This window comes from Meriones unguiculatus, chromosome 6, assembly GCF_030254825.1.
Source record: "Meriones unguiculatus strain TT.TT164.6M chromosome 6, Bangor_MerUng_6.1, whole genome shotgun sequence".
NCBI classification, from domain to species: Eukaryota; Metazoa; Chordata; class Mammalia; order Rodentia; family Muridae; genus Meriones; species Meriones unguiculatus.
This window is the reverse complement of record NC_083354.1, coordinates 13,301,963-13,443,067: the sequence shown is the minus strand read 5'-3', so window position 1 is coordinate 13,443,067 and position 141,105 is coordinate 13,301,963. Positions and strand designations below refer to the sequence as shown.

Sequence of the window (141,105 nt, the reverse complement as noted above, 5' to 3'; positions counted from 1 at the left end):
CCTGGAACTCCCTCTGTAGACCAGGCTGGCTTCAAACTCAGAGATCGTCTCACCTCTGCCTCCTAGGGCTGGGATTCTTTAATTGCTCCCATGCCCAGTTTTTTTGTTTGTTTGTTTGTTTTTAGGTTTTTAAACTACCAGTTTGGTTTCTTTAATAGGAAAAGGGCTGTTTTAATTATTTCTTCTTAAGTGAGTTTTGGTGGTTTGTAGTCAAGTACCCAGATCACTGGGTTTATTGGTTGACTTTGTGTTACCCCCTGTTAACCTGAATTACCTACATTTTGAGGTATGGTCCTTTTTCACTCAAAGCATTTGTTTTTTTGTGTTTTCTTGTTTTTTTTAGTAGGGCCACTGAGACGGCTCTGTGGCTGAGGATGACCTCAGCTTGATTCCCAGAAGCCACAGGGTAGAGGGAGAGAACTGACTCCTGCAATTTGTACCCTGACCTCCATAATATACACACGTAGACAGACATGCTAAAAGCAACACAGAACAAAATAAACAAACCCCAGCTTGGTGTATTTAAAATCTAGGATCTATCTCAGGGCTAGAGTTTGGTGTAACTTTATTGGCAACGCTGTTCTGTTAAGACTGTTTGCTGTTTCAGGATGCTGGTCTTCACGCGCCCAGACAATTAGTGTAAGTGTACAGTAGCGTGTCAGGCATGGGCGACAGCCTTGCTTTCCAGAGTTGGTGAGGGCGTGTGGAAGCACTGCCGGGAGGGCCGGAACTTCGAGATTATTGTTATCTGGACAGTGATTAATGTTATCGACAGGGTTTAAAGTCAGGTGGCCTCCTGCTCCTCCATTACGTCTTTACCAGAGAAGGTAACAGTCACGCTAAAGCTGGCGCTGTGGCTCATCCTCTGAGTGCACAGGACTCAAGCAGGCCATCAAGGACCCCGGAGAATAAGGAGAATGGGGAAAGATACAGGAAGGAGGAAGGAGGGGAGAAGGCGCTTCTTGGGTGACTGTTGGGTGTCTTTGCTGCGCGACAGTATCCCAGCGCGCAGCAGCGGAGAACAGAGTGGTGATCTCTCCCTCAGACTCTTGGGGTCAGGAACGTGGAAGTGGCTTAGCTTCGAGGTTCAGATGCTCTCACGGGGCTGCGCGCTCCGAAGGCCCGGCTGCAGCCGAAGGAGCTGTTTCCGAGCTAGCTCACGCAACTGCCTTTCACCACGTGGGTGGGAGGCCCCGGAGGCAGTGGCTGTGTCCTCACAGCAGGGCAGCTGCTCCCCTCACAGGGAGCCACCCAAGGCAGACGAGCGAGGCAGAAAACCCACAGCATTCTCCGATCCCCCCAAACGAGCTGTGACAGGATAGAGAGGCCACGAGAAGGCATCAGTCGGTGGAGTCAGGAGAACCGTGGCTTTTGTTTGCTTCTTGAGACAGGGTCTCGTGTAGTCTGGGCTAGCCCTCTCTGAAGATGTTCTAGTGAAGTTGCTCAAGGCCAGGCTTGGAGAGCCAGCTTGAGTGATTTGGTTTATGTCTTTTGAAAATGTGTATTTGAGGGACTACATAAAGCACTTTACTTAGAGGCCTGGAGGGAGCGCCTGCCCTCGCCGAGGACCCCAGTTCAGTTCCCGGCCCCCACGGTGGGCAGCTCACAGCCACTGTAACTCCGGCTCCAGGGCACCTGACTTCCAGCTGACTCCTCCTGCCTCTGTGGGCGCCCGCACCCCCGTACACGTGTCACCCTCCCCATGTAGGTGACGATTGAAAATTAAAAATTAGAATAACTTTAGTCGGACCGATTAACAATGTGTCTCTTCCCTCAACGCTGAAGATTGCAGCATCACCATGGATCTGTTTGGAGATATCAACGACATTTCCTCAGGCAGCGACGAGGACCAGCGAGGACCCAGTCCCAGACAGCCCGCCTTGAGTACAACCCCCGCCGTGAGTACAACCTCCAGCCACCGCTGACCCCAGGATGGAAGGCTAAGAAAGAGGAAAGATCCCGAGACCGAGGACGCTGCCTCTCCTGTCCAGAGGGGCTGTGTTCAGGGGGCGAATGTTGTGACATTCTTAGCTGAATTGAGCATCTGGGGAAACATTTAGAAGGCCCAGGAGGAACCAACAGAACAGGACCAAAGGCAAACTTCAGGGACAGGACTGTTAACGTGAACACTTTTATTTAAAAGGCTTTTCTCGTCCGCACTGGTGCTGTGCTGTGCTGTGCGGGGAATTTTGGTGTTCTTTTCCGATTTTAGCAGTGACTTAGTAATGACGGGTTGAACTATTTCTACTTCTTGAATGCCTTACGCAAAATGGAAAGTTAGATATGCCAACAAAATCATTTTTTTTTTCCTACCAGTGCAGGTTAATATATCTTATCCCCCTTGGGATTGTTGCTGGGATTTGTGGGTGTGGTTGGGGTGAGGTTTTAGGGAGAGACTGGGGACGGAGTGACTGACTGTCCCTAGAGCAGTATGACTTCCTTTCAAACCTGCCTCTGCCACATACGGAGGCAGAGCCCAGCTGGACCGCTTTTCCTGTCTCCTCACGTTCTCCCACTTCTGATCCCTCCCTTAGGGCAGACGTGGGGAGCCTCCAAACCAGCGCGTGGGACGGCGGGTTTCCGAAACCAGGATAAAAATAGAAATTCCCAGCATCAACTCCGATTTGGGAAATGAACTGTTTTTTGTTAAGCTACCCAAATTTCTCAGGATAGAACCCAAGTAAGAGAACCGAACTTGTAAAATGTGAATTCTCTGTCATGAGCTGGTCAGTCCTAAGGTGAGAGGTTTCTCATGCGGCTGAACACAAGGGTAGGGCAAGTCACCAGAGAGACTTAGAAGCTAGCGGTGGTGCTCTGCCGTAAAGGAACAGGTGTGGCACTGTCACTCGTGTAAAGCTGAAAATACAGAGAGAGAGAGAGAGAGAGAGAGAAAGCACAGGTGCTCAGTGTAAGTGACGCTGAATCATAGTGTTGGCTCCTCCTGCTCACCAAGGTACAGAGAGGCACACACTCCACGAGATAAATTTCAACCCCTGAGCTAAACTGAGGCCTCAAGGTTTTAAGTTGCTGTTAATTTTTATTTATTTATTCTTTAAAAATATAAGGCCCAGATACTGCCAAATTAAGGTAAGGGACTTTTTTTTTTTTTTTTTTTTTGAGACAGTGTCTCACTATGTTGCCCTAGCTGGCCTGGAACTCCATACATAGACTAAGCTGTCCTTGAGCTCACAGAGATCTTCCTGCCTCTGCTGGGATTAAAGGCATGTAGCTAGCTGCCATGCCAGGCCCAAGGAACACTTTTGAAGCCTTTCATTGGGTTCACAGCCCTTCAGGCAGCACCGCAGTAGTCTTGGTTTTTTAGAATATGGCTAGAGCAGATTTTTACCTATGTTTTATAAGATGTATCTGTATTTATAAATGTGCTTCTTCAAAGAGTTAGAATTCCTAGCTATGCTTGGATTTTATTTTATTTATGTCTTGGATTTTATTTCAGGAAGTTTGTTTTAAAAAAGAAATTTCAAGAAAGTAGTCTTTGGCATATTTCCTGAGGGTTGTTGTGAAGTCATTTGTCAGCAGCGATACAATGCTGTAGAGACAACTGGTTTACAGAGTCAATCAGTCAATCACTAATTATGATTAATATGGTAACATTTTTTAGACCCTTTGATCCTCAGCTGTATGAAGATGAATGTGGAAATGAGAAAGTGCTTTATGAGGAAGACAAAACTAGGTTAAAAATAAAGGTATTATGCTCTTTCCTATTCCTTTTTTTCTGGTTCCTCCCATCTCCCTCACCTCAGCCTTCTGAGGAGCCATGGCCACAGGCATGCACTACCGTGCGGGGCTGAGTCCTTGCTTGCTTTAGATGTATTTGTGTGTGAGTGCATTGACTTCATGTGTGTATGTGCAAACCATGTTTGTGACTAGTCCCTGCAGAGGTTGGAAGAGGGCTGCGGATCCTCGGCAACTGCTGGGAACCAAACCTGGATCCTCCAGAAGAGCAACAAGTGCTTTTAACCATGAGGTGTTGCAGGATATTTGATCCTATTGTGAACCCTAAAATTTTGAACTGTAAAAACCCTGTTTCTTGTTTGGTGTGGTTGAGCCCTTATCACACACCTTTAATCCAAGAACTTTTTATTGTAAACAGGTTCACCCAGCCCTAGCATACATCTTTAATCTAAGACCTTTCTGTACACAGGATTTAATAAAGTTAACCCTAGGCTAAGAGGCAGAGCAAGAAGCCAGTTGAGAGGGATTAAAGGGAGGGACTTTGAGTTGAGGGCTATTTAAGACAGCACGGAGAAGTAGAAAGAAACCTTAGCTTAAGCTCTGGCTTTAGCTTCTGCTTCAGCTCCTCAGCTCCCTGGCTTTTTCTGGGCTTTGAGTTAGCAAGCCTTTGGCCTTGGGTTTTTTGGCCTTTTCCTCCTGGGCTGTCAGTTGAGCTAGTGAGCCTTTTGGGTTTTTTCCCTCTGGACCTGAGGTCAGCTGGGTGCTTTATCTGCCTCTCTGAGCTAGCAGGTTTTCACCCCAGCACCTGGTTCCGGAGTCTTCATTGGTAAAATAGAATGGTTGGGATTTTCATTTTTGTTTGAAACGAGTCATGTTGTTCTAAAGTTAAAGGGTATGGCCTAATAAATGTTTATTATTAGGCTATAATTTTAACGGCAGTATTATTTAACCCACTATCACAATAAGAGACAGACACCTGTTAAATTTTATAATTGCCTTATTTGCCGTGGACTGGGCAGATAATCTACCTACACTACCTCAATAACCTCACCATCCACCTATGCATTCCTTTGTGGTCTACCTTCCATCCACGATCTTATAAATACTTGCTTATATTTTTCATCAGGGCCTTTCCATGGCATTCTTGGAGTCCTTCCTCCCAGCCCACATGGTTCCTTCTCCATGCTAACCCATCATGGCATCCTTCTCCCTCTTCCCATCTGTCTCTTTGCTGTGATTCTCTTGAACCTTAGCCACAACTAGCCCACTCTCCCCTGCCCGGGTTTTAGGCCTTGAATCAACCGATCAGGTATAGTGTCTTAGGCAGGTTTACACAAGGATAGGTGTGTCCAGGCAGTCACCAGATCTTGAGGGTCAGTAACTAGCATCAAAATGCAAGCATCTGACCAACCCCCAACAGAGGCATTTCTCCAGCCTTTCAGGTTTCTCCTTTAGATGGTAAACACAAGGATGATGTTAGACCTGAGCGTAAGAATCTTTTTTGTTTGTTTGTTTGTTTATATCCCAGACAGGGTTTCTCTGTGTAGCCTTGGATGTCCTGGACTCACTTTGTAGACCAGGCTGGCCTCAAGCTCCCAGAGATCCACCTGCCTCTGCCTTCTGAGTTCTGGGATTAAAGCTGGGATTTTAAAGCCGCTAGCCCCGTCTCAGTTTTCAGTTTTAACTGATGAACGCAGGAACTGTTGACGCCATCAGCTTCCCTCGGGGTAAACAGTGCTGTGAGCCGTATAGGCCTGCCTTGGCACTTCCTCCCAGGCATATCCTGGCAACCTCCCAGCCTTCATGAGCCTTCAGAGCCTTCATGGAGACTTGCACAGCAGCAGACCTTGCCAATTGGGGGTTTCTCCTGAGAACACCCAGAATGACAAAACGCCTCCATTGTTCATGTTGCCTTCCCAGTCGGGTAGTAATTCTAAACACGGGCCATTTTTAGTGGTCTCTGTGACGTGGAGTTCTCTACCTCATGAGATAAATTTGGACTCATACAGAGCTAAGTATAGGTCTCAGATTTATTCTTAAAGACTATTATTGTTATTATTTATTATTATTATTATTATTACTAGTATGTCTGTGTTTCTGTACCGTGTGTGGGTACCTGCAGCGTCCAGAAGAGGGTGTCATTTTTCCTGAACTAGAGTTATAGATGGTTGTGAAACTGCCCAGGATGGGTGCTGGGGAACTGAACTTGGGTCCTCTGGAAAAGGAACAAGTGCTCTTTAAAAAAAAAATTTTTTTTAAATTTATTTATTTATATAGTGTTCTACCTGCATGTATGCCTGAACACCAGAAGAGGGCACCAGACCTCATTATAGATGGATATGAGCCACCGTGTGGTTGCTGGGAATTGAACTCAGGACCTCTGGTAAAGCAGCCAGTGCTCTTAACCTCTGAGCCTTCTTGGCAGACCACATCAAGTGCTCTCAACTGCTAAGCCATCGCTCTAGCTTCTAGTTATCTAGTCTTTAAAAAACCAAACTGTCACGTCTGGATCTTACCTCACTAGACTAAGAAACAGGTTTTTTTTTTCCTTGTAAAAAATTACATTTCTATGTGTGTGCAAGAGCGTGCCTGTGTATATGCACGTGGATCAAAAAACAATGTGTAGAAGCTTTCCTCCCTCAGTGTAGGTCCTGGGGATCGAACTCAGGGAGTCAGTCTTGGCAGCAAGTGCCTTTATCGGTGAGCCATGTCACTGCATACCCCCCACACCCCACCCCTGCTTTTGGGAAAGGGGGAAGGTCATTCTCCCCCGCCCACACATTACATCCTGACCACAGTTTCTCCTCCCTCTGCTCTTCCTACTTCCCTCCCTCCCCAGCCAAACCCACCCCTCCTTTGTTTCCCTTCAAATTAAAAAGAGCAGGCCTCTCAGGGAAGTCAGTAGAACACAACATAACAAGTTACAGGAAGACTGGGTACTAACCCTCGTATCAAGGCTGGACGAGGCAACCCAGTAGGAGGAAGAGGGTCCCAAATGCAAAAGAATCAGAGACACCCCCACGCCCACCATTAGGAGTCCCACAAGAACACCAAGCTACACAACCAGAACATATATGCAGAGGACCTAGGCCGGACCCACACGGGGTCTGTGGTTGCCGCTTTAGTCTCTGTGAGTCCCTGTGAGCTCTGTGGCCCGTGTTTCCTAGGCGACACTTTTAAAGTCTCCCCCTTCCCATTGGGCCCACAGTCCTTCAAGTGAGCCTGCAAGAAACTGTGTGTGCGTGTGTGTGTGTAACAGTGCTGGGAATAGAACTGGGGTCACATGCTAGGCAGGTGGTCTAGCACTGTGCTAGACCATCAGCGGAGGTGTCGATTTCAGCTCCTTACCTTGGTGGACTAAGCTTCTCTGCTTTCCTGTGGAGCGCTTAGCTGGGCTACAGGCTGCGTCCTGCCTAGCCTCCTCCCTCTGCTCAGACCTGGGCCTAGGGAAGAGTAGACAGAAGGCCTGGTTAGCCTAACCAGCGCGCCCAGACACCTGTAGTAAGTAAATGGGTGGTGGTGCTGCCGAGTCGGCCACTTTCTTACCACCCATCAGTTCCCGGCATTATTTGAGGAACAAAAACATTATTTGAATCATTTGAGGAACAAAAACATACAGCTACTTATGGTTGTCTGATACCTTTTCTCTTTCAAACCAGGTGGAAAATACTATCCGCTGGAGGGTATGCCAGGATGAAGAAGGTTATAAAATGAAAGAAAGCAACACTCGGGTAGTCAAGTGGTCAGATGGAAGGTGAGTGTTGGGACACTTGGGGAGGCCTGGATGAGTTCACATGTGCTGTGTAGGACTTAACTAAGGAAATCTGGGCTCCTGTCGTTACCTAGGAAACCTGAGAGAAGCAGGTAAGCCTGGGCTTACAGCCGGGCTCTGGGCGAGCTTAGATCTGGCTCCATTCATCAGATCCCCTTTTTTCTGTTTTGTTAGCTAAAAGGCTGACCTTTGAAGTGTCAGGATAATTTGAAATATCCCTTCTTGCCAGTGCTGGGGTTGAAAGCCAGTGTTGGCTGTTCAAAAGTCAAGTGTTTAGTGCCCTAGCCCCTAAACTGAAATATTTGAGAACTCATTTGCAAATTTAAAGATACAGATTGGAAGGTATTACAAGACAGTTCTACTGCAAGCTGAAAAGGAGATTTTACCACTTTTTACTCAGAAGCACATATTAGTTACTTTTCTTTTGCTCTAATATTGTGCCAAAGGCAACTTATAGGAGAAGTTATTTGGACTTACAGCTCCAAAGGGCTAGGATTCCATCACAGAAACTGTGAATGGGCAGCAGGCCTGGTGGTAGGAGCATCTGAGAGCTCACGTCTCCCAAGTCAAGCAGGAAGCAGAGCTAACTGGGATTGGAGCCCAGAACCCACTCCCGATGACATACTGTCTTTAGCAAGGCCGTACCTCCTAAACCTACTCAAACAGCAACAGCTGGGGTCAAATGCTCAAACATCTGAACAGGATCTCACCTGTTGTGGTATAGAGCATATCTTTGATCCTAGCTCTGGGGAGGCAAGGCAGGCTGATCTCTGTAAGTCAGTGGCCAATCTGGCTTCCACATTGAGCTCCAGGCCAATCAACGCTACAAAAAACAAACAAACACAAACAAACAAGCAACAGGGTTTCATAGCCCACGCAGGCCCAGAACTCACCTTGTAGCAGACCCTGAGCCTGTGACCATGAGCTTTATCTCCCAAGTGCTAGGACCACAGGCAAACATTTCCATGTCCGGCTTGGAAGCAGGCTATTGATAGCGTCCTTTTGGGTTTTTCCCTGAATTCTATATGAGGACAAGATCCTATGCTACTCACTGTGCATCCCATTACCCAGATTGTTACTCCTCTCCAGCATGTCCCTGCACATAGGCAATGAAGTGTTCGATGTCCACAAGGTCCCACTGCAGGACAATCACAACCAGCTGTTTGTACGGGAAGACACTGGTCTCCGAGGACAGGCCATCTTTAATTCCAGACTCACCTTTAGGTAACTTTGCTGTTGTCTTTTTTGTCTGTCTGTTTGTTTGTTTATTGAGACATGGTTTCCCTAGGCAGTCCTGGATGTCCTGGAACTCCCTCTGTCGACCAGGCTGGCCTTGAACTCACAGAGGTCCGCCCGCCTCTGCCTCCTGGGTGCTGGGATTAAAGAAGTGGGTCACCACTGCCTGGCCCTTTAGGTAGCTTTCCGTATGCACATGTCGAAGACCAAAGCAGAGCTGTGATGCAGAAAGCCTGGTCCTTCTGAGCAACAACCATTGTGCAGTGCAGCTCACCAACAGCCACGTCAGGTTCCAGACAGGTTTTTAGAGTGAACTACAAGCCTCTCAGGGCACCAGCTCGTGCTATGAAAAGTTAGGCAGCACTGGCTGGTGCCTGGCTTCTCGCTGCTCTGCACCTGGAAAGGCCTGCCACTGCGGCCTGCTGTTTGGTGGGTTCTTACCCTTACCAGCTGTGATGCTGATGTGTGCTTACAAATGGGTGTGACCAAACTGGCTGTAGCCTGGGCCCGCTCGGTGGCTGCAGTGGGTGGTGCCTCGGCCCCTTCTGAACACGGTCCCTTTAAGGACACACCTGTGACTAGGATCCAGCTTGCCTCACAGCACTTTCCATGCCGGTGGACACACACTTCCTTTGAAGACGCTGATGTGTGTATATATATTTTAAAGATTTATTATTTACGCAGCATTCTGCCTGCATGTTTGCCTGCGCACCAGAAGAGGGCACCAGATCTCACTACAGATGGCCACGAGCCGCCATGTGGTTGCTGGGAATTGAACTCAGGACCTCTGGAAGAACAGCCAGTGCTCTCAACCTCTGAGCCATCTCTCTAGCCTGCTGGCATACTTTAAAATCAGATTGTGGTCGTGGTTGTACAACTTTATAAATGAAAAAGAACCAATTACATACATAAGAGAAGGGACCGTTGGATGGATACTATCAGTAAACTTTTTTTAAAAGCCTGCAACCAGTGGAAGGTTATATAGCCTTAGAGGGGCTCAGTCTCACTGATTTGCAGTTTCCTTAGCTATAAAATGTATGGGTCGTGGGGCTGTTGTGTTAAATAGGTTCGTAAACCCAGCACAGTGAGGGAAGCGCAACCTGCCCTCTCACGGATGTCTTCTAGAAGTCTCCTGAAACGAGCGGTTCTGTCTTTGCTTTTGACTTGCTCCGAGCTGCACTGGGGTGGTATCTGACTGCTCGGCAGTTTCTTTCCTTAGGTCCTCTCTTCAGTCTTTGGGACCCGGTGAAGAGCTGTCTTCCTACACTCAGGAAGCACTGTCGGAGACAGTCCTGCCCTGTGACCCAGGCTGGCTTTGAACTCACTGTTCGTCTTCACCTCAAGCTTGCGGTAGTCCTGCCTTTGCCGGAGTGGTGGGTTACAGGCTGTTTTCCTGCGGAAACTCCGGTCCGGTTCTGAGCTGTTGAAGCCCCTCCTGCCGCTGTGGCTCGCTTTGGTTTTGAGACAGGATCACACACTTGGCCACTTACTTTTTTAAAGCGTCCTTCTGCTTTTAGCGAGTGGAGGGACCAACTTTTACTTCTCAAAATGTTCCTGCTTGTGCATGCTCCACCCTTGTGGAACTGAGATTTCTGCCCCCGTCTGTGATCATATTTGGGGGTATTCTTTGTAAAAGCCCTCGATCTGGCTGCCTGCCCGCCCTTCCCCCTGCACGCTGGGTCAGTCCACTCCACTTTTCCTGAGCACTGAGCAGACGGAGCGGGAACTGCGGTCCTGCCTGTTTCCTCGGCCTACTGGGAGGCCATTATTACCCATGAGTGCATTTGGTGTTCTCGACAAATGTTTCTGCTCATTTCCCGGCAGACCTCACTGTACAGACAGTGCCGCATATAAAAAGATGACCCTTTCGTTTGGGAACAGAAGTCCAAAGACACAGATTAGAATCTTGCCAATGGCTGGTCGTGACCCTGAGTGTTCACGTGCTGACTTGATCAAGGTACATTGCGTACGCTTTATGTTGGGGACTTTCGTACGTTTAGAGCTGTTTTCCCGCACTTAAAAGTTGTTACCCTCTGTGTGTGTGTGTGTGTGTGTGTGTGTGTGTGTGTTTAACGTGTGGAAGTGTGCATTCCATGACGTGTAGAGGTCAGAGGACAATTTTCAGGAGTTTGTTATTCCCTTCATCATGGGTCCCAGGGGTTGAATTCAGGTTGGTAGATTATAGCACAGCAAGCTTTGACCCGCTGAGACTTCTTGTTGCTCCAGTTCATTATCAGTGTCACTCTTTTATTTGCTGTATTTACTGGGGACCCAGCCCACTCTTCTGTCTCTAGTCTGCTATGAAATGACAGGTCATTCACTCTTGTCCGTGGGCTCCACAGAAAAACCTTCACACATAAAACTGTGTTAGAAAAGCGCACAGCCTCTGTCTTAGGGACAGAGCTCTGTTGCAGAATGCTTGGCCTCACTTGTCCAAGACCTTGGGTTTGATTCCTGACATCACGCAAATGAAGAGAAAAATCTAGAACCACGTGACTCGTTTGACGCTGGCTCGGCTCTTTTAACTCCTCAGTGTGGCATGCTGGGCAGTTCTAAGAAGTTGGCAGTCCCGGCAGCCTCCTGTGGAAGCTGGGGTATGTTATTTGCACTGAAGGCCACACTAGGAATGTCTGGGAAGCTTGGCAGCTTGACGGCCCCTCAGCAGGTCAGGGGTCTGTGACTTAGGGATGAGAACAGGCCGCCCCCACTGCCCCAAAGGGTCATTTCGGAAGGGCTTTCTCAGGCCGGCCACTTCCGAGCCATGGCTGATGTCAGCAGAGGATGTACACAGCTCCCGGGGGGCAGGCCTGTGCTAGTTCTGGTGCCAGCCGGCCCTCCTGGCATCCAGCCACCTGCATCCAGCCACCTGCATCCAGCCACCTGCTGTATGCAGTTACGGTAATGCGGGTAGGAGGCACAGGGCAGCAAACTGCTTTAAAAGTGGCTGAACGGGTACAAAGAAGCCAGTTCCCTTTTCCCTTTCCTGCCTTTCCCCTTTTCTGTTGGAGAGACTTTTACCGTGTTGCATGGACTAGTCTTAGTCTTGAACTCCTGGTTTAAGATATCCTCCTGCCTCAGACCTCACTACAGAGGCATGCTACTCCATCCTGCCAAACGTAGTCCTTTGTTGTAAGCTGAACGTTTTCCCTTCTCTCCCTCTCTCCCTAAATACAGAAAAGAGAATGCCTGCGAGCGTCTATTCGCCGGAGCGTCCGTCTGCCGAGGAAGAAGTGGGGTCCAGCTCCATGTTTCACCATCCGGGAGCCCGATGATGATGACAAAGAAGAAAAGTGGGGAGAGGAAGAAGAGAAGGCAGAAGATAAGGAAGGCCAAGCTTCCGGCCTGGTTACCACTAAAAACCATTGCCGGGGAGCAGCCCACAGTAAGCCAGTGCCAGCGTGGCACCTTCCTCTGGTGGGCAGAGTCTAGTTCCGCTTTAGTGAGATCCTCCTCTTGCTCATAGTAGTTACTCAAGACAGTGGAACACACACCTCCTTCCGTTCTGCTTGGGTCAGGGCCACTCACCCGCAGAGAAGGTTAACAAGACCTCTCCAGAAACCGTGAACTCTGTTCTACGAGTCCCACGTACTGTGGTGGTACAAGCTCGCCATCAGTACTATGGAGGCCGAGAGAGGAGGGTTTTGAGTTTGAGGCCAGCCTGGGCTACTAACTTACCAAGTTCCAGGCAAGCCAAGGGAGACCCTGTCTCAAAAACCAAACCAAACCAAACAAAAACCAAACTAAAATAAACAGACCCTCCACAACAATGGGATTACCAGGCTTCTGGGTACTTAATATCCCAGTCTGAGAATGTGTCAAGCCTTCATTCAGCTCATGTGAAAGTGATTTTTAGTTTTCTACTGAAACTTAAAAAAAAAAAAAAAGAAAGATACCCCCCCACCACCCTTAAACAGAAAGCCAATACCTTATTTATTTCTCAAGGAAAAGCACAGTGGGAATGAAAAAGTAAAATTCAGGAACAAGTCTTCATCCAATTTGAAGGCTGCTCTAGGAAAATCCAGCATGAGGAGCCTGGCGGAACGTGCCCCTCATTGGGGCAGGCCAGTGAGGACTGCAGGGGCCAGTGTACTGGGGACAGACCAGCCAAAGGTGGCAGCAAGACTGTTGTGTCCCTGCAACCTGGGTGAGAGGACAGGAATGTCTGTGGCAGTCAAGGAAGAGCTGGCTTTCACTCGGGGCAGGAAGTACCTGACTGACTGCAGGGGACAAATACTGAAGGTGTTACCGCATTCCTGACCGGTGGCGCCAGGTCTGGACAGAAAGCTCCACAGCCATTCTAATGGTCGTGGTCGTCTGTAGCGGGCTGGAAAATGGTAGGGAAGGCAGGCAAGGCTTACTCGGGGCAGTCATGGTAATAACAACTCAAGATGGCTGCAGCCAGGTGGGTCCCTCTGAAGGTCAGCCCCATTCTTAAAATCCTTTTGCTTTCAGAGAAACGAGCTGTGTCTTTCTCATACTGCAATCACGAGGGATCTGAAGACGATAAAGCCAGAGGATTACTCAAAGCAAAGAAACCCGTGATGGACAGAGGTAAGCTCCATTTATTCAGTGACCTTGTAGCCAAGAGCCAGCTCCCAGCTCAGGATGACAGCTACACAATTCACTGACACTCAGTGAAGTAAGGTAGTCGTGAGAGCCAGAGATCCTGATGCCTGGAAGGGGTGGGTCTTGGGAGGCTGCACAGACTGCTGAAAATCGAAGCTTTGCAAAATCACGGGCTGGGGTGAGGCATTTCAGCTGCAGAGAGTGTAAGGCGGGGACACAGGGCCCTGAGCCGTCAGAGCTCATCTAGAGAATGGCAGATGCTCAGCGTGGGTGAACAGAGGTGCCTGCTGTTTGGATTAGGGCAGTAACTGAGGGCTACGTCAGCCTGTGCTTTTTCCTACTGACTTTCCTTTAAGATCACACACAAGGACATTTTCTCTGATAATGTGAGGCTTGCTATGCTAGTGCTCCAGTGTCTTCCGAGCCCTTAACCTGCTCTAGGTTCCAGGGTTAGGGATAAGCATCGCAGCTGCATTAATGTTTAAATAGTGCTGACTTAATTAATATATATATATATATATATATATACATTTGTAAAAGTTTTAAATGATACATAAGCATACTTATAATCCAGTCTTTAAGATTTTTTTATGAACGTTTTCCTGGCATGTATGCATATACACCACCTGTGCCTGTAGAGGCCACAAGATGATGGAACCCCTCCCCCCACAACCTTCCAACTAGAGTTACAGATGGTTATGAACTGCCATGTGGGTGCTGGGAACTGAACCTGAGTTTTCTGCAAGAACCTTCTCTCCAGCTCTAACATCAGACTTTAAAACACCGAATTTTATGCAATTACTGGAACAAAATAATGTACTTCAAGTAACGTGACGGAGATTCCACACTGAATGAAGTGTCCCTCCTACCCTGACAGCCACCCAGCTACCCAGAGGTGCTGCTGGGTGAACTCAGGTCTCTGGGGCAAATTTCTCCTGTCAGTTTAGAACTACTTTGGACAAAGCTTCCAGAAATGCCTTATATTGAACCCATAACCCTTCCTTTGTATTTCTTCAGGATATAAGCCCTCCAGAAAGAGGCCAAGGGATGAAGAGGAAGACTGAAGCATTAAATGTGCACTGTTATCTGCATGTTCAACTCGTTAGCTTTCTGTTTGTGCTGGGATTAGGTCTGAGGCTTTGTGTGTGCTTGATTTGGGCTTTCTACTGCTCAGGCAGAGCCCCAGTCCCTTGGATGTATTAAAGACAGATTGTTTTGACCCACATGAGCCAATGAGATGGGCCATGTGGAAACTCCTAAATTCCAGATTCCAGTCTCCATTCATATATGTGTGTGTGTGTTTGTGTATGTATGCTATTTTTGTCTTGTTTTTGAGATGAGCTTTCACCATGTAGTCCCGGCTGGTTGGGAACTTGCTGTGTAGACCAGGCTGACCTGGAATGCAGTCTGTCTCTGCTTCCTGCAGGCTGGGATTAAATGTGTGCGGCCTCACACCTGACCCCTTCATACTTTTATAGCACTATTTTGTGGCTGTCTAGTAAGAACATTTCAGTTAGCATTAGCTCCAGACAGCATTCGGACTCATTCACACCCTGAGGTCCTTGGTTTCAGTTTCAGGCTCAGTCCCGGTGCTGACTGGGAGCTGCTGATACAGCCCTGAACCTCTGGGCCAACTAGCTGTACAAACTGTGCGAGAGAGCTTAACATCTGAAGGGTGAAACTGTTTGGCAATTTTGCATTACAGGTGGCGAGCCGCACAGAATTCACCCCCCCCCCCCCGCCCCGGCATTTTTAACTGGGAAGTTTCAGGGAGCACACGGAGGTGCTGTTCGGGCACAGCCTAGAGCGCTGTAGTCCCCTCCCAGGCATGAGAGCTGCCAACTTGAGCAGCTGAACCCCCACGACTCACTGTCCTCAGGAGGCTAAACACTTCCACCATGCTAAATTACAGCTCATGCCTAATTATAGCACTTGAAAGACTGAGGCAGGAGGACTGCCGTGAGTCCGAGGCCAGCCTAGGCTACAGTGGGACCCTGTCTCAAACAAGCTAAGAGATCATTTCATATGGTTTAATGACACCCATTCTTGTCTGCCCGTAAAACTAAACTGACATACACAGAAGACAAGTTTGCAGGAAGGCAAAGAGCATTGGGTATCAGTCACTGCCCCTCCCCCGCCTCCTCGCCAGAGTTAGTGAAACGTGTATGGACAGAGGACACAACTAAGCCCTGATGCAGAGTGGCTGACTAACCATTTTTTGTGGTTCAGCATGGCAGTGCAGGCTACAGACTGAGCGGCTCCAACACGCTAAACTCCTCACAGTCCTAGCATCAAGGCCCAGTCCTCGGGAGGGCTTGTGGACAGCTGGTCCTGAACAGCCTTAGGTTCTGTGGTGAGAATCCCCGTTTGGGGAGCCTATATACCCCTAACTGCCTTCCAAAGTTCCCTCTCCAGATCCCATCAGTACTGCGTATTGGGGCCTCAGCACAGGAATTTGGGGAGGATGAAGATACTGAGTTTGTAGCAGCAGGAGAAGGACTAAGTTTTTTCTCTTTTAAAAGGGTTTGCTTCTAAATCAGATTAGCATTACAAGGTAGGGTGTCACAGTAGCCTAGTCATACCCACGCGTTTGTTATACGTTGTTCTCATTCATGCCCTTCCCCCCAATAAGCTTGTTCCTGAAGGAGCGAATGTTAAAATTGTAAAACAGAAGAGATTTTTTTTCAAAGATGTCTGAATCTAGGATATTTGATGAACTTTAATAAAATTATTTGTTTCAGGATACAATGTTTTAAATGCCTATAGTCTAGTCTTCAAAAGAAACTTTATTTTTTTATAAACTGGGTGGATAATACTTATTTAAATGTCAGAAAATTCATTGTTTTTCTACTGACACAGCATTTACTGTTTTGATGGGTTAGTAAACTGGGAAAACTTTAACTTCAAAGGACAGAGAAATATACACTACCATAAAGGTTTATTCGGGCTTCAAAGAAAAATAAACCAAACGTAATTCACCCACAAGCCTGAAACAGAAATAAATCGAGTATGTGGATTCACAAGGGCTTTATGTGTATGCACGCCCTTTCTCCCTCTGCCTTCCAGGGGCCATGTTCAGATCCCACCGCTCCTGCCTGCTGGGGCCTCAGCCTGAGGCTCTGGGAGGACAGGCAGACTGCGTGTCTAGCAGGAAGGACAGAGCAGCTAAAAGTTTGTTCTTTAAAAGAAGGGATGGCTTTAGGTTAGCCCACAAGGCACTGGGTGACCTTGCCCTGGGACCCTCCCGCCTAAGCACACAAATCCAAAAACTCAAAACCACTAAATTAAAAAATGTACTCTCCTCAGCTGGGCAAAATGACGCTTGTTCGTAGCTCCTCAGGAGGTGGAGGCAGAGCTCACCGAGCCCCTGAGTTGGAGACCAGCCTGTGCAACAAAGTGAGAACCTGTCCTAAAAATTAAACAAAAACGAAGAGAAATCTCATTTTTTTTTAAAGTGGAGATGGAATAAACTTTTTTTTTTTTAAATAATTGTTTGGGTTTTTTTTAAGATTTCATTTATTTATTACATATACAATATTCTGTCTGCATGTACACCTGCACACCAGAAGAGGACACCAGATCTCACTATAGCTGGTTGTGAGCCACCAGGTGGTTGCTGGGAATTGAACTCAGGACCTTTGGAAGAATAGCCAGTGCTCTTAACCTCTGAGCCATCTCTCCAGCCCCTTTGGAATAAACTCTTAAAAGTTGCCACACGTACCAGCTGAGAACACCTTGAGGGAGCCCGCCACTCTGCTTCTTGTTCAGTGAGGACATTTGCGAACCCAATCCGCTGGCACCCAGGCCTTTAGAAACTTCAAATTACACCGAGAATTTACTAGCCACCAGAGAAGGAAGATGATGGCTCCGGAGGCGGGAGGGTCTAGACTCAGGTGCTGTTTCAGGCTGCCTCCGGGGCGGTGCCTGAGATGATGAATACACCTCCCCCAGTACAAGGCTGCATGTCCTCGTGTGATGAGAGGTGAAGGGCTAGATGTGAACCTCACCGTCAGGCCCTTTAAAAAGGCTGGAGACCTGGGGAGGAGGTGGGAGTGTCACCAGCAATACACGCAAGGGTTCTGTGGTGCCTGGCAGACACCAGACACACAACATGGACACAAGATGCACAGTTAACACACGGATGGTCCTGTTCTCTGCCACCTCAGATGACTGGAGATCTGTTTTTGCAGGCTACTGAGTAGGCTTTCCCCAACAAATTCAATCTGGAGAAACTAGGCTCCTGGCAGGTGGAGCAGCTCCGCCTCACACCAGGATCACCTGGACCTGCTGCAGAGGCCTGTGATTTTACTGGAAAGCTGTTGAATGATGCAAAGAGGAGTCAGGAGGAGGTGAAAGTGTGGTGAGGAAGGAGGATAAGACCCGGGGCTATAACGGGCCTAAGTTTACTTTGGTTCAGAGGAGTTGGGTTCTTTGAGGCGGAGACAGGGTTTGGATGATGTGTTGGTTTGAATAGGAATTGCCCCCACAATCTCACAGATTTCAGTACTTCTTGGCCACTGGGGAGTAGCACTATTAGTGGGTATAGCCTTGGTGGGGGAAGTGTGTCACTGGGGGTGGACTCTAAGGTTTCAGAGGCTCAAGCCAGGCCAAGCGTCACTCTCTTCCTGCTGCCTGCTGATCTGGATGTAAAACCCTCAGCTCTTTCTCCAGTACCATGTCTGCTTGCAGGCTGCCTTGCTTCCTGCCATGATAATGGGATAATGGAGAAAACCTCTGAACCTGTATGCAAGCTTCAGTTAAATGTTTTCCTTATAAGAGCTGCCTTGGTCATGGTGTCTTTTCACAGCAATAGAAACCCTGAGACAGGTGAATACTGCTGGAAGTAAATCCAAGTCCGAGTCTCATCATTTGGAAAGCACCAAAAATGACACTGAGTCTGCCGAGCAGATCCAGAAGGTGAACAAAACGCACGCCATCCGCTGCGTCACCCAGAGGGCAGGGGCCATCAGTGCTACAGATGGAGAGGCTCCAGAGTGCAGGCTGGACACCTTCACAGGAAGCCAGACTGTGGCATTGGCACTCGGGGATGGAGACCTTAAGGACACCCGAGCATTCTGTGAAGTGTGTGGAGTGGCTCAGCCTGCTCAACCAGCCCGTGTGCACGTACCTGTATTTTCTTAATAACCAAAGCTAAGACACCGGAAATGTTAGGAATTGTCTTTATTCAGTTGAGTGTATAGTCTAGCTGCTGGAATGAAAACAGGGAGAAAGAAAGCTCTTAGAAATCTTGTTCTTGGTGCCCTTATGAAAATTGGAATTGGGTTCCATGGGTTATGGGTTGTAAAAACAAAAATCCGGGTTTAAAAAGAGCAAGGCCAGTGAGCTGCTATGGAGAGTAAAGGTCTTGTTTTGATCTCCCGGAGTTGTGTAGGTGTACAAGGAGTAAATCAACTTCACAAAGCTGTCCCCTAACCTCCACATACGTGCCATGGCACATGCTCACCTAAGCACATATGTACACACACACACTAAGTTTTACTGAGAATTTGTTTTTAAATTTATCAGAGTATCTGGAAGATTTTTGTGGAATTATTTGCCCTGATTAAAACACTGACAATGTAGAAAAAGGAGTAGCATCTTTAAGGGGCAGGGGTTACCCTAAAGGGTAACTTGTAGCAGTTGACAAGACACGGCTAGGTATCTGATAGTGCCCCAGCCTGTTCTCACCTGGCCATGAAAGCGTGTGTGCCCGGCCCAGCCCTTTACGTTTAATGAAGGCTTTCGGAAATACTCGACAAGAGCAAAAGCAAAAATAACATGTAGCAGTGATTAAAGTGATTTGCTTAGATGTCTGTTCTTCCTAGCTAACCCCTAAGGTTGGCCCTTCTAAATGACAGACTGCGAGGTGAAGTTGAGAATTAATGAAATGTTATGTTTACTATAAAATCTGCATATCGCTCAGCTTTGGTTATTTGTCCGTGTATGTGCGTGTGCCTGCTTGTCTGTTTGTGCACCATGTGTGTGCAGGGGCCTACGGAGGAGGAAGAGGGCATCATATCTGGAACTGGAGTTAAAAGAGGCAGCAAGCTGCCTGGTGTGGGTGCTGAGAACTGAACTTGGGCCCTCTGCAAGAGCAACCAGTGTTCTTAATGAGGAGCCATCTCTCCTGCCCCTGTGCTTAATTTTTATAGGGAGGGACACATGGAACCAAATTATAGCTCAGGAAAGTCAACATGATAAAAAATCTTTCCCTGTGCATGACACTTTCTCAGTTTAATGGCAGCTGGTTTGTTTATACATGTTAAGAGTGAGAACCATCTGGAAACCACAGTGATCTGTGAGAGCTGATGGGGAGACAGGCTTTGGGGTGGTAGTGCTGTGCTCCAGCTAAATCAAGACTCATCTGCTGGGAGGTAACAGTGGTTCCTGACCATAAATACACCGTGAGACAGCTCTGGGAGCCATAAGGTTTTATGAAGCTTAATAAGTCTCACTTTAGCGGAAATATGGGTTAAACATGATGTACCATACAACTAATATTTCATTAAGACTTTTTCTTTTATAATTTTATTATATCACCTTCAAAGGAAAACATGTAAAGGAATTATCAGCTGGAAAACATTTTTTTTTTTCCTAAGATAAGATAATATTTCTCTGTTTTTCTGGCTATCCTAGACTCACTTTGCAGACCAGGCTGGCCTTGAAGTCATAGAGATCTGCCTGCCTCTGCCTCCCTGAGTGCTGGGATTAAAGGTGTCTGCCACTGTGCCTGATGGAAAGCAATTAAAAAAAGATTTATTTATTTATTATGTAGAGTGTCCTGCCTGCATGTGTGCCTGCAGGGCAAAAGAGGGCACCAGATCTCATTATAGATGGTTGTGAGTCACCATGTGGTTGCTAGGAATTGAACTCAGGCCCTCTGACCCATCTCTCCAGCCCATCAGAAAATGACTTTTGAAGTTCTATTTACATGTAAATTTTCAGGGGTGCACCCTTTGAATAAAGCACTAACTTCATTAGTGATGCCGTGCAACTTAATGATCATGGGCACTTTGAAATCACCAACAGTCTGCCAATATGTTTAGCACAAAATGTTTATTTGGTCTTTGAAATGACAGGCACCCTTAGAATTGTATTTTATTTACTCTTCAAACTTTTAGTAGGCTTTTAGCTATAATAAGTATATAGCACCAAAATCTATTTTCAAGGTCTTAATACCACCCACTAACAGTGAGGCTGATGTACACAACTGCACGCAGACATACTGGAAACTACAACTGGAGACAAATGGGGATACAGTTCTATAAAACGGGCAATTCAAGACTTTCTCAAAGAGCAATTTAAAAATGTAAAGAGTGTTCTCTTAGACAACCATTTACTGTGACATAAAACTCGAGGGTTTAGAAAATCTCTGGCTTAAAATTAAAACTGTTGTGAAATCCTAATTTATTACCATGTCATAAAAATCTCAGAGGAATTAAAAAATACTGAAAGTTATTAAAAGTTCAAGAGGTGCCAGACTTTTAAAGATCAAGGTAAACACTGTTCCCCATTACAATTCTTAGCACACAGCTGCTCAACTGGCCGAGTTCACACTTAGGGCGCTTCTAAAGAAGCGCATTCTTCAGGTACACAGTACACTACAGGCCAGACCTGGAATGGCATAAGCGAACGTCAGCTTGCTGACGTGTCACTGGAGCACCCTCCTCTGTGGCTGTGCATGTCTGCTGCTCCTGGAGGGGCTGCCCTGGGGCAGCGCGCCAGCGTGCAGCCTCACCGAACCCCACCGCCCTGTACACGGCTGAAGTCCCCCTCGACTGCCTGGGTGATAAAGATAACCTAGGGTAGAGGAATTGTTTTTACCATGTGGAGTTTAAAAGTACAAGATCTACTGAGATTGGATTTCTCAGGAACAGCAGTTTTTGTGATTGGCTGGAAAGCTGCAGCGGGATTAACTCTGCTCATGTGATGCTGCACTGCACCCACGGAATCATGGAGGCAGCTTCTTACCACATGGCACACGTTTGTTCTTCTCTCGACACAGGTTCTTGCATCTGCAGAACCAGTCCAGGCTAACCTGGAACTTCCTATGTAGTTCAGGCTGGCTTTGAACATCTGGCAGTATCCTTTCTCAGCTTCCCAAGTCCTAGGGCTATAGGATGAGCCACCATTGCTAGCTCATGCTTTAGTTTCTGACTGACAGTGCTCATCAGTTTGCTGGCCATTTTGTGAGCTTCTCAGGCTTGAACTCTGCCCTGTATCTAACAGCACCTTTCTGTTTTCTTCCTTTTATTCTTTTAACTGTGCAGTGGCCAAGAGCCTTTTATGGGGAGAAAATAATCTCTCCACTCTGGTGCTTTCAGCCATTAGCTTTTACAAACATTGAATGCCCACAGCACGGAGAAATGCTGTACTAACCTTACATATAGTCATACTTTAACAAGGTGTGCAGTGGGGCAGAGCTAAGGACTATTAAAAGCCAACCAACCAACCAACCAACCAATCCCAGGGCAGCTGAGGCTCATGACACAAGTGCAGACCCCTGCAATGCAGAGGCCCAGTCTGCCTCCTGGAGGTCGGCTTTGGCTTATGTAGATATATCGCATTCTGAGCCATCTTTAAAATTCTCACCTTTTATTTCCCTAACAAGGAAAAAAGCAAACTCTTGCCAAATTCATGGATTTTTAAAAAGGAAACTGCCATGCGCCTTACCCTTTCTGTACAAGAGGCAGCATTAGCACTGAGTCAGCAACATCCCTTTTGATTTAAAAAAGATTGGTCCTCAAGAGGTTCAGGTTATTCTTAACATGACTTCTGAAACTTCCTACAACTGTGTTTTTATCTAAAAATCATTATCAATCATTCAATTAAACTAAATTATACTGATTTCAGTAGAAATGCTACAAATACAAAATATTATCTTTTACTGATTTTACAAATCAAACATAGTATCTTAAGCTAGGAAAGTAATGCATATAGTTAAAAAAAGATTTCCAGTCTTTTCCCTTCTACCCAGGAAGTTTTTACGTCTGCGGCCACCAACACGAGCCTTTGGCGATTGGCAGTCTCCTGTGGGCCACACTCGGCGTGCTCACTGGTGGTCTCCTTCAATCCGCCTCTTGCGCACTGTGGGGAAGAAAGCCTGTTACTAATCCATATTTGTGTATAAAATGTTAACTTGCTTGTAACAAGTTTCTGAATGATACCAGTTAACACCTCATCAAAATGAGTTGAGTCCTTCTCATTAATAGGACCATTAATAGAAGGCTGGGTCATCCCCCCCGTTACTTAATAAAAATCAAGAGGCTTCTAAACAACTCTGTAGCTTATGATACTGGTGCTTACACACAGCTGGCTAGAAGCCACAGAGTATTCGGCGCTCAATTTTCAAGTCATTTGCTTATAGAAAAAAAAGTATGCCTAAGTTTAGAGAAACGATCAGTTAGTACAGTAACCTCTGCAATGGTACTGGTGAGCTATGGTTAAGAAGTTATATTAGGGGCTAGAGAGATGACTCAATTGTCTTCCAGAGGACCGAGGTTCGATTCCCAGCACCCATGTGGCAGTTTACAACTGTTTATCAACTCCAGTTCCAGAGGATTTGATGCCCACTTCTGGTCTCCAAAGGTAGTGAGCACACACATGGTACAAAGCAAGTCCTCAGTACAGAGAGCTCATCTTCAGCCACCTCTGAGGATGACAGGCTGGCTCTGAGGCACTAGTCAGCCATCTTCCTAGTGAGGAAAGCCAACATGGCTACCCCAGAGGATCTGCCCACAGTGATACTTTGTACTCAGATTCTCTGGCTCAATAGGACTGGCTATTAATTCCCCACTTCCCTTCTGGACCAAAGTCACAAGGCACTATACCTTTCTTTTGCCTAACTTGGCTGTCAGAGGAACTAGTCAAGAGGAAACCTGGCTCCTAATGCAGCCACAGTAATGGCTGCTCTCATGCTACTCTGACTACTGGTTGCTGGGACAAGACATTCACTGGTGTATAAGAACTGTCCAGTAACTGGCTTGGTGGAGTCAGCAAAGTAAGAGCAAAGGATCAAGTCTCCAGGAACTATACCTACCTACTTAGCTTCCCTGACCCTAATCTATAGTATAAGGAACAGGTTTCAAGTGTCTACTGAAAAATTAAGGGAGGAAAAAAAGCCAAGGAGACATGAAACAAATATAAATGCAAATATACACCAGAAAGGGAAACATCCAGGCAATTCCTAGGGCAGGGTTTGGCTGTTTTTGGCAAACCATTACAATGTTAAAACACACGCTACCAAAAGAATGTTAAAACATGTTACTGACAGGATCTACAGAACAGAGCACAGCAAACAAAAATCGGCAGAAAGCTGATTGTGCACTTAGCTAGCATACATAGCATAAATAGCTTGAGGCTCAAAGTTGGAAGTGCTTATTGTATGTGTCCCATACAACCTCTTTTCTGTTATAGCTGTGACACTTCTGAGCTGGAGAGATGGCGAGTAGGCAGAAGCATTTCAATGGATAGCTGAGAGTAAGAAAACAATGAGAAGGTATTATAAGAATGAGAACAAAGATCTGATATAGTCCCCATTTGTAAGCTGAAGAAAAGTTACTTGCCCAGGAGCCTGTCAGTTTCAAGTCTTGTCAGGCTGTTAGAAAGCACTGTCCCCAGACTCTTTGCCTTGATCTATAGGCAGAAACCACAGTGCACTGAAAAGGAATAAAGCTAGGAGCAGACCTGAAGCAGCTGTTATGTGCACAAGACAGAGGGCAAAAGGGCAGAGCGCCATTTTTGGTTATTCTTTGTCACCTGATGTCCTTGTTATCTACCTAGTCTATTTTAGCATGCTAGCTAAATCCAAACAGTCTGCAGTTGGAGACAGGAGGATCACCAGGAATTTGAGGCAAGCCTGAGCTATAATGGCAAGACCCGGCTCAAAAACAAAATTTATCTAGAGACAGACACTATAAATGAACTACAACTGACTTAAGAAATGAAGGCAATTTTAAAAGTATGACAAATGTTGTGATAAGTATAAAATATATATGGCACATGCGTTTAAGATACGTATTAATGTCAGATTCAGAAACTCAAATACCTTCTGCTGCTCGGAGAAATAAGCTAGGATTTCAATGTGTAGTTCACACATTCTGTAGTGCCCACAACAGAATTAGAACTCTTGCTAAGGGTCACCATGCCCAAGTTCCAGCGTGTTCTAAAGCTGACTGTCTGAAGGAGGGGAAGGCCAATAATCTGTGTTTCCAAATTTCTTTAGCTGTTTACAAAGTTTAGCTCAGACTTGAGAAACACTGCTCTGCACAGCAAAGTCAGAACACTTGAAGGGAAATAAAGGAAGTGAGCCAGCACTAAGACAATGTGGATGACTGAAAACCTCATCTAGAATCCAGAGTACAGCTAAGGACCATTTTCTCTTTTGAAAAGAGAGTGGCTACGATTTCCTATGGGCAGCTGTCACAGAGAGGGCCTTAAACACTACTGATCATGTAACCTGGATTAAACGAATGAAACTACAGCAATATAAATGCAAATATGGCTGAACCTAGAACAACTACACTGCTTGGAAAGGCCACCCTGCTGAGAGGACTTACTTTTACTTCTTGCCTATAATGAATCTTGTAAAGCATTTTAGTGGCAACTAGCATAACTTAAAAGGAGAGTCACTTTCTGGAAATACAGAGGAACAAAAATATGAGTTCCATATTTAACTCATCCAGGCTAGAGAGTTCATTTTGGAGAGCACAAGACTCGGTGGTAAAAGGACCACTAGAGAATGGGATCCCTGAGGAGGTGGGTGCGGCAGGAAGGCGTGCACCACAGGGAGGCAGGAACTTAAATTACACTTCATAATGCAAAACTGAATTTCTGCCTGGGGCTGCTTGAAAAAGAGGCCAAATGCTTTCTGGTGGTGCTGAGCTCTTCATTTCAGAGCACGAGGAATAACTGACAACCAAGAATAGAATATCTGTCATGGCAAGCTTCACTTAAAGCTATGGCATGCCTGTCACACAGGTTGGTTTGACACAGGGTGATCCCTACAACCTGGCTCAGCTCTGACTCACTGTGTAAAGGGCCAGCAGCATTAGAGACTAAGGATAGGTACTTTTCCTATGCAAAAATTTACTTTTAAAAACAGCTTAGTGTTGTAGCTCAGAAACCTCAACTCAGTACTGCATAGGTCTTACCTAAATCATTGTTTTTCGTTATAGCATTGGCTGCCCTGGTTCGGGGTCCCTGCTGTGTGAACTGATACCCAAATTTAAGGATATTCGTATTTTCCTCAAGCATCTTGGCCATTTCTAGTTCTACTGCGGTGCCCAACTGCTGTCTCTGGAAGAATCAGAAACAAAGAACAGTGTTAATAAACCAGATCAAAACATTTTTTAGGTAATTAAGATTTAAGCCTTTTAGTCTCATGTCGATTCTCCCAGTCTCTTTATGTTTTCCCAATTTCTACAAAATACATAAGAAACACATTTTTAGAAGCTCACTAGATACCAAAAGCTCATATAGAAATAAAAGTGTGGATATCCTGAGTGCCACTGCATACCCACAAGGATGGGCATGGTGAAGAAGACTGAAAGGCCTGAGGAAACAGCTCAGCTGGCAGTGCTGCCCAGCATCCACAGAGCTCTGTGGTCAACCCCACATACAGCGGGTGTGGTGCTGCACACCCGTGACCCCAGTACCGGGAGCTGAAAGTAGAAGTTTAAGGTCATCTTCTCATACCGAGGAGTTTGCGGTTAGCCTGGCTAACAATGTCTCAACCTTGGCCCCAATAAACCAACACACTAACCAAAGGGGAAGATGGCTAAGCAGCAGGCATGGTGGCCTGCAGCCGTAGTCCCAGGCACTGGGCAGGCTGAGGTGGGAACAAGCAAGAACAGTCTGGGCGGTACAATGTGAACTCGTTTTGTTTAAGTGGCTGCCAAGGATGTAGGAAAGCGGGCCCCTGGTAAGTGCTTGAAATCTTCAAATACAGAATTAGTATACTATCTAGCAATTCTACTTGTAGGTATAAGGCCCAAGAAATAAACATGTATGTTCATAAGAAATTTATATGTTAATATTCATGGGAGCATTATTCTTCTTAAAGTTGTTTTTTTTTTATATTTTTAAAAACTTCATGCATATGAATGTATAAGTGTTTTGTCTGTCTGTCTATGCACCATGTGTGTGTCTGGTGCCCATGAAGGTCAGAAGATGCATCAGATTCTCTGGGCCTGGAGTTAGAGATGATTGTGAGCCACCATGTGGGTGCTAGGAATTGAACCCAGGTCCTCTTCAAGAGCCACAAGGACACTTAACTGCTGAGTCATCTCTCCAGCTCCGCAGCATTATTTTAATGGCTCCATGTACAGATTGGTGTTTTGACATGTGCTGCAACATAGATAGACTGCCAGGACTTTATGCTGGGCTGAAGAAGTCAGTCACAAACATACTGAGTTCCATCTCAATTAAATATTTGAGATTATGGATTAGGAAGCATCTTGACTCAAATTTTAGATATAACCAAATCTTCTTTTCATAGTTTATACATTTATTTACTCTGAAGGATTTAGAGAATCACTTGCCAAATATGTTTTCAAATAACTGATTTTGTATGTGTGTGTGTGTGTGTGTGTGTGTGTGTGTGGCACCCAGAGACTGACACTGAATATTCTCCTCTATCATTCTCTACCTTAGTTTTTGAGGAAGAGTGTCTCACTGAACTGGAAGGTCACGGTTTTGGCTAGGCTGGCAGGCCAGTGAGCCTGTGAGATGTGCCTGTCTCTGCTTCTGCGGAATGGGGTCAAGATGTGTGTTGCTGCACCTGCTTCTCTGTGGGCACTAACAGTGGGATGCTACTCAGGTCCTGCTTCTCTGTGGGCACTAACAGTGGGGTGCTACTCAGGTCCTGCTTCTCTGTGGGCACTAACAGTGGGGTGCTACTCAGGTCCTGCTTCTCTGTGGGCACTAACAGTGGGTGCTACTCAGGTCCTGCTTCTCTGTGGGCACTAACAGTGGGTGCTACTCAGGTCCTGCTTCTCTGTGGGCACTAACAGTGGGTGCTACTCAGGTCCTGCTTCTCTGTGGGCACTAACAGTGGGTGCTACTCAGGTCCTGCTTCTCTGTGGGCACTAACAGTGGGTGCTACTCAGGTCCTGCTTCTCTGTGGGCACTAACAGTGGGTGCTACTCAGGTCCTGCTTCTCTGTGGGCACTAACAGTGGGGTGCTACTCAGGTCCTGCTTCTCTGTGGGCACTAACAGTGGGTGCTACTCAGGTCCTGCTTCTCTGTGGGCACTAACAGTGGGTGCTACTCAGGTCCTGCTTCTCTGTGGGCACTAACAGTGGGTGCTACTCAGGTCCTGCTTCTCTGTGGGCACTAACAGTGGGTGCTACTCAGGTCCTGCTTCTCTGTGGGCACTAACAGTGGGTGCTACTCAGGTCCTGCTTCTCTGTGGGCACTAACAGTGGGTGCTACTCAGGTCCTGCTTCTCTGTGGGCACTAACAGTGGGTGCTACTCAGGTCCTGCTTCTCTGTGGGCACTAACAGTGGGTGCTACTCAGGTCCTGCTTCTCTGTGGGCACTAACAGTGGGTGCTACTCAGGTCCTGCTTCTCTGTGGGCACTAACAGTGGGTGCTACTCAGGTCCTGCTTCTCTGTGGGCACTAACAGTGGGTGCTACTCAGGTCCTGCTTCTCTGTGGGCACTAACAGTGGGGTGCTACTCAGGTCCTGCTTCTCTGTGGGCACTAACAGTGGGTGCTACTCAGGTCCTGCTTCTCTGTGGGCACTAACAGTGGGTGCTACTCAGGTCCTGCTTCTCTGTGGGCACTAACAGTGGGTGCTACTCAGGTCCTGCTTCTCTGTGGGCACTAACAGTGGGTGCTACTCAGGTCCTGCTTCTCTGTGGGCACTAACAGTGGGTGCTACTCAGGTCCTGCTTCTCTGTGGGCACTAACAGTGGGTGCTACTCAGGTCCTGCTTCTCTGTGGGCACTAACAGTGGGTGCTACTCAGGTCCTGCTTCTCTGTGGGCACTAACAGTGGGTGCTACTCAGGTCCTGCTTCTCTGTGGGCACTAACAGTGGGTGCTACTCAGGTCCTGCTTCTCTGTGGGCACTAACAGTGGGTGCTACTCAGGTCCTGCTTCTCTGTGGGCACTAACAGTGGGTGCTACTCAGGTCCTGCTTCTCTGTGGGCACTAACAGTGGGTGCTACTCAGGTCCTGCTTCTCTGTGGGCACTAACAGTGGGTGCTACTCAGGTCCTGCTTCTCTGTGGGCACTAACAGTGGGTGCTACTCAGGTCCTGCTTCTCTGTGGGCACTAACAGTGGGGGCTACTCAGGTCCTGCTTCTCTGTGGGCACTAACAGTGGGTGCTACTCAGGTCCTGCTTCTCTGTGGGCACTGACAGTGGGGTGCTACTCAGGTCCTGCTTCTCTGTGGGCACTAACAGTGGGTGCTACTCAGGTCCTGCTTCTCTGTGGGCACTGACAGTGGGGTGCTACTCAGGTCCTGCTTCTCTGTGGGCACTGACAGTGGGTGCTACTCAGGTCCTGCTTCTCTGTGGGCACTGACAGTGGGTGCTACTCAGGTCCTGCTTCTCTGTGGGCACTGACAGTGGGTGCTACTCAGGTCCTGCTTCTCTGTGGGCACTAACAGTGGGTGCTACTCAGGTCCTGCTTCTCTGTGGGCACTAACAGTGGGTGCTACTCAGGTCCTGCTTCTCTGTGGGCACTAACAGTGGGGGCTCCTCAGGTCCTGCTTCTCTGTGGGCACTGACAGTGGGGGCTACTCAGGTCCTGCTTCTCTGTGGGCACTAACAGTGGGGGCTCCTCAGGTCCTGCTTCTCTGTGGGCACTGACAGTGGGGGCTACTCAGGTCCTGCTTCTCTGTGGGCACTAACAGTGGGGGCTCCTCAGGTCCTGCTTCTCTGTGGGCACTGACAGTGGGGGCTACTCAGGTCCTGCTTCTCTGTGGGCACTAACAGTGGGGTGCTACTCAGGTCCTGCTTCTCTGTGGGCACTAACAGTGGGTGCTACTCAGGTCCTGCTTCTCTGTGGGCACTAACAGTGGGTGCTACTCAGGTCCTGCTTCTCTGTGGGCACTAACAGTGGGTGCTACTCAGGTCCTGCTTCTCTGTGGGCACTAACAGTGGGGGCTCCTCAGGTCCTGCTTCTCTGTGGGCACTGACAGTGGGGGCTACTCAGGTCCTGCTTCTCTGTGGGCACTAACAGTGGGGGCTCCTCAGGTCCTGCTTCTCTGTGGGCACTGACAGTGGGGGCTACTCAGGTCCTGCTTCTCTGTGGGCACTAACAGTGGGGTGCTACTCAGGTCCTGCTTCTCTGTGGGCACTGACAGTGGGGTGCTACTCAGGTCCTGCTTCTCTGTGGGCACTGACAGTGGGGTGCTACTCAGGTCCTGCTTCTCTGTGGGCACTAACAGTGGGTGCTACTCAGGTCCTGCTTCTCTGTGGGCACTGACAGTGGGGTGCTACTCAGGTCCTGCTTCTCTGTGGGCACTGACAGTGGGTGCTACTCAGGTCCTGCTTCTCTGTGGGCACTAACAGTGGGTGCTACTCAGGTCCTGCTTCTCTGTGGGCACTAACAGTGGGGGCTACTCAGGTCCTGCTTCTCTGTGGGCACTAACAGTGGGTGCTACTCAGGTCCTGCTTCTCTGTGGGCACTGACAGTGGGGTGCTACTCAGGTCCTGCTTCTCTGTGGGCACTAACAGTGGGTGCTACTCAGGTCCTGCTTCTCTGTGGGCACTGACAGTGGGGTGCTACTCAGGTCCTGCTTCTCTGTGGGCACTGACAGTGGGTGCTACTCAGGTCCTGCTTCTCTGTGGGCACTGACAGTGGGTGCTACTCAGGTCCTGCTTCTCTGTGGGCACTAACAGTGGGTGCTACTCAGGTCCTGCTTCTCTGTGGGCACTAACAGTGGGTGCTACTCAGGTCCTGCTTCTCTGTGGGCACTAACAGTGGGTGCTACTCAGGTCCTGCTTCTCTGTGGGCACTAACAGTGGGGGCTCCTCAGGTCCTGCTTCTCTGTGGGCACTGACAGTGGGGGCTACTCAGGTCCTGCTTCTCTGTGGGCACTAACAGTGGGGGCTCCTCAGGTCCTGCTTCTCTGTGGGCACTGACAGTGGGGGCTACTCAGGTCCTGCTTCTCTGTGGGCACTAACAGTGGGGTGCTACTCAGGTCCTGCTTCTCTGTGGGCACTGACAGTGGGGTGCTACTCAGGTCCTGCTTCTCTGTGGGCACTGACAGTGGGGTGCTACTCAGGTCCTGCTTCTCTGTGGGCACTAACAGTGGGTGCTACTCAGGTCCTGCTTCTCTGTGGGCACTGACAGTGGGGTGCTACTCAGGTCCTGCTTCTCTGTGGGCACTGACAGTGGGTGCTACTCAGGTCCTGCTTCTCTGTGGGCACTGACAGTGGGTGCTACTCAGGTCCTGCTTCTCTGTGGGCACTAACAGTGGGGGCTACTCAGGTCCTGCTTCTCTGTGGGCACTAACAGTGGGTGCTACTCAGGTCCTGCTTCTCTGTGGGCACTGACAGTGGGGTGCTACTCAGGTCCTGCTTCTCTGTGGGCACTAACAGTGGGTGCTACTCAGGTCCTGCTTCTCTGTGGGCACTAACAGTGGGGGCTACTCAGGTCCTGCTTCTCTGTGGGCACTGACAGTGGGGTGCTACTCAGGTCCTGCTTCTCTGTGGGCACTAACAGTGGGTGCTACTCAGGTCCTGCTTCTCTGTGGGCACTAACAGTGGGGGCTACTCAGGTCCTGCTTCTCTGTGGGCACTAACAGTGGGTGCTACTCAGGTCCTGCTTCTCTGTGGGCACTAACAGTGGGTGCTACTCAGGTCCTGCTTCTCTGTGGGCACTAACAGTGGGGGCTACTCAGGTCCTGCTTCTCTGTGGGCACTGACAGTGGGGGCTACTCAGGTCCTGCTTCTCTGTGGGCACTAACAGTGGGGGCTACTCAGGTCCTGCTTCTCTGTGGGCACTGACAGTGGGGGCTACTCAGGTCCTGCTTCTCTGTGGGCACTGACAGTGGGGGCTACTCAGGTCCTGCTTCTCTGTGGGCACTGACAGTGGGGTGCTACTCAGGTCCTGCTTCTCTGTGGGCACTAACAGTGGGGGCTACTCAGGTCCTGCTTCTCTGTGGGCACTAACAGTGGGTGCTACTCAGGTCCTGCTTCTCTGTGGGCACTGACAGTGGGGTGCTACTCAGGTCCTGCTTCTCTGTGGGCACTAACAGTGGGGGCTACTCAGGTCCTGCTTCTCTGTGGGCACTAACAGTGGGTGCTACTCAGGTCCTGCTTCTCTGTGGGCACTAACAGTGGGGGCTACTCAGGTCCTGCTTCTCTGTGGGCACTAACAGTGGGTGCTACTCAGGTCCTGCTTCTCTGTGGGCACTGACAGTGGGGGCTACTCAGGTCCTGCTTCTCTGTGGGCACTGACAGTGGGGTGCTACTCAGGTCCTGCTTCTCTGTGGGCACTAACAGTGGGGGCTACTCAGGTCCTGCTTCTCTGTGGGCACTAACAGTGGGTGCTACTCAGGTCCTGCTTCTCTGTGGGCACTAACAGTGGGTGCTACTCAGGTCCTGCTTCTCTGTGGGCACTAACAGTGGGGGCTACTCAGGTCCTGCTTCTCTGTGGGCACTAACAGTGGGGGCTACTCAGGTCCTGCTTCTCTGTGGGCACTAACAGTGGGGGCTACTCAGGTCCTGCTTCTCTGTGGGCACTGACAGTGGGTGCTACTCAGGTCCTGCTTCTCTGTGGGCACTGACAGTGGGGGCTACTCAGGTCCTGCTTCTCTGTGGGCACTGACAGTGGGGGCTACTCAGGTCCTGCTTCTCTGTGGGCACTAACAGTGGGGGCTACTCAGGTCCTGCTTCTCTGTGGGCACTAACAGTGGGGGCTACTCAGGTCCTGCTTCTCTGTGGGCACTGACAGTGGGTGCTACTCAGGTCCTGCTTCTCTGTGGGCACTGACAGTGGGGGCTACTCAGGTCCTGCTTCTCTGTGGGCACTGACAGTGGGGGCTACTCAGGTCCTGCTTCTCTGTGGGCACTAACAGTGGGGGCTACTCAGGTCCTGCTTCTCTGTGGGCACTGACAGTGGGGGCTACTCAGGTCCTGCTTCTCTGTGGGCACTGACAGTGGGGTGCTACTCAGGTCCTGCTTCTCTGTGGGCACTGACAGTGGGGTGCTACTCAGGTCCTGCTTCTCTGTGGGCACTAACAGTGGGGTGCTACTCAGGTCCTGCTTCTCTGTGGGCACTAACAGTGGGGGCTACTCAGGTCCTGCTTCTCTGTGGGCACTAACAGTGGGGGCTACTCAGGTCCTGCTTCTCTGTGGGCACTAACAGTGGGGGCTACTCAGGTCCTGCTTCTCTGTGGGCACTGACAGTGGGGTGCTACTCAGGTCCTGCTTCTCTGTGGGCACTGACAGTGGGGTGCTACTCAGGTCCTGCTTCTCTGTGGGCACTGACAGTGGGGTGCTACTCAGGTCCTGCTTCTCTGTGGGCACTGACAGTGGGTGCTACTCAGGTCCTGCTTCTCTGTGGGCACTGACAGTGGGGTGCTACTCAGGTCCTGCTTCTCTGTGGGCACTAACAGTGGGGTGCTACTCAGGTCCTGCTTCTCTGTGGGCACTGACAGTGGGGTGCTACTCAGGTCCTGCTTCTCTGTGGGCACTGACAGTGGGGGGCTACTCAGGTCCTGCTTCTCTGTGGGCACTGACAGTGGGGGCTCCTCAGGTCCTGCTTCTCTGTGGGCACTAACAGTGGGTGCTACTCAGGTCCTGCTTCTCTGTGGGCACTAACAGTGGGTGCTACTCAGGTCCTGCTTCTCTGTGGGCACTGACAGTGGGGGGCTACTCAGGTCCTGCTTCTCTGTGGGCACTGACAGTGGGGTGCTACTCAGGTCCTGCTTCTCTGTGGGCACTAACAGTGGGGGCTACTCAGGTCCTGCTTCTCTGTGGGCACTAACAGTGGGTGCTACTCAGGTCCTGCTTCTCTGTGGGCACTGACAGTGGGGTGCTACTCAGGTCCTGCTTCTCTGTGGGCACTAACAGTGGGGGCTACTCAGGTCCTGCTTCTCTGTGGGCACTAACAGTGGGTGCTACTCAGGTCCTGCTTCTCTGTGGGCACTGACAGTGGGGGGCTACTCAGGTCCTGCTTCTCTGTGGGCACTGACAGTGGGGGCTCCTCAGGCCCATGGATGGTGCTGCAAGCTCTTCAGCAGTGCGCCATCTCCCCAGCCCGCAAAGCTATTTCTCAAATAAAAAATTAACAGTTGCTCCATATGGAAATATTTCCAGTATGTGTATTTTCCCCTTTTAAAAAAGTTTGTCCGTGGGACTGAAGAAATGGATCAGCAGCTAAGAACACTTGCTGTTTTTCTGGAAGACCCGGGTTTAGATTCTGGCACCCACCTCAGGTGGCTCCCAAACATATTTACTCCGGCTCCAGGGAATCCAACGCCTCTAGCCTCCTTATGCACACTCATGAATGCATATGTCCATAAAATACAAAAATGTAAAAAAAAAAAAAAAAGTGTGTCTAGGAATAGGTGGTTCCACATTAGTCAAAGTATTGGCACTACCCTTGTCAGCTGAGGCTGGGGTCCTCAAAGCAACCAGGGCGTTTTTCTCATTGTACTTGAAGCTTGCTGTCTTGGCTACTGAGCTCCTGGGATCTGCTTTTCCCTGACCCCATCCGTGTTCCATGCCTAAGTCGCTGTGTCCAGCATCTCTCACACAGGCATGGCACACTGAACTCAGGTCCTCTTGCAATCACAGCACGAACTCTGGCCCATCCAGGCATCTCCTCGGCCCTATTTCTCTTCTTTCATGCAATCAACTCTATCTTCTGTGTATTTGAGACTGTAGCACACTATAGATACAAAAGGTTTACCTACTGTGTGGCTCTCTCAAAGAACTGGAGAAAAAAGTGGATTAAGTCACATGTAAAAGTCTTTCCGGTTCAAATCATCCACCTATCTAAGTTCTTTAATTGACTTAGAGAGACTGGCTGCATAGTCAACCAATACACATTAATATTCTGGATCCCCTAAATGGCTCACCACCCCTTTTCCACTCCTATCTTTCCAGGACTGCAGCCCTCCCAGCAGTGGGGGCTGCAGTTTCCTCCAAACTACTTTTGTATAACACAGACCTGATTGTCAATCTTGAGCTCTGTCAGGGTCTCATTATCTCTCAAAGCATCAATTAGTGCTAAAACTCCATTGCCTGTGATGAAGTTGGACTCCATATTTAAACTCTTCAAAGTTTTGTTTACTCTCAGCATATCTGCAAAAGCCTAGAAATTAAGAGAGAATATTTGGAGATTAAAATCTGATAGTACCTACTGTTTGTTTCACATCCCATCAGCAAATGAATTTAACTTTTTTAAGTTTCTCTTTATATTGTTTCAGCTTGATACATTACTGCTTAGGTCGCTCATGTATTTTCTTATGCCATGTGCATTACATATAATCCTTAGATGATTTGGTCACATGTAATTTCCTGGTGCTGACATTTCTAACTCCTGTACATATTTCATGTTCATTCATTCTCCACTTTGATTTTTTCTCTTGTCTCTCACACTTTCTCTCTGTTCCTGTAAGGAAGTAATTTTATTAGTATCTCTTTTGGCTTTAGGGTGGGTAAGACAGAGGTGGCTCATTGAGGAGGCAACTGCAATAATCCAGGAAAGAGACGTCTGCTTGGGTCAGGGCTGGAGTAATAAAAATGTGAGAAATGGTTGGATGTGGAAAATATTTTTCTCCCTTTTCACCTTCAAGACACAGTTTCTCTGGGTAGCTGTGGCTGTCCTGAAACTAGGAGGTTTGCCTGCCTCTGCCTCCCAAGTGCTGGGATTAAAGGCATGCACTGCCATGCGACTTTTTTTTTTCAGATAGGGTCTCATGCATTCCATGCTCGTCTTATGTGTCCCAGGCTGGCCTCAAACTCTTTATGGATCCGAGGATGGCCTTGAACTTCTGACTTCTGGCTGTGCTTCCTGAATTTATTATAGATATGTGCTGGGATTACAGGGATGTGCTACCATTCGTTTTGTGTGGTGCTGGAGCTAGACCCAGGACTCTGTGAATAAGAAGTAAGCACTCTACTAACCGCGGGCCATCTCCAGGGCTCCCATCCCCTTCTGAGACAGGTTTTGCAATGTAGACCTAGCTGGCCTGGAACTGACATAGATCAGGCTGCTTCTACCTCCAGACTGCTGGAATTAAAGATGCACATCACTTCATCAGGCAATTAAAAATATGACTGTGTCTATGTGTGCCTATGGTGTGTGTGGGTACATATGCACTCTGTGTGCATGTGGAGGCCTGGGTGCTCTGTGGAGTCCGCTCTCTCTTCCTGCCTTTACTTGAGTTCTGAGGACTGAACTGACATAGTCAGGCCTGTTTAGCAAATGCTTTTACTTGCTACATCTTACCAGCACTATGTTTCTGTCTCTGTCTCTCTCTCTCTTTTTATGTAAGAGCTTTACCATGTGGCCCAGAATGGCCTAAAGCTTGCCATATAAACCAGGCCGATTTCAAACTTACGCACTCCTCCTGTCTCTGCCTCTTGAAATGCTAGTATTTCCTGTGTGAGCCAGCAAGACTATCCTAGATTCTAAAAATATTTTGAAGGCAGGACTGAGTATATGCCTTAAAGCTGTAAGGAAGGGAAGTTAAGAGTTATTATTTTATCCCTGTCTACCAAGGAAAGTAGACTGACGCTGCTGCCATTTAGTGATAAAGTGTGAGGAAAGGAGGCATGGGGCAGGTCAGTTCAGTCTGAGTCTCTGATGTGAGAAGTCTTCTTAGTAGGTAGCTGGGTGTGACTGCAGAGTTAAGGACAGAGGTAGGAAGGGGACGAAGCATTGCAGTCACCACACGCGTAAACACCCTACAGCACTAAAATGAGCTTGCCCAGGCAGAGTGAGGGTGAAAAGAAGGCCGCTCTGAACCACTCCAACGTGCAGAGTTTGGGCAGATGAGGGAGACGCTGTGTGGGAACCTGGGAACTAGTGACGATGGAGGAGTGATTGCTGCAAAGCCAAATGAAGGGAAAGGCTCTTAGGACAATCGATGTGATTTCCCCGCGGAGTGCAAGGCTGGTCCAATGCACACAGGGCAGTGTCGGCTTTAAAAGGACGAACGCCCCATACTCATCTCCAGAGAAAGCATTTGATAAAAATCCCAAACCACAGACCCATAAGTGGAATTCTGTGCACATGTTAAGGATGTAGCAGACCTTTGTATGCTGACACAAAAAGATCTCTAATATATGCAGTGTGGTGAAAAATCACAATCAATTTAATTCCTTCCTTCTTTCTTTTACATTTTTTTTTTTCGTGGTCCTGGAGGTTGAAGACAGGTCCTCACAGGCAAAAGGCCAGCACTTTACCATTCAATCATACTTCTAGGCCCCATTTATGTTTAAAAACTGAGGAGGCCAAGGCCAAGGCAGTAAGATCATGAATTTGATGCTAGCCTAGGCTACACAGTGAGTTGCTATCTTAGGATCCTACTTCTTTCCTACCTTGAAAGAGAAAAGAAAAACTAATAAGCAATAAATATAAATAAATTTTTAAAAAAGGGTACATAATATATGTCCAAATAGTGAGCTAAAATGCTACATGAAAAAGATAATAAAGCATATATACATACATACAGCTATACACATAAATCATATATATATATATATATATATATATATATATATATATATATATATATTACGGTTTAGGGCCAATGGGATGGCTCTAGCAAAGGCACTGGCTGTGAAGACTGACAACCCAAATTCCATCCTTGGGACCTACATGGTAGAAGGAGGGAACTGACCCCTGCAAGTTGTTCTCTGACCTCCACACACGTCCACACACAGACACACCAAATAAAGAAATGAATAAATAAATAGATAAACATAAACAAGTCACAGTTTGGGGGGGGGGCAGTCGTATAGGCCTATAATCTCAGCACTTGGGAAGCAGAGGCAGGAGAACTGAAGAGTTCAAGACCATCTTCCACTACACGGTGAATTCAAGGCCATCCTGGCTATAAGAGATCCGGTCTCACAAAACAAACTGGCTTAACCTCATTATAACATGCGGGTCTGTAGACAGTTAGGAATTACTGACAGTATCAATCACAGCATACTTACAACAGCAACGGGGTCATTGCTCCTGGTGGCTGCAAGACTGAAATGTTTCACGTGTGTGTTAGTTTCCAAAGTCTTCGCAAAATCTTTTAGAGTTGGAATTGGGATATTCTTGAGAGACAAAAATGTGAAACACCATCAACATTTCAGTTTTCAGGAAGTTCAATCCAGCAATCAAATACATTTCTACTTACTGTTTGCTTTAAAATGTACTCAGGAAATGCACAAACAGACTAGTCTACACAGTGTTCTAAAATAGCTGGGTCTATATAGAGACTCTGCCTCAAAACAAACAACAAACCATCAGTAATAATAATTTGAAAAAACAAACAAACAAAAAACCAAAAACCAGTGAGATCCCAGAAGGCAATTTCCATGCACTTGGTCAAGAGAAACAAAAGCCTATGTTCTTCAGAGAGCTCACATGTACACGTGTTCAGCCATTTTACACATAGCCGTTCTAAACTGGAAGGAGCCCAGGTCAACTGACTCACGGATGAACAAACCGCAGCAAAACCTACAAGGGAATAACTCCTCCGTCAAAGAGCTACCAAACAAAACCTACACAATGTGGGCGAGTCTCAAGTGCATTATGCCAAAGGCTAGACTCAAAAAGCTGCAACCTTGATTCCATTTACAGCGCTGGAGAAGGCAAAATGAGTAGTGGTCAGGGGTGAGAGTGGACAGAATAACAAAGGGGCCCAAAGAGCTTCTACCATCACAGGTGGGCCTTACATCAGTCAGTTTGCTTTTTATTTTACAACTTGACAGTGGTATTTTACAGCTTGTACAGCTCAGGATCGTACACTATAAGAATCTTATTTAACTGTATTAATAATACCTTCAGAAACCTGATTAAAACAAAACCCTAAAGGCTAAAGTTCTTAGAAGTGGGCGGTATTTTGCTCTGTGGTGGTGCTCGCCTTTAATCTCAGCACTTGAGAGCCAGAAGACAGATCTCAGAGTCCAGGCCAGCCTGGTCTACAGAATGAGTTCCGGGACAGCTGGGACAGAGAAACCCTGTCTTAAAAAAACCAACAAACAAAAAGTAGGCAGTATTTTAAAAATCTGCATAATTTACTGACAATGTGTAGGACTTACATTTTTTCTGTACAGCTAGATTTCTAAACTTTGAGGGAATCTATGTTCACATACCACCTTAAAGCAGAAGGGGTAAAGACTGCCTAGCAGAACTGCCACGTTACTGCCCTGGGTTCCACTGACTCAAAGCAAACATGTGTCCATGTTGATCCTTGTGCATGTTGCATGCTTGACATACTTACTTTTATATTATTCAAATTAACTTCAACAAGACGGGCATCATTTTCCTTAATTCTCTTTAAAGTCTCTTCAACGTTGGTTGGATTCGGTGGCTCATCAAACACTGGGAGAATCTTTTCACCTTTTACCACATCTGTGGGAACAAATGGGAAGAGCCAGGGTTGACTTGAGATGGTGAAACTGAGAGAAGACACACATTAACTTGGTCCTCCACCCCCACTCTTCAGGCCACACATCTGAAAATCCTTTCTCCATAATTGAGAGAATATCTTTTTACGGTAGTTACTTATGTTACTGAACCCTGAAAACAAGGGAAGAGTAGGCTTGCTCCCATTTAAATTTAATAAGGCAGTTTTCTTCCAGCTAGTGGACCATGGGAGATGGGGTAGCACTTCACTGAATGGAAACCTGAGTGAGCTCTCAGTTTTATAAAACCACAGAATAGTGTATTGAAAGGTCCAGTATCTAAGCCAGGTGGCGGTGGTGGTGGTGCACACCTTTAATCCCAGCACTCAGGGGGCAGAGGCAGATCTCTGAGTTCGAGGCCAGCCTGATTTACAGAGTTAAGCAGGCCAGGGCACTGCAGAGAAGCCCTGTCTCAAAAAACCAAAACCAAAACCAAAAAAAGTTCTTAATTTGTGAGACTTCTATATATGTATATGGGCAAACATATGAAAAAAGGTTTGACTGGAAGCTATAAGTGGATGGACCAGGCCAATGCCTGAAGCAGCTTATCTTTTCTTTTTCTCCCTTACTCTCTCTCATTTTGAAGCAATCTTGCTACATAGCCAAGGCTGTCTGGAAATTGCAATCCTCTTGCTTTAAGACCCTCTAGCGCTGAGATTAGAGATGTGTACCACCACAGCACACACAGTTCCTCAACAATTAGTTAACATTCTCCAAAAATGAGGGACTACACTTGATAAGCTATGTGATTGAAGCATTTGCCAACTCCCCATAATATTCACCAACACCCCTCATTTGAATCTGTCCTAGCCATTAGATCTAATAGTTCATAGAGACACTGGAGACAGAAGAACATAAAATAGCATCGTGGGGTTTCAATAAACCAAATCCAGCAGGTAGATAACCTACTGGGTATCTAACCTACTGGGTAAATAACCTACTGGTGAAATAAATGACATGGCTGAAGTAAGAAACCGTTAAGAATAAGGATGTGGCTGGTGAGATGTCTCAGCAGGTAAAGGTGTTTTCTGCCAAGCCTATCCCTGCGTTCAATCCCCGGGAGAAAACTGACTCCCACAAGCTGTCCTTAGATCTACACATGTGCAACATAGCAAAAGTATTTTTTAAATAAAGAAAAAAGAGATTAAAAACAAACAAACAAATCCAAGTGTAACCCTTACTTGGATTCTGATTTGAAGCAAGGATGAGATACTTTTGAAAGTAAAAGAAGTTTGGACACAGATGAAATTTCAGATGATATGAAGCAAATGTTAATTTTCATATTTAATAATGGCACTGGGTTATATTTTTAAAGTCCTAAATTTGTGAGAGACATATATACATTATGTGAGTATATATATATGTATGTGTCTATGCTTAGCATAAAGTAACTGTTTGCATACAGGCAGCTTACTTCTGGGTTGCCTAGTATCCTATGATGCCATCATGTGTCGAAGGTCTGTGGCAGACACACCTCGCAGTCGTGGTGCAGCTGCACATGGATGCCGCCTCTTACTTTTCTCTCTTGCTTTCTCCCCTCTCTCATTTCTGTCTCTGTCTCTCCCTCTGTATGTGTGTGTCTCTCTGCCTTCATGATCCACTTAGGCCTTAACTCTCTTCTGTTTCCCTTTCCCTGAATAAACTATCTCATGTAAGATCTGTTGTTCCTCCTGTTAGGGGAGCAGCCTTGCCAGGCCACAGAGGAAGACAGTGCAGCCAGTCCTGACGAGACCCGATAGGCTAGGGTCAGATGGAAGGGCAGGAGGACCTCCCCTATCAGAGGACTTGGATAGGGGGATGGCAGAAGATGAGGGAGGAAGGGCGGGATTGGGCGGGAGTGAGGGAGGGTTTACAGCTCTGATGCAAAGTGAATGAACTGTAATTAATATAAAAAAAGAAAAATTTAATAAAAAAATCTGTTGTGTGCATGTAGCATTTTTACATAAATACTAACAGTAACAAAACCAAGATGGTTTGACTTTTAAAAATTTCTGGGGGCAGGGAAGGGCAGGGAGAAAGGCTGATGAGATGCCCAGCAGGTGAAGGTGTTTGCTGCCAGTCTGATGATCCTCGATCCCTGAGACCCATATGAGAGAACAGACTCAGAAAGGTTGTCCACTGACCTCCAAATGGAAGGAAAGAAGGAAGTTAGTTTAGAAAACACGTAAAAGCGCTGGGAGGGAAGCGGAAGAAAGGTCAGAAATGTTAATAGCTGAAGGCAGTAATGGCTACATGATGTCTCCTTTCTCACAAATGAACATTTCTGAAAATAAAAAGCTGAAAACACGGGAAACAGCCAAACTACAGCACATTATAAAAGCGACAGCTACACACATTTGAATGAAGTCAGTCAGCATGTAGTGGTTAAAACCCTCACTACCTACTTATGTGACAGCAAGGCTCGTCACCACTCTAAAACCCCAGTTCCCTCGGAGGAACACTGAAGAGAGTAATACCTCTTTCATAGGGTTGTTATAGTAAGGGAGAATAATCCACCTTTGAGAGCTTGCACAGAGGAGGTCCATAGTAAGAATTTAAAAAGAAAAAAACAACCCTAGGAATTGAAAAAGCTAACTTGTAGGCTGGAGTGATAGCTCTGCAGGTAAGAGCACTGGCTGCTCTCCCAGAGGACTTGGGTTCAATTCCCGGTATCCAAATGGTGGCTCACAACCATCTCCAATCCTAGGGAATCTAACACCCTCTTCTGGTTACCATGGATGCACTGACATACATATAGACAAAATAGCGATAAAAAACAAAAAACCATAAAGATGTAAAGGATATTAAAAATCTTAAAAAATTAAGTTGCAATAAATGCATAAAATTTACTAAAAATACAATTTATGCATAAGCTATATACATTTGTGTATCAACTTTAAACAGGGCAGAATTGTAAAACAGGATATTACCAACTTGTTAACAGCTGAGGGGGGTGGAAGGCTACATAATACTGTGACATTTACTTCCTTTTTAAAAAAATTATGTGTACATAATTTTTTTATGTACCTACTTGAATAAATGTATATCGCATGCATGCAGGAGCCCTTTGGGGGCCAGAAAAAAAAACACCAGATCCCGTAACACTGGAGCTACAGGTGGTTGTAAACTCTTAACTGCAGCTCTGAGACATTTACTTTGTAGTATATATATTTATGACATATTTAAATATGCTATAATAGCATATATTTACCTTGAGAACTTAAAACATCCTATATTTTAAAAAAGAGGAACTTTGTCAGAATTCCCAGATTTTTTAAAAACTAACAACACAAAAAATATAATATCAATAAATATTGAGTATGGCTGGGCTGGGGCTGTTCAGGGGCAGAGGGTTCATGCTGAAGGTCTGTCATTGGATCCTCACTCTGCAAAAGCAACTCAAAAAAAAAAAAAAAAAAAAAAAACAAAGATAAATTAAAAACCCCAAGCTTGTTTGGTTTTTATACTGTTGCCAGTATTCATGTGGCAAAAGCAGTTCCCATTATATTTGATAATACATAAGACTAAAATACTGCCAGGTGTGATGGCACAAGCCAGCACCCAGGAGGCAGAGACAGGCAGGTTTGAATTCGAGACCAAGTAAGGATACACAGTGAGACCCTGTTTAAAAAAAAAAGTATTCTATTTTTTAAAAATTCCCTGGAGCTGGAGTTACACATGATTAAAAGCTGCACAAGGTAGAAACTGAACTTCCGACCTCCAGGAAGTTTTGTTCGTCCGTTCATTCCTTCCCTCTCTCTCCTTCCTTCCTTTTTTGATTTTTTAATTTTCTCTCTCTTCTTCCTTTCTTTCTTCCTTCCTTTTCTGATGTTTTGAGGCAGGGTCTCTCTGTATAGCCTTGGCTGTCCTGGACTCCCTTTTTTAGACTAGGCTGGCCTTGAACTCACAGTGACCCACCTACCTCTGGCTCCCTGAGTGCTGGGATTAAAGGCATGTGCCACCGTGCCCAGCCTCAGGAAGCTTTCTTAGTGATGGTATTATAGGTATGAATCACAGCACCTGACTAAATTTTATACTTTTAATGGCTTGCTGTGACAGTAATATCAAAATTGAATTTTAACACATGGATATATAATATTTGGTGTAAGAAGTGACAAAGTTAATACACGGAGGAAGCAAAAAATATTCGATCAAAGATTAGAATTCCCGGGCTTTTAGTTACTCACTTGAGAAATGCTCTTGGTCCACACCATTACTACTTCCCATCACACTGCAGAGCTGGGTGTTTGTTATCAGGTTGTGCATCCCGAGAATAGCTGCAGAGACAGAACAAAGTCAGCTCTCTACTTTTACCTGCTCTACAGCTTTTCATTTGACTGTTTTTAGATGGAGCCCTGCTGTGTTTCAGGCAGGCCTTTAGCTCCCGGGCTCAAGCAGTCCTCGCACGTTAAGCCTTCCACGTAGCTGTGGCTACAGGTTCGTGCCCAGGATCCAGATTACAAACAAAAAGTTATTAATAATTTTAACATCCTCCAGACATTTTCCTACTAAACAGAAAATGGACTTTATACCCCCAAACGGGAGGCTCGGGTGGAGGTAGGGATTAGGCATTACTGGCGATCTCTCATTTATTTTCATCAATCCCCTTGTTATTTCCCGGCGTCTTTTAAGTTAGAAAACAGTGTGAGCCAGGCTGACCCCATCTGGCAGCTCCATCTGGTGGCTACGAAAGGAAACTGTTTAGGTCTGCAGGAACCTAACACTCTACAAAGACAGAGCCCAAGGCTGGCCCTGAGTGTGAAGTTCTTCCATTTAAAAGAAACAGCATCCTCAGAAACATTCTAATCTTTTGATGTCTTCTCTGATGAAGGCTCCATCTAAAAACCCACCAGCACTCTGTCCCTCAAGGAATACACAGCCTTCTGTGGGTGTGACACCACACCTCACTCTGCCCCTTCCCAAGGTCCTTCCCAAAATAAAAGTCTTAGGTGATACCTGCAAGATCACACAGTTCTGTGTCAGATGCACTCGTCAAAGCTTCTTCTAATTCTGGATCAAGGGATATAGTTTCTTCTGTAAAAGTCTGCACTGGCTTCTGTTTGGGGATAAAAATTTTCCCTGAAAAACAAAAACATTTGTTATTTATTATTACGGCTACTAATTCACTACCATCTTTGGCCTTCTGACAAACATTAGGTAAGGCAAGTACAACTGAAAGGCACAAGTAGGTCAAAATCAACACACATACACACCCACCCACCCCAAAACTCTAGAAAATCTATCAACTTCAAAATTAAACTCTAAAAATTAAAACTTCAAAATTAGAGCTCTCTAGAAAAATCTACAAAACTTCAAAATTAAAATGAGCCAGGCGCGGTGGTGGATCTTGAGGGCTATGACCTAATCCCTGGTGGATCCATAACAAGATGGCCTGGGACCGTGGGAAGGGCGTGAGGAGACTAGCTACAAGCAAGTTACTGGAGAGGTCTGGGGAGATACACCTTGCTTCTAGCCCCTTCCCGGCTGCATGTGGCAAGCATCTTTGCCCTACAACAAGCTCTCATCACGGCGTTCTGCTTCCCGTTAGGCCCCCAAATAAAGGAGCTGGTTGACCTTGTACTGACACTTCCAGAGCTGTGGGCAAATATAAACATTTTAAGGACTGGGTCTCACTGGATAGCCCTGGCTGATCCTGAACTCACAGAGCTCCTCTTATGTCTGCCTCTGTTTCCCAAGCGCAGGAACTAAAGGTGTGCATTACCACAGCCAGCCCTAAAATTTTCCTTCAAAACAAACAAAGTTGTTTTGCTCATATCTTTTGTTTTGATTTGGTCACTGGGTGAACCCAGATGTATTTGCAGTGTTAACTACATCCATGTAACGGAGCACCGGGTTGAAATACAGTGCTTTCAGTCTTAGCTCCAGCAGTGAGGATGTGTTACTGACAAACACCACAGAGCATCTAGTTGAGACACAGAGCTTGAAGTGTTAGCTATAGTAATTAGACAAGAAAAAGGAAGACATTAACAGGGATAAAAAAACAACTCCAAGTATCCTTATTACCAACTATACAATTCTGTCTATACTTAAAAAGATCTTATGCACTCTACACTGTCTTTTTCTCTCTCACACACACACACTCTCTCTCTTAGGTTTTCAAGACAGGATTTCTCTGTTGTAGCCCTGGTTGTCCTAGAACTTGCTCTATAGACCTCTGCCTGCCTCTGCTTTCTGAGTGCTGGAGTGCTGGGATTAAAAGTATGCGAAATCACCACCCCAGGTTTCAAAAGCCTGTGCCATTCCCAGTGAGCTCTCTGCCTTATGTCTGTGGATCAAGATGTGAGCTCTCAGTTACTGCTCCACGCCATGCCTGCTGCCATGCTCCCTGCCATGATGACCACAGACTCACCCTCTGAAAGCTTTTTTTTTTTTTCTCAAATATATGCTTTCTTCTATAAATTGCCTTGATCATCACAGCAATTGAAAAGTAACTGAGACACGAGTCAGCCTCCCAGGTAATGCTGACACTGCTGACTTAGGCCAGTCTTGAAGTAGACAGAATGCAAACAATAAGAACTCTTAAGTATCTTTAGTTAGTTTCAAAGATCTAGGACAAAGATCCACATAGTTCTATTTCCTGTTTTGGTCATTCTCATCACTGAGTCTTTTGTCCGTGGGCTTCATTTTGTCTTTTGTAGCACCAAAAGCACCATGGCTCCACAAAATAAGGTGAGATGAGCTAAGGTAAGACAGGAAAGAAAGCTGTTTTCTCAAGTAGCCACCTTTATAAGGGAACTATCCCAGGCTTTTATAGTCTTGCTGACCAGCACCGGGTCCCATGTTAATGCTTCAGCCGTGAAGGTGTCTTACCCAGTAAGCATCTCTGGGTAGGCCTGAACAGCAACAGTGTCCCTGTACTGTTGAGCTGATGCAGTATATGACCATGCTCCACCAGCTCTCCACAGTCTCTGAACAAGGTCCCAATACCACGTGTGCCTCCCTCCTTCAGATGTTCAAGGACAGATCTACGTTCTGGTCATCTCTGTATTTTCCAAGAACACAGCAGGAATCCAACTTGCAGAATAACTACTCAGTGAGCAACTTTTCAGTCCAAATGGCCTCACTTCGTAAAGCAAAATTTGAACATGCTAGTTCAAAGGAGGATAACTAAGAATAAAAGTTCTCAAAACTTCCAAGTCTTTTTGTATTTAGTTTTATTTTATGCATGTGGGTGTTTTGCCTGTACATATGCACCACATGCATGCCTGGTACCTACAAGGCCAGAAGAGTGTATCAGATCCTCCAGAACTAGAGATATATAGATGGTCATGAGCTGCCAAGAGAGGCTGGTGCTCTTAACCACTGAACCATCTATCCAGCCCTAGAATAAAAGTTTCCAAACTCTTAGGCCAGCGTTTTATTTCTAGTAGGGGACTTTCCCCCGACAACAAACAAATGCCACGTTATATATGGCAATATGTATAACTGAATCAAATTTTTTTTGGGTTCTGGTAATTAGATAACATTTTTTTACGATTTTTATGTGTATGAGTGTTTTATTACATTTTTCTATGTACATGTTTGGTGCCCATAGATGCCAGAAGAGGGTGTTGGATCCCCCGGAACTGGAATAAAGGGGTGAGCCACTGTGTGTGTACTGGGACCTAAACCTGTGTCTTCAGTAAGATTAGCAAGTGCTCTTAACTCCTGAGCCATCTCTAGCCCTTTAGAATGGTTCATAACAATCCATTCTAAAGATAATCCTTTAGAATGGTTCATAATTAAAGGCAAATCCCAATGACTGTGTCCTAAAATCCTCACAGTGGTACAATGAAAATGGTATACGGGGGGTGTGGGGGGTGTGGTAGAGATGTCCTCAATGAGCACAGGCTCCGGACTTGACCTCCAACACCAAAAAGTGAGTATGACTTCTCTGGCCACTCTATTTTCCAGGGCTCAAGCCTGCTGCATTCCCTGCTGCTGATAGCTGCTTCTAAGTAGTGAATGCACACTAACTAGACTTGGCAGCAAGTTTTGAGCAACTCTAATATCCAAGTTCTATCCCAGAGACTCTAGTTTATTAGTTGGTCTGATGTGCTGCTGAGGGCATCTTAATTCCAACAGACAGCAGGCAAGGCTCAGAGCCACTGGATATGGCATTTACTGACTAAGTAAAACCATATGAGCTACTTGCCACAAGAAAATTAAAAAGAATATGAGGCAATACTTTGCCATTCTATGGTGTGTCCACATATTAAACGTTTTTTTGCATATTATAAATACACACACACATATATTTTCTATTTTTGTCAATTAAAAAAGAAAAAAAGGAAAGCTGGTGTGGCTATATGGGGGAGGTACAGGTCACCCACAAGTTTAACATGTACTAAGTCTAAGGCCAGCCTAGGCTTAAAAAATGTTTAAGACCTTGTCTTTAAAAATAAAACCAGAAAAGAAAAGAAAGAAAACTGCCCAAACTATCAAATAGCTATCTATGTCTTAGAGGAAGTGAAGGAATCTAAAGCACTGTAAAAATCTAAGATGTTTATTTTTGTAATCCTCACCCACATTTCTTGAGGTATTATTCATATCTCATTTCCCCCACCCACAAACTTTTGCCAATGCTTAAAAGGACAAAATAAATCTTAATAGAACAAAAAACAAAAACAAGGCAAAACAATATTTCCAAACACCCATGGAAGTTCTAACACAGATTTTTTTTGTATTTATTTTTTTGGAATCAAGTTCATCAATTCTTTGAAAAATAGGGATGTGGTATTTTTAACCACATTTTTAAAGGCATTGAAGATAACAACAATCTCCAGATGGATAAAGACTTTTATAAACTCACATTTTCTTCCAAGTTTTAAGCATAATTTAATGTCTAATTTCCAAATAAGTTCAGCTTTAAAAATGAGCTGTTGTAATCTTACTAGGATATTAAAAGGTGGTAGCACAAAGATTAAATGTTATTTTTAAATAGCTCCTAACATGGAGTTGGTACCTGTCTCAGCATTCTCTTTATGATAATCTCTCCATATGTAGAAATGTGTTAATTAAAAGTAATTACTTCATCCTATTCTTTTCTAATGAAAGCCAAAAAAGGAGTGGAGCCAGATGGGAGGGGAAGCGGGAAGGAACTGGGAGGAGTAGAGGAAGGGGAGACTGTAATCAGGACATACTGTATGAGGAAAGAATCTATTTTCAATAAAAGGGCATGGAGCCAGGGATTTAGCTCAATAGGCACTAGCTTGAAGTTGGGTTGGACTGTGGGTATCAGAAGGAAAAAAGGCAAAAATAAAAAAGATAATTCCTACTCAACAATAAAATAAAAAGTACTTATTTTATATTTTCTGAGTATTTTAACATGAGTAAATAATTGAGAGATTAATTTTATAAGAAAGTGTAAATTAGGTAGGATCTAAATTAACTTTATGAACACAGAATCCATTGTCTCTTTCCAACTTTATTTATAATTTATTTATTCTTATTTTATGTGCACCGGAATTTTGCTTGCATGTATGTCTCTATGAGGGTGTCCAAGCCCCAGGAACTGGAGTTACAGACAGTTTTAAGCTGCCATGTGGGTACTAAGAATTGAACTGAGATACTCTGGAAGAGCAACCAGTGCTCTTACTTCTAAGTCATCTCTCCAGCCCTCAAATTTACCTTGAAAAGGACCAATACCAGAGAACTCACACTTGCCATTTTAAGATTTAATACAAACCTACTATAATTAAGCCAGTGTTGTCTTATAGAAGAAAAGATATTTAGTTCAATGGAATAAAATCTATAAGTAAACTCTTATACTCTAAGGAACTGCTTTATCTACAAGGACATAAGACAATTCATTTGAGAAAGGTCAGTAGACAACTAGACAGTCATACAAAACCTCATGAAGTAAGATCCTCTCTCCCCCATCACAAGTATTAAACAAATCAGAAAGCTGGGTGTAATGGATCATAGCTGTAATTCCAGCACTTGGAAGACTAAGGCTGAAGGATCTCTAAGAGTCTGAGCTACAGCATATAACTGTCTTAAAAAGCAACAACAACCATTTGTAAACAATATTCATTGCAGCGTATTTATAACTAAAAATCAGAAACCCAAATGTCAAATAATAAAATACAAGAGACTGTAATTCTACTATGAAAAGGAATGAAGAGTTGGGAATGTAGGTCTGTTGTAGAGTGCACCTGCTAAGTAAAAGCAGGCAGCCATCAGCTCGTATCATATAATTCCACTGATACCAAGTGAGCCGAACAAACAAATCTATAGAGCCAGAAAGTAGTTGTTGCTTAATGAAATTGTAGGGGTTGTTGTATCATTCTATGACTATGTTCAACATTACTGAATCATATACCTGCTTCCTAGGTGAGGTTCAGGACCTGCTCTCCTCTGAGTTTTGCAGCTGATGAGGGACATGGCCACTTCTCCTGCTCTCATGACCCTCGGGCCACTTCTCCCACTTGTCACAGGTGGTAAGGGATGAGAGGTGAGGAGGGCATCTTTTGCTAGATGAATGGCAAAGCCAGCTCTCCCATGCTTCCATCCTGAGGCTGGCTCACCCGAAACTCCAGGAGTTTGCAGGCCTGCTCTCCTGAGTACTGCAGATGGCTAGGAGGGTTGGGATCAGCTCTCCTGCTATTATGCCTCCAGGGCCAGATCGCTCTTGATGCTCAGGTGAGGGGTAGGCCAGTTGTGCACAGCCCTCAGACATCAACATGCCCCCAGTGTGGCAGCCCAGACCAGGGATGTCCACCTGACCTTTGGTGGTAACAGACCCCTCTTGCTGCAGGGCCACAAACCCAGGCATGGTTTCCGGTAACAGCATAGCCCAAGACCCCACCACGGTCCCAGGTGGCATCACCAGCTGCTCACATCAAAGTTGTGAGGGTGAACGCCCGTCTGTTGGTCATTTCGGGCTCGCTCCACACTTGGCTTACCCAGTGGCCCTTTGCAAGGGTCATCTGTCTGGGGCTCACTCCCGCCCAGGGCCCACCATCTAGTCTCTGGCGTGCTCACCATCTTGGGAGCCTGGTGCTGGACTGGTAGTCTTCTCAGGCTCGCCTTCTTCAGGGAGTGTTAGGCTACTAATCATTCAGATGTTCATAGGTCAGAACACTGTATGGACATGGCCTCTCTCTCCTCTCTGCCACCCACTGACACAGCAGCCACACCCGCAACGCCTCTAGAGGCAATGAAATGAAAAGTGTTTTTTTAATTACACACTCTAGAGGTATGTGAGCTTGCCCATGTGTGTGTGAACTTGTGGCAATGTGTATTTGAATGCAAGTGCCCTCAGAGACCAGGAGAGGGCATCATATACCCTGGAGCTGGAGGAATGGGCAGCTATGAGCTGTGTGCGCTGGATCGTCTACAAAAGTGGCAAACAACTGCTGAGCCACCTCTCCAGGCGCAAATAAAGCTTTTCCCCCCTAAACTAAGGGGTTGGGTGGGCAGTGAGATGTCTTAGTGGATGAAAGTTCTTCTAGACGAGCCTGTAGACATGGTTTGATCCTTGGGACCCACAGAGGAGAAGCCCATCTCCCTTGGGTTGTCCTCTTAACTGTGTCACACACTACTCATGCATACATATAAGTGGCTAAATGCCAGCAAACAAATTAAAACAAAACCCTAAGATGTGTATTTTTCTTGACAAATTTATATGTGGCTTTCTAAAACACAAATGTGGCCAAAAGGGGGGGGGGGGATAACTTTATTGAGTCAAGCTCAGTGGTCAAGCCTGGCCTGTGGTGGGTTCAATTGTCAGTACAGGAGGGTATCTACTGTGTGTGTTCAGTTTTTGAGACAAACTGAGACAGAAATGGTGTGTTTGCGCTTCTTGGTCAAAATCAGATGTTTTTGGAGAAATACGTAATAGGAAACAGCTGAAGCCATTTCTTAAAACAAAAAAAGTCCTTCTAAATATGCGTATTAATTTACGTCTTAATAATACTTTAAATCTCAATAACTATGAGACACTGACTGATTTAATACCTTTCCTTTATACTAGCTACTTCTGGTTTATGCCGTAAATGTCTCACAGAGTGAAGAAATGCTAGGCTTTAGCAGACAGATACTAGAGAGGGTGGATATACTATTTTTTATACAAAGCTGTTCATTACCAAGTATATCAGTGTTCTTATGGTATTATGATCATTTTAATTCTTGCACAATTTTTGCAAGTCATGATTACTGTTCTCATATATATAGTTCTGCCTCTCTCATATATGTATATTCCATATACATATATGTGTGTGTATATATATAATTTGTTTTATTTTTTGAGAAAGGGTTTCTCTCTGTCACCTTGACTATCCTGGAACTCACTTTGCAGACGAGGTTGGTCTTGAAGTCAGAGATCCATCTGCCTCTGCCTCCTGCCTGCTGGGATTAAAGGCATGTACAACCACACTAGGCTATAAACTTTATATTATGGAGGAATTGATTTGTAGTAAACAGAACATCATTTTAATCAATTACTTCATTTTTGAGACATGGTCTCACCATGTTGCCCTAGCTGGCCTAGAACTCCCAACATTTGCCTCCGCCTCCTAAGTGTGGGGACTGAGGGCATGGGCAAAGCGCACTACACTAATTTTCAATGTCCCCAAATCTGGTATCCTAGGACACCTGCGCTCATGTGTACACTGACACTCAGATACACATAATTTAAGAAAACTGAATTTTAAAAATTTTAAATTAAAAAAATTTAAATCCTGGACATAAAACATGAATGTTTTGCCTGCATGTATGTGTCATGTGTGTGCAGCACCTGTGGAAGGCATAGGGGGCATCAGATCCCCTGGGACTAGAGTTATACATGGTTGTGAACCCAAGAACAGCCAACGCTCTTAACCACTGAGCCCATCTCTGTAGCTCTTGAGATAACTTTCAATAGATGTATTTTTTGAAAAACACAATGTCTAAGAAAACATCTACTGCCTGTATTCTTTAGTAGCCAACATTTTATTTGACTGACTTTAATTTCTTTATTTGACAAAATCCAAGACTGAAATTTTAAAGTTGAAACTTTATTACACTGTAGCTAAATTTAAAAAAAAATTACTACACTAGGAAAAATGATCTCTGGGACAAATATGAGATGATACAGTCCTACCCCCAAATGCAACAAAAGAAGTAATATAAGGAATTTAAGCCCTTGCTATGGAACTTCAGACACCACCAAAACCCTAGATCCTGCTGATGTAAAGGCATCTAACCATGATCTTCTGATTTACTCAAGAATCAACTGTTCAGTAAAGAAGTCATATACTCAACAAGCCTTTTTTAGAATAATGGAGAACACAATGAGTTTTCCGGAAAGCTGAGGCAACTACAGTGAGTTGAAAAGTATTTAAGAAGCCATTCTCTAGCTGGGCACAGTGGTATACACCTGTAATCCCAGCACTCAAGAGGCAGAGGCAGGTGGATCTCTGGCCAGCTGGTCTATAAAATGAGTCCAGTTTAGCCAAGGCTACACAGAGAAACCTTGTCTTGAAAAAAACAAATCACTCACACACACACACACACACACACACACACACACACACACACACCAAACCAAACCACAAAACAAAGAAGTCATTCATTTAAGACAACCCAGTTAGTTCACCTTTAGGAAGCAAGGTGGAATATATGGGATTCTTGGGAAGGAAGTCAAGAATATTACATTCTCAGAGCTGGAAAGAAAAAAACTGGAATAATAAAGTACAGAGGGCTCTGCCCCAAGGACTAGTAGGAAAAACAGGAGTGTCTCCCAAGGGATGGGAGGGGCCCATCTCTGGTGAGTAAGCAGCTCAAACAGAAGCCAGTGAAACACACCTATCTGCAACAAATAGACTGCAGTCATGGCATTGAAATAATGGACATTAAAGAAAACAAACATTCCAGATAACAATGAAGCATGGCATGACCAAAACGGTGACGGATTCACAGCAAAGCAACATGAAAGACAGTAAGAAGTACTAAAGGCTGAGCACACAATTTCTCCACATGACAAATTCATACACAGGTACAGCTCTGTGCCTTATTTAACTAAGACAAACCACTGATGATATGCAGAAGTGTGACAGGAAATGATTGGCCATAGTCAGCACTGTGCATGCCCATGATTTTTAGAGAGGGTTAGCTAAATACTCTTCTTCATCCTTGTCTTTGACTATGCCCAGCCGCCTATGGCAATTTACTTATCTATTTGTGTGGTGTGTGTGTGTGTGTGTGTGTGTGTGAGAGAGAGAGAGAGAGAGAGAGAGAAGAGAGAGAAAAAGAGAGAAGAGAGAGAGAATTCCATGTAGCCCAGGCTAGCCTCTTGCTTCCTCTGCTCAGTGCCAGGATTATAAACTGCACCACCACACCCAGTTTACACGGTGTTGGAGAGTGAACCCAGAGTTTCTTAAAACTGAGCTATATATATGTCCACTACTATTTGCAAAAGTTTAAAGAGGCAAAAAGCCCATGTCTTTTTCATTTTAATGTAATATCTACAAGTGAAAAAAACATATACTTATAATTTTTAAACTTTTAGAATTATAAAGAAGCCATCTGGAGTAATTTCTGCCAAAATTACTTCATGTCATGACAGTTTTCCTAAAGGTTAGATGAACTGATGAATGCTGTGGGTCTGCCTGTGAAAAACACACTTGTAGCTCCGTGGTAGAAATGTTTTGTTTATCATGCACAAGGTTTTGGGCTTAACTCCAGCATTGCAAGAAAAAGAATGCACTTATACAAAATCCTTAGTGAGGCATGTTGGCTCATTCCTGCAATCCCAGCACTCCGGGCTGCTGAAGTAGGAGGATCACAAGGGTGTTAGATCAACTTCAACTGGTTCTAGGCCAGTCTGGACTAGCACAACCACAGGCTCTTCTTGCAGTCCAGAGCAGACGGTATGCCGAGGACTAGGTCTGGGAGTGACCATGGCCGAGTGCTCCTTGCTCAAGTAGGTCCTGTTCTTTGTCCTAACCTCAAGTGTGGATGATAACTGAGATGCATTGCCCTACAGGAGAATGGAATGGAAGGAGAGGCAGACTTAAGATTGGCCCTGGAGGTGTCTAAATGTCATCCACAGCACAGAGGCGTTGAGGTAACTAAAGCCTTAAGGGCGGGGTGGGTAATTAGGTGAGGCCTCCCGAGGGAGGTTACTAGGGATCACACTGACTAGCAAATATGCCAGAGGTTGGGTCTCCAGTACTGGGGCAGGTAAAGCCAACTAGTACACACCTATAAATTCATTAAGCAAAATAGTGTTTGAATAACTGAGGATACCCACCTAGTGAAAAAACAATCAACAAAACAAAACACAAACTAAAAAGCAACAAAAAACCCCACTGCTATTCCCTATTAGGTGACTTCAAAGTTGTCTTAGAAGGATGGTGAGTAATTTTAAAAATAGCTTTCATGGGCTGCAGAGAGCCTTTCCACCAAGTCTAACCACCTGAGCTTAATTCCTGGGATCCACAAGCGGAAAGAGAACCCACTCCTCAAGATGCTCTCTGACCACCACATGTACATGCACTCGCGCACCCATATCCACACAGAGACAGAAAACACATGAGTGAATGCGGAATAAGAAAAAAGCAAATTCAAGACATGGTTGCAGTGGTTAGGAACACTTTCTGCTCTTCCAAAGGAAACAAGTCTCAGCACCTGTACTGAGCAGCCCACACAACTGCAGCTGCCCGACCCCCTCCTCTGGCCTCACTGGAACCCTTACACATGGGTACATAAAACATACACAGATACAAGCACACGCACCTTTTTAAAAGGGAACCCTCAAATTAATATACATAACTGTACCCTATATGTTCATACATGTGGCTCTTTTATGTACTCTGATTTTACCTCTAGAGGATTTTTTTTTTAATTATGAGTATGGGGGGGGGGTATGCACAGTCAAGTGTAGATGCCCTCGGAGACCAGAAGAGGGTACTGCAGCCTTTGGAGCTGGAGCCTCAGGCAGTGGTGAGCTGTGTAACACAGGTGCTGGGAACTGAACACAGGTCGTCTGGAACAGCAGCAAGTGCTTTTAACCACAGAACCGTCTCTCCAGCCTTCACTGTAACTTCTATAATATAGCCTGCACACAAGCTGAGCCATCTTGGAGGATTTTCTAGCTAGATGTGCTTTAAAGGAAAAACTTATCTGTCTGCAGTTCTCCGTTTCCCTGTTTCTTGAAGTAGCTCATTTCCTACTTCTAAGTTACTGCTGTTAGCCGCTACTTCTTGAGCTGTAACTTGAGCTAGTCAACCTTCTCACTCTAGAAAGTAAAGTTCAATCTAAGGCACGTCTTCACTTCATGTGTTGCTTGTTCTTATTTACTGATTAAGGAAGATAAAACAGTGCTCAAATGTAAGTGAATGAATGAATTAGATACTACAATATTAAAGAGTTAAGATTAGAAAAATTTCCTCCAATTCATGATAGAAAACACTAGCAAACAAAACTATCTGTATTAATGAAGACAACTAAGGAAGGGTGCCTTCAAAGAGTATCAATTATTTTATGGACTGTCATTTTGAAGAGCTCGGAGAGAACACTGCTTTGCTGTCACTTGCACTCTATAATAAACTGGTGGACTTTAAATTTGCTTCAACAATCTGCAGTGTGAAGTACTGTACAAAGTCTCTGTGTAATAGAACTTCACTAATGAATGATTTAGAAAAAAACCTCACTGGATAAGTTGATAAACATATAGCTGAAGTGTCTAAACTACCTAGCAAACTTTTAGGTCACCAGCATTGCACCTTTAAAGGCCGCTGACTATGTACTCTAAAAACAGTTTTCTCGTGGGTATCCATTATAAAAACAACCCGAAGCCGCTGAATGACAACATGCACTTCTGGCCTTACCTTTTTTCTCTCCAGTGTAGGGCACGTAGTCTTCCCGGTCTTTGTGCTCCAATGCTTCCTTCTCTAGGTAAGAAAGGAGACGCTCTCTATCAAAGGGTCCCGTGGCAGACTTGGATGTCTGGTTCTTCTGGCGGAAGCCTGCAGGCAGAAGGGCATTCTGCCAAAGAGAATGAGTCAGCCATTTTATGACGACCAAACCACCAAGAATGGCAACACTACATGCTTCTATAAATTTTCCATGTAAGAAAGATACAGAAACTAGCGTGATACAGGCAGTGAACATTGAACATCTCCTTGCTGGATATTAAGGATAGTCATGAGATGTATTACAAAAAGTTGCTTTTTTTTTTTTTTTTCCTAATTTAAACACGGATTTTCTGATTTTGGGTGTGGGGGGAATGCCTGTGCCATGGCATGAATGTAGAGATCAGAAGACAACTATTGGGAGTTGGTTCCCTCCTTCCATTAGGATCTTACATAGGTCGATATGTTAAGGTACAGAGTTACTTACTGGTAACTGCTGTTACTGCTGAGCCATCTTATGGACCCACAAGTCTTTCTTGTTCTTGAGCCAGGGTTTCTCTGTGTAGCTCTGGCTGTCCTGGAACTCACTATATAGACCAGGCTGGCCTCGACCTCAGAGATTCACCTGCCTCTGTCTCCTGAGTGTTGGGATTAAAAGATGTGTCACCACTGCCTAGCAGCTAGTTTATTTTTTTAAGTAGGTAGAACTCACATTATTATTAAAAATAGGTACCTACACATTTTCTTCAGATAGTATCCCACTAGCAGGAGACATCCATTAGCATTTTGAGATTTTTTTTTTTAAACAGGCTCTTGATATATCACCATGTCTGGCTTGGAACTTACAATGTGGACCATGCTGGCCACCAACTTGGCATGATCCTTCTTGCAGAACCCTTCCAAGTACTGGGATTATAGGAATGAGTCATTTGGTTTAGCGACACCCTTTAATTTTTAAGTATCCACAAATTATTATTTTTCCAGGGATGGTTTTTAAATTTATGCTGATATCTACACTTGAGTTGATGTTTTCATTTTTCTCCAAGGACTGTTAAGAACTCAGGAAGCTAAAGCAGAAGGATACTAAGTTTAATGTCCAAATAACATCAGCAACTTTCTTAATGCTTAATGACTGACCAGTAAATGTGTACATAAACAATTTCTATCACAAAAGAATTGCAAACTACTCTATGTTATCCTTTCATAATGACTTCCATCTGATCACAGTCTTTACCAAAATAAAACATGAACAGTACAATCTCAAGACTATTTGATTTAAATCTAGTACAAAACTGTTCCCTGTGTATGTATGCATGTTTACCCATGAGCATCAGTGCATGCTGGTAACAAGGACTGCATTTGTTATGCATGCTCCACAGCACCCTGAGATATAGAAGAGCCAGGTCCTCTGGTGTACACACAGCACAGCCGTGAGCGCATGGACTGACTAGAAAGGGAAGAATGGTTGAAGTTGTCCCTGAAGTCAGGATTCTGAATTTGTAACTAAGGCTAGGAATAACAGGGTGACAAGACGAAGTGAGCACCATCCTGCTTGCTGAGTCAGTCTCAACTGACATGGGAGTGCACGCCGGAAATCTCAGCATGTGGTGGTAGAGCAGGAGGATCAGAAGTTCACAGCCAGGACAACCTGGGTTAAAGAGATCTTGTCTTTAAAAACAAAACCAAAACCAAAAACGTCTCCATTCTAGATACACTGGATTACTTCCTTCCTTGTTCTTGCCATACACTTCCGTCAACCACAAGACCTTCAAATATGTGAAACACGGAGATCACTTCCCTGGACGGTCCTGTCCATCCTTTCCAGTTACTCATTCTTAAGACTCCAGCCCTGTGCTCCAGGGAACTGATAAATGCTGCTCGTTCATCAGTGTTACAGTCTGCAGCACTCATCATTTTTTGGGTACACTTTTATTATCTGATTCAGCCTAGTGTTCCCCATTCCTACCAGCCTGTATCATGCGGTTAAAAATGACATTTGTTTTGTTCACTCTTGCATTTCCTAAGTGTAGCATACTGACTAGGAACTGCAGGTTGTCCCCTACACATTTACCGAATAAAGATTCTAGAGCTGGGGAATGGAGCTCAGTGTAGGGCAGAAGCCTGAGTGCAGGGAGTACAGGAGTTCTAAGTGAGTGCGGTTTTGAGTGAATGTGTGTTGCTGACACAGGCATGGCCATGTGGATGTTGACAATGTGTACACAATGTCCACTGCGGTTTTCTCTCCTTGGATTTTCACAGCCTGAAGTCTACAGAGGCAAGGTACTGTTAAACAGTCTGTGATGCCCATGATAGCCCCTCACAAAAGTCATTGCCCAGGTCGAAAACCCCAGGCTAGACAGTCTCTTACATTCTTTCTAGTTCTTAAACCATTTGATTTAAATTGTAAATTGGTCTCATTGACTGACCGCCAAAAATATTGTTGACAGCTCTGTTATCTTGAGTAATCCGTCACACTTAGGTATGATAAGTTTTCCTTGTAATAGTAATTATGGTCAAAGGACTTGACCTATGGCATAGACATATCACCTAGTAACAAGAATAATTTTATAAAGCACATTTTTAGCATGCTTGAGACCCTGAATTTACTTCTCATACCTTTCCTCTCCCTAAAATCTCACAACACCTCAATTCTTAAAGGTATATAAAACAAAAAGTGGGTTTTTAAGAAACATGGTAAAGCTTTGTAAACAACCACTATTTTGAGAGTCTTCCCTGCTATCTGCTCCTCAAGTCATATTGCAAAGGTTAAAGGGTTCTGCATTCGCCTTGTATAGCCTATGAGACAAGTAACAACCACTCGGCAAATTAAGACAAGTATACATCTACACTGTCCTTGACTTAACAATGGTTCAATAAGATGCTGTAAAAGCACACCCACACAATCATTTTTGTTCTCATTTTTCAGTATAGCACACAACTTACAGGAGGTAGTCAATACTTCATTACAAACTAGGCTCTACACTAGATGACTTTGTTCAAAAGTAGGCTTATTTAAGTGTTCTGAGCACATTTAAGGTAGGCCAGGCAAAGCTATGTAGGCTAGGTGTATTAAATGCATTTCAGTGTCTAATATTTGCAACTTAGGATGGGTTTATCAGCAACATAGACAGGCCACTGTTAAGAAATATCTGTGTTCAGATCTGCCTCTTAGATCTGTTCTACCGATGCTAATAATTTATACCATTTGGCCAGCCTCCCTCAAGTACTGTTATAATTAAGTTTGGACTATTAATAACATTCTAGAGGCACAGTATATTGGTGCCAGCCTGGTATAGAAATTCTGAAGAGAAATAGATTAACATAAATTAAAGAGTTAATTAGCTATTACTGCTTTCAATTGCACAAAGGGAAGTTTGTAGTGGAGGAAAAAAAATTGTGTAGATGTTTAATGATAGTTTAGAATGTCTGTGTCATAAGATGTGGAGGTAGATGTAGGGACCTAGAGAAGAAGCAAAATGCCAGTTCATTTGGATGGAAAGAAGATGAAGGGTACAGGGAAAAGCCATGAGAAGGCAAGCAGGCAAAAGGCAGCTACTGAGTTCAATAGTCTGAGAGGCTACCACTGTTCTCTTCTTGGGTCAGCACCAACCTCAGGGTCCAGATCATCCAGGACAGTTTCGAGCTGTTTCAGCTCTGTTTCTGACAGGTTGCCGAGGAGCTCATCCTCATCCAGGTCCTTATACTCCCCTAAGTCCTTCCGGAACGGCAGGGCCATGGCTTGCAGTGTAGGAAGCCACGCGATTTCCACCACTTTTTATCCCTATGGAGAGAAAGAGAACCATTTTAAAAAAATGAGTCTTACCTGTTTGCATCTGTTACCAGGAAAAGGGAAATGTTGTGTCCATTTATCAAAGGTTTTCGAGTAGACCGTATGCTGTTCTTACCTACAGATCATTCATGCCTTCACCGTTTTGTCTTTGTAGAAAAATAATCAAGTGGGAAAAAGAAAGTGAAGATGAAAATTGTTAAAACAGTTACTTGACAGAATGTAGCATTTTTGATGACTGGATTTTATTGGCAAGATAAAAATAAACTTTTTTGCCAAAATAAATTTCTATTAGTGATGTCAAATTATTGTAATGGAGAACATTTGTTTTACTACAAACTATTTAGGAGAGCAGTATGATACAATAGCAACATAAGAACATAGCAATATGCGTCTCACAGGAAGGAGTAGTCCCTTGCCTCTGGGAAAATTTTTAAAAATATTTTTTCAAAAAGATTATTTTAGGAGCTGGAGAGATGGCTCAGCAGTTAAGAATACTTCCTGCAAAGGGTTTGTGGTCAGTTCCCAGCATCCACATGGAGTGTTCAAAATTGCCTTTCACTCAGTCCAGAGGATCTGACACTCTTTTGGCCTCCAAGAGTACTGGCACATATGAGCTAGAGAACATACACACATGCAGGAACTTATAGGTACACGTAAAATAAGAACAAGGGAATCTCTGAAGGACATATTTTAAAAGGAAAATGTTATTTTGCTATTATTAGGTTGTTTGTTTACTTAAGTTTTGTTTTCTTTCTTTATTTTTTCAAAGACAAGGTCTCACAATATTGCCCAGGCTAATCAGAAACTAACTCCACAGACCAAGCTAGCCTTGCATTCAAGATGAGCCTTCTGCTTGGCCTCCTGAGTGCTAGAAATAGACGTGTAAGCTACTACATCCAGCTGAAAATATTTTTTAAACAACAATAACAAAAACAAGAAGGCATTCTGGATCTATATCATTAAAATTCTTAAAGGACACTGGGACGTGTCACCTAGCAGTTGGTAGGATGGTGGCCAAGAAGGCCTGCCTACAGGGAAGGCTCCTCATTTTCAGTGTGGCTTACACTAACAATAAGGTTAGGTGCAGCAGCTATTCCTCACATACAACAGGACTACTCTACAGGAGAGAACACTGAAAACTTGACATGACAAAAATGAGGTGCAGGCCATCAAGTACATAAAACATTCATACGGGGATAAGAGATGGCGCTAGGATTAGTGATTAGCCTAAGGTTTTCTTAGCTGTGAAACAAACAGTTTGTCAAGGTCTAATCTGTATTCTTTGCTATGTTTTCTTCCAAGAGTCCCCAGCTTAATATTTTAACTGGTATATCTTCCCCTGCAAACTCATTAAAGACCTTTTCGTCTCACGTTTAGAAAGTAAGGTTCGCCCCAAGAGCCTGACAGCCACTAATTTTACTAGCAACCAGCTTGGTCTGATAAAGCAGATGGCAGAATTTATTTCTGCAGATGTTCCTCTGCAGGTGTTCTGTGTGCCTGCCGAGACAGGCTTGGCGTTCACTTGTTTAATGGCAACTCTCTGGGCTAGCACTTATTCTTGGCTAGCACTTATTCTTAACCTTTTTTTTTTTTTCTTTTCCTTTTCATGGAGCACAAGTGGGACACCCTCCTGCTTTAGCCCCCCATATGCTGAGATATAGGTGTGTGCCATGGATTGTTTGTTTGTTTGTTTTAAGCAGATTAGCATTAAGCAACACCCACTTTGTACTTCCAACTTTAAGGCCACTGTTTTGTTTCATTTATTTTTTAACAGTCTGCCCAGGGCCTATGAATGCTACACAAACACCCTAACCTTGAGTTACAGAGATCCCTCCTCAAGTTCTCTAGCTTGAGTGTATGAGAAAGCAGCCACCCTTGTCAAGATCAGATTCCAGAAGCCCAGCCCTGGTTTCCTGACTGACCAGTCAAGTAGAAGCATGGGGCTGGTGAGCGCCCATAATTTACATTTCTGTTAGTTCCCAGAACTTTCACATTCCCTTCACAAAAATACCAGTAATAGGACTATCTGAGACAGCTAAGGGTGACAGATTGATAAGGGTTTATAAGTATGTATCAAGAATAATTTTGTTAGCTGGGACTGTTGGTACAAGCCTGTAACTTCCGCCATTGAGGAGGCTCACACAGTGGTAAGAGTTGAAGGCCTACTTGGTGGACTAATAGGATGTGTTCAAAGCAAGCCAGACAACTTAATGAAATTATCTCACAGGTTTAAACACACACACACACACACACACACACACACACACACACACACACAAGGAGGACTAGGGATGTGCCTCGGTGATAGTGTGATAGTATACTTGCTGTGTGCGAGACCTAGGTTCAATTTCCAGTATTATAGGCACATACACACACAAACACAGCTAATAATTCAGCTTTTGCTATTTTTCAATGTTTGGATACCCAATAAACATTTCTAAGTGTGCATTAATATCACCTATTAAAAATATATAGTAAAGACAATTTCTTAGCCCATCATTGTTCCTATAAAAATTTACACATATAAAGATTATAATTATTTTAACCGTTCTCTCTCTTAATTCCCTAAAGTATCCCAAAATGATCCAGAAATTCAAAATCACCCTATTAAAACATTCTTATGCACAAGAAGAAGAAATGAGGTCTTGGTGCAGAGTGTCATGTTACCCACCACCTAGTCTACAGATGTGGAGAACGTCACATACAAACAGTTTACTCTAGTACACTGCTTTACTTGTCCCAGAGGAAAAGCTAAGGTTCACGCTCTTCAAGAATAAAATGAAGGCCCACAAGCACACTAAGCACCTCAGTCACCTCAGCTCCATCTCTCCCCAGAAGGAGCGGTCTACTGAACTGTCAATGACTCTCTTGCTCTCTAGAGTTTGTTTTACACTTTTATTACACCTTATATAAATAAGTCCTCCTGAAACTGACTTCCTGGTCTGGTTTAGCATTGCTCTGAATTATTATACTTATTCCAATTTCATGTCAACATACTGGTCCATCTTACGAACACTTAAGCTCCTAGCAGTCTTTCCTCTCTATATCTTTGCTATGACAAATAACCAACTTATTTCCTGGTACAGATGTACAACTCCTCTTTGGCTCAAACTTAGGAATGGAATTGCTTATGCTCAACTTTATTAGGTAACGACAAACTATGTTCAAAGTAACTGTGCCAATTTACATTTCTAAAAGATTCCATACGTGGCAATTCATGTTACTGCTCCCTATTTTTGGTATTATCAGTTTTAATTTTTGACATTCTGGCATATGTGAAATGGTACTCACCATGAGTTTCATGTGCACTGTGTTAAATTATGGCAAGGTTATGCACTGTTTAACATGCTCATTTACCAATGGCATTCCTTTTTCTTTGGCTGACCTAGGGCTTGTTTTAACCAAACACATCACCTTTTGTGTGTATGGCAACGTGTGCTTGTTGGTGTGGATGCAGCCCTGTGTGCAGGCATGCATGAACATGCAGGTCAAGGCCAAAGGTCGATGTGCGGTGTGTTTCCTTGATCTCTCCATCTTCTGATTTTCTAGGATAGTCTCAAAAAGCTCCTGAACGCTACTGAAGTTCAATGATTCAGCTACACTAGCTGGCCAATGAGCTTCTCCAGGGATTCCACCCCCAAGCAGTGTGGGGTGGGAGGATATTTGCAGGCTCGCACCACCATGCCCAGCTTTTTACTTATGTGTGTTCTAGGACTCTGAACCCAGATCTTTGCACTGAGACTGGCAGGCACTCTACCTTCTCAGCCACTTCACTTTAAATTTTTCTAGACATTAATCTTTGCTATCATGTTAAATTTAACAACTCCTTCATTTTCTATATTCTGATCAGTTTCCCTCCCCATCTTCTCCCAGATCCTCTCCACCCACCCAACTCCACATCTTTATCTCTCTAGCAAACAAATGAGCACATAAAAAAGCAAACAAACTAGAATAATAAAAAGATAAAAAGCACAAGAAACACATACAAAACCATATAAATATAAAATTAGAAATCATAACATAACATACAAGCCAAAGACCAGTAAGATTAAAAATAAAAAAGCCCAAACAAAGCAGCATGAGACAAACAACCCAAAACCAAACCAACCAAACAAAAAAACTACAAAACAAACAAACAAACAAAAACCCAAAAATTACCGGGAAAAAAAAATCACTGAGTTAATTTTGTGTTGGCAATCTTCTCCTTGGCATGGGGCCTGCCCTCAAGTGTGGTTTGTGAGACTCCATTGTAGAAAACTGTTTTGTTTTTGTTTTTTTTTTTTTTTCATTGCAAGTGGTTGTTAATTGGAGATAGCTTCTTATTAGTTAGGAATGGGAGATCATACCACTTCTCCCTCTAAGCTCTGGTATCTTCTGTCTGGAACCTGGCAGGCCCTGTGCCTGCTGCCACAGTCTCTGTGAGTTCATCTGTGAGTCAGTTTTGTTGTGTCTGGAAGACACTGTTTCCTTGGTGCCATCCACCCCCTCTGGCTCTTACAACCTTTCAGCCTCCTCTTTTGCAGAGCTCCCCGAGCCCTGGTGGGAGGGATGAAATGAAGACACGTAGGACTGAGTGTTCTAGAGTCTCTCCCCCTTTGCACACTGTCCAGTTACAGATCTCTGTATTAGTTCCCATCTACTGTAGGAGGTAGCTTCTCTGATGATGGCTGAGCAAGCACTGACCCAGGGTACGCTGGCTAGTTTCATGTCACCTTGACAAAGGCTAGAGTCATCTGAAAGAGGGGAATCTCAATTGAGAAAATACCTTCATTAGATCCAGCTGTCGGGCATTTTCTTAATGAGTGATTGATGGGGGAGGACCCAGCCCACTCCAGGTTCCTGCCCTGCTTGAGTTCCTGTGCTGACTTCATGCAGTGATGAAAAGTGATTTGGAAATGTATGCCAAATAAATCCTACCCTCTCCAAACTGCTCTTGGTCACAGTGTTTCATCACAGCAGTAGTCACCCTAAGATATAGGAGTATAGCATAATGTCATTAGGAGTCATTTTATTGCTGTGTTCCTTTAGCAAAACAATAGTACTTGGTTTTCCCTAGGCCCACGGCCTGGTTCTTAGCTACACAAGCCGTGTCAAGCTTGTCATCCATCTCATGGAGTGGCCTTACATCCAACCAGATAGTGGATGGTTATTCTCACAACGTTTGTACCATGACTGCATCAGTGAATCATGCAGGAATGATACTGTTGTAGATGACAGGGTTTGTAGCTGTGTTCTATTAACTCTTACTACTTTTTATGTGTCATAGGGGAACATGTTTCTATGGCTTCAGTTTGTGTTTCCTTTCCAAAACAATGGAGAAGCCATTTCCTTGAGATCCAGATTTCTGGAATTTTTGCCAAGATGAAAGAATTTTCAGTTAATCCAGTCAACTTTTCTGGAAACTTCAATTCTGCTTCAACAAAGTGTCAACAACTAGTGTTCATGCTACGTAACTTTGCTCAAAACTCCCATCTGCACTCTTTCTTTCACCCTGTGTTCCCACTCCTAGATTCCTGTCTTGACTGAACATTTCTCCTCAGCTCTCCTTTCTGAGGACTATTTGTATGCTGACAGTGTGCGGGGCAACAATTCCGAAGCTGCTCTGAAAGCAGCTTTCCTTTGCTCCTGTTCTGAGGATGACAATGCTGTCTCCTGCCTGTCCTCCGAGGACACTTTATTGGAAAAGAGAACAAATTCCGAATGGTGATGAGGTAAAACCAATATGGTGGACATGTGCAGCAGCCTGGACTAAAGACATTTATATTTAGTTCAATAAGCCAAGAAGATAAAGTCAAATACTGTATGTTCTCAAAGAAGTTCATTTCACATCTGGGCATGGTGGCGCACGCCTGTGATTCTAGCACTCTGGGAGGTAGAGGCAGGTGGATTTCTGTGTGTTCAAGGCCAGCCTGGTCTACAAAGTGAGCCCAGAACAGTCAAAGCTACACAGAGAAACCCTTAAAAAAAAAAAAAAAAAGAGAAAGAGAGAGAGAGAAAAGTTAATTTCATAGACGCTGAGAAATTTCTACAGGAGAAACGAGTGCATGAGAGGATGGGTAATGGGTACCGAAGCATAGGTAAGAGTATGTTTTTGTGTTCTACAGCAGTGACTTGAATTTGGCCTTCTGCCTGTTTTTATAAATGTAAATTGGAACAGAGTTACATTATTCATGGATGTACTGTCTATCTCTGCTCATGTGCTATAGTGGAGATCTGAGTAAATACAAATGCCCCGCAGAGCCTAAAGCATTTACTATTAACCTTTCACAGAATAAAAGCTGCCAACTCTTTGAGAAAAGTACAAAATATAGTTTACACACTGGGTTGGCCAGCTTTCAGCATTATCTCCAGCTGTTCCCTATCACAATAGCTATGGCTCTAAACCGGACCCGAACACTAGACCTCCTGCCCCCCTACTTACCATGCTCTTTCTCTAGACGAAATACATTCTTCAACCACATCTGTTTCCTCAAGTGAAGCCCTGTACATTCTCCAGGGCCTCACTGAACATAACATTCCTAGAATTGTCCAAGGCTCCATTCTCATACAAGCACAATCTAATTTACTTGTACCTGTATTCACATAGTCTACTCTTGCTTTCATGGATAAACTGTTCACACCCTTATCTATAGTTAATTGTGCTCCTCGTGACAAGGTCCCATAATAAACATAATAAACAGTTCTGCTGTTGTTGTTAGTGGTGGAACTGTTTTCTTTGGTTTAAAAATAGGGTATTGGCCACAACTCTGCCTGCATTCTGGAGACCTGCTGGCACCAGGGACAACCAGAGAGGAGCCTAGCATAACTGTCATCAGAGACCCAGCCACTGATGGAAACTGATGGAGAGACCCACAAGCAAAGAGTAAGTGGAGCTTGGGAAATCCTGTGGAAGACGGGGAGAAAGGATTGAAGGAGCCAGAGGGGTCAAGGACACCACAAAAACAAACAAACAAACAACAACAAAAAAAACCTTACAGAATCAACTAGCCTGGGCCCATTGGAACTCATAGAGAGTGAACCACCAACCAGAGAGCATACATGGGATGGACCTAGGCCCTCTACACACATGTAACAGTGATGCAGCCCTGTCTTCATGTGCTCCTACTCCTAAAGTAGGAGCAGGGGCTGTCTCTAACTACACTGCCTGCCTTTGAATCCCTTTCCTCTAACTAGGCAGCCTTGTTCAGCCACATAGGAGAAGATGAATCTAGTATCATGCAACTTGATATGCTAGGGCAGGGCTGATATCCATGGAAGGGACTCTTTTCTGAGGAGAAGGGGAAATTGGGGTGAGGTGAGAGGAAGAGACTGGAAAGAGAGGAGGGAGGAGTAGCTGTGATCAGGATATAAAGTAAATAAATAAATAATAAAAAATTAAAAGAGTTCAAGCTGGCCTTGAACTCAAAAAAATCCTATCTCAGCCTCTAATGCTGGCCCATCAATAGCAATGCAGTTTTATAAAAATCATCGATGAGCACTAGCATATATTTTTTTCCTTTTAAAGAGGGTTAATAAATCACCTAAGTTTGGTCTGATACGATGACTCAGTGAGTAAAGACAATTGACATTAAGCCTGAGGACCTGAGTTTGATCCCCAGGACCCACAGGTGGGAGGAAATAATTGACACTAGAAAGTTGTTCTTTGACCTCTGCCATGGCACATGTATCCCCTCCACAAACAAACAAAAAATTTACCTATGTAAGTGTGAAAACCATTACTGCACCTAGCCCATATCAACTTATATTCTTCCAGCTTCTATGTTTATAGAGGAAGGTTTTAACACATCTAATGCTATAAAAGCAACCGTGGAGTTACATGATCCAGAGATACAGTCTCTCAACATTGGAGCTGTTAACTCCATTTCATCAGCATCTCTTTAAGGCAGGCTTGGAGTTTCCAGACTCTTCTATGTGTTCTCTTCGCACACACGTGACCATGCTGTTCTCCGGTTAAACCTCTATGCAGATTCCTATTTCTACCTACAACAGGGTTGGGCAAACTATAGACAGTCACCGTTCTTCTTCCCTATGACCGCCTATCTCCTGATGACTTTCATACACTGACCACTCTTGAATTTTAGCTTCAATCTGGACCTCTCTTCTTAACTCCGTACCTGAAACATAACTACCCACGTTAAATCTTTACCTGGGTGGCTCATAGTAATCCTAAGCATAAATACACAAGAACCCACTAGGCGGTGCTGGCACACAACTCTAATCCCAGCATGTGGGTGGAAGAGGCAGGGAGAGTTCGAGGCCAGCCTAGTCTACAGAGTGAGTTCTGTGTACAGAGAGACCCTGGCTTGAAACAAAACATAAATAAATATACAGAACCCATATATCTAGTTTTCTCCCTCCCCCTTGCCATCTTGCTTATAACAATAAATGGCAACTTCATTCTTAGTTGCTCTGGCCACAAAATCTTGAAGTTAACTTTGCCTTCTCTCACATTGCATATCCAAACCACAAATCTAACATTATGTACAAAATAGTCTCAGTTACTAGGTCAGGCCTGGACTACTGCAATAGCTTCCTGTGGAGCCAGGTCCTGCAATAATGCAATACTTTACATTCTATAAAATACCAGTCATTGTCTTTTTAATGGAAGGGTTTCCTCTTAATCTTTGTGTGAATGTGTGTGTGTGTGTGTACAGATGTACATGTGTGGAGCTTAGAGGACAATCTCAGATGTTAGTCCTTGTTCGAGTAACTTTATTGATACCATGGACGAGGCTAGCTGCCTCAAAAGCTTCTGGGGGCTTTCTTGTCTCCGTCTCCCATCTCAGGGAAGCAGTGCTGAGGTCACAGTTTTGCTGCCATGCCTGATTTTACATGAGTTGAGGATTCTAACTCAGTGCTTTACCCACTGAGACATCTTCTCAGTCTAATTCTAATTGTAAAGTGACTATTATAATTGTGTACACTGGCAGTACATAATGTGATATTTAAGCCCTTTGTTGAGATATAGAATCACACAGAGAAAAAAGAAATACCATAGAGGGATTTCTTTCACACCGAGTCCGGTTTCCCTCGGTAACATTTTGCAAAACCACAGCATCACATTGACCTTGACACATACCATTTATCTTACTCCATTTCCCTAGTTTTACATGCAGTACTATATATGTGTTTGTGTCACAGTCTAGTTTTTCACCAGCACAAATTCATCTACCACCAATGTAGAGATGAAGTCACAACACACAGGATTCCTCATGTGGCCGCAGCCACACCCGCCTGCCTTTCTCACACCCAGCAACTGTGGATCTGACCTGTTCCTTTGCAAGATGTTATATTCAGCTGGTTGTGGTGCCTTTTGCCTGGAATCCCAGCATTCCAGAGCAGCCAGGGTTACACAGACTGTTTCAAAACAGCAACAAGAAGTTGAATCATGACTACTTTTGAGATTAGCTTGTGCCATCAAATAGAAATCTCTAGGAATTTATCAAGTTACTTCATTAGTAGTTTATTCTCTGCTATAGTTCATAGTAATGTTATATATGTGCCACTAATATTCAGATGTTATAGTCATCTAGAACAACTGTATTTGTTTATTTCTGGTGTTTTTTAATGTGTGGTGGGGGGAATTCTGGAAATCAAACACAGGGCCTCGTGCATGCTATAAAAGTACCCTACCACTAAGCCATACCTCCAGCACCTAATTCCACCTTTTGACTATTATAAATAAAGTGGCTATGAAGATTCATGTTGTTTTTGTGTGAACATAACTAACTACATTAATTTGCACTGCTTATGATATCGAATTGTATCAATGGTCTTACAGGAGTCATGATTACTTCTTACAGAACTGCAACCCACACAAGTCCCCCACAGTTATGTTGTAGGGTCTTTGTAAGTAGTTCAATTCTTACTGACTTGGTAGAGTAAGAACATTATTGCAAAAGGAAGAGTGAGTCATAGCTATAGTTTTGCTTTAGGAGAAAAAGCAAAAAAAAAAGAAGCAAACTAAAACAGCATCTGTTTCTGGTCTCTCCAGCATGCCACACCTTCTCTTTCTGGGCTTTCATATTTATATCCCTCAGAGTCCTAACCCATGCCCCTCTCCATGCTGCACAAGGCAGGCAGTTACCAGCTGGCAAAGACATACTATTAATTGTATTAGTTGTAAAATAATGGATAAATTTGGCAAGAATGTTAATCCACACAGACACACACCTAAAATTTTTTTTTATTATTTAAAAATTTTTATATGGGAGCTAGAGAGATGGCACAGCAGCTAAGAGTACTTGTTGCTGTTTCAGGTGATTCTGTTGGCTTCGCAGCACCCACATGGTAGCTCACAACCCTCTGTAACTGAGGTTCCAGGGGATCCTACCGCGTCTTCTGGCCTCCTTGCACACAAGACAGATACAAGGTTAACCAGTATGCTTGTGCACGGCATGTGTGCCAGGTGACTGCAGAGACCCAGTGAGCGCATCTGACCTCTTGAGACCAGAGTTAGACAGTTGGGAGCTACCCTGTGGGTGCTGGAAATCTAACCTGGGTCCTTTGGAAGAGCAGCCAGTATTCCTAGCCCTTTAAGCCATCTCTCCAGCCCCCAAATAAAATCCTTAAGGGTTTTTCCTACTTAATTCTTTCAGTTTTCATTCTTCTGGAACAGATTTTAAAATTTTCTTTCTAATAAAATTTTATCCTTCCCCCTTGGTGGGGGTGGGGGGTTGGAAGAGTGGGTCTTACTAGGTCATAATTGGAAAAAAGTACATTTATAAAACAAAATGGAAAAACCTTCAATTTAAAAATTATTTTAAAGAAGTTTTCACATTACGCTAAGCACATTCCTCAAAGCTCCTTTTTTTTTGCCAGCATAAGAACCTCTCTATTTTCTGACTGCTTGATGAGTCCTTACAGCAAGCACTTACCTTAGATAGGTAACAAACTACGGGAATTTAAGCACCTGGTAGAATTTAATTATCCCCAAAGGAGGAAAAACAAAATCTCCAGAGAAATCCAGAATCCTTTGAAAGAAAAAGGCCTGGTGGACTGGTTTCATTCTTAGCACCCGTCAGGCCACTCACAATCCCTTTGCTACTCCAGCTCCAGAGGAATCCCACACCTCTGGCTTCTGTGGGCACCTACACAGGCAGGCAGACAGGCAGGCAGACAGGCAGGCAGACAGACAGACAGACAGACAGATAGTCTCTTTCTTTCTCAAATAACCCTCTAAAGAGAAAGTAAAAGAAGAAGAATGAATTCTTAAGAGAGGCCACCAGCTCCTACCCCTGAACTAGTGTCAGCAGATCTGTGGACTTGGCTGGCTCTGTGGCTCTCCGTTCCCTGCCCCAGAGGAAGAACAGTCACAGGTTACACTAGTCTGACATCTACATCCCTCCATGTCCATGGCAAACACTGCAAACCAAACACCTTCTTCCGCTGAGCCCAGATTCTGCCTCAGCCCTCAGCACAGCCGCTGTGTGAGAGCACACCAAGGGTTACAATCTGCTCACTTCCTGGCATTTCAGGGGCTCACGTCTTTCTAGATGTGTTAGGCATGATCTGTTTTAAAATTTAAATTTATATATTTATTCATTACAATATATTCACTTTGTATCCCCGCTGCAGCCCCCTCCCTCGTCTCCTCCCAGTCCCATTCATCCTCCCTTCTCCCTCTATGCCCTTTCCCTAATCCCCTGATAGGGGAGGACCTCCTCCTCTTCTATCTGACCCTAGTTTATCAGGTCTCATGGAGGCTGGCTGCATCATCTTCCTCTGTGGCCTGGCATGGCTGCACACCCCAGGGGGAGGTGATCAAAGAGCCAGCCACTGAGTTCATGTCAGAGACAGCCCCTGTTCCCCTTACTAGGGCACCCATTTGGAAACTGAGCAGCTAATGGGCTTCCTTTGAACAGGGGGATCTAGGTCCTCTTCATGCATGGTCCTTGGTTGGAGTATCAGTCTCTGCAGGTGACCTTTGGCCCAGGTATTTTGGCTCTGTTGTTCTCCTTGTGGAACTCCTGTCCCCTCCGGGTCTTTCTATCTCCTCTTCTTCTGTAAGAATTCTGGCAACTCTGCCCAAAGTTTGGCTATGTATCTCAGAATCTCCTTCGATACCCTGGTGGGTAGAGTCTTTCAGAGGTCCTCTGTTGAGGGCTCCTGTCCTGTTACTTATTTTCTCCTACTTCTGATGTCTATCCTGTTTGCCCTTCTGAATGAGGATTAAGCATCTTCCCTAGGGTCCTCCTTGTTGTTTAGCTTCTTTAGGACTATAGATTTTAGAATGTTTATCCTATATTACATGGCTAATATCTGCTTATAAGTGAGTATATATCATGTGTGTCTTTCTGCTTCTGGAATAGCTCACTCAGGATGATATTTTCTAGTTCCCACCATTTGCCTGCAAATTTCATGATTTCCTTGTTTTTAATTGCTGGGTAATTGTGTAAATGTACCATACTTTCTGTTATCCATTCTTCTGTTGAGGGGCATCTAGATTGTTTCCAGATTCTGCCTATTACAAATAAAGCTGCTATGAACATGGCTGACCAAATGTCCTTATTGAATGGTGGGGCATCTTTTGGGTATATAACAGGCATGATCTTAAAGAAACACCAAACTCAACCTTAAAAAAAAAAATAGAAAACCATAATACTGACTTGTCATGATCACAGCCAAGATGAATAACATACAAGCAGAAATGAAAACCATGAAGGCTGAATCATTCTAGGTAGATACAAAAAATAATTTGAAAAGCTAGATCAACTCAAAGAAAGAAAAAAGAAAGAAAGATAATGAAGTCAAACATGGGCCAATGCTGCTCAGTACTAGAGGAAGAAAAGTTAACGTGGCATGATCACACTGGTGAAAGTTTCCACCACACCAGGCCGACTTTGACAGCTCATTTCTTATCTTCTCAATGACTCCATCATAAAATTAAAATGTCTCTATGAAAACATAAATGCTCAGCACACTCTTAAGTCACAGGGATGAAGGCAAAAAAGTTTCAATCCTAAGTTTACAACTGTGGCTAATGCTCGAGTAAAACACCCACATGAACACACTGACTTGTTGCTCGCGGTGTATATTCACAGCAGTCCCCTCTAGTGTAGCCTCCTGAGCACTGGCCTTACAGCTGTGAGGAGTGGGCCGCCACCCTCAGCCATGGGCTCTTACTAAGAAAAATTCTCGTTGCAGGCAGTACTTTTGTTACTGCCCAGCCTGCTACGCCTTGCAGTGTACTCGATAAACCTGTTTGTGACATACTCAATAAACCGGTTTCTTCCTACTTTGGTGTAAAGAGGAATTCATTTGCCATCCACTGTGGCCAATCTACCACAATTTCTCTTACGGGGGAAAAAAAAGCTGGGAGTGGTGGTGCAAATACCTGCAGTCTCAGAACTGGGGAGGCAGAGGTAGGAGAATGGTTGCAAGCTTGAAGGATAGCCAAGTCTATATGTCAGGTTTCAAGGAGTCAGACTTCTACAGTTGAGACCCTGTCTCAAGAAAGGAGGGGGGGTGAGGCAGTGGAAAGTTGTAATTTAAGGAAGAGGCCTCTGGGAAACAGAGCTCATCAATACTTAAATTTAATTTCAGGTCATACTTTAGGGAAGATTGGCCACCCTCAATATTTATTAACATCTGTCTATTTTCTTTGGTACAAGGTACTTTTTTCCTCCTAGCCTTTTATGACAAGTTCTCATGTACCTCAGGCTGGCCAGAACTTCCTATACAGCCAAGGATGGCCTTGAACTCCTGGTCCTCCTGCACTTATCTCACAAGTTCTGGGATTAAAGACATGAGCCTGCACATCCAGAGAGAAAGAAACTCTAATGGTTTACAAGAGGCCATTATGGTACTTCCAATTCTAAAAACTGACTTTTAAAAATAAATGAATTTAGAATAACTCTGGAAAGTTCTAAGAGAACAACAGAGAAACAAGAAAACTGAAACAACAGGGAGAGATTACAATGTTCACCACGTACCTCGTGGTACCTTTTTCAGTTTTATGTTGTTTGTTCCTTCTTTCATTCACTGTTAAAGGATAGATCAACTATCTTTTGCATTTTGATTCTGCACATGAAGAAATAAATGTTGTGTCTTGTTTCCAAACTGTGCACACCACACTCAGGGAATAGTAAAAAATGCTTTGATGGAAAGAACAAGACAAGAACCATGAATTACTGAACAAGCCTGTTAAGAGACTCTCATGTTTAGTATGAGTGAGGCAGTAGTTTCACTTCCCAGAAGCACAAAAAGAAAAAAAATAAGATTAAGAAAAAAAAAATTTCTAGGTCAGAAAATACTTCAGTCTATAAAATCAATAACAAAAACTTACTCAAATGTACATGATCGCATAATTTCCCAAGTTTCCCAGCTTTTGTCTAAAGGCTGTGAGAGTCTGAAACTTGGAGTAAGGCCAGTTTGGGGATATTTTTTCCCTCAAGATCTTTTCCCAAAGGAAATATCAAGAGAAACAAACTCCAAAGCTCCACATCTCTAAAAATTAACTGAAAAACAAGCAACCGCAAAACACACAACATCCTTATCTCCAGCCCTCTGCTCCTTCCTCGGCAAGGTTCCAGGACCTAGCGCAATCTTGATCTCAAGAGGAAGGAGGCAGGCGCGCAGGCATCTTTCCCAGGCTGCAGTCTCCCTGCTCCTGTGCAGCTCAGTCACTGAAGTGGTCCTTTTACCAGCAGCTCCTGCACTTAGGCATGCTCTTGCTCACTGGGTGATTTTGATGGAAAGTCCTGCTCTTTGAACTATTGCTAGGCGGCCTGTGTGCTGATCATGCTGCTTTCCTCAAGGGTCTCCCAGACAGCCCAAGTTCACTGTTGCCTTGCTGCCTCACTTGTTTCCCAGGTGGTGGTGTATGCATCTCTGCAACAAGCCCCCACCCATCCCCAGATTTCTCCATCCTATCCAAACCCCTCCCAATTTCAGTCCAGCTCAAACCTGTTCTTGCTGAAGCCTCTTCTGTTTGCTCCAGCCACCCGGTCTCTTCCCTCCTCAAAGGTCATTTAACCCATCACATGTCATTGCCACATATCTTGGACCTCAGCTGGTGTGCATACCTGCCTGTAAAGGTATTTACGACACAGCTCAAACACACAACATACTTATGATTTTTTTAGGGGACACCAATGGTTTTACTCTAATTAACTTCAAAAGTATGGCTGCACAGGAAGGTTTGCTATCATAAATTAATTTTCAGATTGGAAAAGGAAAGTTCTTTCTTTTCTTATGTGTGTGTACATGTGTGTACACAGCACACTTGTGGAGACCAGAGGACAGCTTTCAGCCATCAGCTCTCTCCTACCATGCTAGTGTCAGGGATTGAACTCAGATGGCCAGCACTGGTGGCAAGTGTCTTTACCCTCTGGGCCATCTTGCCAGGCACAGATGCACTCACTGTAAGTGTTACAAAGGCACAAGACTAGAATCTGTATAATATACCTTGATGCCTTATAGTTTTAAAAAAGGAATTTAGTGACTAATTAATGACTAAGCTGTAGCAAGTATGGTCTAGTAAGATGTATTCACAGGTCTGTACTGGAAGTTTCAAGGTTAAAAAAAAATGATAAAACCTCTAGCACAAAGTAGAAATTTCTTGTGATAGTAAAATAGAAAAGCTCATTTTAAGTGAATAAAAAAACTTAGTATAAACTGGGCCTGATGGCAGATGCCTTTAATCCCAGCACTTGGAGGGCAGACGCAGTTGGATCTCAGAGTGAGATCTCAGTTGGATCTCAGCCTGGTCTACTGAACAAGCCTCAGGACAGCCAGGGTTGGTGAGGGCTAAGTAAGGGCCCAAGATAGAAGTTCAAGATAGATCTATAAGTGACTATCACAACTGTAATTATTCTTTTTAAGTGGTAGAGTGAAACTAGCTGTATTTTAATTATATCATAGGGAAACACTTCAAAATTTGTAGCATATGCATGATGTGTATCTTTGAATATAGGTACCTCTGTGGCACAACACACACACAGACATCAGAAGACAACATTGGGAGGTGATTAGCAGGTTTACACATAAGCACTTTTACCTGCCAGGCCATCTCATCAGCCCAAAGATTCATTTCTTTATGTGAGCCTCTCAGACTGATAAGGGAACATGTGCCATACTCCAAAGCAATGAAGAAAAAACAGAATACATTTCATTTGCATATACTTCATATGCAAGCATCTTTAACAATGACATGAGTATGATAGTATATAAGATATAATACATAGTAACACATTATTTAGTAAGCCTACCCATGTTATTGGTTCAGAGAGAAGAAAGAGCCTGCCCAAGAGCACACACCTCTCCATTTTCCCATAAGCTCACTCTACTTCTACAAAACATTCAATTTCTATCCTAGTCACTAATAGTCCCTAATTTCAAAAATTTCTATCAATGTCATTAACAAAAGCTAATTAAGTCAAAGTCGCTGAGAACAAGCCATAGCTGGGTATAAAAGAGAAGGAAAAACAAAGTAAAACAGAAAGTACAAAACAATTTAATATATTTACAAAAACCTTTAAATCCCAGAAAGTAATTGCATTCTACAGTAAAAATATTACATAAAAGAACATTAAAATACTATACCAAAGGGCTAGAGAGATGGTCAGTGGTGAAGAGATGATTCAGGTCACTTGCTACTTTCGTAGATGACCTGGGCTTGATCCTCAGCACCCATGTTGGACAGCTCCCAACCCCCTACCAGCTTCAGGGAATCCACCACCTCTGGCCCCCAAGGGCACTGAACTCACATGCACAAACACACACAACAACATAAAAACAAGCGAACGCTGTTCCTCTATTCTTCCAACCCAAGCAGGACAGATCGAATCCAATTTGGATAGCTGAAAGACAAAATCTACTTTGAAAGATCATAAAACAAGCAAGAGCCACATTTAAACTGAGTCAAGGGACTGGAGAGATGCTTCATTCAGTAGCTAAGAGTGTTTGCTGCTCTTGCAGAGAACTTGGGTTTGGTTCCTAGAACCCACAAAGCACCTTACAACCATCTGCAATTTCATCTTCAGGGAATCCACTGCCCTGTTCTGGCCTCTACACGCACCAGGCAGGCAGGCGCGCGCACGCACGCACACGCACACACACACACACACACACACACACACACACGCACACACGCACACACGCGCACACGCACACACGGTGCACATGCGCTCGTGTATGCAAACACTTGTACAAGTAAGAGCCACATTTAAGCTGAACCAAAGAACTGGAGAGATTCAGAAAAAGCCATGAAAAAGCAGAAAATCCTGGTCTGTAGGGAAGAGAATGGAGAAGGGATGTGCAAGGAAGTGAGGCCAGACATTAGTTTAGATTCAAGATTCAAGACAATTCAAAAAACCTTAATAGTCAAGGTAATTTACGCTATAGTTTCCACTATTTTTCTTTAATAAGTAATACCCTAGAGTGGAAAGGAGTCAAAAAAAGAGAAAAGAGAGCCAAAGAGAACCCACCAGGCCACTGACTCAGGAGACTGTTGTGGGGGTGAGTATCTTTCTAAGAGGCCTCTCTGAGTCCCAGCTGCAGTTCATTTCTGGGAGCTCAGTGGCTTTATAATAACAATCCACTACAATTCCAAGCCCAACACCACAGCAAGCAAGCCTAAGTGGGTTTGTGTTCTCTGAGACCCAGGAGATGAATACCATCTATTTGGGAAAATGAAACAACATAAAGCTACTTTTAAAAAATCAAGGCAATACATAATTAGCAGCCCAGAACCATGGGCCTGACAATTAGTGCTGTAGAGGTTCCAGGATAACTGTGGGTGGTCAGAAAGATGCCAATTCAGCTAGAGGAGGGGAGAAAAGCATAGAGTAAGCAGAAGATCAAAGCCTAGGCTAACAGGCAGCAGGGACTGGAGCCAGGGGAAGGAAAGGAAGAAAATAAGAAGAAGAAAAAAGACTGATTAAAAAAAAAAAATCAGAACATGGGACATGCAAGGTGGTTCAGGGGGTAAAGACATTGGCCGTCTGAAGACATGAGTTGATTCCTGGAAGGAGGAAACAGACTCACACAAACAAATACATGTAAAAGAGAATTTTAAGGCCATTCAGGCCCACATACTGGGACACTGTTTCAAAATAGGACAAAAAGGAGCTGGAGAGATGGGTCCTTAGTTAGGAGTGCATACTGCTCTTGCAGAGGACACGAGTTCAGTTCCCAGGCCTCATGGTCAGCCACCCACAGTTACCTGTAACTATAGTGCCAAGTGACCTGACATCTCTTAGGGACTCTGAGAGGGCCCTGCAATTAGCTGCGCGCACAACTGGGCACATGTACACACGCTTGTGTAAACATATACTTAAATAACTGAACACCAACAATACATATAAGACCAATCTCCATGCTTTCCTACTTCCCAGCCTTAGATCACACTGTTTTACTATAACCTAAACGGTCCTTTCCCCCCACTGTGTTCAAATATTTTTACATTCTTTAGAGACTAGTATAAACAACACTTTTGGAAGACGGGTCCCTGGTGTCCTACTCAGAAGACAGGGCCAGACCTCAGGTTTAGTCTTGGGGGAGGGGGAGTGAGTATGGTTTTCTTCTGCAGCAAGGGTGACGCAAAGGCTGAATGCAGTAACAAGAACAGACTGCATCCAGGACTAAAAGTATTTTACTTACAAATCTATGCACATATTAAATAATATGCACTTGCCAAACATTTACTGCTGGTAAAAAAAAACAACAACAAAAACCTAAAAATTTCAGGAGGAGTTTAAAAACCAGGAATTCACCAGGAAGTGTCTGCTGGAGGTTAAACCAGGCCGATATGTCTCAGCTATCTCCCCCGCATGTTTTGTGGTTTATGGCAATAACTGTATACTTTAGAGCAAACGGCAGGGGAAAATGAGGGGTGGGGGTCAGGTGTTAACTCTGAAACATTCATGCAGTAAGAGCCAAGAAGAAAAGAAGAAAAATCCATTCTCAAGTGCTATGAAATCTGGCCATCTGTGCCCAAGGTAAGGGCTGGCTGAATGGTACACACATTTAATGTGAGCCTGACTTGGTACGTTCATATTGAAGGGCAATCTCCCTTTTGCTGCTATGCACACCAGGGGAATATTCCTTAACAACTCCTCCTTAGTTATAACAAAACACCCAGAAAACCAAAATATTCTGCTTTATAATTTTACATACAGGAATCCAGAGTGTGTAATCATTAGTAATAGGATCCTGTTCAAAAAGGGACTTCTTATTCAGTAAGTTAAAGACTAAAAGTATTTTATTTACAAATCTATGCACATATTAAATAATACGCACTTGCCAAACATTTACTACTGGTAAAAAAAAAAACAACAACCAAAACCCTAAAAGTTTCAGGAAGAGTTTAAAAATCAGGAACACACACACACACACACACACACACACACTTTAAAACAGTGTTTTGAAAAAGAATGTCTTTTTGTAGTCCCCACCCGCCCCAAATGTGTGGTCTTCCTGCCTCAGACTCCCTGGTGGCTGGGTCAGAGGCATGCTCCACTACTCCAGCATACCCTAAGTACATTTAACACACAGTCAGAGGTGACGGGCCATGCCTGTATCCAGGAGGAGTCAGGAATAGGAGGATGCTGTAGATTTAAGGCCCTATGCTGTGTAGTGAGCTGCAGGCCAGCCAGAGAGACATAAAACACCCTATCTAAAAATGTAAAAAGTTGCCTTGCTACTGTATTCTTAGTACTCTTGTCTACTCTGTCCTCATTTCTCCCAGTTTGTCTTTTGTCCATTTTTCTCACACACACTTCAGCAGCTGTGTTCTCTTGAACGTATTTACAATGATGCTACAAGTTGGCTATATGCGGAACTGTCTATCTGCAAAGGGTGATCCCTGTCTATCAGTAAGCTTGGTTTGTAAGTTTGTCTTTGTGTGTTTGTGTTCCTTCCCTAGAAAGCAGGTGTAGGTATCTGAGTATAAATAATACCCTAGAGAGTGTATTTTTTTACAGGTCAAAAAGGTCACGCCTACCTTAACAGTATTGTAGCAATTCTCCCTTAGGAGCACAAGGGTTGAGCTGAGGATTCAGCACAGTTGTTGAGTGCCTGTTCAGCACACACAAAACACTGAGTTGGATCCCTATCATGACAGAGAACCAAGGCTGTAGTACACGCTATAACCCTAGCACTTGCAAGGGGAATGCAAGAGAATCAAAAGTTCAAGGTCACCTTCAGCTACACAGGCTACAAAGAAACCTTGTTTAAAAAAAAAAGAAAGAAAGAAAGAAAAAAATCAAGATGGCTTAGTGAGGTCAGGGCACTTGCTACCAAGCCTGATGACCTAAGTTGGATTCCTGGGACCCAAAAGGTGGAGGAACATAACGGATTCCCAGGGGCTCTCCTCTGACCTCCACACAGGTACCATGATGGCGCATGACCACCCGCAATGCACATCATAGACATATACAAAATAAATAAATATAGTTTAAAAATAAAAAAGGAAACAAGGCTGTCTGCCAGACATGGTGGCTAACCCTGTAACAGCAGCACTTCAAAAGCTGATACTCCTGCCACAACTAAATAGGAGCCTAGGCTGCGCAGTAAGTTCCAGACTAAGCCTGAACTGCACAGAGACCTATACTAACAACACAAGGACAAGTGCAAGACATCAGTCACAGAGAATCAGTTGTCATATGATTCCATTCATAAGTGTCCAGAGACTTAGTGACTGCTAGTGGGTACAGGGTTTCTTTGTGGCATGAGAAAAATTCTTAAATGGATTGCAGTACATGTTGCTCAACTCTTTAGAATATTAATATTCATTGATTTTTACAAATACACTCTGTTCTTCTGTTGCATTTACTTTGAGACATAGTTGCATTTAGCCCAGGCTGGCGTTGAATTCCACTTACCAAGTGCTGGACTATAATGCTGGGATTATTGCTTCTTTTCTTTGCTCCCTTGGGATTACAGTTAAGTGGGTAAACTGTATGGTATACAAATAATATTTCAATAAGTTTCTTTGTTTGTACAGGATCTCTACGTACAGTCCAAGCTGGCCTTGAACTCAAGATCCTCTTGCCTGAGTATCCCAAGTACTAGATAACAAGTGTGCACCACTGTGCCTGCTTCAATAAAGTTACTGTATAATAATAAGAGAAATGTGAAGATGTAAATGAACAGAAATTGCACTTAGCCAGGAAATGATGGCTCATGACAATAATCCCAGCATTTGGGCAGCAGAAGCAGGAGGATGGCTGTTGTTAAAGACCAGCCTGGGCTATGCAATGAATTCCAAGCCATCCTGGGCCAAAAAACTTGGGCCCAGGGAGCCCTGCAGAGACTGATACGCCAACCAAGGACCTTGTAAGGAGAGGACCTAGACCCCCTGTTCAGAGGAGGCCCATAGACTGCTCAGTTTCCAAGTGGGTTCCCTAGAAAGGGATACAGGGGCTATCTCTGACATGAACTCAGTGGCTGACTCTTTGATCACCTGCCCCTGGGGTGCGCAGCCATGCCAGGTCACAGAGGAAGATGTTGCAGCCAGCCTTGATGAGACCTGATAAACTCGGGTCAGATAGAAGGGGAGGAGGTCCTCTCCTATTAGGGTACTAGGGATAGGGCACAGGGGAAAAAGAGGGAAGATGAGTGGGACTGGGAGGAGACGAGAGAGGAGGCTGCAGTGGGGGTACCAAGTGAAGAAACTGTAATAAATAAATAAATAAATAAATATTTAGCAAATAGAATTTGACTATACAGTTTTAATATCTAACAGGCTAATGGACCATCACAAATTAATGTTTTCCTTTTAATATAATTTTACACTTATAATTTTTTCCTTATTAATTAATTTATTCATTCACTTTACACCTCGATCACAACCCCTTCCCTACTCTCCTCTCCTCCTGGGTCCTACTCTCCTTCCCTCTTCCCCTTTTCCCACTTTCCTTCTCCTCAGGAAAGTGTAGCTCCCCACCACAACATGTCAAGTCACATCAGGAATAGCATCCTCTTCCACTGAGGCTAGACAAGGCAGCCCAGCTAGGGAGACGTGATCCAAAAGCAGGCAGGAGTCCATGTTCCAATTGCTAGGGGACCCTCATGAAGACCAAGCTGACCATCAACTACCTATGTGTAGAGGGCCTATGTCCAGTCCATGATTGCTCTTTGGTTGATGGTTCTGTGAGGCCCTGCTGGCCCAGGTTAGTTGACTCTTTTGGTCTTGTCCCCTGCAGGTCCTTCTATCCTTCCCCCAACTCTTTCACAGGACTCCCCAAGCTCTGCCTAGTTGCCCCTATGATTTTACACGATCTGATATAAAATTGAGGAGAGTAAATATAAATCAAATGTCAACAGGTAGGTCAATGACCAGCAGTGACACACTGCTTTAGCTGTAATTATAGCCCACACAATAATGCCCTCCTGGACTCTTCTAATCAGGAAAACTGAGCTGGGTGTGGTGGTTCACGTTTCTAACTCCAGCACCCGTGAGGCTGAACGGAGAAAAGGCTGCTGTGAGTGTGCAAATAACCTACACATAGTGAGTTCCAGCTCAGACTGGGCTCCAAAGTAAAAACCATCACAAACAAAACAAAACAAAAATTCCTGAGTGGTGGCACACGCCGATGATCCCAGCACTCTGGAAGTTAAAGGCAGGAAGTTCCTGAGTCCAAACCTAAATAATAACAGCGGAGTACAGACTGACACAAAACACTATCGCTTTCTCATCTTCCTCTATCTCTTTCCCTTTCATCTCTTCCCCTCTCTCTGTTGACCTCCATCCCAGGTATATACTTATACCTGCAGACACAACCCTCCTGATAACAGTCTTAGTTCTAGCAGACTTCCCTGTATTCACCTTAAGAGTCTTAAGCTCCAAATAAATGTACCAGATCACACTGTACCCTACGTGGCTATGCCATGCACTCCAACCGGACAGAAAGGGACAGCCTGCAAGAACAGATGACTAATGGACAGGAACACACTCATTTTATTTGTTCCCTACCTGACACACAGCTACCACGTGTTTTGTTTTGTTTAAGATTTATTTATTACGTATACATTCTTTTGCCTTCATATATCCCCGCACACCAGAAGAGGGCACCAGATCTCATTATAGATGGCTGTGAGCCACCAAGTGATTGACAGGGAATTGAACTCAGAACATCTGGAAGAGCAGTCAGTGCTCTTAACCTCTGGGCCATCTCTCCAGCCCATACCATGTGTTTTTATTCCCTACAAATAGCACCTATAAGAGTTCTGAACCAGTACACAGGCAGAGTTCCAAAGAAAGTAAGGAATCATTCTAAACAGGAATCATATCTTACACACATCAGGAACCCAAGACAGTGTCTAGGACAGAATTAGCCAATTATTGAAAATGTGAACACAAACAACTGAGGAGGGACGGAAAGAGAAAGAAAGCTGAGAGTATACAGGGAGAAAAAGGTAAGACGCCAGTATGGTGGCACCCATCTATAATTCCACCACTCAGGATGTGGAGACAGGAAGATCAGGAGTTCAAGGTTAGCTTTGGCTATATTGCGAACTGGAGGAAATTACTTAAGTAGTGGATATAAATCTGATATCACGACTATCAGCACCTGTTTTAAAAGAACCATTATAAGCACCTTAAAGTATCTTTAAAATTATCTTCTCATCTTGTTTTTCAAAGTGCGATTTCTACCAACTTTGAGATATGCAAGTTCTAGGCCCCGATTCAAAATGAACAGGCGTGGCGATTTATGCATGCTAAGTGTGAAGAGTACTGCCCTTACATGATGTAGGCCCTTAGATTCTTTCTGTTGTACCGAACCTGTTGTTTACATGAGCCAGTTGTTGGGAGTTGAAAATAATCTTTTAGCTTTTATGGTGCTGGGATCAAACCTAGGTTCTTACACATATAGGTAAGCATTTAATTATTCAGCTACATCCCCAGCCTGAAAAAAAAAAAAATGTGATCATGCTGAAAACCAAGAATTGTGATGGGCTCTGACCTATAAGTACTTACCATCAGGTGAAATGTGGTCTAATGGTCTGCCACAGAGAAGAAAGAAAATTCAGATATAGGGCAGGAATATCCTCAAGGACACACTTTCGTCTGTTCTTGTCTAGCACAGAGGTTGGAATGATATTCATGTCACCAACGTTTTCCAAATGGATTGATTTTTTAATAATCATAGGAGGAGGAGCTAGGGACACGGTTCGGTGGATGTGATCCATGAAGACATGACATCAACTTCCAGGCTTCCACATGCATGTTCACACATGTATGAACACACACAAACAAGCATAGACCCAAATTCACACACACACACACACACACACACACACACATACACACAGACACACACCACAGAAGGCTAGGATAATCACAGGGTTACCTGGCCACCATCAATCTCATTCTAAACTAGAAATGCTGGGAGATGCAAGGCAAGGAAGTTCTAAGATCGGCATAGTGGAATGCACACTGCAGAACCAGAGATGGTATTCAAACTCTAACTGTGGACTCTTTTTTTAAATTATTTTTATGTGTGTGTGTCAGCTTGTCTGTCTGTGCACCATATGTACCATATGGTGAGACCAGAAGAGGGTATCAGATACCCTGGAACTGGAGTTACAGGTAGTTGCAGTTTTAGATGGTTGTGATGTGGGGTGCTGGGGAGTACACCCAGTTCTTTGAAAGATCAATACCATCTCACCACCTGCGCCGCCTCTCTGGACCCTAACCATGAGCTCTTAAAGACATTATAGAGGTAGCCAGACTTGATGTTCCATTATTGGGAGGCTAAGGGAGGCTTAAAGAGGGGGCTCTAAAAGTCTAGCCTGGGCTATACAGTGAGACTGGCTCAAAATACCAAAAAGGGATGTATGTGTGTGTAGAGTGTGTGGTAGGACTACGGGAAAAAAAAAACCAACAACTAATAAAAAGGAGTCTGGGCAAAGCTATTCTTCTGAAATACTGACAGGTCAATCGATTAATCAATTTAATATGCCAAAAAACTATTCTGAAAATTTCTCAGAAAAAGAAACATGAGCTGCACACAAATGTCAGAAACCAAAGAAGACCGCACATAGCTTGCAAATTTCCACAGGCTCACTTCCTGTTTAAATATGACCTCCTGGGATGAGTTTTACTGCAGCGTTCATTACCAAATAGATGACTGTGGGTTTTAAGAGAAGCAGAGGGCACGGTGGAAATGTGATTCTTAGCTGAACATGGAAAAAGACAAGAGAGAAGGGGAGGGCGGCGGGGGTGGGGTGGGGTGGGGAGGCTAGAAAGGGACCCGGGAAACGGATTGGAAGGGGGGAAGGAAATTCTTAATTCAACACGGACGAGAAAGAGGGGAAAGAGACGAGGGGGGGAAAGGAAAGTAAAAACTGGGGCCGCTTCCCATTTCAGTTTATCAGAATGCAGGAGGAAACGCATCAACTTCTGCAAGCCACAATCTTCTGCAAACCCAGTCACGTCCTCAAAACAAACCCGCGGCAGCTTCACAGCCGGCCCCAGCTGTGCAGCACCGGAGCCAGACATTTATTCTAAGGCAGGGCAGGGCAGATAGATCAAAATGGCCAATGCAAGACACCAGATTTCAATCACGAAAAGGGTGTGTCCCAAGTTTTGTGGTTTTCCTCCCCAGCAACATCAGGGGCAGCGAGAGGACGGCTGGGGTAGAGAGGCGGCGGGGCAAGGCGCTTCCTAGCCCACGCGGGTTCGGGAGCATCAGCCTAGCCCAAACCCCAGGCGGCCGGTCCCGAACCCGAGACGGTCGGCCGAACCCCAGCGGGCCGGCTGCAAGTGACTCCCCGACAGCCGGGAGGCTGCGCGCCTGGCCGCGGGCGACGCCGGGCACACCTCGCCGTCCCGGAACGGCGCGGCACCCTCCGCTCCCTAACGAGGCCGGCGGGGAAGGCGCGGGAAGCTCTGCCGCTCCCTCCTCCGTCGCCCAGGCCGGAGCGACCCGCTGCCGCGCCCGCGGACCGACTTCCTGGAAAGCGCGCCGCTGAACTCACCTGTCCGGCCGCCGACCTCCGCACGGTCCGCAGGGTCTGAGTCGCTCTTCTCTGCGCCCACACTCCGCAGTGCCTCTAGTTGAGGGAGTTGCCGAGTCCTCCCGCCAGCTGGTCCCCAGACCCTACCGCGCTGTCTTGTGCTGCTGGTTTCCCCCTCCCTCTTCCCCTCTCGTGCGCGTGCGTACTCTTGGGACAGGCCGCATGCTGGGAGTTGTAGTTCGAGGGAGAAGGGCGCGGCTCCGTATGGACCCAGCTCTTTACAATGGGAAGGGTGTTAAAACAGGCTACAGATACCAGGACTAGGCTGAGAAAAATGCTTTCCGCTCCTGCCCGCGACCCTCTGGAAGGTAGAAAGCCTTTCTAGAGGCTTTCTCTTTTTTTGTAATAGATTTACTTCTTGTGTGGTGGGCCTTTTATAAAAAGACACATAATACAGAGCTCGTCTTATACCCTTGCTTACTAAAGTGATGAGGGCATCTTATCAGCCTTTTAAACTTGTCATGGAAGACAGATAAAAGCTAAGGGACTGGGGTTGTAGCTTAGTTGGTAGAGTACTAATTCAAGCCCACGCAAAGCCCTAGATTTAATCCTAAACAATGCATAAACTGGGTGTGGTGTTGCATGCCTATAACCCCGGATCCTAGCACTTGAAACAGACGGAGGAGAATCGGAAGTTTAGGGTAATCTTCAGCTAGCTACGTCCTGAGTACAAAGCTAGTGCGAGGTACGTGAGAAAAAGTCATAAATCACCCCAGGGTGTGGTGAGCCTAACACAAAAAGAGGCGTAAAGGTGAAAAGCAGGGATAGATAAAGCACACAGTCGGGAAAGGAACAGAGAAAGGCCACCCGAGCTTTAGGTTTAAGCAGAGGAAGAACTGGGGCAGGGAGCAAGAAGCATGTATAATTGAGCAATTCTGGCCTCCATGTCCTGGCTGGTCATTGTTTCAGGCTGCTTCCGCAAGGTGGTCCAACGAGTGTCTTCTGCCTGAGAGGACAATATCGTTCTCAGAGGATGACTGCTTGTGGTCGGGGGTGCAGCCTTCCCATCCTGGATGAGATGCCCTCATCTGGGAGGTGGTCTGACCTGGGATGCTCTCCATGGTATCGTAGGCGCCTTTGGGGAGTGACTGTAAAAGCTGACCATAAGATGTCTCAGTTTTATCTCCATGCCTGTGTCCCTGAAGGCGGATGAGATAGGTCAGGTCTCACAGGTTTCTAGTTAGGCATTCCTTGAATGATGCGCATGCCTGCATACAGAGGTAACTAGGCAACCCAAAACAGGAAGGCAGACACAGAAAGAAAGCAGAGATGCTTATCCTGCTTTTAATTATCTTATGGGCCCAAGTGAGTCGGTGCTTTTTAACAAATACAGTTTTTAGCTGCCAGTTAGATTGCGATTGCCCCCCCCCCCCTTCTCTGGTCAGGTTCTGCTCCATCCCATCCTCCCGTTCCAACTTCATGTTCTACATCTGGCGGAGAGATTGGGCTAATGTGAGAGAGAGTAAACAACTAGTAAACAACAGAAGCAACTAGTCAAAGGAGGGAAATAAGTAGCTAGGGTCAGAGAGGGGAAGATGAAGACAGCGGGAACACCTCAGAGGACTGTTTGTTGGTAACCTGTGTAATGGCTGTCTCTTATGCAGGGCTCTGAGGAGAGCATTCCCAAGGAGTGCAGCAGTATGGGCAGGAATAATGTTCTATGTTGCTAAACATCTTTTTAAAATGAAAAAGAAAAAAAAAAAAAAAAGATGCAGCCGGGAAGAGGACTGGAGTGCATACTTGAGGCACATTCCAGCTACACCCAGAATAGGGAGTCACCCAATGGTTAAGCTTCGCCTGGCAACTACTTCCTCTCAGGGCAGAGAGTACTCTTGTTTGAGTACCTGGAATTTTGTGTAGCTGACACCCACTCAACATCAGTAATGATCTGGGATCTCTCTCTCCCTTTCTCCTGTCCCTCCCCCTCTTTTTTTCATTTGTTTGTTCATTGGAGACAAGGTCTTGCTACTGTACAGTCTGGCTGCCCTGAAACTTGCTATTAGACCAGGCTGGCCTTAAGGAAATCTGTCGCAGCCTTCCAAGTACTAGCCTTACAGGTGCACACCACCCTACCTGGTTAAGGGAAATCTCTTGTAAGTTAAACTATTCAGGAGCTGGTTTCTGAAAGAAATTTCCTACAGTTCTCAGATTCACTTCATCTTTATTGAATATCTAATACACACCAAGCATTGTGCCAGTATTTGTAATATTTCATTGAACTTTGAAATAACCCTACAAAGAAGAAATTAATATCCTCAAGTTTTAAACAGGAAACTAAAAATGGAAATGAAGACTTGAAAAAGTTAATTTACATAAGGCCAAATGGCCAGAAGACCTAGAAATTAAGTCTATATACTCATTCAAATTCAAGCTTACTTTCTAACTGCTGGTTAGTTAGACTGACCTGTCTCCTAGATCTCATCAAATTCTTTAAAATATGATAAAATCTGTGGCCAGGTTCAAACAACATGAAAAAAACTTCACCAAGAAATTAATTCTAGAAGAGACAGTATTTTGAATGAATAAATAATTTGGATTCTTTGACAGCTCATGTACATGATATTTCAAAACAAAAACTTGATTTTGTTTTGCAGGCTCACGCCAACGGGTGTTTATATGTTCTGTGTATGTACAGGTGTCTTGTGAAGGCCAGAAGAGGATGTTGGGTCCCCTGGAACTGGAGTTTCAGGCAACTGGGAGCAGCCAGATGGGGTGCTGGGAACTGGACGCATGCTCTGGAAGAATAGCACATGCTCTTAGCTGCTGAGCCATCCCTCCAGACCATTTTGTGTATCGTTTTTTTGTTTTTGTTTTTGCTTTGAAAGGAGGTCTCATGTAGTTCAGAGTGGCCTCAAATTCATTTTGTAGCCTTTGTAGCCGAGGCTGGCCTTGAGCTTGATCCTCCTGCTTGCACTTCCCAGATCCCAGGATTGCTGTCACACACCACACATCTTCTTACTCCTTTGACAGTTCTCTATTCACACTACATAGTATCCTGGTTATTCTGGTCTCCCATGCTGGAGATTTAGCTCAGGTCACCAGGCTTTGGGCTCTCTGACCAGCCAGCCTAGCCTACACAGTGAGCTCCACGGCAGACATCAATGAGCACAGGGGGCTGGAGAAGTGGTTCAGTGGTTAAGAGGGCTTGCTGCTCTTCCAATGCCCTCTTCTGGCCTCCACAGGTCTTACACATATGTGATGTACATACACATTCAGGCACATATACATATTCATAAATAAGTCTTTTGATTCATTTCTTTCATTTATTCATTTATTTTTAAGCTGGCACTGGCTAGGCAGTGGTGGGACTTGCCTTTAATCTCAGCACTCAGGAGGCAGAAGCCAGCCTGGTCTATAGAGTGAGTTCCAGGACAGCCAGGGCAGAGAAAACCCTATTTTGAATCCTGCACCCCCCCCAACAAAGGCACCCGAGGAGTACTCAAGATTGTCCCTTGGTGCAAACACACACAAGGAGTGTGAAAGTGATTGATAAGATGACACTCCAATTCTATTTACTGCATTGTAAGCCCTCATTAGTGTTATCTTTATGCCTCCAGCCAGAAGAACTCATAAAGCTCGTGCCACACTGAGTCATCATAAGCAAATTAATACCAGCGGCAATTTGCTCATTACCAAAAGATTCCTTCAGGAAACAGCTTTCCTTGTATACTTAAGGAGTTTTTAAGGATACAATTTGTAAGACAGTTGTGTGAACTTGAACTGTAGACCAAAAACTAAAAGGAAAGGATTTCACTCTGGGGCCTTGGAGTTGGTTAAAGTAGAGGTAGAACTCAGAGACCAGCACCATGTCTGGTATGCACACATTTCTGGAAAGCTTTCCAGAAAACTCTTTGGCCTGAAGTGCCCCACTCCATCACCCTGTGTCTACTTGCTAGGTGACTCATGTTTCACCACCCAACTTACACAACATTTTTGCCTCCCGTTCCTCCAACATCATCAGCTGAAATCGGCTTTCCCCATACCCGACCCTATCACGGCTCTAGAGTGCAGCTAACACACATTTGAGCCAGAAGACCAAGAACCCAAAACGTTCTCCACCAGGCAGTGGAGGTTGCATGCCTGTGATCCCACAACTGGAGGGAGCTGGAGATAGGAAATTCAGGAGCACAAGGACATTCTGAATTACAGGAGTTCAAGGCCAGCCTGAACTATATGAGACCCTATCTCAGAAAAGGAGGAAGAGACGAAGGGGAAAGGGCAAGGAGGAAAAGGATGACTTTGTGAAGATATAAGCCCCAGTTATGGAAAGGTTCAAGTATGGCTGAAATCATACTGAAAGGAAGATCTAAGAGCTGAGGGCCAAGGCCAAGGCACTGATTTGTTTGCCAAATACTATGACTCTTTGTCTAAGGCCACTTGTAGCAGAAAAAGCTTGCTGACAGGCAGGGACTAGACACAGTAAGCTTTTAATTAACCAAACGACCGAGTTTATACATGCCAGTCTCCACCTCTCTCTCTTTGTGGTGTGTATGTGCGTGTTTGTGCGCACAAACAAGTGTGTTCATGAATAGGTAGAGGCCAGAGGTTAACAGCTAGTGTTTTCCTCTATTACTCTTTCCCCTTATTATTATTATTAATTTTTTGAGACAGTCTCTGTCTAATCTGGAACTTGCTGTTTTCAGTCAGACTGGTGAGCCAGTGTGCCCTTAGGATCCACAATCCTCCCACCCCCACTCAGTTTGGGGTTTGCGGACAGACCATCATGCCTGGATTGTTTGTGAACGCCAAGGAGCCACGTGTATGCAGGCCCTCTGCAGAAAGCAGTTTGCTCACTGAGCCATCTTCCCAGTCCCTGGTTTTGTTTTCTTGAGACAAGCGCTCGATAGGTAGCGCTGGCAGACCTGGAAACTATAGCATAGACCAGGCTAGCCCACAACACCCCGCAGTCCTCCTGCCTCAGTGCTGGCCTTGAATTCATTGCCTAGCCAAGCCTGGTCTTGATCTCCTGATCTTCCTTCCTTCACTTTCCAGTTGCTAGAGTTATAGACATGAGCAACCACACCAGGCCACCGTGTTCTCTTGACCTGGCTCTCAAGATTTCCTATCATCCATGCTCAACAAATGCCATGCTAGTTCTTGGAGACAGATCATTGCCGTACTTCAGTATGCTTACAAGCCATTATTATTTCGGATTCTACGAAATAAAAAAGCCAGGTATGTTGTAACACTTGGGAGGTAAGAGCAGGAGAATCAGGAGTTCAAGGCCAGCACTTGGAGGTAAGGACAGTTCCAGGGCGCATAGTGCCATCTCCTGGTTTCCATAGGAACCAGGAATACACATCTACATGCAGACAAAATATAAACATTTTTTTAAGGTGTGTAATTAGGGTGGTAATCCAAAAGTGCTTTCTACAGACCAAGCACTATTCCCTCTATTTTATATATTAACCCTTAGTGTAGTTCTACTGTGGTATATTATCATGTATGTATATATGTATGTATGCATAACTAATGGTCATGGAATTTAAACTAGACAAGGGTGACCTCAGTGTGTATACTTGTAACCTCTGTTAACCACAATGGCACAGACTGAAAAGGACAGGGTCTCATGTAGCTCAGACTGGCCTCAAACTCATTGTGTAACTAAGAATGACCTTGAACCCCTGATCCTTTTGCTTGCACCTCCTGAATGCCAGGCTAATACCACACAGGGTTTTATGTGGTGCTAGGAATGGAACCCAAGGCTTCCTTTGCTCTACCAACCAAACCACATCCCTAGCCCCTGAAAAGGAGAATTATCTAAGCAAAACAATAAAGCGACATGTTTCCTTCTGGAGGTATGCAACGGCAAAGACAGAAACTAGATCTAGGCCCTCTCTGTTTCTCAGACTGTCATTAGCCTAACCAAAGAAATCTGGAGGTCACCAAGCTGAGTCAGAACTCAGCAGGGAAGCAGCGAGCTTAGTTTTTCAGCTCTTCAGGGCAAGTCTTTATTGAGAAATTTGGTTTACATGTTATCTGGCAGAAGGTGTACACAGCTGCATAGGACTGTATTCCTGCTCCCAATTATTCTAACAAACTTCCACTGTGTGAGCACATTGAACTTCCTGGTTTCAACATGTTTCCCTTTCTGGTTCTGTACTTTATCTTCTTCATACTACGATGTCAACGTTCTTTTTTGCAAATGCTCTTAAGTAAGAACATAGTGTCAGACATTTATTGTGAAGAGATATCCTAAGGGTAGCCAGGAACCAGGCTTTTACATTTAAACTTAAGTTTATTGCCCCTCCCCCCCACCTTTTTTACATTTTCATTTACAACTACCGTTCCAGACACAAAATGAACACATAACGTCTTTGAAAGCAGAAAGATCTTGGTTAATTAAAACAGCTTATATTTAGCGCATCATTAGCTCTGGGAGGCTAATCCCAACGGGACCCAAACTGCACCTTTTTTGAGCCAATGGGGTTCCTTATTATGAGGATTATGAGGATAATATTAGTTTACACTTCATACATTTTTTTTTTTACTTCACACTTAATTTTCACAAGATGTTCAACTTCACATTTAAAAGGCAAGTTAGTCTTTAGTGTCCTAGTGAATTAACCAACCATGTAGTTTTGATCAAAAAGTATCAAATGAAAAATAAAGCCATGTGGCTTTTCAGTATCCGCTTAAGTAAACAAACGTTACCAATAAAGTTTACAAGTTTACAAGAGTATTATGTCCCTTAGTCTCTTCAACACAAAATAGGCAACAATACACATAAGGTCACACTCCACAGGCATAGGACTGGTAAGCCATTATGAATGGTGGCATGCACGTATTTTACATTTTTATGTGCAGTGAAAATGCTGCCTGTTTTCTGAGAAACATGAAACAAGATTAAAATAAAGGCTTACTTAAAATATAAATATGCTTTTTCATGTACACAGTTTTGTTTTTAAAAAGAAAGAGGCAGAGATAAGAATTATTTTATTCTATTCATCTATTTATTTTAAACTTTAAGATGAAGTCTCATGTATCCCAGGCTGGTTTTGAACTTGCTGTGCTGCCAAAGATGACCTGGAACTTCTGATCCTCCTGCCTCCACCTCCCAAGTGCTGGGATTACAAGTGCACACTACCATGCCTGGCTTAGAATAATTGAAATAAAGATTGTCCTGGCTAACATTTGGTACTCAAATAACATGACTCAGGAAGTGTACTTTCTATCCATCTTCTTTTTCCACTTGGCCAATTTCGGTCTACCCGGATCTAGATTGTGTTCACTGAAGTTTAAATCTTGGGCCAGTTTCTTTTAACACACAGTGTGCTTTTGATTGTCTCCTGGTATGCAACAATATGTGCTTAGAAATGCAAATACACAGACATTAAGTAAGAGCCTACAAAAATTATACTGGTCAGTTTCTTTCTTTGCATTTCCCCCCTTTCTTTCCCTCTGATTCTAAGGAGAAAAATATTTTATATATTAAGAGATCCTAGCCGGGCACAATGGTGCACGCCTGTAATCCCAGTACTCGGGGAGGCAGAGGAGGGTGGATCTCTGTGAGTTCGAGGCCAGCCTGGTCTACGAAGCAAGCCCAGGGCAGCCAAGAAAAAAAAGAAAGAGAGAGAGAGAGGGAGGGAGAGAGAAAGAAAGAAAGAAAGAAAGGAAGGAAGGAAGGAAGGAAGGAAGGAAGGAAGGAAGGAAGGAAGGAAGGAAGAGAAAAAAGGTATCCTTTCAGTTTTCAAGGGAAGCGTCCCAAGACTTGAAGCTTTTTTTATTTTGTAGTGCTTAGGATTGAATCTACATGCCAGGAAATGCTCCGCCACTGAGCTAGTCCCGAAGTGGTGTTTCTGAAGAGTCTGCTCTTCAAGAACTACTATTAAACACTGCTGAAAAGGAACAAACATCTGTCTGCTGAACGTTCCTCGAAAGAGCTGGAGCTGCTGTGGCTACATTATCCATCCATGTTCATAATCACAGGGTTGTAATGTTTCAGATCTAGAAGGGGCTTTAGAGAGCACAGTTATATAGATGAAATGAAGATAAGATAGATGGCAAAATCTTGTCCAAGGCCACATACAGCTGGCATCCAAATCAGTATGATTAAATATATCTATATCATACATGGTTGTAAACAGTTTAATTCTTGTAGGCCTGGGGGATAATGAAGTACAAGCAACATTGATTGAGCACCTACTATGTACATGGTATCATATTAGATGGTACCAAAGATACAAGGACTGATGAGACACCATCCCTGTGAGGCAAGGCTCCAGTGCTTTTCTTGACCAAAATAAAGAACTGACCAGGGCCGAGTTGCTGGTGATGGGTAGCTGCAGACCCGGAGGGCTTTCTCCTCCCCAGTGTCAGAGCTGGCCCGCTGTAGACAGATGTTAGGCATGAACATTCTTGGAGCCCCGAGGAGATGCTCTCCAAAGTCGCCAGCAGAACCTTCAGTCTTAGCCTCCATCACTTTTAGTGATGATAGGAAGGCAGTAGCACTCTTACCTAAATTCTTCACCACTGTTTGAGGTCCCCTCTTGGGTCTGGCATCTACAAGGATTGGGACCACTTCCTAAAGGAGCTTATTTTATTTTTTGAGACTAGATGCCATGTAGCCCCGGCTGGTCTCAAATTCACCATGTAGCCAAGGATGAATCTGAGCTTTTGATCCTTCCGCCTCCACCTTTTGAACACTGGGATTACGGGCTAGTGCTGGCATGCATTATTTATAAAGTGCCGGGGATAAAACCCAGGACTTTGTACATACTAGGCAAGCACGCTACCTAACAGAGTTGCGGCCCAGCCCTTTCAAAACAGCCCAGCCCTTTCAAAACGGCCCAGCAAAAACAACCTCTCATGTGTGCCATTGAACTATAGCACCCACTGTTACCATCAACCACCTCTCTCATCTCTATGTTTAAAGTGAAAGAATTCTGGTCCCTTGTATCAGACCCATGCTTCAATTTACTCCACTCCAAAAGATGAACCATTGGTCAGAATAAAACAGACTCAGAGGCAGTGGCAAACACTTGTGAACTGATAAAAGCTATCTATTTTTTTTTTTTTGTACAGTGCTTTCTAGTTTCTATGGTGTTTTCATCCAATCATCTGATTCTATTCTCTCACTACAGTTCTGTGAGGTAGTTTGTGAAGATACTATTCTCACTTAATAGCCAAGGAACGGTAGGCTTGAGAGAGCCAGTGGCTTCCCCAAAGTCACCCAGCCAAGAGATCATGGAATCAAGTGACCTGAACACCTGACTCCACTTCCGGTGCTCATCCCCCATATAGTCTACAATTGGCAGGCAATTAAATGAATTGCCCATGATCACAAACCTGCTAAGTGTTAGTAATGGGATTGGGATTTAGCCTCCTAATCTGTTGGTATGGTACCCAGTCACCATACCAAATAGCTGAGCCAACATGCTCCAAATGACTGCCACAAGACACAGCCAGCAGAGCCTGGTTAGCTGGTTGCTCTTTTCTACTTATAACTTCATGCCCTCTCCTTCACCCTCTCCAAGCCAACAATGTCTCCTAAACAGACATAACCTCTGATTCATATACTGTTTCCTTTTTAAAAAAGATTTATTATGTATACACTATTCTGCTTGAATGTACACCTGCATGCCAGAATAGGGCACTAGATCTCATTATAGATGGTTGTGAGCCACCATGTGTGTGCTGGGAATTAAACTCAGGACCTTTGGAAGAGCAGCCTCTTAACCTCTGAGCCATTTCTCCAGCCCCCATATACTGTTTCTAAAACAGTGCCCAAAATACAGACTTAACAATTTGCAACCTGTGGCTCATCTATCGACTGATGGTTCCATTAAGAGGCTGATGAACAGAACTGAGTTCTGCCATTAAACTAATTTAAATATTAAGTTCCCAGCCCTTTCACTTTGTAAGAATCTTGAGCCACGGTGCAAAGTACAGTCAGATCTAGAACTGGGGTACAAGGGAAAAAAAAATGAACATGGAGGTTTTGGGCACTTTTCTCCAGCCAGGTAGTTCTAAAAGGCTGCTCTGTGATTTACCCACTGGGGTCAGCCTGATATTTACAAAGCTTTTGTACCTTTCCTGTATGTGTGTCTCAGTCTTTTAACTGAGAACAGAGTGAGTAGCAGGGGTGTGGGAACTGAAAAGTAAATGAATTCAGTCACTACTTTGCGAAAAGGCACTGTCTACCATCCCATCCCTAAAACCTGCTCAAACTTCTCAGCCCAGAATTCCTATGTTTCTTGTCTCTGTCACAGTATCTAGGAGAGGGCAGAGCAAGTTTCAGCCGTGAAAAAGGGAAGTCTGTTCAAACACTTTTATCAGTCCTACAGGACTGTCTGAATGTGAGAGCACGCTTTCAGGCCAGGTCTAAGCTCTGTGCACCAGAAGTGTCTTGTGGCGGTTATTGGGAAGGTGGTGGCTTCCATGTGCTGGTGCCCGCCAGGGGCCGCATCTCCAGGTGGAGGAGAAGCAGCTGTTCGTGGTCTGGTGTTCCAGTCTTCCTCTAGGAAAGCTGGCTCCAGGGGTACAGGCACTGGGATAGTTTCTGAGCTCTAACGTGGGGATGGGCTTCTACCAGAAGGTGAGCTGTGTGCTGAGAGATGGGTGATGAGCAGCCCCTGCCCCGCCCCCAGGCACGTGATTCTCTGACCTGGGCCCGCAACAACCTTGAGAGGGGCGGGGGGGGGGGGAGCATGGTCCCATCCATCCATGAGCCACTTGTAGCTAAATACCTCACTACAGTATTTGGTGATCTTTATGTACAAAATGTTTATATACAGTGTGTCCTACAGAGATGGAAGGGGGAGGGCTGTTTGACTTTCATAAGTATGAAAGGATACATACTTCAGGCATACAGGAGGATCGCATGGGGGAATAATCCAGTGACTCTCCTAAGAGTCTTCCGCCACACAACTGTGAATGTGATGGCCGGTGACGGAAGCTGCAGACTCCAGAGTAATTTCCCGTGGGACCCGGGTCTGGAAGCAGCTCTGAAAAGGGGAAGGGGAGTGGATCTGGGGAGAGAGCCTCCCCTTCAATCAGTTGTCCAGATGTAGCCAAATACCTAGGTAGATACCTGACCACACACATACACACACACACACACACACACACACACACACACACACACACACACACAGGGAGGGGGGATTTGATGGTGCTGAAAAGGTCGAAGGAGCTTCCTCTGCGCATACCAGGCAGATGGAGAGATGCACTCATACTGCTAACTAGTTAGCATTTCTAGACTTGAGAAATTGATCTCCTAAAAGCCATCCGTCGGCATGTGCCATGACAAGACATCGGCGACAGAAGCTGCAGGCTCCAGAGTAATTTCCTGTGGAAGCTGGGTCTGCAGCAGCTCTGAAAAGGGGAAGACTAAGGATCTGGGGGGAAAGAGCCTCTGTCCCCAGATCCACTGAGTGATTTTCTTCTTACTATGGTCCTGCACAACTGTAAAGGCAAGGGAGCAGGCTTAGGGAAACAGGGCTCCCTCCAAACAGCTATCCAGGCATTAGCAAATATCTCAAAACACTAGCTAGCCAAATATATACATATAAAAACAATTTGTACATATTATGTGTCATCGTGATGACATTAATGGTCCACTTTGGGCAGGGGAGAGGTGCAGTCCTCATCGAATTAAACGATTTGATACACTCCCCCAAGACGTATGTTATACCTTCTACCAGTCATCTTCAATGTGTAAATGCTAATGGAAATGTCACTTTACAAGCTACTTAAAAATCCCTAATGACAAAACAGCTAATTAGTAATAAATAATCTTATAAACTCATTTTATAAGCTAAAATATTTTTAAATACAATCAGTATGATTTTAAAAATAATATTCTACTCTCTTGCTTTAATAGTATTAATATCTCCTTGTAACAGGGAGTAGCCATGATCCACGTCTGATTTTTTTTTCCTTGTTTTTTACCGGGGGTTTGTCAACAACTGTAACCCTCTCTCCACAATATGGGACTGAAGACAACACTCTGAGGGTCAGAGTTTCTTAGGAATGAAGGCCAGAGAGTGAATGAGGAAAGGGAAAAGGCTTATTCACAGAAGCCTGTAAGAGGCTCTGCTCTTTATGAAGTAAGCGATGGGGGCGGAGGAGACTTAGCACTCTCCCTTTGGCAACAAGAGTAACCAAAAATTAAGATTAAAATACACCGTACCCATTTCCAGGTAGAAATGATGTCTGCTTCTCAGCCAGCAATCTTGATGGAAGAAAGGAACCAGTGTCTTACACATTGTTAATTCCCAAGGACTCTTCACCATGGCCAGGAAGTTAATGCTGACAGAGCTGGGAAGACCCGTGCCATAGCACACCATTGTGGTGTTTACACCAAAGAGGCACAACATAAGTCAGTAATCTCAGGAACATAACCGTGCCCTTTCCAAAACTCATCTACTGTAAGCGCATGTCACTTACGATGTTTTGGCTGAGGGAGGGTGTTCTCGGGGTCACAGGTAGCACAGGCTTCACACTTCCTATGTAGCCAACACTGATCTTGCTCTCACCCCAAGTGCTAGGAACACGGGTGTGCGCCACCACACCTGACTTCGCTTACTTTTTAATAGTGCTGTGTTGAACAATAATTCAAAGAATTCTTGAAAACTGAACAACCAGCAAACTTACACAAACTGGCTCCATGCCATCCCCAAGTGGGTCTTAAGGAAGGAAAACCAGATTGAAAAACATCAAATGAAATAAAACAAAACTAATACATTTTCAGACTGACAGGAAGATAAAGTATTAAACTGAAGGATTTGGGGGGGGGGGTGACTCAAAAAATGTCAGAGTACCCTCCTTACTGTGCCCTGAAAAGCGAAAAAAATAAGTCAAGAGAATGAGATGTTTTCCGAGGACTTCTGCCTCAGCTGTGGGCATTGACGGCACACTCGGTGTCCAGTTTCTCCCTCCAGGTGTCCAGTTCTTAAACGCTGCTTTAGACAGAGTCCAAGTGCATTCTAAGCTAAGTTATTGTCCCGACAACTCGTCTCACTGATACCAAGCAACTCAGGAACACCCCCCAGCAGCTAAAAATATACAGGATTGGGGCTAAGATCTGCCAGGGACAGACGCTGTTTCTGTCAAGAGCACAAGAAATATCGTCACCTTTATAAGACCAAGAGCAGCGGTTCTCAACCTTCCTGATGCTGCGACCCTTTAATACGGCTCCTCATGTTGCAGTGACTCCAACAATAAAATTCTCATTGCTACTTCAAAACTGTAATTTTACTACTGTTATGAATCATAACACAAACGTGTGTGTTTTCTGATGGTCTTGTGACCCCTGTGAGAGGATAATTCAACCCTCAAAGGGGTCGTGACCCACAGGTTGAGAACCACCGACTTAGCGTCAAGAAGAAGGGAAACAAGAGGGATGCCATGTAACGAAAGGAGAGGAAAAGTCAGAGAGATGCTGCGACAGTTATCCTCATTGTCAACCTGCTGGAATTTGGGATCGCCTAAGGTGTTAACAGAGAAGTTTAACCGAGGAGGGAAGACTCACCCTGAGTGCGGGTAGCTCCATCCCACAGGGAGAAAGCAGGTGGAGCCCCAGCATTCATCTCTCTGCTTCCTGTCTGTGAAGCTTCTGCTGCCATTTTTCTCTACGCAGTGGATGGTACCCTAAAACTGTGAGCCAACACGAACCCTTTCTTCCTCATGTTCCTTTTGGCAGGAATGTAGGCACGGCAGCCAGAAGAGCGACTAACACAGGTGCCTTACAGTGGCTGGCACACACTGTCATCTAGGACGGGGGAGAGAAATGATCGCTAGGGGCCAAAGACTTCAGCCATTTGTTACCTTAGCTGTGCACTGCACCGTCCAATTGTTCCACTGAGAAATTAATGTGATCATCTATCTCAGTTGTGTTTTCACAGGCTTTGTCTCCGAGGTGACAAATACCCGAGAAACTGAAAACTCATTTTTACCTAACATTTGCAAATATCTGGTTGGACGTGTCATGTGACAAAAAATGGTGCTTGATTTTAAGCCGAATGACAGAGAAGCAACTGTATGTGACAAAAATGTATACAATTAACTACAATGCCCACAACTTATCCTGTGATCTTGTTATTCTAAAGATGAAACGACAATTGCCTTTAAAATTTGTCAAATTCATTCAATCTTATGTATCAGAAACTTTGATTAAGACGCCATATCTTGTATATTTATTTTTAGTCATGTGTGTGTGTATTGGAGTTATGTGCATGGCTGCCTTCAGAAGCTGGTTTGACTGAAGATGGAGTTATACGCATTGTTCACTGCTTGACATGGGTGCTGGGAACTGAACTCTGGCCCTCTGGAAAAGGAGCAAGCACTCTTAACCATCTTTCTAGCCCCTAAGTTGCTGTTATTATTGTTTTTATTTGGGAATACACCATTTTGAATTTCTCCTTTAGTGAAAAATAAGAATTTCCCGTCAAACCTGGAAAGTCTTTCAACAGCTTGTAAACACTTTGGTAGAACATCATTTTAAATAGTTTGAGTTGGAGATGTAGCTCTGGAATAGAGTGCTTGCCTAGCATGCACGGGGCCTTGGGTACAATCCCCAGCACCACACACTTATACAAATAGGGTTAATTCATGTTTAATAGTCGGCAAAGGTTTTTAAATATACTCACGAGATAATAAATAGTCACTTTGCTAGTGCTACGTCAAGTGCTTTCTGAGGAGGGTCCCACTGACCATCAGTCAGTTGGGCATGTGCATGTAGAGACTTTTTTTCTTCTTCTTCGACTGGAATTAACGGAGAATTTGTGAAAGATTGGCAATGCTAACTTCTTGTGTGGTCAGTGGCACACTTCCCACGTATTGAGCCTAACTCAAAGCAATGCATGTAAACAGAGATAGGCCTCTACCAGGTAATCAGCTACAAACACACAGCACATGCTGAGTCCCTTTCCATCATTAAAAAACAGCGTTCATGGAAGGAAGCAAGACAACTTGCTACCAAAGTATGGAAGTGGCTAAGATCATCTCCAGGGTGTCTAAGAGCTGTATCAGCCTACTTGTGCAGGCTGCCAGGTGTGTCCAGGATCAAGTCAAACTGCTACACACATTTCAGAACCTTAGATAAATAAGCAGTGCTGAAAGAGAGTACTGTTTAAAATTATAATGTAATGGTTAACGGAAATGAGTGGCCTTAGATAAAATGGTCCCGTGGAAAGGAGGATGGATTTATGCCTGTTTTCCAGATGGCTGCACGGCGAGGCTTCAGCTCTTCTACAGAAGTTTACCTCCTGTCTCCTTCAACTCTCTTCTTGCGAACTGGATAGGAGAGAGAGAAAACATTTTCAAAGACAGATAGAAGAAAAAGGATATTCTTTAAGAATCATTCTAGAGCAGTGGTTCTCAACCTTTCTAATGCTCTGACCCTTTAACACAGTTCCTTTTGTTGTGGTGACCCCCAACCACAAAATCATTGCTACTTCACAACTGTAATTTTGCTACTGTTGTAAACTGTGATGTAAATATCTGATATGCAGGATATCTGATATATGGTTCCATGGGGGTCACGACCCACAGGTTGAGAACCACTCTTCTAGAGATTCAAATTCATTCCCACAAACTCTATGCCACACACATGAGGGCATCAATCATCTTTAACTCCAGTCTTCAAGGAACTATGGCAATTATTGGAAATGGCAAAATAATCTAGGCTATGGAGGCATTTACATTTAAATAAAGCTTGTCTGCTAACCGGGAACTTGAATGTGAGAGCTTCTCCATGTGTAACCACAGAGTAGGGCACTGCTAAATATTTTCATGGGAATTTATCCACAGCGCATCTTCTTGGCGTGTGTGCAGTTCGGTCCCCAGGTGAATATAGCCATGCCCATCATCTCTGATTATGGCTGGGAAACCAGGCGTCTATAAACAGAAGCTCAGATCTCCAAATCTCATCTTGATCAAAAACTCCTAAGTCTTAAGAGTGAAGCATTACAACTGCTGTCCTCCTACTCTGGAGGCTCAGGCAAAAGAATCACGAATTGGAGGCCAACCTGGGCTAAATAGTTGAGTTCCTGGCCAGCTTGAAGTATACAGCATGAGCCTATCTCAAAACAAACAAACAAATCCCTAAATATTGGTATTCAAAAACAGGAGTGGTTTTGGGCAACAGGCAAAAATCAGAGATTGGGGTTCCTTCAAACCAGTACTTAGGATCAAAGATGCTATCAAGATTGCCTGACTTGGGGGTTAAAGAGATAGCGTGGTGGTTAATAGCATTTGTTCTTGCAGAGAACTGGGTTCAATTTCCAGCACGCACACAGCTGCTCAAACCAGCCATAGCTCTAGTTCCGGGAGAAGTGACATTCCTTCTGGCCTTCAAGGGGACCGGGCGCGCCCATGGTACACAAACATATGTGCAAAGTAAACACCCATACACATAAAATAAATACATCTTAAAAAAAAAAAAAAAGATTGCCTGATTCCATCCTTCTCTCCCCTCCTCGGACGTGGTCTTAGCATGAAGCCCAGACTGGTCTTCAACCAGGATTTTCCTGGTTGGCCTCGTGGATGCTGGCATTACAAGCATGCGCCACACCTCACTGCATTCTTGGCTTCTACAACCCTTTTCTTCTCCCTTCACTTCCTGGGCTGCAGGCTCTTTAGGTTGAACAGCAAGGAGCTTCTGGAAGCTCCCTGGATTTGGTCAACTGCTACCCTGTCCACGGTCCTCATTACCTGGCTACTTTCAGTAGCTCAAGATGTAGGAAGTGACACAGGTGCTGCCCACAGTGGCTGGTCCTGGGCATGGCACCTAGCGTCAGTACTCCCAGGGCCTTGCTTTGCCTGTTTTTCTTTTGATTTCTGGGTTGCTCAGATACGAACCTGACATGCTTTATTTCCTAGGCATCTGGTTGACTCCATCCTTTCTCAAAGCTTCCTTCTGGGTCATGCGTCTTCCTCACTCTCTGCACTCAGTGGGTAAGCACAGCTCCACGTCCTGCCAGTGCCACTCTTTCTCCCGTGTTCCAGGTCTGGTACACCACTCCCAAACCTCCAACAAGGGCCTCAAGCCTGCTGCTGGCTGACTGCCAAGTGGATCTGTCTGGTCCTAGACGTCCCTTAGCTATCCGGGTAGCTAAGATATCTCCAGACCATGCTTTCCTGATCTGTCCCATCCTTCTCCACTGTGACTGAATGTGCACTGTGACATTCCCCATCTCATCCTAACAGAAGAAGCAGTGTGGATCCTCAGCAAGGTGTAACGGCATGGGAAGACAAAAAGAGGCATCGCCAAAGAGTTCCCTGAGAGTTCAACCTGTGTAATCTAGCTCTGTTAGAGTACCTCACACGTCGGGTACAGAAGTCTTCACATCCCCACATTTAAGTGTGGGCATTGAAGAAATCACCATCAGAACTCAAACGTCAGGAAGCTGGGATTGCTATGCCTAGCGTCCAGACAGAGAGAGTACCATCGGCATGGAAGGGGAGGAGGGGCAGAAACAAGGAATCAAGAGCTAAGCTAGAACTATGTCGGAGCTTAAACACCTCAGAGACCAGAGGCTTGCCATGACCACCGAATAAAGTGCCCACCGAGCCCCGTGCCATGGTGTCAAGATGCTGCTTCTGGAGTGGGGAGATGAATGTTGCCAGCGCTCTTCCTATTGTCACCAGCACATATCACATCTGCCTTACCCAGGTCGTTATTTTTTGTGATGGCAGCTGCTACTCTTGTCCGTGGCCCTTGCTTGGTAAACTGGTATCCAAACTTGAGGATCCTTGAGTTCTCTTCCAGCATCTGAGCGATCTCCATCTCCACTGCCGTTCCCAGCTGCTGCCTCTGTTTGCAGGAGCACACACCAACATGGGGTAAACAAGAAGGGAAAGAAAGCAGTTACTTACAGGGGAAAACAACATAGCTACCTCCACAAAAAGGTTCAGACCGAGAGAGAGAAAGCCACCTGAGATGGTCCCTCTCGCACAGTCACTGAGTCTGGTTCTTTGTCTAGAAACAAAATGTAGACAGCCCAGTCTGCTGGTACTCAAAAGTGAAAAACAAAACTAACCAACCAAATAAACAAACAAACAATAACAGCAACAAAACCAAGAAAACGGGCTGGGGAGACGGCTCAGGGGCTTCAAGTGCTTCCAGGCGACCTGAATTTGGATCCCCAACACCATGCTATAAAGTCAGGCATGACGACATGAACCTATGTCTCCGTAGCTGGGAGTGCAGAGATAGGTAAAGCCCCAGAGGTCGCTGGTCAACCAGTCTAGCCAATCGGCAAGCTCCAGGTCCTGCGGCAGGACCCTGTTACAAAAGCTAAAGCTAAAGTGGAACGCGACAGGAAGACACCCGACATCGACCTCTGACCTCCACACGCACATGCATGCATTCACACGCTCACATGGCACATGAACATACACATAAGTAAGAGGAAACCAAACCAAAATCAAACCCGAACAAAAATAACAACAGCAGCAACAAAACCCAAGAGCAAACAAAAAATCCTTCCCAAAGAAGAGATGAGCTGGGTTTATGCCTATAACTGCAGTGCTTGGGAGACTGAGGCATAAAGATCTTTAGTTCAAAGCTAGCCTGTGCTAACTAATGGGACTGTCTCAAAACAAATACATGAAGCGAAACCCACCAAAATAAAGAGAAGGTAATTCCTGAGTGAGTGCAAGCAAAACTAATATTTGTGCTTCAGAGTTATTCAGTGCTAGTGGGATTGAAGCAGGGATGTTTCTTAAGCAGAGGAAAGGTCTGACTGAAAAGCTACTGAGTTTTCTGTCCTGGAATCCATATCCAACAGTCAGTAAAGATCTAGGGTGCAGTGGTGAAGAGCACCTGCTGTTCCTTCAGAAGACCTGTATTTGGTTCCCATCACCCATATTGGGCAGTTCTCAACCTCCTATAGCCCCAGAATCAGATGTCTCTGACCTCTGACCTCTGGTGTGCGCACACAGGCGCACACACACAAGTGTATGCACACAAACATGAATACAGGCATGGATGCATGTACACACGTGGGGGAGGGAACTGTTACGATTCTTAGGAAAGCCAGAAGACCCCATCAAGTCCACACGGACCTTTGCGCTTTAGCCCACTCTCTGTGGGGTCTCCCCCACCCCACTGTCTAAGATATAAGCTGGCTTTGCCCCACCTCCCCTTCCGCACCTGGTTGTCAATCTTGATCTCTGTCAAGGTGTCATTCTCCCGAAGCGCTTCCACCAGGGCCAGGATTCCAGTTCCAGTGATAAAATTGGATTCTACATTTAGACTTTTCAAGGTCTTGTTGACTTTCAGCATATCTGCAAAGGCCTTAGTGTACAAAAACAGTCATGAGGGCTTCCAAAGGTTGGTTTCATGAACATCTCCCTCCCAAATTAAACCGAAAGAGATGGTTTTATAGTTTTAAAGAAAACCTTTAATAGGTAATGCTTTCATCTCTAAGTAAAATTTAAATTCAGAATTGCAATTAAAAATGAAAAGAGTACTGTGCGGTGATGGTGCATGCCTTTAGTACCAGCACTCGGGAAGCAGAGGCAGGTGGATCTCTGGTCAACAGAGAGAGTTCCAGGACAGCCGGGGCTACACAGAGAAACCACGAATTAAAAACAACAACAACAACAACAACAACAAAAAAAAAAAAACAAAACAAAAATTTAAAGTAGCTTAGCAGAAGCAGTTGAGACCCAGACTGCTCTTCCAGAGGACTGGATTTGGTTCCCAGCACCCACATGGTGTATGTTTTCTCTTTTCAGTTTAATTTAATTTAATTTTTTTTTTACGTATGGGTGTTTTGCCTGAATGTATGTCTGTGTACAGTGTGTGTTCTTGAGCCAGCAGAGACAAGAAGCGGGTGTTGGATCACCTGGAACTGGAGTTACACACAGTTGTGAGCACCATGCGGATTTTGGGAACAAAAACTCAGGAAGAGCAGCCAGTTCTCTTAAACACTGGTCGGTCTCTACAGCCTCTGTTGTTTCTGTGTGTATGTGTGTGTCTGTGTATGTATGTGTGTGTGTTAAGACAGACTCAGGTAGCCCAGGCTGGCCTTGAACTTGCTGTATAACTGAGGCTGCCATAAGCTGAATTTCCTGTTTCTACCTCTTAAGAGTTAAGACAACATAATTGCTAAAAGAACATATTTTAATAACAGTTTGAAGTATCTCTGTACAAACAAATTTTAAAAATATACATATAATTGGGGCTGGAGGGGTGGCTCAGCGGTTCAGAGTGCTTTCTGCTCAATCATGAAGACAAGTGTCCAGATCCCAGCATCGAGAGGCTCACAAACACCTGTACGTCCAGCTCTAAGACATCCAGTGCCCTCTTATGGCCTCACTCCTGTGCACATACTCACCTAGACAGATACATGCAGATAAACCCACACTATTTCAGAAATTTAAATATAAATATACATAAGATATTTTAAGAATATTTTGGCCTCACGCAGATGAACATGAACTGAGTCAGGACCTGTAAGGCTATGGCCTGACCTTCTGCTCCTCAAGTGAAATAAACACTTGGGATTGGCAGCCACTCTAATTAAAGTTATAAAGGCAATAAGAAGAAGAATGCAAAACAAATTACTAATAGTGATTGCTTCTAGGGAGTAGACCAGGGAAGCCCTAAAACTATCTTAATTACTTTAATGGCAGTTAAGACAGGAAGAAGGAAGAGAAGGGAATGCCACAGGAGTCCTGGCAGGTTTCTCATCCTCTGCATGGCTAACATCTGGACCTGGAGACTTCTTTGCTGTGCGTGTCCTGCGTTCTGTAGGCTGGTTAGCAGCCTCTCGGGATTCTGAGACCTTACAAATGTCCTCGTCCCAACTCCAAACATCTCCAGCCCCTGCCAGCGTGCCCCGGCAGCAAGAGAGCTCTTGAGCTGGGAATCACGGGGACAGAATTAAAAATCCTGTGTATTGACACTTGTTAGAACTGAAAGCCCAGGGCTATGGGCTGATGGCACACCATACTATGCAATTCAAGATACATTTATTCAATCAGAGCACGAGGCGGGAGTACGGCAAGCCTCTCCTTACGGGACACGCTAAGCTTTGGCATTGACTTTCAGTTCCAGCATAATGGGATGTCAGAGCAATTAGTTCTTTACAAAAACTTGCAGGGCCTCCTGGCAGGCAGCCAAAGTCATGTTGCTTTATCTCAAACTTCAGAAAACACTTTTTTCCCAAACTGAACAAAATGGAGCACGCACAGCCAAACATAACTCAGAGGTATTACCCCCAAGTTCACCTCAGTTCAGCAAATATCTGAGCGTCTACCCCACGTGCTGGCATAATAATGTCAGAATAACATAGACACGGTCTCTTCAATGTTATATAAATAATTAGAGTAGAAATACATGCCTCAAGAGAAGATTTGCTTTCTGCGCTCTATGGGATTAAACAAAACTATGATTTTTCTGGGGCTAGAAAGATGGTTCAGCGGTTCAGAGCACACGCTGTTCTTGGAGAGGATCCAAGTTCGGTTCCCGGCACCCACGTCAGGCAGCTCACAATCACCTGTAACTCCAGCTCCAGGAGTCCAAACACCCTCTTCAAGACTTCAAGAACCCTGAACTCATACACACACACACACACACGCCTGAAAGTGTGTCTGTGCACCACATCCATGGGGTAGACAGGGAAGCCAGAGAACATCAGATCCCCTGGAGCTGGAGTTACAAGGGCTCGCGAGCTGTCTTAAGTGTGTGCTTTGCATCAACTCGGGTCCTCTGGAAAAGCCACAAGCACTCTCAACCGCTGAGCCACGTCTCCAGCCTAAGACAACTTTGTTTTTCTGGTCTGACTTGAGGGCAGAGTGGCTGAAGTTGTAGACTCACAGGTCGATTCCCAGAGTCCCTGTCAATCACGCCCTTCAGTCAATGGACCACAGCAGGGCTGCGTGTTAACGCAGGTAGTGGAACCGGAAAGGCCTAGTGGTGCCTCTCGGCTCTGACATTACTTGCTACGCGTGGGATAAACTCGCCCCTCTTTTGTTACAGTGGGAACTAACAGCAGCACATAGCTAGAGCGCTAGTGATGCCTGGGTGAGGCAATGCACGCCAAGCTTAGTGATCAGAGCTGCATTCCTGGATTCCTCACGGAAGTGGCCCATGATAGGAAAAGCAGACAGGAGCAATGGCAGTGACAGTATTCACTTGAACTGATTAGCTTTCTTGTTTGGCTGAATTACCCAAAATGCATAAAAGGAGTAGGGTTTTGGTTATAATTTTTCTTATTATATTCTAATGAACTGAATGTCAACTGAAATGGTTCAGTATTTTTGGTTGTTTAAAGTATGTTTGGCACATGAATGCACATAAAGATAAAACATGCTCTGATGTCTATTATAAACATGCCAAGTTCAAGTAGGCTTTTGGGGTCATAACATCCAATGACTGTTTTGCAGAAAGTTACTACACAAGTGAATGTTTCAGAATGGTTTTTCTCAACACAGAACAAACTCTAAATATTTATTTAGCTAAATGCCAAGACGCTTGTCTTTTTTCTCTTTTGGAAAGTGCAGCGCTGACAAGAATCCAGTTAAGTCAATGTGCTCACCGTATAGGCTCAAAGCTTGTGTATTGGGGTTATAAGTTTGTTAGAGTAAATTGGCCAGATCTAAGATTTTTTTAAACTCTTTTTTAAAAAAAAATATTTAATTTTTATTTTTATGTGCATTAGTGTAAAGGTGTCAGATCCCTTGGAACTGTTGTTGTAGATAGTTGTGAGCTGCCATGTGGGTGCTGGAAATTGAACCCAGGTCCTTTGAAAGAGCACACAGTGCTCTTAGCCACTGAGTCATCTCTCCAGCCCCCCAGATCCAAGATTTTTAACTGATTAAATAAGTTAGCTGGGAATGGTGATTTCATGTCTGAAGTGTTAGCACTACAGCAGGGACTGCCTCTGTCACGAACTCAGTTGCCTGCTCTTTGATCACGTGCCCCTGGTGATGCGGCCTTGCCAGGCCACAGAGGAAGAGGATCCAGGCAGTCCTGATGAGACTTGATACGCTATGGGCAGATGACAGAGGAGGAGAACTCCCCCTTTCAGTGGACTAGGGGAAGGTGATGGGGGGAAGAGGGAGGGAGGGTGAGACTGGGAAGAGTTGAGGGAGGGGCTTAATTGTGATATATAGTGAATAAATTGTAAAATAATAATAATAACAATAAAGGAAATGTCAGCAGTAGGCAAGCTGAGGCAGAAGGATTACTGGGAACTCAAGGCCAGGCCAAGATACATAGTTTAAAACCCAGGCAACACTTGCAAGACCATCTCTCAAAACAACTAAAAGCCACGTTAGCTAATTTTAAACAATATGAAGAACCTAAAAATAAAGAGTCTCTGGTGAATTAAATGACTTCATGTCATGTTTCAAGTCTCACTTACAAGGGCCACAGGGTCATTGCTCCGGGTTGCAGCCAGGCTGAACTTCTTCACATGGGTGTTGGTCTCCAGGGCCTTCGCAAATTCCTTCAGGGTTGGAATTGGAATGTTCTAAAGCACAGAAGACAGGGCCAGTTACAAGCCGTTCACGGCACACTCACCCTCAACTTGAGAACACTGTTTTCTGTTTTGACTGGATCCAGAGTCTCACATGTGCTAAGCATGTGCTCTGTTACCGAGCTCCACTGTCAGCAAGTTCCCCTTTCAAGTATCACCTATATTTAGATGGCTGATTACATGGCCTCTTTCAACTTTTTTTTTTTTTACCCATTCTAGTCTGAGTGAAAGGCGCCTCCTAGTGGCTATTAAGGGAATGCAACGCAAAATATTTTATTTTCCTCATTGTCTATATTCTAGGACAGGTTAATAACTATGGTCTCTCACATACATACCCTGAGATATGCTTTTCTCCGTGACCTAAAAATTCTTCCCGTCTTTTCCTTTAATTATTAACTGCCCACCTCCGGAGACCCGACTGAAATACCTCCTCTTGTTTATGAGTTCTCTAGGCAGCTTCAAAAGTTTCCTTTCCTACAATTCCGTGGCAGTTTAGGGCTAACCACATCATGCCGCCAACATTTGGTTCATGTTTCTCTCCCACTCTAACGTTTCTAAGTAAAAAGTTATACTGGATGGCTCTTAACTGGGTTCCTGGAACCCAGGCTGGCTTCAGTCTGGCCTCACTTTCACTATGTGGCCAAAGCGCCCTCGGACTCATGGTGATCCCGCTGCTTCCACCTCTACAAGGTGGAGTGCTACAAAGTGAGGTCTCCTGCCCACAGACACACGGAAGTGCCATGTTGGGAGCGGTTCCTTTGGGTACAAGGTGTAAGCTACCACATTTGTGCTCCTTTCTTCTTAGTTTTTAGATTTATTATTGTATTTTATGAGTGTTTTTCATGCATACATGTGTGCCTGTACTCCTTCTTATAAACTGCACAGCACAGTACTGGCCACTGTGGAAAGCAGCAAGGGGCAGCAGTGGACATTCATGTCGGGTGGCTCACAAATGCCTGTAATTCCTGCTCCAGGGGATCCAATGGCCTCTCCTGGCCTCTGCAGGCAAGCTTCACTCATGGACTCATATCCACACAAGACAACTATACACATAGTTAAAGACATGAAGGGGGAGAGACGACTGGAATTGGGGGCCTTTGGGAGTCGATGTGGAGCCCCACTACAGTGGAAACTTCCTGGAACCTGTAAGGGTGACCCTAGCAAGGACTCCTAGTAATGGAGGATTCGGAGCCTGAACCAGCCATCGTCTTTAATGAGGCAAGGCTGCTGGTGGCACTGGGAGACCAACCCAGACACAAAAGCTTCAACCTACAGGCTGTCCTGCCTGTGAAGATAGACTGGAGCAATGGTGGCTCAGAGCCTGTGGGACTGGCCAACCAATGGCTGGTCTAGCTTGAGGCCCACACCAGGAGAGGGGCCCCAGACACTGCCTTGAGGGCCAGGAACTGGAAGCTGAATGGCCCAAACACAACTGGCAAGAAAGAAAGAGAGAAAGAAAGAAAGAAAAAGAAAGAGAGAGAAAGAAAGAAAGGAATAAAGGAAGGAAGGAAGGAAGAAAGAAAGAAAGAAAGGAAGGAAGGAAGGAAGGAAGGAAGGAAGAAAGGAAGAAAAAAGAAAGGAAGGAAGAAAGAAAGAAAGGAAGGAAGGAAGGAAGGAAGGAAGGGAAAGAAAGAAGAAAGAAATAAAGAAAGGAAAAAAAGAATAAAAGAAAAAAGAAAAGAAAAGAAAAGCAACAAAACAGCTGACATTATTCAGCAGCAGGCCTGGGTACTATGATTCAAAAAGTTACTCTTCTCACAGACCCATTTCTTCTGACTAGATCATTCTGTCTGAGATCAGTGTAAAAGTGAGAAGTCAACGACCTCCAGCCAGCTCTGTGATGCCAGGATAAGCCAACAGGTAATAGCAATGACTGACATACCTTGATATTGTTGAGATTGACCTCCTGAAGGCTGGGGTCATTGGCCTTCATCTGCTGCAGACTTGCTTCCACATTTGTGGGGTTCGGTGGCTCCTCAAACACTGGCTTGGCCTTTTCACCTTTGACGACATCTAAAACAAAAGTTTTAATTTGTAAAAGAAAGTGCATGGTGTTGTGGATGTAAATATCTCTTTGTTTTGATCCCAGATGTAGGATATGGGACTGGTTCACACTGTCCGCAGCCGGGCCCTTTGCCAGCTGCAGATGGATGAGAAGTTGGAGATATCCTAAAATGAAGATTGGACTTGCCCCAAGGAACCCGATGACCCTAGCCAGCAGGAAGTACACAAGAAGAAAAGCTATGCCCCCTCTCCCCACTAACCTTTCTCTCCTGTCTGGTATTGGAGTGTTGGAAGGGATTGGGAGAGAGAAGAAAGCAGTACTAAGAAACATAAATACGAGTTTTAAAAAAGTACACTAAGAGCAAGGAGTCCTCTATCAGACTAGAGAGGACCTCCCCAGGAAGCCCCATTCTTTCCCGTGGAGTCTAACTCCCCAACAGCAACGTTAGTAAGTGTATTCTCACTGAGCAGGCAGGGCAGTGGCTATCTGCCTTCCTGAGTCAGTTTGGAAGTCAGATGCTTTTCAGCTACCACAAGGCATCTCGGTGGCTGACCCTGCATCAAGTCCAAGTGCAGAAGGCTCTGGAGCAAACTCCAACCCCAAGACATCCACTGGCTGTCACTGCTGTACCATAGAGACTTCTCCCATGCTATCTTCCCTGGACCATCTGCTCTGGAGATGCAAAAATGGTACCATAATGAGGCTCTTCATTTCCCAAATCCTTTAAAAATTTTTTGTGTGATGTCAAAACTTGAACCCAGGACCTCCTTAAAGCTTATATTGTACTGCTGGGAAGTGTACTGAGAACTACACTTCTACCCCCAGGTCCCAAACATTAATAATCCTCTGGCTTCTCCATCACTGCCCTCCTCCAATTTTCATTTTGTATCTTTAGCTTTGAGAAAGCTAAAGAAAGGTTTCCTTGGTGGAAAGACCAAGGAAGGGAAAAGGAGAATGAAAGACATCTTAAAAGCAATTATTGGGAGCTGGAGAGATGGCTGAGCAGTTACGAGCCCTTGCTACTCTTGCAGAGGACGGAAGTTCGGTTCCAAGTACCCTCATGGTGTCTTATAACATTAGTAAGTCCAGTCCCAGGGATCTCTTCTGGCTTCCTTGGGCACTGGATATGCATGTGTTAAACATATATGCATGTAAAATAAAACCAACTGTATACATAAAAATAAACAAATAAATAAAACAAGTGGCTTGAGCCTGATATAGCAGTACATGCCTGTAATACCAGAATTTAGGAGACTGAGTCAGGAGGATCATGAGTCTCAGGCCAGCCTGGGCTACCACCTAAATTTCAGGCTTGTCTCAAAACAAACAAAAGCCAAATGACAACAACAAAGCAACACACATCAAATTATCAGAAAGTATCTGGAGTGCATGTAACATACAGAGGATTAATATTCTAATGTGCAGAGAGCTCTTACACATCAGCAGCATACTCAAGAAGCTGGGAGGGGAGGACTCTGGGACAGAGGAGTTTGGGGCCATCCTAAGCTAAGTAACAAGACCTCGTCCCAGTTACTAACCAAGGAAACCAGAAGCTCCCAAGACTGAACAGTACCTCCGAGGCCTCCTTCAGAGAGAGTAATGAGTGACTGACCCAGAAGCCAGGATCTGTGTTCCCTCAGATCTCACAGTGTGAGGACCAACTGATTAGTCTGGTTAAGTTCCTTTGGAAAAGATCTTTCTGCATATGCCCGGAACCTTCCTGCCACCCAGAAGGTTATTTAATGAATGCCTAATGAAGATGACAGTAGGCTGCAGCTTGCCCATGCCAGGCTATCGTTATTGCTTTCTAGGAGAAGTCTGTACTTAGAGTTCAGTAATTAGCATCCATTGTCAAGATGAAAAGACATTGGGACAGAAAAGGGAAGATAGCCAAGCTTCCCTCATTGATGACAATCTCCTTAGGAACATGAAACTTTATTTGCATTCTGAGCCAACCCTGCAAACTTTTTATCAGGATTCCCCCCCCCCACTAGATAACCTGGCATGAATGTGTGTTCTGTGGTTCTAGCCACACTGCCAGGCCAAGTGCCCACTGTCAGCTTCTCCACCTGGTTTGATCGCTCAGAGCCCAGTGACTTCGTCTCTCTCCAGTAGGCACCAGACAGAGGCTCCGAAGCTTCCCAAGTTCCCAGGTTCCTCATCAACTTACTCCTTACAGGCCCCTTGCGACCTTTGCCATTGGTTGTCTCTTCATCAAACTTGGGATTGTTGAGCAAATTGTGGACTCCAAGGACAGCTGAAAACACAGGCAACAATAACAGGCATTAAGTTTTGCAACACATGTTAGGATGGCCACGCTGTTGATTTGTACCTAGCAGAACAATCCTTTATATGGCACAGAGCCTCCAGGTCCCCGGTCTTTGCACGGCGTGTGGTGTGTGCACCTCAGTCAATAAACTGGAATCCTTCAGACACTGTTGGTAGCTCTGTGTGCTTAAATGCACAGGGTCATTGTGGAGTTGAGAAACAACTGTGCAGTCATACCGTCTAGTCACCGAAACACTGCTAGGTCCCTGTGCTGATAGTCTTAAAAGTACAGTGGACACAACCTAGAGTCACCTGGAAAGAGAATATTTTTTTTTAATTTATTACAATTTATTCACTTTGTATCCTAGCTGTAGCCCCCTTCCTCATCCACTCCCAACCTCATCCACCCTCTCTCTTCTCCTCCCATGTACCTACCCCAGTCCACTGAGAGGGGAGATCTTCTTCCCCTTCCATCTGATCCTAGCCTATCAGGTCTCATCAGAACTGGCTGCACTGTCTTCCTCTGTGGCCTGGTAAGGCTGTTCCTCCCTCAGGGGGAGGTGATCAAAGAGCCAGCCACTGAGTTCATGTCAGAGACAACCCCTGTTCCCCTTACTAGGGAACCCACTTGGAGACTGAGCTGCCATGGGCTACATCTGAGCAGGGGTTCTAGGTTATCTCCATAAATGGTCCTTGGTTGGAGTGTCAGTCTCAGAAAAGACCCCTGGGCCCATATTTTTTTAATCCAATTAAAAAATGGGGTACAGAGATAAACAGAACACTCAATAGAGGAATATCAAATGGCACAGAAACACTTAAACAAATGCTCAACGTCTTTAGTCATCAGGGAAATGCAAATCAAAATGACCCTGAGATTTTTACCTTACACCCATCAGAATGGCTAAGATAAAAAACTCAAGAGACAACGCATGCTGGAGAGGATGTGGAGAAAGGGGAACCCTCCTCCATTGCTGGTGGGAATGTAAATTTGTATAACCACTTTGGAAATCAATCTGCTGCTTTCCCAGAAAGGTAGGAATAGCACTTCCTCAAGATCCAGCTATACCATTCCTAGGCATAATCCAAAATATGCTCAAGTACACAAGGACATTTGCTCAACCATGTTTGTAGCAGCTCTACTTGTAATAGCCAGAAGCTGGAAATAACATAGATTTCCCTCAAAGGAGGAATGGATACAGAAATTGTGGTATATTTACACAATGGAATACTACTCAGATATTAAAAATAAGGAAATCATGAAATTTGCAGGCAAATGGTAGGAACTAGAAAAGGTCATCTTGAGTGAGGTAACCCAGAAGCAGAAAGACACACACAGTATATACTCACTCACAAGTGGATATTAGCCATATAATATAGGAATAATATAGGATAAACATACTAAAATCTATAGTCATGAAGCTAATTAAGGAGGACCCTGGGGAAGATGATCAATCCTCATTCAGAAGGACAAACATAATAGACATCGGAAGCAGGAGAAGACAGTGAACAGGACAGAAGCCTACCACAGAGGGACTCTGAAAGACTCTACTGATCAAGGTGTTGAAGTAGAGGCTGAGACTCATAGCCAAACTTTGGGCAGAGTGCAGGGAATCTTATGAAAGAAGGGGGCAGGGAATAGAAAGACCTGGAGGGGACAGGAGCTCCACAAGGAAAGCAACAGAACCAAGAAATCTGGGCCCAGGGGTCTTTTCTGAGATTGATACTCCAACTAAGGACCATGCATGGAAAGAACCTAGAACCCCTGCACAGATGTGGCCCATGGCAAATGGGAACAGGACTGTCTCTGACATGAACTCAGTGGCTGGCTCTTTGATCACCTGCCCCTGAGTGGGGAGCAGCCTTACCAGGCCACAGAGGAAGACAATGCAGCCAGTCCTGATGAGACCTGATAGGCTAGGATCAAATGGAAGGGGAGGAGGGCTTCCCCTATCAGTGGATTTGGGGAGAGGCATGGGAGGAGATGAGGGAGGAAGGTTGGGATTGGGAGGGAATGAGGGAGGGGGCTACAACTGGCATACAAAGTGAATGAAATGTAATTACTAAAAAATAAATAAAATTTTTAAAAAATGGAGCCCTGGGGACCCTGAAGAGACTGATACCCCAACCAAGGACAGTGCATGGAGAGGACCGAAAACCCCAGTTCAGATGTAGCTCATAGGCTCAGTCTCCAAGTGGGGTCCCTAGTAAGGGGAGCAGGGATTTGCTCTAGCATGAACTCAGTGGCAGGATCTCTGATTACCTCCCCCTGGGGGTGCAGCCTTGCCAGGCCACAGAAGAAGACAAAGCAATCAATCTTGATGAAACCTGATAGGCTAGGGTCAAGTAGAAGGGGAGGAGGACTGTCTCTATCAGTGGACTATGGGAGCAGCATAGGGGGAGAAGAGGGAAGGAGGGTGAGATTGGGAGGAGACAAGGGGGGGGGGGCACAGCCAGGATACAAATTGAATAAATTGTAATAAATGATAATAATAAAAAAAGAAAAAAAAAGACCCAGCTATATACTACTCCTAGGCATATATCCAAAATATGCTCAAGTATACAACAAGGACATTTGCTCAACCATGTTTGTAGCAGCTTTACTCATAATAGCCAGAATCTGGAAACAACCCAGATGTCCCTCAGCAAAGGAATGGATACAGAGACGGTCCATTTCACAATGGAATACCACTCAGCTACTAAAAAGGAAATCATGAAATTTGGTGGCAAACGGTGGGAACTAGAAAAGATCATCCTGAGTGAGATATTCCGGAAGCAGAAAGACACACATGGTATATACTCACTTACAAGTGGATATTAGACATATAATACAGGATAAACATACTAAAATCTGTACACCTAAAGAAGCTAAGCAAGAAGGACTCTGGGTAAGATGCTCAATCCTCACTCAGAAGGGCAAATGGGAGAATCTTAATGAGGAGCTCTCATGGCGTGAGGTCATGTCTTTGGGGAGGGATGTCTTGGTGAGTATCGATGCAGAGAGATCCAGCCCACTGTGAGCACAGAGTCCTGGGCTGGGCCCTGAACTGTGCAAGAGTGAAGAGAGCCAGATGCACAGAAGTAGCCGTGTCTTTGTGTTTATTTCTCTCTGCTATTGGCTGTGGATGTGATGTGACAGGGGGCTTAAGTTCATGTTCTGACTCCCGACTTGATGATGGACTGGAAGTTGGCAATGTAAGCTGAATAGACCCTTTCCACCCCTGAATTGCTTTTGATCAGGGTGTTTTGTCATAGCAAAAGAAATGAAACTAGAGTGTTGCCCTAGCGAAGTAGACTCAACATTCAGCTGCTTTTTGTTTGTTTGTTTGTTTTTGTTTCTTGTTATTTTGTATTCAGGGTCTTGCGTTATTGCCCTGGATGGTCTGGAACTCACTCATAGTCTAGGCTGACCTCATACTCAGTGTGATCCTCCTGCCTCTGTTTCCAAATGCTGTGATTTATAGTTAGGTGCCATCCTACCCACCTCCATTTAGTCTGCATATCTGCAAAATAAAAAAGGGTGGGATTCAACCTAAAGATTTTGTTTTGTTTAAAGTCTCACTATGTAGCCCTGTTTAGCCTGGATCTCATCACGCAGGCCAGGCTGGCCTTAGATCTGCAGTAATCCTCCTGCTGCCGCCTCCTGAGGTCAACACTGAACCAATAAGCCTGATGGAGTCTAAGGATTTTAAAGATCTGATGTGACATGGATTATCATGTTGTTGGTCCCCTCCCCCCCCAGGCAAAACCAGGAAGACTGTGGTTCTCTTTCATTAGGAAAAGGAGCTGTCCTTTCTTTCCACGTGGGAAAGAAGAGAAGGGCTGTCAGGGACTCAAGATCAGCTGAACATATGAAGGTGTCAGTGCCCAGTGTTACACAGAACTGGCACGAGGAAGCAGGCATGCAGGGTGGTGCTGGGCAGGTAGAAACAGATTTCCTTTCTGGTGAAATCGCAGGTGAGAGGCACAGGGCCCCCCAAGATCCTTATTTGATCTACTATGAGCTACATTTTAGAAGGGAGGCAGCCAGCATAATACAAAGAAGGGAAGCTAGCGGGACCAGAAGTGAGGCCGGGCAGTGGTGGCGCACACCTTAAATCCCAGTGCTTGGGAGGCAGAGGCAGGTGGATCTCTGAGTGTGACAGGACAGCTGGGGCTACAGTAAACCTGTCTCAAAAGAAAAAAAAAAAGAACGAAACAGGAGTTAGAGGCAGGTGTGTGACTTGCACTTGAGGAGCAGAAGGATTCCAGGAGAATCCTTCTATACAGGAGCTATACAGTATAAGAAAGAGTTCAAGGCCAGCCTGGACAGCCTACATACACTACCACAGCGAGACCCTGTGTTTGAACAAACGAGGGCTGGGGCTACAGCTCAGTGGTAGAACACTCATCTAGCATGCCCAAGGTTCAGTCCCTTGCACTGAAAACAGAGTAACAACAGTAGCCACGCAGTTAAGGAGTCAATAATGTGGCGCACACAGAGTTTGAACCCTGGCTGCCACACCCTAACTGTGTGATCTGAAAAGCCACTGTCTGCCCACGAAGTCTGCCTCCTCCCTCACCCCAGCTGGTTGCTCACTTGACTAATGGCTAGGTTAGTACGGCACGCTCGGGGCTTTCTGTGAGCGTGTCCCCTCGGAGCATTCACGGAGTGGGGAAGCCTTGCTCTGAACGTGCCTGGTGCCACCTCACGAGGGGAGGAAGGGAGGAAAAGGAGAAGAGTCATCACCACACCTTTGAGCTGCTGGCCTTTCTACTCACTACTGTCCGCACTAGCACAGGCAATGCTCCTCAGCTCTCCCTCAGTTGTCCTCAGTTGCTGGGAGCTCTTTCATTCACATTAGTCTCAGTCTTCTAGAAAGATCCACCCTAGAGGAGACGCTGCTTGATTTTCATCCCCAGAGAAGGCTTCCCACTGAGTTCTTAGGGAAAGTCTGCTCCGCCGAGTAGGGTGAATGGAGGCAGTTTCTAGCTGCACTATCTCCTCGGATTTATTACATGATACCAGGGTCAAGTATTTTCAGAGTGATTACTTTTTTTTTTTTTTCCTTTCTCCTTTTTCAGGTGTTTCCTGGGAATCAAGTCCCACCCTGAAGTCTTCCTTTAGGCAACTCCAATAGAGCTGTAAGACAACCCTTGGGAAGAGCAGTAACCATGGAGGGAATCTCTTCACAGTAACCACAGGGCCACGATGGCCAGTCATGGCAAATACCTACCTCACCAGGTGATGCTATGGAGACCTCTGACAGACATTCAGACACATGAACCTGATGTCACCTGCTGACATCGTCAGAGATGGATGGAAATGTGTGCAGATGTGCAGCCGTATTGGAATACGGCTGGGCAGGCTTTCCCACAAGGAAGAGATTTCTATGTACAGGCAGAGGCAGGCAGAGCTCAGGCAGGTTGAACTTACAGTGTTACCCACCCACCCATATCACTTTTTTTTCCCTAAAAGAAAGGTCTTAATTTGGGGGAAAGAATTCCTTTTCATTTCTTTTGTATTATTTGAGCTTTTTATATCTACATGGTAGTTTCAATGCTAATGGCCACCGTGGACTCATATTGTTTGGATACTTGGTTCTGAGCCAGTGGACCTGTTTGGGAAAGACTAGGAGGAACGGCTTTGTTGGAGGTTTGTCTCTGGGGTGGGCTTTGAGGTTTTAAACGACTCATTCCCAGTGTGCTCTCTCTCCGCCTCCTGCGTATTCAGCTGTTCCTGTTGCCATGTCTTTGCTTTACTACCGTAGACTGTAACCTTTTGAAACCATAAGTTCAATTAAACACTTTCTTTTAAAAGTCGCCTTGTCCACAGTGTCTGGTGAGGGCAACAAAAAGTACCCAATATGATATACATGTAAAATCAATTGAAATAACAATCCTGCTATCATCATCGTGTTTCAGTTTGTTAAGGAAACGAGGCTAGCTGACCTCTTGGCACAAATCGGCTTACACTGGCAATCGTGAGGGCGACCAAGAGCTCTATAGAAATGTGACCATGAAGCCAGGAGGTGTTGGCACACGCCTTTAAGCCCAGCACTCGGGAGGCAGAGGCAGGTGGACCTCTGAGTTTGAGGGCAGCCTGGAGAGAAGCTACAGAGCAAGTTCCAGGACATCCAGGGCTACAAAGAGAAACTGTGTTTCAAAAAACAAAACCAACTAAACCAAAAATATAAAACCGTGTCCATGAAATGTATGAAGTCCGTAAGTGTGTTTTAATGTAGAGGCTCCTGGAAAGCATATGGGGATATTACTTTATTCATTTTTTAATTTCTAATTTTGTTTTCTTTTTTGAGACAGGGTTTCAATCCTATAGCCCAGGCCGGGCTCAAACTCACAATAATCCTCCTGCCTCAGCAGCCTTTAGAGTACCAGTGCTACTACTTCAGACATAGGTCACGACACCTAGCTTGCAGTTTCACTTCTCTTAAGCTCTTCACAACACTATTTCAGATTTGTTCTCTTCAGTTTCTCACAGGAGTCTTGTAGGATGGGCATTATCTGAACAGCAGAATGGGTTACAGCACGGCTTGCTCAGCCACAGGATCCAGTGTTAGAGGAAGATAGGCCTGATGCCACTGTGGCCCCGCAGTACTCAGCAGCTACCAGAAGCTCACAGGTTTGCTGGGGGGAGTGAGTGCATGCCTGGGGGTCATGCCCTGGGCCTGAGAACTAACCTGCAAGGTCGTAGAGTTCAGTGTCAGAGGCACTGGCCAAGGCTTCTTCCAGTTCTGGGTCCAGGGTCACTTTCTCTTCTTTACGAGTTTCTACAGGCTTCTCCTTGGGGATAAACACTCTCCCTTTAAATCAAAAGAAAACCGAAGATGACTGAGCTGCTGCCTTATGGGGAGGGCTGGCAGCCTGAACAGAAGAGATCACGTTGGCATTAAAGACCCGCGTCACTGAGCTGTTCCATAGCGTTTGAGGCTCCTGACCCGCTGGGCTGGGGCTAATCTATTCTGAGAAGGAAGGAATCCTGCCTCTCACCACGCAGGACTCCCCTGAGCTCACTTCAGCAGTTAAGCTTCTTCTAACAGTGATTGTTAATATCGCCAGCTTGACAGGATCTAGAAAAGAGAAGTCTCCGGGAGAAGTGTTTATGAGGGAGTTTCTAGATCGGGTTAACTGGGAAAATCCACCCTAAATGAGGGAGGCTCCAATCCGTGGGCTGGCATCCTGGATTGTATGAAAAGGAGAAGGCGGGCTGAGGACCAGCGTCCATCTGCTTCCTGCCTGGGGATGCAAAGTAAGCCTCTGCTTTAGGCTTCTGCTGCCAAGATGGACTGTGACTCCAAATAGACCCATCCTTCCCTACGTTGCTTCTGTCACAGCAACAACACTGTCCCACCAGCCATCTCCTAAGCGACAGGATGTGACTGTGTGCACCCTTTATACCCAGAGAACCTCTGCCTTCCTTTCCAACTCCATTGCCACAAGCCTCCTGAAGATTAACCTGGATCCACGGGGTAATTTGCCATAGCCACTCCTGTGCTCAGAGAGGAAATGGCAAAAGCTTTCTCTCTTTTTATTCTGTCATTATGTGATACATAGCATTTGAGGAATTTTATTGAAGATTTTTTTTAACATTATACTTTATCCTTGTCAAAATTTGGATAAGTCCAACAGCAACTGTGCTACCTTAGAAACAGCTCATTCTCCCCAGTAACCCATGGCTGTTTGCCTACCTCATCATCGATCAGCTCGACTTTCTTAATTTCCCTCCCAGTGGCGTGTGGCCTGTCAGATGTGCACAGCACAGAGGCAGTGACAGGGTCCGCTCATGCCGAGGGCTGCCTTTTCCTTGCCACTGAGGACAGGCTCACAGGCCACCTCACTGGAGCTCAGAGGAGGGAGAGCCTCCTCCGCGTCACCCAGGTCCACCGCGGGGATACTGAGAGCACACAACCACCAAACAAGCAATGTGCTGAGCGTGACCTCGGGGCTATCACAGCAGTGCCCAAGTGGGGGCATCTGCAATAACCAATGAACCCGGAGAGGAGCCATGGTCCTCATCCACGAGCTGTAATTTACCTCGGGGTTCACTTTGGCCGTTGGACCTGTGTCTACGAGCCACAATGCTCTAAAACACCCCGAGTAGTCCGTGGGCTTCTTTCCTGCTCCAAGGCCAGCTCCTTTGCTTGGCGCTCCACAATACGCAAAGGGCACTGAGTCCCAAGACGTTCAGTCTGAGGGCCCTACCTTTCTTCTCTCCTGTGAAGGGCACGAAGTCCTCTCTGTCTTTCTGTTCCAAAGCCTCCTTCTCCAGGTACATGAGGAGGTGCTCGCGGTCAAATGGGCCGGTGGCTGCTTTCTGGGTCTGGTCTTTCTGTCGGAATCCAGCTGGTAGCATTGCACTCTGACGAGACAGAGACGAGATGGGGGGGGGACGTTTGCTAGACTGCATTTCTTTCTTTACTCTTTCTCGGTTGCTGTCAGTGGGAAGGCAGTGGGGGCGCCTTTACTGGCTGAGGCCTGGGGTCTCGAGGATGGCTGTGGGGACGTGCTTGTTCTGACCTCCTCTCCTAAGAGAGCGAACCCAAGCAGCCCAGGGGGCACAGCGACAGAAGCGTCATCCCCTGGACCCTCTGCAGCTGCCATCTAGAATGTGAGAGGAAGGGTCTTTCTGTGTCCACTGTCATTAGGTTTGGTCAGGTGTGCACACAAGGGCTCCTAAGGCAGGATGGCTCTACCCTCGAATATTTCTAACCTGTTTCGTCCAGAAACAACCGTGGGGTAAGGAAATATGCTCTATGTCGATATCTGCCCAAGTAAGACCTGAGACACAGTCGCATGTAGCCCTGGCTGGCCTCGAACTCACTATGTAACCAAGGCTAGCCCTGACTCCTGATCCTCCATTTCCTGAGGGCTGGGATTCAAAACATGTATCAACATGGCTAACTCTTGTTTTTGGTGTTTTGCTTTTTTTCTGGACAAAGTTTTGCCACATAGCACTGGCTTTTCTGGAACTCGCTATATAGACCAGGCTTGCCTCAAACTCCCAGAGAACTGCCTGCCTCTACCTTACAAGTATTGGGATTAAAGCCCCTACATCTGGCTTTATTTTAGATTTTTAAATCAAGGTCTCTCTCTCTCTCTCTCTCTCTCTCTCTCTTTTAAGATTTTATTTATTATTTATTTTATGTCTGAGTGTTCTGCATGTACACCTGCACGCCAGAAAAGGGCATCATATCCCAGTATAGATGGCTGTGAGCCACCATGTGGTGGCTGGGAATTGAACTCAGGACCTCTGGAAGAGCAGACAGTGCTCTTAACCACTGAACCATCTCTCCAGCCCCAAGGTCTTCCTTTGTAGCCCATGCTGCCCAGGAACTCACCACATTGCTCAGGCTTCACCCAAACTCACAATCTGCCTCTGCCCCCCAAGGGGTTGGGGTGACAGGCATGTGGCATTATGTCTGCCTGCGCTGGTTAAGCCCCAAGATCCCTTCCTTATGTGAATAAATCATTGTACTTAAATTAAAAAAAAAATAACAAATATCCAGAGTATCTGGTACAGCAGAATGCCATATAAATGGGTTTATTTACTTACATCTTTAGATCTTAATCACTACTTGGGATGACTCCAACTTTCAGATGATGTCATCAGGGCTGAAGAAAACACTTGCTAAAGAAACACCCTAAGGAGCTACCCGGCTTTTCAGGAACCGACAAAAACATTAGGAATTGATACAATGATGACCGTCATCTACACGCTGTCATCAAACGTCACGTTCTTTGTATATTTGAACAAAATAATAGCAGTTGTGGTAGCATGTGCTATCCCAGTACTTTGCAGGTGGAGGCTGAATGATCAGAAATTCAAGCTTCTCCTTGCAGACATAATGAGCTTGAAGCCAGTCTTTGCTCTATGAGATATGACTAAACCAAATAAACAAACACAAAACCCAACAACAACAACAACAAACACAAGAAAAACAAAAGAAGCAAGAAGAGAAAAATATGATCTAAAGCCAGGCATGGTGTTGTATGCTTACAGTCAACACACAGGAGGCCAGCCTGGGCTACATACTAAGTTCCAGGCCAGCCTTAGCTACATAGTGAGACTCCATCTTAAAACAAAAATTCTAGGCTGGTTGTAGTGTTGTATACATTTAATCCCAGCACTTGGGAGGCAGAGGTGGGTGGATCTCTATGAATTTGAGACTAGCCTGGGCTACACAGTGAGTTTCAGGCCAGACAAGGCTACATGGTGAGTCCTGTCTTAAAAAAAAAAAAAAGTCTGTTGTAGTGGCTCATGCCTGTTATTCCAACACTTGGAAGGTGGGGAGGTAAAGACAGGAGGAATTCAAGGTCATTCTCAGCTATATAGGGATTCTGCAGCCTACCTGGGCTACAAGACCCTGTCTCAACAAACAAACAAACAAGCAAACAAGTCTGAGGCTGTGGCTTAGTTGGCAGAATGCTTGCCTCACACACAGAAATCCCTAACATGCTGAAAGGTTTGTCATTTGTAATTTGGGAGCTGGAGGCAGGAAGATCAGAAGTGCCGGTCATCCTCAGCTACATACAGCCAGCCTGGAATATATGAGACCCTGTCTCAAAAAAAAATAAAAAAAAATAAAAATAAAACAACCATAAAAGAACAGAACCAAAAGACATGCTGCTCTACAGAGGTGTTTCGACAGCACCGCAGACATTTAGGCCACAGTGTGGGAGCCTGTGTGGGCCACTCCTGTAAGCGTGCCTTCTATTTATGAAATGGCGTTTACAGCCATTTCCCCCAGGGACTCTGGGCCTGGCAAAGAATCTGACACTTAGGAAATACTTTGGTAAGATTCGTTCTCGTCGCTCCCCCACGCCCTATGCTAAATCAGACTGCCCTTTCCCAATGGAAAACACTTTCCCTCACCTAGGGACAAACTGGTTTTTTGAGAAACACACTTGACATTTCTCACTGCGGTGGCCCTGGGGCTCAGCATGAACTTGCAAAAGTGGCTCAGAAGCAATGGGGAAGAACCCAGACTTCTGCATGGGGCGGGTGGGGGGGGGCAGTGAGGACTTCAGCTATGGCTGAAGGAGAGAACCGCTCCCTTGCTCTCACTAAGCACCCCGCTCCGGGCCCACGCCACAAACCTCGGGATCTAGGTCATCTAGGACGTTTTCCAACTGTTTCAGCTCCTCCTCTGACAGCTTGCCAAGTAGCTCATCCTCGTCGACGTTCTTATATTTCTCCAGCTCCTTCTGGAAGGGGAGCGCCATGGCTTCGGAGATGGACCTTTCTCACGCACCTTGAAGTGGGCCAGCTCCCTGAGGCTTCACACTAGCACCAACGAAGAAAAACACTGTCATCTCCCTTACCGTAAACTGTAAAGTTAGCAGCGGACTGTGCCAACCCGGCAATGGAGTCTACACAGACACAGACAATTCGCCTGAAAAGCAGTATGACCTTCCTTTCCAGAGCGGACAACAGCTTACAGTATTTTCACACACAGCATATTATTTCAACCATTCCTCCCCGCCACCCATCCCCACCCCTTAGGGCATCCCTGGAAGGAAAGCCGCAAGACACCATGCCGGGATTTTACAGACTATGACTGAGGTGGCGGTGACCAAGACCTAGCTACGGGAGGCGTGCCTGGCGTCCGGTTCCCGGGGCAGTGAGTGCGGTTCCGTTCTACTACAGGCCTCGCCTTGCTTTCCATTGAGAAGCCGTGAAGAACAATGACCAATTGTGTGGCAGTTGTAAGCAGCATACTTGAGCCTTTTCAGGGTGGAGAGTGCAGTGAAGAACACAGAATGGGATTCATTCAGGAAAGAGTTTAGAGGCTCCGGGTGGAGAACATGTTGTCCCTTAAGTCCACGCAACGAAACCAAGAGACATTCTAAAGCCCTGGCCACACACCGTTACTCTGCTCTTCTTTTTATTTCTCTCCTTATCTTCTATTTTGAATGACATCTTTGAGGGCATTTTAATAGTATTTTTTTTTTTTAATTGCTGGAAAGCTCCGACCTTTAAATAATGTCTTTGGATCACATCCATCCCCTACTACCTCCCTCCAGCTCCCTCTAGAGCCCATAAGCCCACCTCCCTCCCAGCTCTATGTCCCCCTTTATTTTGGTTGTTATTGCTTCTGTAGCCATTCTTCTTAATTTTTCTTCCCTGTGCTCCCAGAACATTCTCATTCAGTGCCCCACCCCTCTGAAATGCCTCATTCTTAAACTTTCACGACAAATGCAAGTTTTGCTCTGTCCCTTGAAGAAGATTCTATGACTCTTCCCTAGCGAGGCAATTCTGCATCTGGGCTCCGGCCAGTTCCTCCAAAGCAGTTAAGCGTTTGTTGGATACCTGCTACTGCCAAGCGGGGTTCTAGAAAAGCTCCCTCCAGGAAGATCACAGCTTAGCAAGACACACACACAGACGGCAATAATGCCATGTGAGAAGTGTTACTATAATGTCTGAAAATTGCTGGGGGAGGAAAGGGGAGAGTCAGCCAAAAAAGAGACTGTCGTTGATCCTTGAAGGAAGAGGTCCTAAGGAGGACAAGGATAGAGAGGAGTGTAAGCAGAGGCACAAGACAGAAACGTATTGTGGTGGAATCGGTTGGGGTAACTAAGAGGAGGATTTGTGGACTGGGAGAAACGGGACGCCCATGAAGGGGCTTCTTTCTGCGCTACGCCTTAGGGACCTGGATCTTAGGTCCAGATCCTACATCCATAGCCCCTGAGTTAAAGGACCTATCACTGGGAAAGTATTTGAGATTATCTAGGTGGGCACAATTTACTCCAAAGTACTCATGTGACAGAAGAGGAAGCCAAGTGGCGATGGCAGGAACGGAAGGTCAGAAGATCACGATGTGGGGCTTCAAAGATGCAGGAAGAGCCACGAGAAGAGCCATGTGGGGACTCTGAATATTGGAAAAGGTTAGGGCCTTCCCCTGGCAGCCTTTAGAGAGCAGTAAGGTTCCGCTGACACCAGCGAGATCCATCGCTAACTTCTGAAAGTGGTGACACGTTTGTATTGTTTTAAGCAACTGAGCTTGCTCTTTGTCATAACAGCTGTACAAAAACTAATACACTCTCTCCCAAACGCTCTCACCTCCAAGGTAAGTGTTCTGGAATACTCCGTTCATCCATGCATTTCTGTTCTCCACTCTGCTCTGCGCCTCAAGAGTACTATCGACTTAGACTGCACCTGTGAGCGCCTGTCTTTTTGCTTTCTGTTTGGCCAACAGGAGGCACCAGCAGCAAAGCAGAGGACATGGTGGTGGGGTGTGGGGTGGGTGTGGAGACAGTGTTTCAGATGATGATGAGATATTCTCCTCACAGGCTACCACCTCCTCTTTTGCTGGCTTCAGGCCTTGGGGTGGTGAAGGGTCTCTGTTATGACTCTTGCCAGATTTCTGCCTTGGTGTTTCCCTAAAGCTTCCTACACCCTTGTAAACAGCCTCTTTATTGAAGCCTTCTCAAGTTATTCCGTCTGAGCACACCCTCTGTTTCTTGTAGGGGAGCTGGCAGATGCTGTACCATTGCTTGGAATGTCCCTTTCCTTTTGTGCTCTGTTTCTGAGGCCTGGCTGAAATCCTAAGCTCTGCAGGACCACAGGACTCCAGAATGAGGGAGGCCTTCGGCCACTCAGCCTAGCCACATAGCCGGCTCTTGGGTTTCTCTCCATCACTCTTTTCTTGGTCTCTTTTCACAGTTTCTCTTCCTCTGCCTTAAATACTGGTGTTCTTCAAAGTCACGTCTTAGAAATTATTGACTCATCCCTCACCAAGGGATGTTTACTTGCCTTGAAATTTTGATTATAAACTGTATTCTTCTAACTTTAAAATATGTATCCTGGATTCTGTTCCCAAGGACCAGATCTGAAATTATCTGACCAAAAATCTCCCCTTGGCTACCTCAGACCCTTAAAACACATCAGAAGAGCTGTCACCTGCCCTTTCTGCCTTTAGAGTTTCAAGAAGTTGTTTCAGAAGCCAGGGTGTCATTCTTTACATTTTCTCTTCCCCTCCTTTCTACCCACCAATCACCAAATCCTATCCTTACGGAACGATGTGATCTCATCTATTTCTGCATCCATGTCCATGTCCACACCCAGCCTTCTGATCACTCTGCACACAGTGGTCCAAGTCATTTTTTTTTTCACCAACTTTATTTTCGTCTTTAAAAAATCCCCCAGTGGCTTCTCATTGCCCCAGTGATGATGTTCAGATTTATGCGGTGGCCTATCCGGCTCTATCCCCCTCCTGCGCTGCATTCCTGATGTCCTCCTGGATCCGGCCTCCTGGACCACTTCCAATTCCTGGCTCATTTCTGTTTCCTGTGCTCCGAGCACTAAGAACCCCTACTCACCGGCTGACTGTCCCACCCCCGGCTGACTTCACCGGACTCATCTTCCAGTCTCTGTGTGAGATTCATTTCTCCCATCAGATCAGACCCCGCGTCAAAATCTAGGTCACTTGCTGCCCCCACGGTGCCCCTTTGACTACAACTTGGCTTCAGCACAATTCCTCGCTAATCTCTGGGAGGGTGGAAACGATATAACTTTTATTCACCAATAAAAGCTTGGCTCCCAGCGCAGATCTTGACCCACAGCAGAGATCCTATAAATATTCATGTCAAATGAAGGAAATGAGTTCATGGCAGTGAGGTGGACATGGGTCCAGAGATCTTTCCACTGAAGCCTTTTTTTTATTTTCTTGCACCCCTCCCCGGAACCTGCTGAGATCACCTGTGCCTGCACGATTCACTCCTCTCTCTAAATTTGCTCTGCCTACGTCACACAATTTAACATCTGTCACTTGTTATCTTTTATGTATGTTATACAGCTCTTTCTCTCCGGATACCACAACCTCCCAGAAAGTAGGGACCATATTCTGATTCTCAGTGCTGCTGGATTTCTCAAGTTCAGGCTTCCATAGTCATTCAAGAAATGTCTATTGAAAGCCTCTCTTTTCCAAACACTGCTGGGACTTAGCAGTGGACAAAACAGATGGTTGTGGGTGCTAACTGGGCCTATAATCCACAGTAGGCAATCACAGTAATAATTTAACCACCAAGAATGTCTGTCAAAGCAAGCTTCATAGACTATAGCCAGGTGCCAGGGGGTCTCAGAGCCAGTGGAGAAAAAGAAAGCGGTAGCTGTTTAGAGAACAAAACCAGTATTGCAATTCAAGGAGAACGTAATTATTGGTGGATCGTTTGGTTTTGTGTGAGGCCAGCTCTCACACTATAGCCCAGGCTAGCCTGGAATTCACTGCATTGTCTACGGCTAGCCTCAAACTTACAACAATCCTTCCTCAGCCTCCTAAGTGTTGTAAGCACAGGCATATAAAACCAAACCTAGCCTATTATTATTAATAATCATTTTGGGGACAGAGACAGGAGGACTGATAAAAGTTTGAGGCCAGCCTGGTCTATATAACAAGAGTTCCATCTCAAAACCAAACCAAACTCCTAAAACAAATATAGGTATGCTTTAGAGAAGACTATAACCTTCCCATAGCTCCTAAGGTCGAGTCTCTGATTTCCCAGAGCTTGGCTGGCCTGCCAGACCCCACCCAGGCCCCTCTGGGTTCACATTTGTTTCCCCTCCTGGGAGTGATGAGGCAGTGGAAAGTTTGCAAAGTCCTGCCACAGCCTGGCCTCCAGCAGGGTGTCTGTCCCATGGCAAACATTCAACAGGCAACAAGATACTAGTGCACACACTGGAATGGAGCACATGCCTCTGAGGCTTCCAGGAGCCCAGGTGGGCAAGCACTGAGCCTATTAGCAAAATGGAAAATGGGAGTGACAGTGAGCCGAAGGAAGCGGCTCTTCCTGTTACGCAGAAACACAAGCCTTGGGAAGGAAAGTTAAGAGCGTGGTTCTCTTTGCTTGTTTTTCCACTATCTTGTTAACTTTGCTGCGAAAGAGAAAAATCAGCTGCGGCAAGAAGGGCCCAGCCTTTTACTCCGTCTACACAAAGACCAAAAACCCAAACTTCTGTTTGAATCAGTAAGTGATGTAAATCTTCGATCGTTTAACATACCTTACTATTTCACAAGACTTGAAAAAACTCTGAATAGATTTTCACAAGAGTCAAGCCACATTTCCTAAAACTAATAAATGAACAACATCAATTTAATAAACCCCTTTAAACATGCAAGGGTCCTGCATGTTTAATTCATTTCTATTTTTTTCTGGGTTGGGGTGAGACAGGATCTTACTATGTAGTCTTGGCTGGCCTTTGGAACTCACTATGTAGACCAGGCTAGCCTCAAACTCATAAAGATCCTCTCGCCTCTGCCCCCAAAGTGCTGGGATTCAAGGCAAGGGCTGCCACACATACTTTCATTCATCTCTAGATGTTGGCTGGACAAACACAAAGACGTGACAAGTATAGCCTGTGGTTTTGAAACCTAGTTATGTGGAGACAAGCCAGCAAAATCCTTCTCTTTGTTGTAAACTGTCAAGTGAAGCCAGGCATGGAGGTGCAGGCCTGAAATCCGAGCGCCCGGAGGTGGAGGCAGGAAGATCAGGGGTTTGAGGCTAGACTGGTTCACAGTGAGTTGTAGGACAACCTGGGCTACATACGACTCTCTTCGTATGAAAAATATCAGAGGATGAAAGAAACAGGACACTTCGAGGGAAAAATTGGGAAATTTTCTCACACACACACACAAAAAAATTATGGCAAGGCAAAGGGGCGGAGCAGGCTGGAAGGGCAGTGAGGGCCTGATCCAACCAACCCAAAGGGCTTCTAGCTGAAGCTGCTAGTTCTTGTTTCCTAACTTTTTAGCACAAAAACCGTCAAGAGGTTCTCGGCTTGAACGCGGTCACCTTTTATGACAGCGAGCCCATAAAAGAAGGTTCCTTTCCAGTTTAGAAAGCACAGAAGACCTCGTAGTCATGGCTGGGTGATTAAAGCAACGGGCTAGCAAGCATGGGGAGACTAAACAGCATGACCTTGGAGACAACCAGCCGAGGGCCCCATGATGCAGACATGCATGGAAAACAGGCAAAGAACAGTGCAGCCACACACTGCTTCGCCACAGGGCAGTATTCGGAGAAATGCATCGTCAGGCAATCTTGCATTGTGCTAACATCATGTCTCAGACACGGCCTTAAGACAGCTACCGTGAATCAGGGGATGTAATGCATAGAACCCCTGCCATGCATGCACACCACCGCTGACTTGAGATATCACGTGACTGATGATGCGGGTGATAACCGGGGGTGTTATTGTGTCGCGAGGCACAGTGCCTAGTGAGTGTGAGCACTCACAGGGAATTCTTTCTTGTCTTTGGCCTGAGAAGTTTCTTTTGAAAGTGTTCTTTCCTTATTAAGATTAAATTCAGAGAAGCAGCGTCGTACAAGGCTCTTGAGTTAGCACTGCCAAGTGTAGCGAGGCTCCAGGGCTGGTGGCTGCCCAAACTGATGTAGATTTCCAGCTGGGCAGGATGTAGCCGGGACTTCCCAGCTGGGGCAGAAGCTCTTTCGTATGGAAGTCATACTCCCTTCCTATGCTACCGCTTGCTTTCCAGTTCTCTTGATGGGTCCTGCGTCCTGCTGATGCGTGCTCCTCTGGATTAGGCTCTATTTTCTGAGGTGTTCCCACCTCTTTTTGCTATTGAGTCGTAGAGGGCCTGGAACTCACTGTAGACCAGGTTAGCTTTTCCTTTGTCTGGTGACGAGAGGAGTTGAACCACCATGCCTTCCTGAATTCCTACTTCTAGACCTGTATCTACTTCTTTGCTTGTATTTCAGCCTTTCTGGTTTTTAACTGCCTGTTGTTATTATTATTACTATTTTAAATATAATTTATTTTTATTATGCAGTATTTTTCCCTGCATGTATATTTGTGGGCCATGTGTGTGTACAGTGTCTGGGGACACCGGAAGGTGTTAGATCCTCTGGAACTGGAGTTACAGACAATTGTTAGCTGCCATGTGTGTACTGGAAACCCAGGTCCTTTGTAATAAGAGCAAAAAGTGCTCTTAACTGCTGAGCTATTTCTCCAGCCCTACCACCACCACCACCATCATTGAGACAGGGCCTCAGGTAGCCCTTGCTGGCCCTGAATGCCTGATCTTGCCTCATGTCCTAAATGCCATCGGCTCCAGTTTCATGTTGGTTTTAATATGTCCCTCATCCTGCTTTTGGAAATTTAAAGAACTCTAATTTCCTGACACCATGGGTTTCCTGTTTCTGTCCTTTGATTTGTCTGTTTTCCTGGCTTCTGCTCCTGTGGTCTTTGATTACCTCTCTCTGTCTTTTTCTTTGGCACCGATCAGCTAAGTTTTGATTTATGCCTTGTTACGGTCCACGGGCGCTGTGTACAGCTTGACTCAGGATTGCTTACAAACTGACTCAGGACAAGAGGGCAGCCATATAACAACTGGTTCGCAATGGCATGGCTGATCAGAATGGCTGTCTATAAACAAGGTTGCTGTCTGTCCCTTTCTACACTGGCTACATAATAAACAGTGGCTCATGAGACTCCAGAGTCGTCCAAATGATGGGGGCCTTTTGGTCCTTTCTTAGTGCTGGTGTGCCAACTTTGAAGTATTTTCATGTCCAGGCTTGGTAGGAACTCCCACCACTCACAGTTCTAGAATTAATCTTTTTGTCAACCTCGCTACCACTAAGGGAACCAGAGAAATGGTAATACACATGAAAGGAATTATTACTAGCGAAGTCTTCCTTCCTTCCGTCTTTCCTTACTTCTTTGCAGGGTGAGGGGGCAAAGTTAAAACAGGATCTCACCATGCACAGGCTGGCCTGGAACTTGCTATTCATTCCAGGCAGACATTGAAATTGTAATCCTCCTGTATCAGCTTCCTGAGTGCTGGGATTACAAGCATGTACTACCATAGCCAGCTGATAGGGTAATCTTGATACTCAAACAGGAAGGTTGAAGAGGTAAATGCAAAACCAATAACCAACAACAACAGAGTTGTTATGACAGCTCTCAGAAGAGATGTGCTGAAATGCAGGACCTAGTTCAGGCTGACTTTGGAGGGAAAACATAATTTTGACGTCATTGAAAAGCCAGAAAATGCCTCTCCCCTTTACACAGCCATCAAGCCTTCGAAGTTATATATAACTGAATGGTTTTATTTTAGAACCTGGGTTGTGCTATGTAGCCTTGGCTGGCCTGCAATTCATTATTTAGACCAGGCTGGCCTTGAACTCACAAGAGAGCCACCCGCCTCTGCTTCCTTAGTGCTGGGATTAAAGGTATGTACCACCTTGTCCAGTGTTATAATTGATCACTAAATATAAAAATTATTAATAATAAAAATTAATCATAATCAAGGCCAGGCATGGTGCCTTTAATCCCAGCACTTGGGAGGCAGAGGTAGGTAGATCTCATGAGTTCAAGGCCAGCCTGGTCTACAGAGAATGTTCCAGGACAGCCAGGCCACAGAGAAATCTTGTCTAAAAAAAAAAAAAAAAAGTTTGTAGGAAGAAACAGAGAAAGTTAAGGTTAGGAAAGTAGACTGGGGTCTAATGATCCATGAAAACTAGAAACGGTAATTTGAATTTTAAAATGCCAGGTAATGAGAGACACAAATGACAATGTTTATGATCCATACATTTACTTATAAGGATGTTCTGGTTATCTACTCAAAAGTATAGTGAAGGTAGAATCTGCTAAAGTTAGTTCCACTTAATGCTAGCTAGTTTTTCAAGATATCCATAAATGCATTTATAATATGAAAAGATATAATTACATAATATAAATATCTTTCACATGGCTTGGAAAGCATTGTATGCCATATTCTAGAGACTCTCTCTCCCTCCCATCCTCCCTGTTTCCCTCCCTGTAGATCCAAGAACTCACTGGTCATTAACCCATGAAAAGCTCTGACCATGAAGAGTAAGCCAGCTCTCCTGGATCTCACTGGGTAGTTTCTTTTTCCTGTCACGCTAACAATATTCTAGATGTTTGGAAACATAACAGCTGAGAGACTCACAGAACACACACATGTGCCACTACAACTAAATATGTGTACTTTATCATTTTATTATTAAAATATCCAAGTGAATGTGCATACTTCAAATGACCATTTTCACACACATGAGATCTAGTTATAGAAAAATTAATCTTGAAAAAAGGGGTCTGTACCAGAGATTAAATGCAGTATCTATCTATCTATCTATCTATCTATCTATCTATCTATCTATCTATCTTATCTTATCTATGTATTTTTAAGTATAGACAGGGTCTCACATCTCACCCGGTAGCCTTACCTGTCCTGGAACTCACTATGTAGAACAGGCTAGCCTAGAACTTACTCACTGTGTAGAGCAGGCTAGCCCAGAACATGTAATGAGTCTCCTATCTCTGCCTCCTGAATGCTAAGATTAGAGGCATGAGCCATCACAGCCAGTGGTGTCTTAAGAGCTGATTCTGGTTTTTTTTACTCTGCAGAAGTAAGACATTTGCACATGCCTTCTAGAAATTTCTTTGAGCCAGGTAGAGTCTATAAGTCCACATAACCTTTTATACAAGGTTATTTACCTAAATTTATACAAGGTAATTTATTTATACAAGGTAATTTACCCTAAAAGGGCTCAAAGGAAACTCCACCATTTATGCTTCTGTCAGAAACTAGAGCAGTTATTTACCCCAAATTTTCTCAACCCAAAGTCAAATGAACTACCATTCAATGGTAGCTAGATCATACGTTCTCAAACTTCTTTATGTATTGTTACAGGTCTTACATGTGAAAGGGGAAAAGACAGCTGGACCCGTCCCCAGCTACTCAGGAAGCCAAGGCAGAAGGATCAGGAGTTCAAGGCTTGCCTGAACAACTGTGGAGACCCTGACCAAACAAACAAACAAAAGAAGGCTGAGGCTGAGCATATACCTTTAGCGTATACCTTTAATCCTAGCACTTGGGAGGCAGAGTCAGGTAGATTTATGAGTTCACGGCCAGCCTGATCTACAGATCTACAGCTCGAGTTTCAGAATCTAGAGAAACCCTATTTCAACCCCCAAAAGCAAAACGGCAGCTTTGGATATGGCTCAGTGGTAGAGTGCCTGCCTAGCATGTGTGGGCCTCATCTTCGGTCTCCAATATGATGAGGTTGGAGACAAGGGAAGAGTTATTTCAGGGTGGCTCTTAGCTAGGGTAGGAATTATTGAGGGCTGGGAATTACTAACGCACGGCTACTCTAGTAACTGTGACTTCCACATCTTCTACTTTAATCAACTGCAGGTCAAATTATCTGAAAAAAACAAAAAACAAAAAACGAGGTCTAAAGATGTGGTTCAGTGGTAGAGTGCTTTCCTAGGAGAACTCTGAGTTTGTTCCTGGCGCTTCTCTACCGTGTTTACCTTTTTGTCGTCATTCTGTAAGAACAGCTGGCCTGCCAGGCAAGGTGTGCTTGCTGGTACAACGGTGGCATGGCGGTTATGGGTGCAACCAACCAACCAGTTTCTGAGTGGAGTTGAGGCCTGCTCCACAGGAGGGAATTCATGCCTGGTCAAAAGACCATGACTCAGGAGGTTAGAGGCCCTAGGTGAGGGGCACCTCCTACTGCTATTTTGCTAAATGGACCTGTCCTCAAACTGTCTTCTAAATGATTTAGTATTTAGGCTACGCTCATGCATTAGTGTTGCTCTCAGCTTTGCCCAGAGAAGATTCTGCAGCAGTGGGTGGCAGTTAACGCAGACTCAGAAGTGACTAAAGTGCTGAGAATACGTGACTATGGAGAGCTCATCCCTACATGGAACATCTGTATCAACCGCATAAAAGCTCAGAAGTTAAGGGGGAGTAGAATGAAGTAGAAAGAACGTTAAGAGCCAGAGGCTAGGGAGCAGCACGGTGAAATACTGTCTTCTGGACATGACGCAGCTGTGGCACTCATGAGCTCATAGCAGCCGTGGTTACTCACGCAAGCTCTGCAGACCAACCCAACTTTGGATGTAGTAGGTTAGCACCACCACCGTTACCACCACCACCACCACCACCACCACCACAGGCATGAAGGGGATGTATTGGGGGTTAAGGAGGAATGGATAAGATCAAGACACACCGTGTCAAATAATAAGTAAAGGCATTTAAAATAAAAAAAAAATTAGAACAATCCCCTACACACCATGACATCTTCATGGTACTTAAAACAGCAATCCCACGTTGTCTGATATATAGTGAATATTCAGGTATTATCTTGGACATTTCCAAATTTTCTCTATTTGCTTCTTTATTTTGAATTCAAGGTTGAGACAGGGTCCTTCTATACATCACCCGGGCTACCCTAAAACTCACTATGTAGACCCGGCTGGGATTAAGGCCAGCCCCATCACATCCTGTCCCCCCAAATGATTTTTTTAATAGCTATTGGTTTCTCATCTAGAAGTCAAAGTCCACAGGCACCAAGCCACAGTTACACGTAGATCTCCATCTGAAATAGGCGCTCCCCTGCCCCTGCTTCATCTCGGCTGGAATATTACATGGGTGAAATGATGGTCTTTTCATTACAGCACGAGACTCACAAGAGAAAGCACCTTGGGGTGCTTCTGGGGTGACCGTTGGGGTGAGGGGATGGTGGAAATCATTGCATTGTAAAGACACATCCTCCCTGCGTAAGACGCTCTGAGGTAACACGAAAATCCTGCCCTCACCCTTCTCTCACTCAAAGGTTTTGTACCAGCTGCTTGAGTTAGGTCAGTGTTTGCCCAGTGTGTTGCTCAGTCCTTCTATTGTGCATTCACTCTCCACACAATAAGCCATCAGTACCATTCTCTCTTTTCTCACTGTATATCCTCTCTGCTTATTTCTTGCTCGAGTGTCCTCCCCCACCTACTTGCAGCGCACATTTGACAGCTCAGGCCCAGCCCTAGGAAGCCGCCAATCTTTATCGGCTGATCGCAATGCCTTCTGCAAACAAAATCACCACATCGTGCCCTGCCAATTTGTGTTAACATAAAAACCAGACCTCTGAGATATTTATTGAGATAAACTGGAGAGAACAGAGGGAAATAAGGTATATTTAAAATAAAACAAAACAAAAACTGGACTGGCCAAAGCCCTAGAAAAAAAATCTTCCTGCTTCCTTGAGGAAAAACTGTTCGTTCTGTCTCCATTAAGCTTTTTGTAAAAGTGTTAAAACACCCTTGCCATTTTAGTTCCTCGATACAAGAATCCAGGAAGAAAAGAGGCTTAGAATCCATTTCACCAAATACCCCATTTTGATGGAGAGCGCAGCTCAGAGAGGCGAAGGGGTCTGGCCCAGGATCCCTCAGCTCCTCCATGGTGGAGCTGCTACAGAAACCATGCTTTTGTAATATGTCCTCTGATGTTCTTTATTTTCTCCTTTCCCAAGCGCATGGTGAATTAGATATGTAATAGGCACCGAAGAAGGGGTGGCGTTTTCGGCCTCTTTACTGTAATTTGCCTTTTAGCCGCACCACTGTAACCTTCTGCTATTTTAAAATAAAAATTCCCAGAACCTTTTATTATCATTTAAAAAAAACATAATTTTTTTGCAGGTCAACAGGTTAAAGCAAGGACGCCTCGGAAAGGCACAGACTAACATGATTTTAACCAGGAAGAATAAGAAAAATATTCTCGGGGACCTGCCTGGGGCGGCTTTCTGAATGCTTGATGCGTCCTGTGACAGCTCCGGGGACCTCAGAAAAGATGCCGGCCTTCCTCTCCCAGGCTCCTGCTCAACCGAGGCCGCGAGATGCTCGCGACTCCCGGGGCTTATCACACACAGGTTCACAGGAGCAGAGAAAATGGGAAACAAAGCCCAGCGTGGAAAACCCTAGCTCCGCAGCCCCGGGCGATCGGAGACCGCGCCCTCTCTGCGTCTGTTCTTGGACAGAGGTGCTGAGGGGCTGCGGGGCTGCAGAGCACAGTGCAACCGGTACCTACTCGCATCCCCGACCGCCCGGCGCCGTCCCTGCCACCCAGCGTACCCGCCGCTCGGGTGCAAGCCGCTGCGGGCTCCGCTTGGCCTCGCGCCACGCAATAGAGCATCCTCCCGCGAACACGCAGGGTGCGGCGGTTGCTGAGCCACCGACCGGGGTCCTGCAGACAGGCTTCCCCAACAGTCCCCTCCCGCCCTAGGTTCTCACCCTTGCTTGTGCCCATCCCGAAGCTGAAGGTCCTGGCCAGCAGCAGCCTTGGAGCGCTGAGCGCTCGGTCCGACCAGCAGGGGCGGTGCCGTGGCCCCGGGCTAGAGCTGCGATCAACAGGCGGCTCCCGGCCCGGCGCGGCGCGCGGGGCGCGCGGCTGCAGCGGGGCAGCCTGGGAAGCGTAGTTCCGGCGGCGCGCTGTGGCCACACAAGAGACAGGACCCCTGCCCGGGCCGCGGCTGAGTCTCCCTAAGACGCGCTTGTCTCGCAGGGTCCTCCCCTAGAATCTGGTGCTATTATAAGCGCCAGCGCGCTGCGGGGCAGGTGGAGCCTGGGCTGGGGGGGAGCTGGGTAGGCTCTGTGGAGATGCTCAGGATCACTGATGCCCGTGGGTGGCAAGACTGTGGACAAGTGAGCATCTTTCTGGGCAGGTGAAGGCTCACCCGGGGTCAAGCTCAGAAACAGACCAGGCTTGCTCTAGGATTTACTGGCTGGGTGTGGGCGTGGGAAGGACTGGATGGGTTAATTGCTTAGGGAAGAGGAGAGGAAAGTTAGCTGGGGTTTAGGGAGCTTGATAAAAGTTTTGTTCTTTGAGGTGCCGGAGAACTTAACATGCTGTCTTCACAAGATATAACCCTGGACACTAGACTGGATACTCGGGATAAAATGTTACCAGCTTAAAGATGCGACACGGGAGTTAACGACCACAGGTCTGCTCGTACTAAGAGCACACACACTAAGGAGTCCCATCTTGGTGACGAGAATCGTTATTTGGATGCAGTCTCCAGATGGGAATGCCCTACAAAAAGCGCTGTGCAAAGAGAGCGGCATTTTTGTCCTGGGTAATGTCGAAACTCCCCGAGTTTATTACTGTGGGCCTTTTAGTCTCACTGTCTCCCGTGAGTAGGTACAGGAATGCCTGTTTCTCTCTGCCTTCTTCTTAGGAACCACAGAATATTATCCTGTTTCCGAAACATGAAAGTTGGATGGGATGAATCTCCGATTGTGGAAGTACATGGCATGTGATTTCCTTGCAGAAACTTATTTTTTGAGGGCGAGCAGGGTCTTATTATGTAGCCTAGGCTGGTCCTGATTTGTTGGAGGAAGGTCCGACTGTGTTTGTTTGGTTGTTTTTTCAAGAAAGAGTTTCTCTGTGTAGCCTTGGCTGTACCGGACTCGCTTTCTAGGCTGGCCTCAAACTTTAAGAGATCTGCCTGCCTCTGCCTCTGTCTCCCAGAGAGCTGGGTTTAAAGGTATGCACCACCATGCCCGGCTGCCAACTGTGTTTTTAAGTGGGGATTTCAGTGCCTTGAGATCTGGTTACTGCTTTGCCATGGGCATTGTTATTAATGTTGAGCCAGTGCCCATGTGATGATAAGTAATGTTCCCCAATTATCCCTGATTGGCTGATTAAAAGGCCTACCCCAGGGCAGGGTGGATGTGAGGGTTGGAAGGAGGTTCTGGAGCTTTGGGGAGAAAAGGACCTGGGGGAGAGGAAGACAGGTACCTGAAGAGGAGGAAAGAGAGAGCCAGGATGGGTTAGGGTGGAGAGGAACGCATGGCGGGATCATCCTGGGGCGAGGAAAGCAGCCAGGTGAGGAATGTCAGCAGGTATTTTGGGATTATGGATGGGAAGTAGCCCAGAGAGAAATTATTAGAGCATATGTGTAAGATGGGGGCTTAGGAGGGTCATAGCTGCCTTTCCCCGGGTGAAATAAGGCTAGTCTACAATCTATCAGGTGTCTGTTTCTTATCGATTGTGATAGCATGTTAGAGAATACTGCCACAATAACTATAGGGCTAATAATATTTGTTGTTAGCCCATACTTTTAAATTATCTGCAACACTGATTTTGCTTCCTGAGGCTTGGGATTGCAGGCATGCACCGCCACGCACACAAAACAGGCATTTTCTGATTCGATTTGACTCTTTGCAGGGTACTTTGGGCACAGGCTTTGCTAGGACACTTGTGCGTTACAGCTGTGCTGAGGTGTCTTTTTTTGGTTTTGAAGCTGCCCCATGCAGTATTTCACTGTATGGTGGGATTTGTGTTTATAAATACAGTCCAGGAAGATGAATTAAAGAGATGGACGCCCCAGGGCTGATGGGATCTGCACTAGACAAAGGGTGAATGAGAGTGAACTTCAGTGACTGCTCTCTGGAATGAGGTATGTAACGGTCAAGCGGCTAAAAAAAAAATACGCTGCGGAGGAAATTCTATAGTTGAAAATAATAGCAGCGACTTCGTATGTGTGAGAAAATGTGCTGTCCTGTTCCTGTGTTTGTTTTATTTTTGTCGTCGTCCTGCGGGATGGGCAGAGGGGGTTTTTCTGCCTTCAGAGTCATTCAAGACAGAGAGGTGAAAGGACTTACTCAGGCCTGCCCGGCTTAGCCAGGCAGTAAGGCCGTCTTCTTTCTAACACTGATAACTCTTGCAGAGGATACAAGTTTGGTTCTTGGCACCTACATGAGACAGACCACAAGATCTTCTGACTCTAACCTTGGGGTATCCTATGCCCTTTTATGGACTCCTGGGGCATCCACACACAAGTAACATACACATTGAAACAAATATAAAAACAACAACAACAACAAAAAAAAAACAGGCCAGTGGGTGGCCAAATCAGAAAATAAAAGCTGGAAACTAGGGTGGTGATCACAGGTGTACCATGGCTGCTGAGAGACACTAGTGTCTCCGTGGTCAGTTATAACCCTGCAAGTAGACGTAAATGGATTTACGGAAATGCAGAAAGTAGAAAACTTACTTAACTTTCCCATTTTTAATACCAGCGATCAATAAACTAGGTATGGTGGCACACCTATAATTCCAATGTTTGGGAGATGGAGGCAGGAGGATCTCAGGTTCAAAGGCACCCTCAGCTGCATAGTAAGCCTAAGGTCAACCTGGGTGACAGAGAGCCTGACTCAGAACAGCAGATAGACAGGCAGACAAAGAGACAGACAGACAGAAATTATTAAGAAGCTGGGCCTGGCAGTGCACCTCTGTAATTCTAGCTCTTGGTAGCTGAAGCAGGAGGATTGCTGAGACATTAAGGCTGTCCTGGGCTACACAGTAAATGATAGGAAAGCCTGGGTTATGGTGTGAGATACTATTTCAAAAATCAAAATACCAGCCCTGTGGGGTGGTACAGGCCTTAAATCCTGGCACTCGGGAGGCAAAGGCAGGAGGTCAGAGGTCAGTGAGTTCAAGTCTAGCCTATTCTACATAGTGATCTCCCAGAAAGCCAGGGCTACATCGCGAAACTCTGTCTCAAAAGACAAAAGAACAACAACAACAACACACACACACACACACCCACAAAGACAAAGCAAGTAGTGGGTGTGATGGTGTGTACCTTTAGTTGGAGCATTTGTGAGGTGGAGACAGTAGGGTCAGGTAGTCAGGGCCAGCCAATGTCTACTGGAAAGGCTGTTTTCACAAATGACAGCAGCAACAACAACAAAACCAAGCAAGCAAACAAACAAAAATAAATAAAGAGACGATAGTACCAGTGCCAGTCTGTGGAGTTCTTCAGATTTATTGTTTAGGTGCTATTTTTTTTTTAAGAAGAAAGGAAACAGTCAGTCCTTTGACTTAATTTAAACCTGTCAGAATTCCTAGACCATACTTTGAAAGTTTTTTTAAAACTTTACCAAGCTGCCCTACAACTTGGTATTTAGCTAAAGGTGACCTTGAACTCTTGATCTTGCCTCCACCTTCCAAGTTACGGTGTTACAGACCTGTAACGTGATGCTAGTTTTGCCCCGACCTGTGTGTGTGTTTGTTTTTGTGTGTGTGTGTGTGTACATGCTCATGCACATATCCATACATGTATGTGGCAGCCAGAGGTCAACCCTGGGTGTCATTCCTCAGGTGCCATCTCTCCTTGTTTTTTGTTTTTTTTTTTTGTCTTAAACAGATTCT

The 141,105-nt window shown here is 45.1% G+C and overlaps 3 protein-coding genes and 1 pseudogene across 4 annotated transcripts; 1 reads left to right on the top strand and 3 right to left on the bottom strand.

Moving 5' to 3' along the window:
* Window positions 1-1,799: 1,799 nt before the first annotated feature.
* LOC132654895 (RNA polymerase-associated protein LEO1-like) lies at window positions 1,800-15,994 on the top strand. The gene is made up of 10 exons (XM_060386171.1): window positions 1,800-1,879; window positions 2,446-2,487; window positions 2,540-2,680; window positions 3,620-3,704; window positions 7,353-7,447; window positions 8,555-8,689; window positions 10,526-10,662; window positions 11,874-12,083; window positions 13,154-13,252; window positions 14,285-15,994. Exons 1-10 carry the CDS (start codon window positions 1,800-1,802, stop codon window positions 14,329-14,331), a joined length of 1,071 nt encoding a protein of 356 aa, XP_060242154.1. The 3' UTR covers window positions 14,332-15,994.
* Window positions 15,995-20,304: 4,310 nt separating this feature from the next.
* On the bottom strand, window positions 20,305-85,578 carry Tmod3 (tropomodulin 3). 2 transcript variants are annotated; one of them, XM_021631630.2, is made up of 10 exons: window positions 85,397-85,577; window positions 59,291-59,461; window positions 55,657-55,813; window positions 43,799-43,921; window positions 43,030-43,119; window positions 38,680-38,810; window positions 37,400-37,507; window positions 34,401-34,544; window positions 25,420-25,564; window positions 20,305-22,354 (listed from the first exon to the last, which is right to left on the bottom strand). In XM_021631630.2, the coding sequence occupies exons 2-10, from the start codon at window positions 59,414-59,416 to the stop codon at window positions 22,320-22,322; spliced, it is 1,059 nt and encodes a 352-aa protein (XP_021487305.1). In that variant the 5' UTR covers window positions 59,417-59,461; window positions 85,397-85,577; the 3' UTR covers window positions 20,305-22,319. The 2 variants fall into 2 exon arrangements, with proteins under 2 accessions (XP_021487305.1, XP_060240731.1); XM_060384748.1 differs by lacking the exon at window positions 20,305-22,354 and adding an exon at window positions 22,380-23,740 and having other exon boundaries at window positions 85,397-85,578.
* On the bottom strand, window positions 49,885-50,005 carry LOC132654982 (small nucleolar RNA SNORA17; annotated as a pseudogene).
* A 6,171-nt stretch (window positions 85,579-91,749) lies between the features above and the next one.
* Window positions 91,750-137,339, bottom strand: Tmod2 (tropomodulin 2). Its single transcript, XM_021631613.2, has 10 exons — window positions 137,181-137,339; window positions 124,235-124,421; window positions 121,340-121,496; window positions 119,818-119,940; window positions 113,046-113,132; window positions 110,753-110,883; window positions 108,757-108,864; window positions 104,535-104,678; window positions 103,049-103,193; window positions 91,750-100,672 (listed from the first exon to the last, which is right to left on the bottom strand). The coding sequence occupies exons 2-10, from the start codon at window positions 124,358-124,360 to the stop codon at window positions 100,638-100,640; spliced, it is 1,056 nt and encodes a 351-aa protein (XP_021487288.1). The 5' UTR covers window positions 124,361-124,421; window positions 137,181-137,339; the 3' UTR covers window positions 91,750-100,637.
* Between the last annotated feature and the right edge of the window lie 3,766 nt (window positions 137,340-141,105).

Coding starts and splice junctions, on each gene's coding strand:
- LOC132654895 (XM_060386171.1), top strand. CDS start 1,800: ATGGATCTGTTTGGAGATATCAACGACATTTCCTCAGGCAGCGACGAG. Junction 2,681..3,619: donor TTTCTCAGGATAGAACCCAA/GTAAGAGAACCG, acceptor AACATTTTTTAG/ACCCTTTGATCCTCAGCTGT. Junction 10,663..11,873: donor TGCTGACTTGATCAAGGTAC/ATTGCGTACGCT, acceptor CTCCCTAAATAC/AGAAAAGAGAATGCCTGCGA.
- Tmod3 (XM_021631630.2), bottom strand. CDS start 59,416: ATGGCCCTGCCGTTCCGGAAGGACTTAGGGGAGTATAAGGACCTGGAT. Junction 37,508..38,679: donor TTAATTTGAATAATATAAAA/GTAAGTATGTCA, acceptor TTGTCTCTCAAG/AATATCCCAATTCCAACTCT. Junction 34,545..37,399: donor GCAATGACCCCGTTGCTGTT/GTAAGTATGCTG, acceptor CTTAATTTCTAG/GCTTTTGCAGATATGCTGAG.
- Tmod2 (XM_021631613.2), bottom strand. CDS start 124,360: ATGGCGCTCCCCTTCCAGAAGGAGCTGGAGAAATATAAGAACGTCGAC. Junction 119,941..121,339: donor CTTCACAGGAGAGAAGAAAG/GTAGGGCCCTCA, acceptor TTTGATTTAAAG/GGAGAGTGTTTATCCCCAAG. Junction 100,673..103,048: donor CACAAAAAATAACGACCTGG/GTAAGGCAGATG, acceptor TCTCCTATCCAG/TTCGCAAGAAGAGAGTTGAA.